Here is a 144,179-nt window from a genome sequence, read left to right on the forward strand (position 1 = left end):
GATAGCTTTAATTTCTTCTTCTGAAAATTGCCTGTTCATATCCTTTGACCATTTATCAATTGGGGAATGACTTGTATGATTATACATTTGGGTCAGTTCTCTATATATTCTAGAAATGAGGCCTTTATCCCCGAGCTTGGCTGTAAAAATTCTTTCCCAATTTACTACATCCCTCCGGATTTTGGTTGCATTGGGTTTGGTTGTGCAAAAACTTCTCAGTTTAATGTAATCAAAGTTATCCATTTTGCATTTCATAATGCTTTCTATCTCTCCTTTAGTAAAGAATTCTTCCCTTCTCCATAGATCTGATAAATACACTATTCCTTGCTTCTCCAGTTTATTCATGGTATCAAACTCAAAGTTTTAAAAACGAATGTTAAAAATTGTTTTTTACATGCAACTGGGAAATAAGATATAAAGGCAATGGGGTATAGAAATCTATCTTGTCCTACAAGAAAATAGAGGGGAAGGGGATGAGAGAAAGGAGGGGCATGATAGAAGGGAGGGGAGATTGGGGGAAGGGGTAATCAGAATGCACACTATCTTGGGGTGAGTGGAAGGGAGAGATAGGGAGAAAATTTGGAACTCAAAATCTTGTGGAAATGAATGTTGAAAACTAAATGTAAATAAATACATTTTTAGAAAAAAGAAAGCTTAAGATTATATTGATGGGGTGCTTGGGTGCATGTGCTTGGGCCCCAATTGTAAAATCACATTTCTCTTTTAAAATCACATTTCTCCCTAGCCTCAAATCACTTTTCCAGGCAGTTTCGCCCCAGCCCAAGGACACAGCCTGGCCCCAGCAGCAACTATTTCCTTTCCTGATATAGCAGCCAGCTGCACCTATAGAACTTATTAGTCTGAACCAGCTGTGCATTGGCTGAAGGGGCTGTGCACTGGGTCATAATGACATTTACTACTCACTGGCCAATCATATTATTGATGAGAGAAGCCTGGGTATTTCTCCATCAGCTCTGACCTTGTTTGACTTAGTGACATTCCATGCCTAAAACCACACCTCCAGGTAGCCCCTCCCCACCTTGGGCTATTTACCAATGAACTCTGGGTAAAATACCTGCACAGTAGTTACCGAAAGTGTATGTTCTTTTAAGAATTAACCACTCCCTACTATTGTGCCATAAGAAATGATGAACAAGAAGACTTCAGAGAGGCCTGTAAGGACTTATATGACCTGATGCTGAGTGAAAGGAGGAGAACCAGGAGAACTCTGTGCACAGCAATGACCACAGTGTGCGAGAGCTTTTTCTGGTAGACTTGGAATTTCGTAATAACGCAAGAACTTCTTAAAAAAAAAAATCCCAATGGTGGTTCTCAAGGCAAAATGCCTTCCACACTCAGAGAAAGAAATATGGAAGTCATTCGCAAAATGTAGCAGATCATGTTTGTGTATGTGTATGTGTTTGTGTATCATGTTTTGATTTGTTATATGATTTCTTTCATTTATTTTAATCTGACTACATAGCATGACTATAGTGAAAATATACTCAATAGGAAAGTATATGTAGAACCTATACAGAATTGTATGCAGTCGTGGGGAGGGAGGGGGGTAGTGGGGGGTAGGTGTGGGGGGGATAAAATCTCAATTGTATGGCAGTGATTGTTAAACATTAAAAAATAAAAAATAAAAAAAAAAGAATTAACCACTCCCTAATCCAACCCTGAATCACCTACTTAGAATATTTGGCACATGCTTCACTATAGAATATCCTATATAAACTTTACCTGTACCCCTCTAAGGTGTCAGGTTCCCTAAGAACTCTTCTTTACCTTGACCTCAACAATGTTTGAGTCTGTGAATTCTTCTACAGACAGCCCATGCTGGTAATTCCAGCCTTGGAGTTCCTGTAAACTCCCTCCCTCCTTCCAGTCCTCATCAATATCTGCCTTAGCTTTGGCTTCTATATCATGTACCATATTGAACTTGCAATCTGCTAAGACCTTGAGATCATTTTCAAACACTCCATTAGCTTCTTTGGTGCCACAATTGATATGGCACTAATATAACTGACATGATCTATGGAGACATGAAGAAAGTTACAGCTTCTAGAAATAAGAAAGGCTAGTCTTGATTTTGTTGTGAATAGACCTCATCTAAAGTATTGTGCTCAGGTGTGAAGCATTTTAGGAAGGAGAAATTCAGGGATGGGGCAATAAACGGAATGATGAAACAATTTCATTTGGCAGTCACTTGAGGAACTGGGGATGTTCTGCCTGGAAGAGAAGGCAAGAATGACATGATGACTCTTAAATACTCAAAAAGTAGTTGTGTAGAATTAGGATTGTTTTGTTTGGCCCCAGGAACAGAAGGCATAAGAGTCAAAGGGACAACTTTAGTTCCTGTGACTTCTCAAGTATCAGATGTCTGTCCCTCAAAGGACAACGGGCTGCCTCAGCAAGGGCTCTGGGGCTCTTCATGGAAGCATTTTTTAAACAACTGAATTATTACTTGTTGTCAGATTAGTTAGAGCATCAGGTCTGGCTGAACCGGATGGTCACTGAGATTCCTTCCAACTCTGACATTTGGTGATTCTGTGATTTTTTTCTTTTTTTCACAAATTTCTTAACCTTTAAAAAAAATCTTCTATAAAACATCATATCCTGTGGGAATTTGATCACTTGCCTAGCACAATGCCTTGCATATAGGAAACACCTGATTTGTTTGTTGAACTCAACTTTTAAGCCCCTGAATGGGTTGAGAAATAATCTCCTTTGAGATTTTCCAGCATTTATCTGCTTTCTATTTTCCTCCAATTAAAACCTGCTTTTCCTTAAGTCTCAGCAATTCAAAATAATCTTTAAAATTTCTTGTTACTCAGCTAAGTCTGACTCTCTGTGACCCCATTTGGGGTTTCTTGGTAGAGATATTGGAGTGGTTTGCCATTTCCCGCTCCAGCTCATTTTACACATGAGGAAACTGAGGAAAATAGACTTTAAGTGATTTGCCCAAGGTCACACAGCTAGTAAGTATCCGAGGCTGGATTTGAATTCTCAGGTCTTCCTGACTTTAGACCAAAGGCTCTATCCACTGCACCACAAAGCTGACTCTTTCAATTCAATTTTGAAAATGACTATGGTATTATTTTGTACTATTTTGCATTGAAAATGAATAGTATTTTAATTAAATTATGGATTAAATAAGCTTCTGAAGATGAGTTTGGGAACCCAAGCACCATTTATTATATTAATTTTATGGAAAAATGCCTTTCAGACTTCCAAAGCAACTGAGTTCCTATGAACTTTTGGAACACAACTATATCGTTATGTATACTATTATTAGCTGAAAGAAGCACAGATTGCTGTACCAGACCTAAAAGGCATAAGTAATAGAGTAGGAATTCAAATCCTGCACCTCTGATCCCAAAGCCAATGTTTCTGACTACGCTGGGCTGCCTCCCTGTGATGATACAATAGCAATTTCTTTATCAACATTTGAGTTATGTACTGAAAAATTTCTCAGCTCTCCATACAAATCGCCAAAGGTAAACAATTTCTTAAAAGATGATTTCATTATTAATAAAGCATCTTTGAACACTCTTCGGCATCTATTTAACAAGGCCATTTTATAGTCACAAAGTTCAAAATCTGCTTTTATAGTCACATTTAAAAAAGCCTTTAGTAACCTGACAAAGTGGAAAATTGTTCAGTCTTGTGTGATGATCCCTGAGAAGGTGGGTTACTCAGTGCTGTCCTTTTGACTCTGGGAGGCAGGCATCAGGGAAGTATCCAGCCTTTTCCCATGGCTGCTTCTCACTGGGCCAAGGAAATTTTGATGTTTGACTGTGAAGAGAGCCCTGACACTGCTGCTTTTTCTCTCATCCAATTCTTGGTCTCGTCCAAAGATGTCAAAAATAATGACTTCCCAAAGGTAGGGGCTTGTTCCTCTTCTGCCCCAATGTTAACAATTTGTTCTGCTGCCCCCCTCATTGGGGTTTTGGACTCAAAAGCTAGACCTGGAAACTTCTCATTGTATTTGAATGTGCTAGGAGCCTGGGGTTTAGTTCTCAAATATTGTATCCCAGTGACTACTTTATCTATTTGTAATATCTGAGGAGGCTTTCTGTTCAAAAGGTTATCCAGGTGAGTCATTCTTACAGTATTGCGGACTGTGCTAAAGTTCTGAAGGTACTTTGAGTGTCTGGCATTGGAAGAATACTGAAATTTGGAAGGTTTTGGAGTCCAATCTTCAGAGCTTTTTTCAGATTCCAGACTGACTCTATGGATCGGATAGTCATCCCCAGCCACTTGGACCGATGGGAAATTTGTTTTCTTTTGTGTCTCTTCATTCATCAAGTTTTCTGCCTCACGAGGCCTCACTTTGGCCTCTATTTTCCACTGATCTAAGAACATTCCCTTTGGACAGAAAGTAGCCGTCAACGGATCACTAATTAAGGTTTTTATGATTTCATTGTTCTTTTTCAAAACAAGATTTGTTTTTCCACTGATTGGCTTTTCTTTATTTTTCAGGTAATACTTGTTTCTGGTCAAAAGGAACATTTGTACATATCCCGTATCATGAAAAATTATGGGATTAGTCCGACTTAATATCTGTGGAGTAAAAAAAAAAAAAGACATTTAGATTTCCTTCTAGATATAAACTGGCCATCTTATCTACAAATATGCAGATTAAATGACTGCCATAAATTCCAAAACTGAAAATTGCTGGGCAGAAGTATCAAATGATATTCAATTACACAAAGAATGTCTCTCTGGTTATGAGATCTTTCTCTGCTAGCTGTTGTACCTCTAATGTGGATTAAGTAAAAGTAGAGATATTTTATAGGCTAACCTAGTGCTTCTCAACCTTTTTGATCTCAGGATACCTTCACACATTTAAAAATTATTAAGGCTACTCAAAAAACCTTTTATTTATGTAGATTACATCTATCAAGATTTATGATATTAGAAATTACAGTGTCTTAGTATTATTACAAAAATATTTTTTGACCTTGCAGACCCCCTGAAATGGTCTTCAGGCTCCTGGAAGCCCCTGGTCCACATTTTGAGAACCGTTGGTCTAATCTTTTGAAATGGAGAATGGAGGATTGGAGAGAAGCAACTTCAATCTCCAAAAAGTCTCCCTGGAAATAACTGTCAGGGAATATTTATTGGGTGAACCACTGGTCCAACTTGGAATGGTTTCCTTACACTTTTAGGTTTTTATTCTCCAAAAACAATAAGCACACAGAAAATGGATTAAGTTGAAAGATTCTAGAAAGTTCTCCTGCACTGGCTGGATGATGCCTTGGTGATGTCATCACCAGGGGGATTCATATTTGGGTACTGGTTGAATCAGATGGTTTCTGAGGCACCATCTTGCTATGGAGACCTGGGATTTTGATTCTATGATTGTTGTTCAGTTGTTCAGTTGTGTCTAACTCTTCATGACTCCATGGATTTCTGTGGGGTTTTCTTGACAAAGATACTAAAATGGTTTGCCATTTACTTCTCCAGTGTGTCCCCATTTTACATTTGAGGCACTGAGGGAAATAGAGATTAAGTGACTTCCTTAGGGTCACACAGCTAGTATCTGAGACCAGATTTGAACTCGAGTCTTCCTGATTCCTAGTAAACATACAAGATTACAAACAGAGCTATAGGGTGATCAGAACTATTTCCCGGGCCACTGATATTGAGGGGGCACCAACAGCACCATCTTGGGATGTGTCTCCTACCTCTGGAAGCTGTATTTCAAGTGAATTCCTTCACATCCAGGTCCATCCTCAGCAATGGCAGTCTTGCCTTAGGGCATACCTTCCTCCCCTCCAGATTAGCTGTACATCTGGTCTCTCCCACCCTTGGTCTCTGCCAGTCATCAGCAGTGTAGACATCTCATCTGTCCAGAGTGTGCTTCCTCTCTCATGGAGGCCACAACCCCAGGGATGTCCACTCTTCACATTGTCCAAATTCAAAAATTCCTGGTTAAGGTTCTGCTTAAAAACCAAATGTCCAAAGCCCATGATGTTGTATTAAGTGAATAAAAATTTAAGAGTAATCTCAGTCCAGTAGATCAAGACAAATTAAAAATAGACTGAGCTGGAGGCAGTGAGACCTAATGGATAGTGCTGGACTAGGTAGTCAGGAAAACTAAAGGTTCAAATCTTACCTTTTCCACCTACTACCTAAGTGATCACAGACAAGTTGCTTACATTGTCTGAGTCTTAGTTTCCTCATCTGTAAAATGAGATGACTGGATGAGATGGCTTTTCAGCCCTCTTTCAGGTTCTAATCTATTATCCTATGAACCCAGTCCACTTAGAGGAGATGGCAAAATCCAGACACATTAAGCCTGTTTGACCATCACCTTTGCTATGACAAGAAGGGCAGGTCTCAGGTGACACCTCCAACTAAATTTTGTGCCAGCTAAAGCATAAAGACATAAAAGCATTGTTTTGAGGGGCTAGTCATGAAAGACAGAGTAGCCTAGTGACGTCATGGGCAGTAGGATGTAATAAAGAATTCTCAGAGGCCTCCATGGTTCTATGTAGGTGACAAGACCACATCACGTGTCAGGTTGGTCAATGTATCCCACCTTTACCCAGAGACAAAGAGGAGCCCTGAGGGTTGCACAGTTGGGCACATACTTGGCTACACTGCATTCGACAAACCTTGAATTGTGTGGCCCAGCCTGGCTCACTGCCAGGTTCATTTTTCTGATGGACAGAAGGGCAAGAGTTCTTGACCTGGGGCCATGAACTTTTATAAAAAATCTTTTGATAACCATTTCAATATTAATGATTTGCTTTGTAATCCTCTATATTTTATTGTACATATTAAAAAACATGTGCATAAATGTGTGTTGGGTACATGTGTGGTTATGTACACATGTATATATGTGTGTACGTGTGTATGTGTGTGTGCATTGTTGGGTGTAGGGGACAAAGAGGGGGAAATACAAACTAAGCCAAGGGGCCATTGCCCTAGGCAGTATAATTGACAAGAGTGCCCCAAAAGCCTGGATATGATCAGGGGGGACAATGAGAGTCAACCAGCCAACATGTATCTATTATATGTCAGGCTCTGTGCTAAGGCCTGGGGATACAAAGGGAAAAATATGAAAGAAACCCTGCTCTCAAGGAGCTTATATGTTAATAGGGGAGGCATTGTGTATATATCCTGTTTATGTATGTGTATATGTGTACATACATGGATACACATGCACATATATGTACAAGTAGATACATACCCTTGTAGTATACACATAAAATTAAATTAAGTGTGTATAATTGTATCTCCTCTCTCTCTTACACTCACACACACACACTTACACACTCACCCATACACACTCACAAACACACTCACACACACTCACAAACACACTCACACATACATGCCCAGTTTTTGTTTTTGTAGTCCCAGACCTTAGCACAAAATTGGCACATATGAACAGGCATCCTCCCTGCATACTTCTAGAAGGCCAGCATCCAGACCATAACCCACCCCAGATCAAACGCACCCATTTTCTGCTGGCCCTGTCATACTGGGAGCTCCTCAGGGCAGGGACTGTCTTTGCCTTTCCTTGTGCCTGGCACCTAGTAGATGCATAATAGATGTTTGTTGACTAACTAGTTTCCTAATATTCTGCAGACTTGCCAACATCTTTTCCATCTAATCCAGAAGCAGGAGCAATGCTGCACCTGCCGTACCCTCTCAGCTCCAGGATGACCGTCCCCTGGACCTCACCAAAATAGCCAGAAAAATGTTTGTTTTTGTTACCGGGGGAGCAGTTGCGTGCTTTGATTCCCTGAGGCTGATGATCTTGGCGTTTGGCTTGTTGAGTTCATCCTCAATGCTCAGAGGGATCAAATGCGTTGTCTCATTCTCTAAATCACGTCCAGGGGGAGGGACGTTCTTGAACCATCTGCTTCTCCCCAGTGAAGTAGCATCCTTTTGGGCAATTGCTTTTTTCCTGTAAATGATCAGAGGTTTAGCCAAAGGTAAACACTGGGGGGATGTTCCGTGTCAGCCCAAATGCACCAATGCACCAGTTAGCATTTATGGAGTCCCACCATCCAACCCAACCCAACAAACACTTTTTAAGTGCCTAGTGTAGTCAGTCATTGCACTGACTGGGTAAGAAGGAAGGAAATAAGCATTTATTAAGCACCTACTATGCCCCTAACTGGGTGCTAAGCACTTTACAGATATTTTCTCCTTTGATCTTCATAGGTAGGTGCCACTATGATACCCATTTCATAGTTGAGGAAACTGAGGCAGACAGAGGTTAAGCAATTTTATCAGAATCACAGCTCTAGTAAGATTCTAGGTCTGGATTTGGCCTTGGGACTCAGCATTCTATCTACTACCTCTCCTAGTTGTCGCTGAATACCTAGCTTCTGGGGAAAACAAGGCAAACATGAGACAGAGCCTGCTACTCTCACGGAGCTTACGTACATTGTACTGAATTCTGCATCCTATAAAGTCATCTATCAACCAACAGATACTTAATGAGTACCTCCTTTGGCTAAAGCCCGCTAAACTAGGTGTAGTGAGGAATGGAAATCTGAGCAAATAGCGGTCCTGGCCCTCAAAAAGCTTCTGGTCTAGTGCATATCCAGCATTATAATATGATACAGGATGCAGGGAGTGTTGTAACATTCAATTCCAGGGGGCCCAGAATTAGGAAGATCATGGAGTCCCCCAAAATAGATATTAGGTCCTAATCAATGGCCAACCAAGGCTGTCCTGAGAACAGGATCCGTTTGGAAATCTCCTTCCTTGTCCAGATCTATGGCCATAGATATCAAAGATCTCCATCTGCAAATGATCTCAGAGGTAAGTGATTTCAATCATCTGTTTTTACAAATAAGGAAACCGGGGTCCAAGGGAATTCAGTGACCTCCCTAGCATCCAAAATAGGATTTGAACTCGGGTCTTTTGACTCCATAGCTAATGGTCTTTCCCCTGTACTATACTGATGAGAGATCTGAAAAAATCCTCTTTACCAACAGGCCATCCTATGACCCAACTTTCCCAAGTATCTTATTTAATCAGGGTGACCTGGGAGTGGGATAGACACCAACAGACAGAACCTGCTCAGACCTAATGACTCAACCAGGATGGCCTGAGACCTGAAACCTGGGCCCACTCTGCCCACTTCTGTCCTAGCTCTAGGTGGAAAGTTTAGTCAGAAATGGAGGCCCAAGTCTTGGAGCAAAGAACATCATTTCTACAGTCTTAGGGGTAGAATGAGCACTTCAAATGAGCATTGAATAAGCAGTTACCATGTTAGTCAACCAACACACACTTATTAAGGGCCTAGTGTATGCCAAGCACTGTTCCAAGTCCTGGGGCTACAAAGAAAAGACAGTCCATGCTCTCATAAAAACAACTATGTCCAAACAAGAAAAACCCTGAGTAGATGGAGTGTATTCTTCTAGCGAAGGTACTCGTAACTGGAAGAACTAGGAAAGGCCTCCCACAGAACATGGGCATGGACTGAGCCTTGAAGAAAGCCAGAGTCACTAAAGGGGGAGCAAGGAGGCAGAGCTTACCCTACAAAGGCTGGACGGTGGTGTCTGAGGAATGACAGGCAGGCCAAGGTGCCTGGATGGTCGAGTGTGTGGGTGGAAGTTTTCCTTAAGAGGCATGGCTTGAGGGCATTGGGCCAGATGACCAGCTCTGTGGTCCTAGGGACTCATGTTCTTGATACTGAGGAGTCATGGGATTTGAGTCCTGTGGCTCAGAGAAACAGCTGCCAGTTATTGTCTTTGAAGGGCTCTGACTCCTCTCTGGGATTATCTTATAAACTCTCAATTTACCCAGCCTTTCCACCACTTCCTTTTTTTCAAATTAATTAATTATTTTGTTTTCAGTTTTTTACAATCACTTCCATATATCTTAGATTTTTTTCCTCCTCCCTCCCCCTCCTTCCTCCCTCTCCTCCACCCCCAAGATGGTGTGCAATCTTGTATAGGTTCTACACATACGTTCTTATTAAATACGTTTTCACCTTAGTCACATTGCATAGAAGAATTAAAATGAATGGGAAAAACTATGAAAAAACAAAACAAAATATAACACAAGAGAAAATAGTCTGCTTCATTCTGTGATTCAATTCCATAGTTCTTTCTCTGGATGTGGAGGACGTTTTGCCTCAAGGGCCCATTGGAAATTTTTTAGGCCCTTGCATTGGTGTGAAGGACTAAATCTACCAGAAAAATTCCTTGCACGCTGTAGTTGTTGCTGTGCACAAAGTTCTCCTGGTTCTGCTCCTTTCACTTAGCATCAGTCCATATAAGTCCTTCCAGGCCTCTCTGAAGTCTTCCTGTTCATTTTTTATAGCACAACAGTATTCCATTACATTCATATACCACAACTTGTTCAGCCATTTCCCAGTTGTTGGGCATTCACTTGATTTCCAGTTCTTGGCCACCACAAAGAAAGCTGCTATAAATATTTTTGTACATGTGAGACCCTTCCCCATTTCTATGTTCTCTTTGGGATACAGTCCTAGAAGCAATATTGCTGGGTCAAAGAGTATGCACTATGGGCATGGTTCCAAATTGCTCTCCAGAATGGTTGGATCAGCTCACAGCTCCATCAACAATGAATTAGTGTTCCAGTTCTCCCACATCTTCTCCAACATTTATCATCTTCCCTTTCCAACACTTCCTAAGGCATGACTGCATATCAGGGGCTATCATGTACACTTCCAATACACCAAGGTTTCTTCTTCTTCTCCTTGCTGATGATCTTGACAGTGAACCTGAGAATCATCTTGATCTTCCCAGGACAGCACTCCTTGAGCACATCCCAAAGAGATGGTTGGGCTTTCCCACCTGAAAGATGGATGGTAGTGGATCTCCATGTCTCCCCCATCTTCTGAGACTCCAAAGCCTAGGTGGAGAGCCAAGTGCCCCTTGTGGCATCATTGTGCTATACCTCCATGACTGTGCCCTGACAACCCACTTTTCCATATACACTCCCCTTATGTGTGACCCCTCTGTACTCACCTTACTACCCACGATGTGTATATTTATGGGTATTTGCCTTATATTATAGGGGGTATGCTTCATTGCCAATTTTCTTTCTGTGCTATTCCATCAAATACCTTTGCCTTAAACTACTTGTGTCCTCTGGCTGACTAGAGGACAATTCAGAGAAAGGATAAATGAGATTCCAATAGATTAAAGGTCTGTAGAAGTAGTCAACCCAGGAGAAATGGGATATTCTTAAAAATTAAATTGTAAAGATTCACACAAAAAAGCATTCCAAGGAGGAGGAAAAAAATCAAAATAATTTGAAGAGACATGGATATATCCCAAATTCACCAACCAACACAGAGTTTAAAAATATATACAGAAGATGGAAGCAAAGTAAGGCAGCAGAAGATGTATACAAAAGTGTGGCACATTACCCTAAGATTGCTGTATCTGGTATAACAGCTCAGAATTTACCAAGGAAAGTAAGGAACTAAGAACAATAAAAGATTTTTAAAATTTTTGCTGTATTCTTTATTTTTCTTGCTTTCTTGTTTTTGTTTTTTGCAACACTGTTTGTATGACTTCCCATGTGTAGTGACCTTCTCAGTAGGTGGGGGAGGCAGTAAAGGGAGGGACAGAATTTGAAATTCAAGATGAAAATGAAAAAATGGAAAAAATGATTTAGCTATATCGAGGAAAAGAGGAGGACCCAAGAAGAAGTAGGACCACTGTGTGGGATGGAAGGAATAATGATGATGGACAAAAAGAAGAAAGCAGGCTGCCCACTTCTCAAGCAGCTTCTCTTTTATCTGCCAAGCAGAATGACTTCACAATGTAAGTGAAGAACAAATATGGATAATAAAAATACGTTGCTATATCACACTACAATACTCTATCCTATATTATGTGAGCAAAAAGGATAATAAGGAATGAATAGCTAAGATAATAATGAAAGTTCTTTGGTGCCCTTGATACAATCACAACACTCAGCCAAGCCAAGCTGCATACTGGCATTCTGAAAGAACTGGCCCCCTGACAGTGATATATTTTAATGGCAAATGGGAGAGGCATTTGACCTAGAGAAAGGTCCATGTCATCCTGAGCTGCAAAAAGAGGAAAGAAAATAGAGTTTAAAAATCAGTGAACTTGATTTTTACTGGAAGTCAAATGGTTTGGCTGAATGTCATGGTGAGTATTACTTTTGAGGGTAAGTGCGAATGCCTTCTAACTCAAAAATCCTGAGACTTTGGAAAGATCTCTCCTCCACACCTTTCAGCCCTTCAGATTCTTGAAGGCTGAACACGTATTGTGTGCCATGATGTTCCCCCAGCTCCTGCAGAGGCTCCTAATATCACATGATTTCAAGGCCCTTGCTTCCCTCAGCTGCCCTCCTTTGGACAGTCTGCAGATGACCAAGGTCCTGCAACCATGGTTCCAGGACTGAATCCCATACTCCAAAGAAGGTCTGACCAGGGCAAAGTGCACTTCCTTGTTCTGGATAGTTTGCTTTTGGTCATGCAACCTGGCTCGCTTAGGGGACCATAGTGTATTGAGTGCTGAGCTTGGAATCAGGAAGACTCATCTTCATGAGTTCAAATCTAGCCTCAGACACTTACTAACTGGGTGACCCTGGGCAAGTCATTTCACCCTGTTTGCCTCAGTTTCCTCATCTGTAAAATGATCTGGAGAAGGAAATGGCAAGCTACTCCAGTGTCTTTGTCAAGAAAACCCCAAATGGAGTCATGAAGAATTAGACGTGATTTAAAAAAATGACAACAACAACAAGAAAGGGTAACATTGCAGCTCACTGGGATCCTTTGGCATTTGAACTGTCAACTCAACTGGTTGAATATTCCTCCCCATTCCAGGCAATCCACACATTTCTTTGGAATGATTTTTGTTATGACAAAATACATAGAGGACTGATAATTTTAATAGAATGATAATAAGTTGTCACAAAAGACAAACACTTTACTGAAACTTTTTTAAAAAGACTGAGAGGATTACAGGCCTTGAGGGCTGCCTGTGAAAAGAGACCCTTCTCACCTTGGTCTGTTCTCCTTCAGTGAAAGGCTGGAGAGCAGGGGTGCTCTGGGAGCTCCACCTCAAGACTTCAGTCTTACAAAAGAAAAGCCATTAGCAATGCGTGGGACAGCATCCTTGCAGTTTCATTTTTGCTAACAGGGCTCATTTGTCCACATAGGTTTTCACTTGAAATCTCTTAGTTGTTTTATTTACCGAGATAAATTATCAGGCATTATATACCCATGTATGTGTATGCACGCATGCATGTCTATATGCATGCACATACATGTATGTAGTATATGCATATATCCCCATAAACTAATTCTATGATCCTATGACCTCTAAAAGTGGGAGTGTGGGACCCAAGATCCCTTCTACCTTGAAATCTTCAATCATGGATCTGAGATAGAAAGTGGGAGAAAGGAAAGAGATCTTTTCAGTCCACTGAGAATCACAGTACAGAAGAAAGAGCACTGAATCATGGTCAGAGGACCTGAATCCAAATCTTGGCTCTGTCGCCTAATACTTGTGTGATGTTGACCAAGTATCTTTTTCTCTCTGTGCCTCAGTGTCCTCATCTCTGAAATGGTGAGTTGGACCAGGTGGTCTCTAAGATCCCTTCCAGTTCTGCAGCCCTGGTCCTCTGTTCCTGTGGTCACATGAGTTTGTCCTTTGTTCTCAAAGAGGACATGACATCAGGGAGGTGATGCCATGACATGCAAATGAATTGGAATTAAGTGAGGCAGTGCTGTGCAAAGTCACCAGCCTCATTTTCTTCTCCAGAGTGATCTACATCCAGTGGCAAAATATAGATCAGGACAATTGGAGATGGCCCTGGACGAAGTGGGAGACCTTGGTCTTTTCAAGCTAAGGTCTTCCCCAAGTCTCAGTTTGATTGAGACAATATCCATTCAGCGATTAAGCCTAGAGAAGAAATAGGGCAGAGAATAACCTCTTTTACCTAGTTAAAAAAATCGATCTGGGAGTGGGAAACTCAGGTTTTCTGGCCAAAATGGAAATAATTGCCACATACATTCACTCTGAGCCAATCAGGGCCCAAATAATGACCCAGGAGGACTTGGCTTAGGACTTCTTATTGACCAGCCAATGAGAATCAGAGTGATGTGAGTTAAAGGCATGGTCTTTAATGGAAAAAAAATGTGGCCCATAAACACCAAGATATATTGCAAGGTTTTGATGAGGGCTGGAAAGGGGGTGTGAGACCCCCTACAAAGACCAGGGTACCAGGGCCATGGAGAAGAATTCATGAACTCAAGCATTGTTGAAGTCAAGGTAAAGATTTATTACACTTTTCATCTGGCAAGAGTTCTTAGGGAACCTGCAACCTTAAAGGGGTACAGGGAAGGTTTATATAGTATATCCGATAATATCACTTGTGCCAAATATGCTAACAAGGTGTTTTGGGGTGGGATTAGGGAGTGGTTAAGAAGTGGTTAGTTCTTAAAGAAACATGCACTTTTGATATCTACTGCGCAGGTATTTTACCCAAAATTCATTGAGAAATAGCCTGAGGGGGCTACCTGGAGGTGTGGTTTTAGGCCTGAAATGTCACAAAGTCAACCAGTGGTCAGGGCTGACCAGGAAAAACCAAGCTTCTCTTGTCAATGTCTTGTTAGACAAGATTAATGTAAGAGTATAGGTATGTCTAAGTCTAGGACACATGTGATTGGCCAGTGAGCAGTAAATGTCCTTATGACCCAGTGTACAGCCCCTTAAGCCAGTACACAGCTGGTTCAAACTAATGAGTTCTAGAGGTGCAACTGGCTACTATAGCAGGGGATATAATGGTTGTTGCTAGGGCAGGCTGTGTCCTTGGGCTGGGGAGAAACTGCCTGGAATAGTATTTTGAGGCTAGGGAGAAATGTGGTTTTTAAAGAGAAATGTGATTTTATAATTGGGGCCCGAGTACATGCAACCAGGCACCCCATCAGTTTCATTGATCAAAATTTGCTTTCCTTTGGGTAGAGCACCAGCAGGTAAGGGCATGATACACTTTGTGGGTAGTGGGAGAGGAGGGAATGAAGGAAGGGAGGGAGAAAAGGAAGGAAGGAAGGAAGGAAGGAAGGAAGGAAGGAAGGAAAGGAAAGGAAAAGAGTAGTGACAGCATCCAAGGCAGGATTTGAACTCTGAGCCCAATGCTCTGTGCTCTGCTGCCTTCTCCCAATAATAAGTGATAAGAGATCAGAGGGGATTGATTCCAAATGACCAGGATACAAGAGCACAGGGTCCCATTTTAGATTGTACTCCAAGGTTCCCATAAATGCAGAAGGCTGTTCGTTACTTTTCTCTTTAGCAGGACAAGAGAACATAAAACACAAAATGTCATTGTTAGAACAGTTACCTTTTTTTCATGCCATCCTTTGGTAAAATGCCAATCGTGTCAGGGATTGTTCCAAATTTCTGACAAGGAGTTCTACTTGTACCTGGAATAAGAAAAAGTCTTTGTGGGAGATTTGTCAGCTGGGTCACTTAGGAAACAGTTGGGGGGAAGTAGGGACAAGGGCCCAAGACATCCTGTGGCTCTGCAGTACAGAGTGAAGGACCCTGGCTCTGGGTTCAAATTCCGCTTCTGAGACTTACTACCTGTGTGACCTGGAGTCACTTAAATGCTTTAGGCCTCCATTTCCTCACATGCATAATGACAAAGTTGGACTAGGTGGCTCAATCTTAGCACATCGTCTGGCACATAGCAGGCACTTCATGAATGTTTGTTGCCTTGACTGAGATCCCTCCCAGTTTTAGGCAGATGGAGTGGTGAGTTTGGAGTCTGGAAGACCAGAATTCAAAGCCTCCCTCGGACACAAGTTGTTTGACTTTGGGCAAGTCACTCAACTACCCTTTGCCTTGGTTTCCTCCTCTGTAAAACAAGGATAATAATGGCAATTACCTCCCAGGGGTGTTGTGAGGAGATCACACATGTAAAGTATGTTGTAAACCTTAAAGTGCTTTATAAAGGCTAGCTATCATCATAATTATTATGATATCTGTGATCTTATGATCTCAGGCAGAAGTGGAAATCAAAAGGATAAATTGTGCGAATTCTAAGAACCAGTAGAGTTAGGTTTCCATATTGCTGTGGGGATTTAATTAGCCACACCCTCTTATGACAATTAGATTATTTGTTTTTAGTCTGGGGAGAATATAATGACCCTCTAGTTCACAAATTCCTCTCCTCTGTAGCTTTTTGGAGTTTAAATCAGATGAAAGGTTAGGAGTACAGTCAAAGTAGATCCTAGTTAGGAAAATGCTAAAGTGTAGGCAGAGGTTTCTCTCTTGGATTTAATTTAAATTTAGCTTTATGTTTAGCTAACTTCTAGCTCCTTTCTATTTGAGGCAAAATTCAAGATGCCTAAAAGATTTAGCAAAGTATATTGCAGGGCATGCGGGTACCAGACAGGCACAGGGAGAGGACACTGGAATGATTGGACCTTCTTTCAGAGAACTTCTCTCAGGCTTAAAAGCTAGGTACAATTAGGAGCTTGAGTTTTATGCTCTGAGACATCTATAGGGGACCGATGACCCTCCTCAATCTCTCACTGCAGTTTTTCTTATTTATCTATTGCTTCTGTCTTGCCCATTCTTTCTGACTCAGTTTATTAAGTCCAGAGCCAGGCTAGGGAGTATGTTTGCTGTGGCTGCTCATCTCCTGAGGTCTCACCTTCTTCCTCTCAATCTGTGTCTTGTAGACTATCCATCCCAGGTATGACTTGATTTTACATTCTGGTTTAAAGATCATTATAAGTCAAGTAAACATACATTTATTAAGCACAAACTATGTGGCAGGTACTATGATAAGTGATGGATATACAAATAAAGGTAAAACGTCTCTGTTCTCCAGAAACTCACAGTATAATGGGGAAGACAACATGTAAACCATTATATACAAACAAGATTTATACAGGATAAATGGGAGAGAATCTGAGAGGGAAGAAACTAGCTTCAAGGGGGACTGGGCAAGGCAATTTGTAGAAGGTAGGTTCTGAGCTGAAACCTGTAGGAAGTCAGGGAAGCCAAGAGATAGAGATGAGAAGGGGAAACATCCTCAACACACCCAGTGAAAAGGCATGAAGTCAGGAGATAAAGTGTATTGTAGACACAACAGCAAGGAGGCCGGTGTCACTGGATGATACAATACATGGAAGGGAGAAAACAGTAAGAATACTGCAAAAATAAGAAAGGGACAGACTGTGATGAGTTTTAAAAGTCAAACACAATATTTTTTATTTAATCTTGGAGTTTATTGAGTAGAGAGGTGACATGCTTGGATCTACATTTTAGTAAAATCACTTTAGTAGCTGAGTGGAGGATGGACTAAGTGGGGAGAGACTGAAGCAAGCAGATTCCCCCAGCAGCTACTGCACTAGTCCAGGCTGGGGTGATGAGGGTCTGCACCAAGGTGGGGGCAGTGTGAGGAGAGGAGGCAGAGGTGAAATCCACAAGAGAGGCTGCAAAGGTGAAACGGACAAGAGAGGCTGCAGAGGTGAAAAGGACAAGAGAGGCTGCACAGGTGAAACGGACAAGAGAGGCTGCACAGGTGAAACGGACAAGAGAGGCTGCACAGGTGAAACGGACAAGAGAGGCTGCACAGGTGAAACGGACAAGAGAGGCTGCACAGGTGAAACAGACAAGAGTTTTTTAACTTAGTTAGATTTTTTAAACTTTTTAAACTTAAAAAAATTTATATAGTATTTTCTCCAATTACATGTAAAGACATTTTTTAATGTTCATTTAAAAAAAATTTTGAGTTCCAAAGTTTCTCCTTCCCTTTCTCACTTCTCTCCTAAGATGGTAAGCAATTTAAGTTATATGTGTAATCATGTAAAATATAATTCCATATTAGTTGTGCTGTGAAAAAAAAAAAACAGAACAAAAGAAAATGCCATGAAAAAATAGAGTGAAAAATACTATGCTTCAATTAGCATTCAGATTCCGTCAGTTCTTTGTCTGGATGCAGATAGCATTTTTCATCATGAGTCCTTTGTAATTGTGTTGGAACATTGCTGCAAATAGCTAAGTCATTCATAGGTGATCATCGTACATTGTTGCTATGTAAAATGTTCTCCTGGTTTTGCTCACTTCACTTTGCATCAGTTCATGTAAGTCTTCTCAAGTTTTTCTGAAATTGTTCTGCTGATCATTTCTTAAAGCACAATAGTATTCCATTACATTTATATACCACAACTTGTTCAGCCCCAATTGATGGGTATCCCTTCAGTTTCCAATTCTTTGCCACCACAAGAAGAGCTGCTATGAATAATTTTGTATAAATAGGTACCTTTCTCTCTCTTTTTAAAATCTCTTTGTGATACAGACCTAGTAATGGTATTGATGGCTCAAAGGAGTTAAGTATGTTCCAAATTGCTCTCCAGAATGGATAAATCAGTTTACAATGCCACCAGCAGTGCATTAGGGAGTGTCCCGTTTTTTCCACATCCCCCCCCAACATTTATCATTTTCCTTTTCTGTCATATTAGTTATCTGAAGAGTGGGAAGTGGTACCTCAGAGTTGTTTTGATTTGCATTTCTCTAATCAGTAGTTATTTAGAGCATTTTTACATGATTATACATAGCTTTGATTTCATCTGAAAACTGCCTATTTTTATCTTTTGACCACTTATCAATTGGTAAATGACTTGTATTTTTATAAATTTGACTCAGTTCTCTATATATTTGAGAAATGACCCTTTTATCAGAGGTACTTGCTGTAAAAATTGTTTCCCACTTTTTTGTTGCATGGTTTTGTTCCTGTAAAGCTTTAAAAATTTAATATAATCAAATTATCCACTTTGCATCCTGTAATGCTCTCTATCTCTTTTTTGGTCCTAGATTCTTCCCTTATCCATAGATCTGACAGGTAAATCATTACTTGCTCTCCCAATTTGCTTATGGTATCACCCTTTATGTCTAAATCATGTACCCATTTTGGCCTTATCTTGGCATATGGTGTAATATATTGGTCTATATTCAGTTTCTTCCACAATGTTTTCTAGTTTCCCCAGCAGTTTTTGTCAGATAGTGAGTTCTTGTTCCAAATGCTGGGGTTTTGGGGTTTATCGAACAATAGATTACTACGGTCATTAACTACTGTGTACTGTGTACCTATTCTATTCCACTCACCCATCACTCTATTTCCTAACCAATACAGAATAGTTTTGATGATTACCACTTCAAGGCATAGTTTGAGATCTGGTTAGGCCACCTTCCTTCACATTTTTTTCATGAATTCTGAAAAGGACCGATTTATAAAAAATATCAATAACAGCTCTTTTTTTTTTTATAGTGGTAAAGAATTGGAAATTGAGGGGATGTTCATCAGTTGGGGAATGGCTAAACGACTTGTGTTATATGATTGTAATTAGATAGTACAGTATTCTGTACTATAAGAACTGAGAAGCTGATGCTTTCAGGAAAACCTGAGAATATGAACCAATGCAAGGTGACATGAGCAGAACCAGGAAAACAATATATTTGGTAAAAAAACAAAACAAAACAAACCCCAATATTGTAAGGATTATCAACTGTGGAAGATTAGCCACTCTGCTCAATACAAGGATGTAAGACAATTTCAAAGAACTCATGATGAAAAAATACTGTCTTCTAGAGAGAAAACTGATGAACTCTGGGTCCAAATTGAAATATTTTTTCATTTTATTTTTCTTTCTTTAAATTTTTTTTGCCGCATGGCTAATATGAAAATTTGTTTTGCAACTTCACATCTACAATGAATATCATATTACTTGCCTTCCCAATAGGTGGGGGGAGTGGCTGGATGGAGAGAACACAAAACTTTAAAAAAAATGAAAAAATATTTTTAATTTATTTAACCTCTCTCAGTCTCAGTTTCCTCATTTACAAAACAGTGTCAAAATCTACCTCCCAGGGTTGTTGTGAGGATCACATGAGATAGTATATATAAAGTGTCATATGTAAAATTCTTGAAGCAGTACATAAATGCTAGCTATTAAGATCATCTTTTAGATTCCATTAAATTAGAGCACCTATGCGCACTCCTATCAGTCAGCCTTCTGTGACACTGTTTCCCCTCAACTCTCTTTATAACTTTCTAGATTCAGAAAGTTATAATCATTTCAGACCAATGGTGATACGACTTATGTACCTGGGAAATCTGCATATTTCCTCTCCTTTTCTCCATAACTGGATTGATAATATGGAGCACAGAATTCTGTAGTGTCCAAAGCAGGTCCTCTGAATGATAATGGAATTGGTTGGGATATTCTGAGCCATGGCATCATGTGTCCTGTCTAAACAAAGGAGATCATGTGAGTTTTTAAGTTCTCCCTTTTTATGAACCACTAGGTATAAAATATTTATAGCAAATCTTTTTGTGGTGGCAAAGAACTGGACATTGAGAGGATGCCCATCACCTGGGCAATGGTTGAATGACTTATGGCATATGATTGTAATAAAATATAATTGTGCTATAAGAGACGATGAGAAGAATGATTTCAGAAAAACCTGGAAAGATTTACATGAACTGACATAAATTGAAGTGAGCGGAATCAGGAGAAAATTGTCCATAGTAACAGCAATATTGTGTGATGATCAACTGCGAATGATAGCTACTTTCAGCAATACAATGATCTAAGACAATTCCAAAGGATTTATGAGGAAAAATGCAGTCCACCTCCAGAGAAAGAACTAGTGGAGTCTGAATGCAGATTGGCGCATACGATTTTTTAAACTTTGTTTTTCATTTTTGTCTAGGATTTGCATTTTTTTCCCCATCTGTGTTTTCTTTTGCAACATGGCTAATATGGAAATATGTTTTCCTGACTGCATACGTATAATCTATTTCAAATTGTCTACCTTCTCAAGGATGGGGACAAGAAGGATGGAAGGAGAGAATTTGGAACTCAAAATTTTTAAAAAATGAACGTTAAAATTTTTACATATATTAGAAAATTAATTTTTAAAAATTAAGTTCTCCCCTTTTCTCCCTTCTCCATCCTGAGCCCTCTTCAAATCTTGGGTTGTCATTTGGCATCTGTAAGTTTCCTAGAGCTATATGGAATTTTCATTGATTGGGTCAAATCCAAAGTCTAGGAATAAAACTTACCTCAGCTTTGTCCTTGCTTTTTGGATAAAGAAAAGGCTTAACAGACTTTAACTGTTCAGGTGCTTCTGAAAGTTGTGATTCCTCTGCAATGGAAAAAATGAGGACTAAATGTTATTTACTTGTTATAAATCCCTTCATCTACATTGCTTCAGACATCTTAAAGCACTATCTTAACTCTAACTATTGTAATTTTCTAAAGCCACTGGCGCTAAATTAAACCTTTCAAGCTGTGATAATGGATTTCCTCAAACTTGTATTGCTTGTATGCTTTTCAGACTTGATCCTTCATAAAACAATAATAACAATAGCTGATATTTGTGTTCTGTTTTAAAGGATTCCAACTATTTCATATCCATGATTCCTATGGATGGCATGGCTGAGGTGGTGAAGGGAGGGCTGCATTTCCCATGATGAAATGGAGGTTCAGAGAGTGCAGATATTTTCCAGGACTCCATTTCCCAATATCGGTGAGTTCTTGTAATGCAGGGTGATTTTTGTAGGCTGTGTGGAACCTGACTAGTGCAAGAAGACTAAACGAGTCTTTGAACATTGAACAGGATGAACAGTTCAATGCTAATGTGTCTGTAGGTCCCCAGAGGGTCTCCAGGGACCTGTGCTTGGTTCTATGCCGTTAACTAGACAATAATAGAATTAGATAGATTTGAAACTGGTTGAATGACTAAATTCAAAGAGTAGCCATAATGGTCCTCTTGGCAGGCACTCTCCATTGGAATGGCCAAGATCCATGCTTGGCCCTGTGCTTTTAAACATTTTTATTAATGACTTGGATAAAGACACATAAATATGGCATGCTTATCAAAGTGGTCCATAATTCAAAATAAGGAGGGCTAACTGACACATGGATGAGAGAGATAGGATTTAAAAAAAGATTCTGACAGGATAGAGTATTGCACTAAGCTTAATAGGATGAAATTTAGTAGAGACAAATATAAAGTCTTCTACTTAGGTTAAAAATTTGACATCCCAAGTATAAGATGAAGGAGTTTTGTATGGTAAGATGGTTGTCTGACAGAGCCTTGAGATTTTAATGGACTACAAGCTCAAGGTAAGTCAGCCTTGTGAGATAGAGTAGAAAACCTTGAGCTGCAAGGCAGGGTTCAGCTTCCTGGAATAAGGAGGCAGCAATCTCACTGTCCTCTGCTTTCATCAGCCCTCCTCTGGAGTATTGTGCTCAGCTCTGGGCACCGCAATTGAAGAAGGGCATGGATAAGATTGAGACCATCCACAGGAAGGCAACTAAGGCAGGGAAGGGCCTTGCATTCATGTCATCTGAAGATCCTATGAAGGAACTGGGTATATTTACCATGGAGAAGAGAAGACCTGAGGGCTGGAGAAGAATGGGATATGATATCTATTCTTTCTGCAATAAAGTCCATCTCTTGACTCCTTGAATTTTCATGTCATGCTCTACTGGGAGACTTATAATCCTTAAATCAACTTTATGCATCCTGTCTTTCAAGTCAATGTTCAGTTTGTATGAAGTTTTATTTTAATGTCATTGATTTTTGCTTCTCTTTATTCAGCTTGTCCTTCACTTCCTGTATTTGTTTACATTCCCAATCACTTGTTCTTTTTTGTTTATTAGGTGACACTTGCCCCTGTGGATTCAAAATTTTTCTAACCTACCAATTATTTCTGCTGTGCCCATCGTAAATTCTAATTTCACAATTTTTATTTCTCTTTTAAAACATTCAGTAACATCCTGCTGTGGTTCCATGCTTTCTCTGTTCATAGACATCTAGACTCTTTTAGTTGATTTGGAGGCCATATTCCCTTCTGTTATTAACTATTTTTTGTTGGTTTATCTGCTTATTCTCAAAGTTTTTATTTGAGTTTTCTTCCTCGTAGTATCTTTAGTAATTTCAATCATTTTCTTTCTTATTATTACCTATAATTTATTTTCTGACTCCTTTTCCTTTCATTTTGGTTTCCTTAGGGACAAACCTCAAAGTTGTCTCAGTCCCCTCCTACACTGGGCAATTCACATTTCATCAACCTCAGTCCTGTCCCAAGAGATTTTTGGTAGGAAGACATTCTATATGCCCTTTACTCCAAACTCAACATGAGTCCTCAATATGGGTCCTGGTGATGACTGTTATTCATCAGTTCCCTCCCCTTCACTACCATACACACAAATACATACACAAAATGGGGGTCAGAGCAGGATGTGATTTTAATCCTCCAGGAATTTTGTCAGATGGTTTCTTTATTCCTTGGCTATCTATTTTATTTTAAATTATTATTTTTAAAATGCATGCTGTTGGCTTGTTAGTAAGATGTAAATTGAGTTTGAGATGATTTTTTTTTTAGCTTGTCAGATGATCCATACTAGGGGCTCAAGTTAATTGAGATAGATCTTCCAAAATACTCTACTTGAGTTGTAAACTGGTCCAAACACTTGGGAGACCAATTTGGATCTATATCCAAAGGGCTATAAAATTGAGCATACTCTTTGACTCAGCAATGCCACTGCTAGGTCTGTATCCCAAAGAAATCAAAGAAAAAAGAAAAGACCTATGCATAAAAATATTTATAGCAGTTTTTCATAGTGGCAAAGAATTGGAAATTCATGGGGTGTCCATCAGTTGAGGAACGACTGAACAAGTTGTAGTATGTGATTGTGATGGAATACCATTGTGCTATAAGAAATGAAAAGCAGGACAATTTTAGAAAAACCTGGAAAGACTTACATAAACTGATGCAAAGATAAATGAGCAGAACCAGGAGATCATTGTACACAGTAACAGCAATATTGTAGGATGATCAGCTGTCAAAGACTTAGCTATTCTGATCAATAGTGATGCGAGACAATTTCAAAGAACTCATGATGAAAAATTCTACCCACCTCCAAGAAAGAACTGACGAACTCTACGTGCAAATTGAAGTATAATTTTTTTCACTTTTTTTTGCCACATAGTTAATATGGAAGTATGTTCTGCACGAGTACACATATAAAATTGGTACCATATTGCTTGCCTTCTCCATGAGTAGTTGAGGAATTAGAGGGAGGGAGAAAATTTGGAACTCAATTTTCCTGGTAATTGATTTAGTATTTTATTTTTCCCGTTACAGGCAAAAATAATTTTTAACATTTGTTCTTAAAACTCTGAGTTCAAAATTCTCTCCTTTCCTCCCTCCCCACATGGAGAAGGCATGCAATTCGATATAGGTTATACATGTGGAGTCATGCCAAACATTTCCTTAATAGTAATGTTGTGAAAGAAAACATAGGCCAAAAAAAACCCTTAAGAAAAATAAAGTAAAAAATGTATGTTGCAATCTGTGTTCAGACACCATCAGTTCTTTCTCTGGGTATGGATAGCATTTTTCATCATAAGTTATTCAGTTGTCTTGGATCATTAAGTTGCTGAAAATAACTGTGTTGTTCACGGTAGATCACCTTACAATATGACTGCTACTTTGTACACAGTGCATGTCACTTTTTATCAGAGCTCATGGAAGTCTTTCCAGGTTTTTCTGAGAGCATCTTGTTCATCATTTCTTTCTCTTTAAATAGGAGATGATTTTATTTACTTTTTAAAATATTTTTTATTCCAATATATAATTTATTTATTTTTCATTTCTTAACATTCACTTCCGCAAGAATTTGAATTCAAAATTTTCTCCCCATCTCTTCTCACCCCCATCCCAGGACAGCATGCACCCCATCCATCCCTTCCTCCAGTCTGTCCTCCCTTCTATTACCCACCCTTCTTCCACCCCCTTCCCCTCTATTTTCCCACAGGGCAAAATAGATTTGTATACTCCATTGCCTGTATAGTTTGATTTCCGGTTGCATGCTAAAACAATTTTTAACATTCATTCTTGAAGCTTCAAGTTCCATATTTTCTCCCTCCCTCCCCACCCACCCTCACTGAGAAAACAAGCAATTCAATGTAGGTCATGCATGTGTAACAATGCAAAGCACTTTCATAATAGTTATGTTGTAAAAGACTAACCACATTTCCCTCTGTCCTATCCTGTGCTTCATTTATTCCATTCTCTCCCTTGGCCTGACCTCACACAATAGTGTTTGCGTCTGATTATCCCTTTCCCCAATTTGCTGTCCCTTCTATTATCTTCCCTCTTCCATCCCCTTCCCCTTTGCCTTTTTGCAGGGTAAAATAGACTTTCATATCCAATTGAGTGTATGTTATTTCTTCCTTAAGCCAAATCCCATGAGAGTAAGGCTCAATTATTTCCTTTCATCTCCCCCCTTTTCTGCTCCATTGTAGGTCTTTCTTCCCTCTTGTATGTGAGATGATTTGCTACATTCTACCTCTCCCTTTCTCTTACTCCTAGTACATTCCATTCAATAGTAAATTTTATTTTTTTTAGGTATTCTCCCTTCTTATTCAGCTCACCCTGTGCCCTCTGTCTATGTATATATACAGACATATATACACACATATACATATACATACCTACACATATATAATATACACATACATACATACCCATACACACCTACATATATATATGTATATATATATATATATATATACATTTTTTTCCACTCTAACTACCTTAATACCAAAATAGGTCTCGTGAGTTACAAATAACATCTTTCCATGTAGAAATGTAAATAGTTCAACTTTAATGAGCTCCTTATGGCTTCTCTTTCCTGTTTACCTTTTCATGTTTCTCTCAACTCTTGTATTTCAAAGTCAAGTTTTCTATTCAGCTCTGGTGTTTTCAATAAGAGTACTTGGAAGTCCTCTATTTCATTGAAATTCCATTTTTTCCCCTGAAGTATTATACTCAAGTTTTGCTGGGTAAGTGATTTTTGGTTTTAATCCTAGCTCCTTTGACCTCTGGAATATCATATTCCAAACCCTTCAGTCTCTTAGTGTAGAAGCTGCTAAATCCTGTATTACCCTGATAGTATTTCCACAATACTTGAATTGTTTCTTCTGGCTGCTTATAATATTTTCTTCTTGACCTGGAAACTCTGGAATTTGACTAGACCCTCTGGGTCTAGAATATCAGGGCAGTTTTCCTTGATAATTTCTTGGAAGTTGATGTCTACGCTCTCTTTTTGATCATGGTTTTCAGGTAGACCAATAATTTTAAAATGATCTCTCCTGGATCTATTTTCCAAGTCAGTGGTTTTTCCAATGAGATATTTCACATTGTCTTCTATTTTTTCATTCTTTCAATTTTGTTTTATAATTTTTTGGTTTCTTATAGAGTCAACTTCCATCTGCTCCATTCTAATTTTTAAAGAACTATTTTCTTCAGTGATCTTTTGAATCTCCTTTTCCATTTGGCTAATCCTGCTTTTTGAAGCATTCTTCTCCTCATTGGCTTTTTGGATCTCTTTTGTCATTTGAGTTAGTCTATTTTTAAAAGTGTCATTTTCTTCAGCAGTTTTTTTTGAATCTCCTTTAGCAAGCTGTTGACTCACTTTTTATGATTTTCTTGCATCGCTCTCATTTCTCTTCCCAGGTTTTCCTCCACCTCTCTTACTTCATTTTCAAAATCCTTTTTGAGCTCTTCCAAGGCCTGAGATCATTGCATTCTTTTGTATGTTTTGGATGTAGAAGCCTTGACTTTATTTGAAAGGATGGAAGAAAATACCTTTTCACCAAGAAAGTAACCTTGTATAGTCCTAGTTATCCCCCTTTCTTTGGCATTTTCCCAGCCAGTGACTTGACTTTTGAATCCTTTGTCAAGTGGAGGGTACACTTTAGGGACCTGTAAGTTCTCAGTTCCTCCAAGGTGTCACAATCAAGGGAGAGGAGTTTTCTCCTTTCCTGGACTGTGTTCTAGTCTGGGAGCAGCCACAAGAACTCTTTTCTGCCCAGGATCTGTGAGTTGGATTCCCTCTTTACAGCCTCCATCAGCTCCACCATGCCGGTGCTCCTTCTCACCCCAGGACAGCCACTCAGGACTGAGACTCAGATTGGCTCATCAATTCCCCCAGCATCTTTAGGGCAAGGGCTCCAAAAGTGGATGCTGCTGCTGCAGTGGCTACCACCACCCTGCAGTCAGGGCTGGGGCCAGACCACAGTCCTTTCTCACCCAGGTGAAAGAGCTTTCTTGTTGACCTTTGAAGCTGTCTTTGGCATTTATGGGTTGAGAAATCTGCAAACCATCACCTGCTGCCCATGACTCCCCACCCTGAAGCCTGCTCCCATGCTGTCTGTACTGTGCCATGGCCAAGGCTGTGCTGCACCACACTCTGCTCTGAGCTGGATGCAATAGACCTTTCCTGTCCACCTTCCAGGCTGTGTTAGGCTGGAAATCTCTTTCAGTCTGTTGTTTTGTGGCTTCTGCTGCTCTAGAATTTGTTTAGAGTCATTTTTTGCAGGTATTTTATGGGCTATGGGGAGGAGAGCTAAAGCAGGTCTGTCTTTCTACTCTGCCATTTTGGTGCCACCTCCCTGTTCCTCATTTCTTACTGCACAACAGTATACCATCATAATGACACACCATAATTTGTTTAGTCATTCCCCAGTTGATGGGCATCCCCTCAATTTCCAATTCTTTGCCCCCAGGAAAGAGCTGCTACAAATAGTTTTATACATATAGGTCCTTTTGCTTTTTGTTTTTTTAATCTCTTTTGGGATATAGACCTAGTAGTGGTAGTGCTAAGTCAAAGGGTATGCATGATTTTATAGCCCTTTGGGCATAATGGAACTCATTTTTTTTAATGAATTTAAAGGGAGCAGATTCTGGGAAGATGGTGGAGTATACTCATCAGAAAACTCTGGGTTCTCCAAATTTCCTCCACAGAAAAAGACAGAACATCACCTCAGAGAAGCAAAAATAAACAGGGGGTAAAGTAATTGTCCTCCTAAGAGAGGTCTACCTATGAAAAATGTAGAGAAAACATCCTTTATAAGTAGAGAAAATCCTTTGGTGTGGTGCAAGCAGCCCCAAGGTCTTAAGTGGCCTACAGGCTGCAAGTTGTATAGGCCTTTCCTAAGACAATTTGAGAAAACTCCAGGAAAGAGGCTCCATGGGTGAAGTACAAACACCTCCAGGCTGACTGATGAATCAACAAATAACAAGTCCTGAGGGCAGCCAGGTGGAGAGGCAGCCTCAGCTTTAGAAACTTCCACCTCAAAGATAGTTCAGGGATCTGATGGCTGGGTAGGAGAAGATTGAAGACTTTCCACTATCCAGGAAAAAGGGACTCCAAGCGCAGCTGTGCTGACCAGACACATCCCAGGTTATGACTGTGGGGAAGAAGGAGGTAGCACTTAGCTGGTGAGTGCAGTTGTGAGGGGAAGGAACCCTGTTGGCTGTGGGAAGGAGAGCAGAGTCCCTGGTTTCAGTTCTGGGGCAGAGAGGATAGCTGTCATTTGCAGGTACTGGAGGGATGACAGGGAAAAAGATCATTTGCAGGATAATGTGGCTTGGAGCCCTAAATGTGGCTTAGGAGTGAAGAGGAGAGCCCAAGGTTGGGCCCTGAAAGAGATCTCAAAAAATACCAGGTAAGAAGGATCTGAGGCTTGGGGCATCCTTCCCCATACTTTGGGGCTACAACTTGATTACACTAATAGCTGCTAAAATAAATAAATAAATAGAGAGATAAATGAATGAACAAATAAAACAATAAATAAAATGAGTAAGCAAAGGAGAAATAGTTGTTATGGGGATAGAGATAATCTGGGATCATATTCAGAAGAAGATAATGGAGTGTAAAAAAAGCCACTCCTGTTTCAATGAGAAATGTCAAATGGTCTGAAGCACAAAATGAGTTCTCAGAAAAATTGAAAAAGGACTTTAAAAGTCAAACAAGAGAGACTGAGGGAAAATTAGGGAAAAAATAAGAGCAATCCAGGAAAATAAAAAACTTAAGGAAGAAAATGATCCCTTGAAAACTAGAATTGGGCAAGGGGAAGTTAATGACATTCTAAGACACTAAGAAAACAGAAAACAAAATCAAAAGAAGAAAAAAAAGAAAAGAAAGTGAAACATTTTATCAGAAAAACAATTGATCTGGAGAACAAATCAAGGAGAAATAATAAAGAGCACTTGGTCTACCTGAAAATTATGATTAAAAAATCTTGAACAATATTATAAGAAATAATCAAGAAAAATTGTCCTGAAATTCTTAGAACAAGAAAATAAAGTAGAAATAGAAAAAGTTCACTGATCACCACCTGAAAGAGATGATCCCAGGAACTATATGAACATAAACATAAAACACTTTTTATACAAATAAACTCATATCTAAATAATTGAAGAAATATTTATTGTTTATGGTAGGTAAAGCCAATATAATTTTTAAATGGCAATTTTATCTAACTAATCTGTTTATTCAATGTCACTATTTTACTTATTTAGAAAAAATAATAATAAAGTTCATCTGGAAGAACAAAAGATCAGGAACTTCAAAGAAACCAGGGAAAAAAAGATGTAAAGGAAGTAGATTCAGTAGATCAGACCTTACAACTATATTAGAAGGTGAGAGTCCTGTTTTAGTGTAAAAAGAATAATTTCAGTTATTTTAAATTAAAATTTTCATGCATGAATAGAACCTAGGTAGCCAAGAACAGAAGGAAGGCAGAAAATTGGAGGGGAAACACATTCATAGACAATCTATCAGATAGGATGCGATTGAGTTGGAATAGTGGATAGGATGAACTAATTGATTGAGGAAAATACGAAAAGACTTGGATTTATGTAGGAAGATGCCATCCACCTTCACAGAAACAGATAGCAAGAGGAAAGAAACAGTACAGTTTTACATACATGTTGATGAGTATGTATGTATATATGTGTGTATATACACATATATGTGTGTATACATATGTGTATATGTATATATGTATGTGTATACACACATATATAAACGTGTGTGTGTGTGTGTGTGTGTGTGTGTGTGTGTGTGTGTGTATATATATATATATATATATATATCCATACTTAATTGTAGCCTTCTTTAGGGTGGTGAGGGGAGGAGAGGAAAAATATAAAGTAAAAGGTGAACAGCAGAGAACAAAATAAAACCAACAAGGAAGAAAAGAAAAGCCATACGTTTCGGAAACAATGTGCTAATATTTATTATATAGATTTTCCTGTAATGGAAATTTATTGTTTTATATTGAATCATCTCTTGGTCTGCTTTATATGGTAGCAGGTTTTTATTTTCCTTTTCTCATTTTGTTTTTGTTTGAAATTTTTAAAAGTGACCAATAATATATAATTTTTTTAAAGGAGAAAAGGAAAATGAATGTCTAAATACTCCACCTGGAAACTAATATTTCTCATGAGTACTGGGTTGTGTCAAATTGGCTCCATCTCATCAGAACTTCACAGCAAGATGGGGTGTCAAAGCCCATTTCTGTTAGATGAATATGATTTTCCATTACTTTCCGCTGTAAAATGGAAGGTATTGAGAAAAAGAAATCTCCCACCACAACCAAGGTAACCAATGTTATACTTAAAGTGAATCAAAGGAAAAAATGGCATTCAGAAAAGTATGAAAAGTGGTATTCAAAATGTTGATAATACTTGAAACTTAGAGAGTATCTATTCAACCAGTTATCAAGATACTGAGAGTGAAGTAAAATCAGGTGACCCTCTCTTTACACAGCAAGTGTGTTCCTGAAAGGTATAGAAATGAAATGCTTGTAAAAGTGGGACCATATTTGAAATGTACTAAGGTAACATGTCTTTTAAAGATGTCTTCTGGTTAATTATTTGGAAAAGTCAAGACTCCCTTGAGTGTGAAGAATCTAGAGGTTTATCTAATGGTTTTCTGAAGGGAAGACACGGTCATTTGGCACTGGATCAGAAATTGCTTGAGAAGGAGCACAGCTCCACCACATCTCCCCATTAATTTTCACTTTTGAGGTGATAATCCCAAAAGTATTAGCACGTTGGTTCATTTTTTCATCATTCTTAAACTGTCTTTACACTTTTAACTGAACATCCAAGTTCAAGATTTTGTGTTGAATTTTTCTTCATTCCCCACTACTAATGGAAGCACAGAAACTTAGAAGGTTCATAGGATGATCAGTCTAGAGACAGAAGGGAAATTGGAGGTCACCAAGTCCAACTATCTCTTTTTACAGAAGAAGAAAATGAGGTACAGAGAGTTGGAGTCATTTATACAGTCATTGGCATCTAACAAAGAATCTGAACCCAGATTTCCTTGACTCCAAATCCAATACCCTATCCTTTACATCACAGGTACTAACCTGGGGCCCATAAACTTAAAAAAAATAGATATTTTGATAACTGTTTATTATTTTCAACAAATTAATTAATCCAATTAATAATTCAATAAATTTACAATTTCAATATTATTAGTTTCCTTTATAAATTTTTATTTTATGCATTTAAAAATGTGATTATAAGAAGGAGTCAATAGGCTTGACCAAGTCTGCCAAAGGAGTACGACACACAAAAATCTTAATTCAAGACAAAAAGCATTCAATTAAATGTTCCTACAGTGTGCCAGAGGCAGTTGGGTGGTGCAGTGGGATGGAGGGCTGAGCTTGGAGTCAGGAAAATCTGAGTCCAAATCCAACTTTGGACATTTACTAGCTGTGTAACCCTGGACAAGTCACTTAACCTTGTTTACCTCAGTTTCCTCATCTGTAAAATGAATTGGAAAAGGAATTTTGCAAACCACTCAAGAATCTTTGCCAAGAAAACCCCAAATAGGGTCCCAAATGGTCAGACATAATTGAAATGACTGAACAACCATGTTCCAGGACTGCAGTAGAATGCAATGCCTTTAGACCTCAGCAAACTACAGACCTGAGGGACAAAGCGAGTCTGCCACCTGTGTTGGGATGGTCCAGCAAAGAATGTATTTTACCTTTTAAAATACAATAACATTTCATTTAAATATGTACAAACCATTCTTAGCTTACTGACCATACATCTATGCCTTTTTCCAGATGTAATGTGCTCAAAGGTCTAATACTTTAATGCTGCTCAAACACTCCCAATACTCAAAGGTGGCTCTTAAATCCGCTTAAACCTTCTCTTCTCCAGGCTAACCATTCCCAGCTCCTCCAATGGACTCTTATGTGGTCCAATCCTGAGGCCCATCACTATCCTGTTGCCTTCTTCTAGACATTCTCCAGGGCTCCCAGAACCATTATTCTTGGTCAGTTCTCTAGGAAAGAGTAGAAGAGACCATCAAGCCCTTCATTCTGGACACTGGTCCTATGAATCCAGCCTAGGTCTCTAGTTCATAATGAACTTTCAATTCATCAGAATGCCCAGATCTTCTGGTGAACTGCTCTTCACGCATATCTGTCAATCAGTCAACAAGCCATGCGCTCTACTAAGCCCTGGAAATAGAACTAAAGGCAAAAATCTTCCTTCCCATTGTACTTGTGGGCTCATCTTGCTCTTGTGAAATTGGGTTGAGTAGTCCAAGTGGAAGACTTTCCATGTTACCTTGTTAAATTTCATCTTAATCCACAGCTCAGGATCTGGTAGAATCCTGGCTGTCGTCCAAAGTGTGACAATTATTTCTCCATGCTTTGTGTTAGCTGCAATCGTGATCAGATTGTGATCTCTACCATATGGAGGAATTGGTGCAGTGAATAGAGCTGAACTTGTGAGTTAGGATGACTGAATGTTTAAATCTCTCCTCAGACATTTTCTAGCTCTTGCACTTAACCTCTGCCTGCCTCAGTTTCCTCAAATATAAAATGGGAATATTACATTTGTAGTACTTATCTTATGGAGCTATTGTAAGGATCAAATGATATGATATAAAAAGTGTTTTTAAAACCTTAATAGTCTATTTAAGTATCAATTAATATTATTATTGTTAATAATAATCTATATCCTTGATAAAAACGTTAAGCTCATTAGAGAGAATCACATTGGGATGTCTTGTTAGCCTACTTCATCTACTGTTCTTCAGTGGGGAGAGACTCCTAAACCTCTCAACAACTTGTCAGAAATATATGAGGCTTATCACTATATGACTTCCAGAATCCAAATAAACTTTATATTTCATAAGGAATTACCTAAAGGCTGATATTTCAGGTTGCCTGGAACAGAATAAGGTCTTATATTTGCCTTTCCAAAAAGACACTTTCTGGGCAAAAGTCCAGAAGTTAGAAGTTTGGGCTTCCATGCATTCAAACCACTGTAAATTAAGAAAAATAAACAATTAATAAATTAGAGATAATTTATTAAAGATACATTTATTAATGGACAGGGTAGGAATTTTGAGGGAGAAAAAAATACATGCTCAGTCAATCACCTCAAAGGATCCCAGAAATTTAACATTGGAAGGGACCTCAGTCTCTATCTAGTCCATCCCTTACCTTATCCAGAATCTAAGCTCCAATTCTGGCAAATGGTCATTCAATCTTGTCATAATTATCTCCCATGATAGGGAGCCCACAGTCTCCTGAGGTAGCCAATTTCACTTTTGGACAGCTCCATTAGGAAGCATTTAGTGTGTTTCAGTGTATGAGGCTTTCAAGGCTAAACCTGCATCTTCCCCCACTGGATGATGGTTCTGCCTTCTGTGACCAAGCAGAAAAAAGCTAAGCACTCTTTTTGGATCCCTACTATGATAAGGTATATGAAGCTATCCATCATAGCTCTGTGTCAACAGCAAATCTTATGGACATGCCTTATTTGTTTTTAACTAAATCAAGTATCAAAAAATGTTTCTTAGTACAGGACCAAGCTCAGATCTCCGGGGCTTTCCCTAGCATGCTGACATTGAGTTACTATTGCCTGATCTTTGAGTTTTGCCATTCAGTCAGTTCTAAGTTCTTCTAATTGTGTTATTGTCTAGTCAACATCCATCTTTTTCACAAGAATGACATATACTTTTATAATAATCACTAACATTTATAAAATGATTTAAGGTTTACAAAGTATATTTTGTGTATTTTGGGTATATTTGTATGTACATTATCTCATTAAATGTTCACAATAATCCTATGAGGTAGGTGCAGTTATTGTCCCTATGTTACACAGGGCGGAACTGAGGTCCAGAAAAGTGAAATGACTTGCTTGAGGCAGGATTTGAATTCAGATCTTCCCAATTCCAAGTCCAGCACTTTATTCACTGGACCATTCAGCTGTCTTTAGCTTGCTAAAAAAATCCAAATCATCTAGCTTAGTATCCCCATCCAAAAAATGGTACCAGGGTCCTCCTGTTCTGGATGAAACTGGGCTGGCTCTGGGGATTTTCCTCTTCTCTTTTTTAGACATTCACCGACCATCTCCTTAATGACGTGTTCTAGAATTTCCGTGGAATCAAAGTCCAGTTTCCAGGCCTCTAGTTTGCAGACTTGTCTTCTCTGTTTTGTAAACAGAGGAAATAATTGCCCTTCCAACACTTGGTATGTCTTCTGTCTTTCCTGATCTCTGAGATGATCGCCCACATTGGGCTCAGCCATTGGAACTTGACTTGGATTCATCCAGGGCAGCTTACTCTCTCTCTCCTTACTGATCTTGAGTACTGATGCTTATTAGTGGTTTTTCTCCATGTCACTCTCCTTTCTAGAGAACCCAGAAATAAGACTTGAGTAGCCCTCTATTCTCTCTAATATGAAGTATCACTGAACCATCCTCTCCCAGCAAGTCTTTCTTTCTCTTCGATTTTTCCTATGCTCCCATTACAGCCTCTTTCTACCCATTGCTTCCCATTTCACCCTCTTGGACCAAGGTTCTTAACTTGGGGGTCTGGGAGCTTAAAAAAATTGATAACTGTATTTCAACATAATTGATTCCCTTTGTGATCTTACCTATTTTATTTTATGCTTTTAAGAACATGACTCTGAGAAGGGTTCACAGGCTTCACAAGGTGACCGCCCAAGGGGGCCCGGAGGCTAAAGAACCCTAGCTTCAGGTCTGGATAGAATGCATCATATCCCTTGTGCAGGTGATGGTCCCTAGCAGGACCTCCTATTCTTCAAGTTGTACACCCCCTTGCTCTGACAGATTTTCCCATATCGCATTTTCTCATTCCCCTGTTCACCATCTCCAGCTTATCTCCCTAGCCTGAACAGCATTGCCCATTCATCCAAAAGGAGGGTGTAATAATCCTGCTATAGTCTGGCCAGGGAGAGACTGGCCTCTCCCACTCTGACTCCATGACCCTCTTCCTTACAGCTCCTAATGTCATTTTGGTCCTCTTTGAGCACAAAGGACAATAACCAATCAACTATATTCCAGGCACTGTGCTAAGCAACAGCTCTGTGAGGTAGATGCTATTATGACCCCCATTTTACAGCTGAGGAAACTGAGGCAGACAGAGGTAAAATGAGTTGCCCAGGATCACAAAGCCAGGAAGTGTCTCATAACTCAGGCCATCCTGACAGCAGGCCTCTGGCTCCATGCATGCACCACCAGCTGCAGAGGTCCATTCCTGGGGGTGGCAAAGTGGCAGGTGCAGAAGGCCTGGCTGCAGATGTTCATTCAGATTGAATGATCCCTCATTGGGGAGGTGACTAAGGGGATTCCTATACAGGCAGAGGCTGGACTGAATGATCTCCAATTCCCTTTGCAGCTGAGCCTGTGAATTAATATTTTCTAGGCCATGATGAGCCTAGCGGCATCCTCAGCTTCCGAGTTCTCTATGTCTTGGTGCCATAGTTCCAGGACTGTCTCAGCTGCTTGAGTCATCCTTGAGGTGGAAGGAGTTTGTCACTGGGGCTCCTGATCTGGAATCTAGTGATTTCTTTCTTATTGGTCTCTAGTGGGAGGAAGGATGATCAAGGACTACCTGTGTACATTGGCTCTGAATGAGGCCCGCTGGGGGCAGGTCTGCAAGGGCAGTTGGCATGAATACAAAACCTTGTAGATTCTCTAGACTTTGGTAGACTTTTAGGTGGGATCATGGCTAGAATGGGCAGATGGGTCTCTATCCCAGAACACGCAGGGCTCATCTGGAGAATGGGCATCATGGCCCACAGACCAGGGTGGGAAGGGGGAGAGGAGGTTGGCTGTGGCAGGTGGCAGGAGGCTGGAATCATGCATGGCTATTTCTAGATACTTGGCACAAACTGATCTCTCCCTACTTCTTTGTGTGTAGCTTGATCCTTAACCCACATCTACACATCTGGACTCTGCTTTTCTCTGCCTAACTCGGCTTAAATCTCTAGTCACTGACCTTGGCCTTTATCCTCACATTCTCCACCTCCTGTGGGGCCAGACCCTCTGGACTCTGGCCTCAGCTCTGTGGCCACACCTGCCTGCTTGGAAATGAACATGACCTGTCAAACGGGGAATAACTCCCTTTCACAAAGGTTTCTTTGAGCTCTCAAAGGTCTGTTGAAAACTGCCTGACAACAAAGGAGAATCAAGAAAATAAAGGTGGAGTCTCTTGGCTGCTTTCTCCTGGTCTGACCCCTTCCACGGAGGGCTGATGCTGGTGGGAAAGAGGGAGAGGCAGGAGGGCACCTGGGAGATGGACCCAGTTCACTTTTAGGTGAAAGGAATGTAGACTTCAAACTTGTAGGTTTCAAAAGGACAGGAGTCCAAACTTTTGGTGACCCAATGCTCCCCAACACTCTGGCATCACAGAGTCCAAGGTTTATGCCAAGTTTATAACGACCCCTCTAGTGACCATGTCACCTGGACTTGTAGGAACCAAGCTAAGAGGCAGCCTATTCTCCCTGGAGACCAAGGTGGTGGAAAGGGAAGGCTGTGGCCCCAGGTGTTGGGAGGAAAATGTTTGTACCTTTGCTGCTGTATATCCTCAAAGTAAATGACCCTTTGGAAAAAGCCAAGTGAGGATGAGGATGAGAATGATGATGGAGACAAAACCCTATTCCCCCATCTTTAAATATTGCTAAGGTGCATCTGCCCCTTCATTTTTAGGCTGCTATAGACTGGTGTCTAATCTAAGAGACCATAAGCTACCACGGAGGAAGGGGATCCCTTCTCCACAATCCTATTATTAATGGAATTCTTGCCTTTTTTTTCTTAAAAGAAGAAGCTTTTTAAAAGAGTGCTGGACCTGGAGTCAGAAAGACCTGAATTTCAATTCTGCCTCAAATATTTGCTAGCTCTGTAGCCCTGGGAAAGTCACTTGACTAATCTCAGCCTTAGTTTTCTCAATCTGTAAAATGGAGATGATAACCAGAGATAACCTTTTTCTTGTTGATCAGGTGTATCTGAAACTTTGCAACTCCGTTGAGTTTATTGGGTTTGTGTGGTTTGGTTTTTTTGGCAAAGATACTGGAGTGGTTTTTTAATTCCTTACCCAATTCATTTTATAGATGAGGAAACTGAGGCAAAAAAGGTTAAATAACTCGCCCAGGCTTACATGCCTAATAAGTGTCTGAGGTTGGACTTGAACTCAGGAAGAGGAACCTTCCTGATTCCAGGGTCAGCAGGCTGCACTATGGCACCACCTAGCTGCCCTTGTAAATCTTAAATTACCATACATACACATATATGTATATGTGTGTGTGTGTGTATATATATTTTTGTAAACACATTTTAGATGAAATTTCTCTATTTTATTAAAGCTGATTTTAATTAACACTGATATTTCTATAAATCTTTTACTTTGGTCTGGACCTGTGAGTTCATCTATGTAAGGAACTTTTGCTGTGGAAATTCTCTTCTCTCCTGTAGAACGACAAGTCATTAGGATCCTGGGTTAAACGGTAGAAGGAGCCTCCGAGATTATTTCATTCATCCCTCTTGTTTTATAAGTGAGGAAATCAAGGTCACAAAATAGTTTGGCAATGTTCTTTTTCTTTCCTTTCTCATTTTTTGGTTGGGGGAAAGTCCTTTACGCAAGATAGGTGGTACATTAAAATGTTAAAAATATGATGCTTGTTTAATGGTACCCAAACTGGTATCACCTGTATATATAATCGCACGCATTTGAAAGTATGGAACAATGTTTTCAGTGGAGGAAAGGGCTTGGATTCAGGAAGACTCAGTTTCAGATCCCACCTTTGACACATCCTAGCTGTGTAACTATGGGCACTTCTCAGAGCCTTGATTATCTTAGAGTCCCATCTACGAAATGGGAATAGAAGGGGCATGGTGGCAGGGTAGATAGAGCGCCTGCTTCAAGGTCAATTAGACCCAAGATCCAAGTGCCACCTCTGATCTATACTAGTTATATGACCATGGGCAAGTCATCTGACTTCTCTGGGACTCAACGGCCTCATCTGTAGGGGTTGGATTTGAGGGTGTGTAACGTCCCTCCCAGCTTTAAGTCTAAGCTCCCTCAGTAAGTCCCTAGAGGTATGTCAGTGATCCAAACCATGGCTCAGGGCTGGACCATCTGATTCCCACCTACCTTGTTAGCTTGGTGTCCATCTTTTGACCATTTGCCGAAAACTGTTCCTTTTGGGAGGACTCTTTGAGTTTGGCAGCAATGCTTTTGGGACAGGGCTTTTCAAAGCCTGTGTGGAAGTCAAAGGTCAGGGGAATATGCAAATTCTTCTTGATGTTGATATTTTGCATCCGACATTTCTGTGATGGAGCAACAAAAACTGGCCTTAGTGGAGTTGTGAACGTGGTCATCTTGTTACCAGAAAGCACAAATGAGGCTTCAATTCCGTTCAACCTAAGCTGCATGTATTAAGTACCTACTGTATGCCAGACACTGGGGCAGGCATTGGGTAAAACAGAAAAAGATAAAATAAGCACTGTCCTTAGGGGGTGTCGATTCCACTGGAAGACTCACAATCCAGCTGGTCTGGAAGAGAGAGGATAGAGGGAAGAGCACTGCATTAGAAGACAAAGACCTTGGGTTCAAATCCCACCATGATGCTCCTTTACCTATGACTTTGGCTAAGGTGTTTTCCTTGTCTGGGCTTCAGTTTTCTCAGATGAAAGGGTTGAACCAAATTATCTCTGAGATCCAAATGTGCAATCCTGTGAGGCAGCTTGGTGGCACAGTGAACAGAGTACTGACTTTGGAGTCACTTCTCACCTCTCAGAGCCTCAACAACTCCCTTGGATTTATCTATGAAATCACAGATGAGTCAAAATCTGCGCTGGTAGAGGGATTCCTCACACTGGGGGTTCCACAGGCTAACAAATTAGAACTGCTTTCTACATTGCATGTGGAGGGATTAATACTTCCATAAAATACTACTCAATTTCATTTGAGGTCTATTGTGGTCTCAGATATGTGTAGTTATATTGGTAAGTACTTTTAACCCAATTATAAATCTAGATAAATAAGTGACCCTCAACCCCCTTGCTTTGTAGATGAGGAAATTGAGGTCCAGGGAGACAAAAATGACTTGGCCAAAGTATTATGCGTCACAGGCAGGATTTGAACCCAGATCTTCTGACTTCAACTTTTACCATAGTACTTGTGTCTGGCTGCCTATGAATCAAAGTAATCCAATTTTACAAATTAAAATTTTTCAGTCCCAGTCATTCAAAAGCCCCATTAATAAAAAAAAAAAAAAAAGAGTGAGGGGCAAGTTCCTCAGATCAGAGTGTTCATTTTTATTCACATTAAATTTATTTTACCCTTGACCTTGTACTAACCAGTGTCCGCATATCCATCACCTTCTCTGAACGTTTGTCCATGGCCGTTAGCTTCTCTAAAAGTCTTTCAGTCATTTTTGTTTAATAATTTTTTAACTGAAAGAAAAACAATTCAGAAAAAATGACAAAAACATTGTTAGCTTGTGAATTTTGTCCCATGACTCCCCATCCCTTCCTTTTCCCCCAATACTTTACCAAAGGCAAGAAAAATTCCTCACTAGAGGATGATAAGATTTTGCCCTGCTCACCCACCCTCATCCTCATAACAAACTGGCTGCCGGGTCTTTCCAATCAAGACCGTCTCTCCTCTGTCCTGATTCTAGTGTTTGTCATCTCTGCCCAGAACTATATAGATAGCCTTCTAATGGGTCCTATGCTTCCAGAATCTTCTCTCTTCCATTCATTCTCTGCACAATAATAACACCTAACATTTATGAAGTTCTTTAAGTGTCTTATTTTATCCTCCCCAAAATCCCAAAATGGAGGTGCCATCATTATCTTCATTTTACAGATGAGGAAACTGAGACTGGAGTAGTGTAAGTCACTTTCCCAGACCTAGATCTGAACTCAGGTCTTCCTGCCTCTAGGTCCAGGGTGCTATCTATTGAGATACTTAGCACTCTCAAAGAACATCAAAATTAATCTTCCTAAAGGACAGGTTTGACTGTGCTCCTCTCTCTCCCCACTCAAAAATCTTCAGTGGTTCCCCTTCTCCTTTAAGATAAAAATCACAATCTTTAGCCTGGTATTTAATGCTGTAGCTTCAAGCACCCCAGCATCATAGGAGGGTCTGTTGCACAGGTTCTTAGATCTGCTGTTATAAAAGGAAAGTGACTTTGAGGGATCAAAAATCTTCTTTAATCACATACACCAACAGAGAAAATCCAAGCAGAGAAATAAAGACCAGCAGACAGGGCTTCCAACTATCTGACCATAAGCAATACATACATCACAGATCAACAGCAGATCCAACTGCCTGACAATTACATACATACATAGTTACCAGAGAGAGAAGCACCAACATCTGGGTTTTCAAAAGGGAGGCTTATTTATTTTAAGTTTTCAACATTCATTTCCACAAAATTTTCAGCTCCAAATTTTCTCCCCATCTCCCCCACCTCAAAACTCCTTGCATTCTGATTGCCCCTTCCACCAATGTGCCCACCCTTTTAACACCCCTCCCTTGCCTTATCCCTATCTTCTCCCTTGTCCTGTAGGGCAAGATAAATTTCTATACTCAGTTACCTGTATTTCATATTTCCCAGTTACATGCAAAAACAATTCTCAACATTTGTTCCTAAAGCTTTGAGTTCCAACTTCTCTCCTTCTTCCCTCCCCACTCATCCCCACTGAGAAGGCAAGCAATTCAACATAGGCTATATATGTGTAGTTTTGCAAATGACTCCCATAATAGCCATGTTATGTAAGACTAATTATATTTCCCTCCATCTGATCCTGCCCCCCATTTCTTCTATTCTCTCTTTTGACCTTGTCCCTCCCCAAGAGTGTTTACTTCTAATTACTCCCTCCTCCTATTTGCCCTATGTTGGGGGTGTAAGCTCAGTTCCATGTGGACAGTCTCGGGCAGGTAAAAGTGAGGACTTCTAAACCTTAGAGTTCTCATGAGGCCCCCCAGGGAACAGCAGGGAATTGAGGTGTGAGACCGAGCTATGAGCTATCTCGTGAATTTCCGCCTCTTCTCGTGAGAAAAGTGATGGGAGAGAGCATCCCCGCCCTTGAGATTGGCCCGGGTCTGAGCATACCTATTGTTATCTAACAGGCACGGTATTCAGGTGCAAACTATGCGGCAGGAGAGCTTAAGTAGGGTCAGGAAAGCCTGAAGGCGCTCTTAGCGCTGAGGGGCCCTTACAGGATAGAAGGCCCCTCTTCCTTCTCTCTTCTTTCTTCCCTCTCCCCTCTCTCCCCACTTCCACTTCTGCTTTCATTCTCTTACTGTAAGATCTTTGCCTCCTTGGGAGATTTCCCCTCTCTCCTAAGGAAGAATTCCCCCTGCACATGTAACCAAGACCCTGAATAAAGCCTAACCCTTGTTCAACTCTGGAAAGTCTCTTCTCTCATACGTTTATCCGGTTTGGCCAGCCGAAGACCTGCGATAGGTAAGGTAAGACTCGGGTAGCCCTCAGGCCTCTAGGCCTGGCAGCCCTACCTTCCATCATCCCCCCACCCTGCTTATCCCCATTTCCCCTACTTTTCTGTAGTGTAATATTGGTTTTCATACCAAATTGAGTGTGCATGTTGTTCTTCCTTGAGCCAAATGTGATGAGTAAGCTTCACTTTTTTCCCTCTCACCTCCCCCCTTTTCCCTCTATTGGAAAAGCTTTTTCTTGCCTCTTCTATGAGAGATAATTTGCCCCATTCCATTTCTCCCTTTTTCTTCCCAATCTATTCCTCTCCCACCCCTTAATTTTATTTTTTTTAGCAATGATTCCTTCCTGTGCTCTGTCTCTGTCTCTGTCTGTGTGTGTGTGTATAATCCCTCCAACTACCCAGATACTGAGAAAAGATTTCAAGATTTACAAATATTATCTTTTAATGTAGAAATGTAAACAGTTCAACTTTAGTAAGTCTCTTGTGATTTCTCTTTCCCATTTACCTTTTCATGCTTCTCTTGATTCTTGTGTTTGAAAGTCAAATTTTCTTTTCAGTTCTGATCTTTTCATCAAGAATGCTTGGAAATCCTCTATTGCACTGAATGATCATTTTTTTCCCCTGAAATATTATACTCAGTTTTGCTGGGTAGGTGATTCTTGGTTTTAGTCCTAGTTCTTTTGACCTCTGGAATATCATATTCCATGCCCTTCAATCCCTTAGTGTAGAAGCTGCTAGATCTTCTGTTATCCTGATTGTATTTCCACAATACTTGGATTCTTTCTTTCTAGCTGCTTGCAATATTTTCTCCTTGACCTGGGAACTCTGGAATTTGGCTACCATGTTCCTAGGAGTTTCTCTTTTTGGATCTCTTTCAGGAGGTGATTGGTGGATTCTTTCAGTATGTATTTTGCCCTCTGGTTCTAGAATCTCAGGGCAGTTTTCCTTGATAATTTCATGAAAGATGATGTCTAGGCTCCTCTTTTTTTTAATTTAACTTTTAACATTCATTTTCACAAAATTTTGGGTTCCAAATTTTCTCCCCTTTTGTCCCCTCCCCCCACCCCAAAGCACCAAGCGTTCTAATTGCCCTGTCTGCCAATCTGCCCTCTCTTCTATCATCCCTCTCTGCCCTTGTCTCCATCCTATACCCCTTTACCTGTATTTCTTATTTCCTAGTGGCAAGAACAGTACTCGACAGTTGTTCCTAAAACTTTGAGTTCCAACTTCTCTTCCTCCCTCCCTAGGCTCTTTTTTTGATCATGACTTTCAGGTAGTCTCATAATTTTTAAACTGTCTCTCGTGGATATACTTTCCAGGTCAGTTGTTTTTCCAATGAGATATTTCACATTATCTTCCATTTTTTCATTCTTTTGGTTTTGTTTCGTAATTTCTTGGTTTCTCATGAAGTCATTAGCTTCCATCTGTTCCATCCTGATTTTTAAAGAACTATTTTCTTCAGAGAGCTTTTGAATCTCTTTTTCCATTTGGCTAATTCTACTTTTTAAAGCATTCTTCTCCTCATTGACTTTTTGGACCTCTTTTGCCAATTGAGTTAGCCTATTTTTAAAGGTACTATTTTCTTCAGCATTTTTGGGGGGTCTCCTTTAGCAAGCTGTTGACTTCCTTTTCATGATTTTCTTGCATTGCTCTTATTTCTCTTTCCAATTTTTCCTCTTTACATGATTTTCAAAGTCCTTTTTGAGCTCTTCCATGGCCTGGGACCATTGAATATTTATTTTGGAGATTTGGGATGCAGAAGCCTCGACTTTTATGTCGTCCCCTGATGGTAAACATTGTTCTTCCTCATCCAAAAGAATGGGAGAGAATACCTGTTCACCAAGAAGGTAACCTTCCACAGTCTTATTTTTTTCCCTTTTTTTGGGCATTTTCCCAACCAGTTACTTGACTTTTGGGTCCTTTGTCAAGAGTAGGTTATACTCTGGGAACTGTAAGTTCTCAGTTCCTCCAAGGTGGTACAATCAAGGTAGAGGAGTTTACTTCCTGGGCTCTTGGCTGAGATTAAGATCAGCTGCTCAATTCCCCCAGGGGCTTTAGGCAGGGGCTGGGCTGACACTCAGGGCTGAGGTTCAGATAAACAGCTCAATTCCACTAGAGGTTTTATCCAACAATGGAAGTCAGATGCTGCCTGCCTGCCATCGTCTGCTGCTGCTGCTACTGCTATTGTTGTCACCACCTGGGCTGCTGCCTGGAGCTGGGGCTAGGGGAGAACCCTGCTGCCTTGTCACTGACCTTTGAAGCTACCTTTCATGTCTGTGGGTTGAGGGATCTGGGAACCTCTGTTACTCCTGGGAATTCCACCCCTGAGGCCTGTTCATGTCCTCCTCTTGGCCACCACACTGCCAAGGCTGGGCTGGGATCCATTCCACATCCCAGTGCAACAGACCTTTCCCATCTGCCTTCCAGGTCATCCTGGGCTGGAAATCTCTTCCACTCTCTTGTTCTGTGGCTTCTGCTGCTCTAGAATTTGTTAAGAGTCTTTCTGTACAGGTATTTTATGGGCTATGGGGGAAGAGCTTGAGTATGTGTGTCTTTCTACTCTGCCATCTTGGCTCCACCCCCAGGACTGGGGGGCAGGGCTTCTTAATGGATACCCAAAGTCTCATTTAGCACATGAAACTTCCTCCAAGCCTCCAAAAGCAAAACCTCACCTCAGAGTATAAATACACTTTTCAGAGCTGGAGGGCACTGCTACCCTCCTGACCCAGTGCCTCATTAATTAACAAAAGGTGTGGGCCTTCCTATAAAACAAGCCTCCCCTAATCAAGTTTCTGTTAATGGGCTCCAGGTGAAGTTTATTAATGGGCAGGGAAGATCTTTAATTAATATTACAAAAGCAGACCACAGTGGGAGCACCTCCCATCTACCTTAGAGGTAATTTCCCACTTCACCTATCTGTCAAATCCAGGTACTTTCTGGGGTGCCATTTTCCTCCTCCATGCCTTGGCATAGGTGATGGAAGGTGGTCTATCCTCCCCTTGTGCCTCCCACTTAGAATATCCAGCTTCCTTCAAGTCCCAGCTTCTGATATTAAAGCCCATACACTCTTGAATTCCCTTATCTCTGGGCACTTTGGTAAACTCGTGGAAGATAGAGAGTTTCTTCTTCATCTTTGCATCCCCAGCTCCTCCCATAGTGCCTCCCCCAAAGCACATAATTGGCCCTCCCCATACTCTTCTCTGTCCCTGTTTCACTCCTTTTCCCATCTCTACTTTATCTCCAAGTTGTCTCCCCCATTCCAATTTGAGCTCTTTGAGGACGGCACCATTTTTTTGACTTTCTTTGTATCCCCAGTATGGATAGCTAGAGGGGCACAGTGGATGGAATGCTGGGTATGAAGTGAGGAATACTCATCTTCCTGAGTTCAAATCTGGCTTCAAACACTTACTAGCTGTGTGATCCCAAGCAAGTTACTTAGCTCTGTTTGCCTCAATTTCCTCATCTGTAAAATAAGCTTGAGAAAGAAATAGCAAACCATTCCCATATCTTTGCCAAGAAAACCCCAAATAGGGTCGTGGAGAGTCAGACAGGACTGAAAAATGAACAACAAAAATACCCCACATGCCTGCCACATAGTAGGTGCTTAACAAATATCTGCTGTTGATGTTGATATGGTCACCAACTCTCTTCTATGTCTAAGTTCCTGACAAATTTTCTCATTTCCATGAAAATATATTTCCTCCACTTAAGTATATGTACAAATTTAGACTTTAGAAAAGCAACCAGAATTGATTCAATCAAACGGGGCCATCTGTTGTGGCTTCCACATGGTGCCAACTGGCCACCTCCTCTCCTAGTTTTCTTCCTTGGGCTTTCTATTTTGAGTCTCTGTGCTAGCACCATGCACTGAATTTCTGTTCTGAGGTCAAAGGGCATAGTCTGAAATTAATAACAATAGTTAGCATTTATACAGTGCTTTCAGGTTTGCAAAATACTTTCCATTCAGCTCTTCTTTGGTCCTCACAACAACCTGGGAGGGAGATGCTATTATCATTCCCATTTCACAGGTGAGAAAATGGAGGCTAACAGAGGTGAAGTGACTTGTTTCAAGGTTACACAGTCAGTATGGGTCAAAGGAGGGACTTGAACCCAGGTCCTTGGGATTCCAAGACTTATATCCACTAGGTCAGGCTGCCTCCTGTATCAGGTATTATTATCCCCATTTAACATAAAAGGATATTGAGGCTCAGACAGGCTTATGTGAAAGTCTGATTAATTGCTGCTAACAAGACTGAGGCTTCTGTCTCTATGAGCTAGCTTTGTTCTGTTAGCCAGTAATCAAGAGCCTAATGCCCATTCACCTTTGGCCATAGGGATAACTCCAGTTGGAGAAGAGACAGGTCAGTTCATAGGGTCATTGATACTCATGGTAACATCCATTTCCTTTCTCTGCTACCTTGGGATTAGCTCTGTTCCTTTCAGAGATGCTGGGTAGCCCATGGTAACTCTGATTGGTCATCTTGAAGGGGTGTGTGTGTGTGTGTGTGTGTGTGTGTGTGTGTGTGTGTGTGTGTGTGTGTAAGAAGGAAACGAACTATAAGACTTTGAAGTGGCCCAAGGGCATCTTAACATGTTAGAAAGTTGGAAGGTGGAAGAGGAGGAGAGAGAAGACTGGAAAGAAGAAAGAGCAGTGTACATCTGTAACTAAGTAAGAGCATATGACATTCTGTCTCTTTCGAGGGCACATGTTTCTAAGGTAGAAGCAGCTTCTTGTGCTACAAAAATGATGATGGAAGGGTTTGGTTTCAGAAAAACCTGGGAAGACTGGTACCAACATATGCAAAGTGAAATAAACAAAAGCAGGAGAACAATTTACATAATAATGGCAACCTTGTAAAGATAATCAGCTGTAAAAGACTTAGTAACTGATCAACACAATGATTCACCACAGTTCCCAAGGATTCATGATGGGACCTTGACCCATCTCTAGATGGAGAACTGATGGGCTCGGAATACATGTTGAAGCATGTTTTCTTCTGTTTCTTATTTTATCCTTTTCATTTCTTTTTGGAAAATGACTAATGTAGAAATTTGTTTTGTATGCTTATATATATTTGTAATGGGTTTTATTTTTTCCTTCCTTCTCAGTAGGTGGGGATGGGGGAAGGGTGATGGGATTTGTAACTAAAAATCTTGAATTAGAAAACCAAAACAACAACAACAATGAGATAAATGTGACTCCAAAGGAGAGGTCAAGGAAGTCAGGTCAGATGAACGAAGGAAACGAGGTGAGGGCTGATGAGGCAGCCGTCTGGGGGCAGCCATAAATAGACCTGATATGGATAATAGAGAAATCTGATGTCTTGCCAGGGTTTCTAGCCAGGATGGGATGGAGAGCTTCCTGAAGCATGTCAAATGAGCATCACTGTGGACTTCTGGGGGTTTGTGTGGAGGACCTAGAGAACACTTCTTAGGACTCTGAGGTTCTGGCCAGAAGCTAAAGTCCTAAGGGGAAGAACTGGTATTTTCCCAAAGGCTGCTTATAGAAGGTTCCAGCTTCAGAAGACAAAGGGAGTTGAAAATTGAACAGATGCTTAAGAACACGGTGTGTAGTTTGTCTTGACAAAATTACGTCTTTTCTCATAATCTAAGCTGTTAGGGCTCCCCCTCCCCAGCCAAATATTACTATGTGTTTACTTTGCAAGTGTTTTGTACTTACATGAGTTTCTACTCTAGCTGTGTCCACAGACAGATGAAGTGACTCCGGCAGGAGAGCCTGTGGATGTGCTGCCCAATGTGACACCCAGAACACCATTCTTTCTTTCTGGGCTGATTCACTCACCCAACCTGCACTAATGCTTACTACATGCCTTGTATGTTTTTCCCAATGTGATCACTGGATTTTCCTAGCTATGGCCATGACCATAAGGCTTTAATTCAAGCACTTTTTCAGGATCCTAAGATTAGCCCTGAAATGTGTATATGTATGTGTGTCTGTGTGTGTATATACAAATATGAGTGTATATGAGTGTGTCTATGTGTGTCTTTGTGTGTATGTATGTGTGTACAATCCTACTACTTGCCCCTCTTATCCCTAAGCCACCATTGCTGCCCTTCCCATTTTCACAAGATCAGTCACTACACTATTGACTTTTAAACACCGAACGTGAAAAGAGCAAGAATAATTATAACATTTATTTGCTACAAAGTTAAAGAAAGAATAATCAAAATATCACAACCCCCTTCCCCCACAAAGTCTCATTCTCCCCCCAGTGCACACAGGATCCATGGGGAAGAATGTGCACATATTTACAGAAACCTATCGGGAGATACATGAATAGGGCATATCACTTTGGACTTTCAGTCTTTGATATTTTTGGATCCTCCAGGAACAATTGGTACCACATGAACCTACCTCTCCTTTAGCTACTCCCCTCCCACTCTCCCATTGGGCAAAGCATCTCTTTTACTCAAGGTGATGGAGTACAAGCTGTTTTACCTCACAACTACTCTTAACAGGATGACAAGGAAATGTTATGCTTTTTTTTAGCAAAAGAAATATCAACACTGCATCTGTTTAATGATAAACAGTTCCCTTAAGCCAGGAAACTTTGAAGCTGCTCAGGTTGGGTCTCTAAGTAATGCAGACCAACCCAGCCAGCTCTTGTCTCAACAGGATTCAGCTTTCTCCAGCTTCTAGCAAAGCCAAACCTCTCCTCCAATAAGCAACACACAGCAAAACAGAAGCAAAAGCTGTATTTCCCTTCTGATTCTCTCTTTCAAAGTGTAGAGAAAAAAGGATAACCAGATATCTTGAGAGATTTCTCCTCACTCAGTCCGTAGCAAGCGTTAGAGAGTAATAATCCCAGAGAGTGTTTTCAGCTCTTCTCCACTAGGCACAGCAGCAAAGAGCCCTCTCAAGGGATCCAGCCTTCCTCTAGTTAATCAACTTCTTCCAATCCTCAGTCTCCCAGCAGAGTAGCTGTGAAGCCTGCCGGTTGGAAGTCGTTTCCCAGCTGGAAGCCTTCTTTGTCTTCTGTTGCTGTTTTGTTTTTGTGACTCATCTCACACTCAGCTTGTTCTTCTATTTCTAATTTGGGTTATCTCTCCCTTTGGCTCCTTCTCTCCCCTCCTATTTCTTCTTCTCACTGCTTTATCTCCTAATGTCTCCAGTCACAGCTTTCTTGTACTCAATCTTTACCTTTTGAAGTACAACTCGAGACAGTCACCCTTCTATCATGTATGAACCCTACAGTCTTTTTGGAGCCTCCCATATTCAACAAACAGTCATTTGATTTCGAAGCTTCTTGATAATAAACTTGGGATACCGAAAAGCCCTTACACACATTGAGCATTGACCACCATGCCATGTAGCCATCATTTTTCAGTCACTGATGGCTCTGTCTTCAAACAAGTCCTCTCTGTAGAGTCATCAGAAGGGCATTTCTCTCATGGGTCCTAGAGAGAGTCTATGTCTCTCCTCAACAGTTTATTTAAGAGTTTGTGTTTCTTTGCAAATTGATTTTTACCAGCTCTCTTAAAGGAGCAGAAAAAGAGCATTTGTGTAAAGAAAGATCACAAACCTGTCATGTGGGAATGCTAGCTAGGGTAGTTATGGGAGACTTCAGTTATTAGCTGGAACTCCCTGTCTCTGTCAAAAGCACAGGAGCTAATACATTTTTTACTTTTCTTAATGATAATTTCTCTTAAAAGAAGAGGAAAGAATAGGGAAAACTGTTATTCTGGACTTTTTCCAACCACAAAGAATTGCTGAAAGAGAAATGATGGGAACTTTGAGAGGAAATGATCATTCTAAGAGTTCTTGGTGGAGAAAAGGAAAAGAGGGAATTTTTAAACAAATACCATACATTGGGAGAGCAGGCTACAGAATTTAGAGAAAGGAGAGAAATCATATAGTTTCCCTATTATCACAGAGGTAACATCATCCTCTCAGACAGCGTAGGAGTCATCCTGGATTCCTCATTCTAGTCTCTCTCTCTCTCTCTCTCTCTCTCTCTCTCTCTCTCTCTCTCTCTCTCTCTCTCTCTCTTTCACACACACACACACACACACACACACACACACACACACACACACCCATATCCAATATGGTGCCAAGGGCTGTCAATTCTATCTTTGCAGCATCTCTCAAATATACCCCCTTCCTTTTTCTGACACTACCTTGACCTTGACACAAACACTCCTCACCTAACACCTGGATTATTGCAAGAGCTGCAGGTAGATCTTCCTGCCTCAGTCTCTCCCCACTCTATGCATCCTCCATTCAGCCACTATAGTGATTTTCCTAAAACACAGGTCTTACCACACCTCTGACCAACTAGTGTTTCCTATTGCCTCCAGGATCAAGTACAAAAATGCTGTTTGTCATTCAAAGCCTTTTATAACCTACCCCTTCCCCCCACCTTTCCAGTCTTCTTGCACCTTATACATGGTCATATTATCTGTGACTGTGGAATGCTGGTGTTCTTGCTGTTCCTTGCATGAGACACTCCATCTTTAAACTCCATGCATTTTCACTGACTGACCCCCATACCTGAAATGTGCTCCCTCCTTCTCATACTTCTGGATTCCTTCAAGTAACAACTAAAATCCCACCTTCTGAAAGAAGCCTTTTCTGATTCCCTGTTGATGTCACTGCTTTCCCTCGGCAGTTATTTCCAATTTATTCTATCGAGAGCTTGTTTTTACATAATTGTTTACATGTGTCTCCCCAAGAGGCACGAGGAGTTCTAAAGAATGAGATTTTGAAGACCTAAACACAAACAACTTAGAAAAGGAGCTGTGCAAAAGTCCAGTAGGGATATATGAGAAACTTGTCAACCTTCTTTGATAACACACACACACACACACACACACACACTCCAACAATGAGAAGATGGAAGGAAGAACAGATTAACAGAAAATAAATATAAAAGGGAAATGGGATTCTGTACAAATGTTATGAATGACCTAAGGTTGTGATCAACAAAAATTCCATTTTCCGCTATGTTTGAGGCAAGAGGAAGACCAAGGAAGGGCCAGATCCATGGGGGTGACAAGGATGAACAGGAGCAAGATGGCAAGGGTGCCCTGTTTTCCCTTTAAGCCAAGAAGGATAGAATGAAAGCGTCAAATAGGAAGCTAACACTCCAAAGGTGTGGAGAGGTGGTGAGACAGCACTTCATGCCCTCAATAAGTTCATTCACCAGGCTGGGATCAATCACATTCCAGGAGACTAAAGGAAATGTAGCTATGATGGCTCTCACTGATCTATGGTGGTGGGGGACGATTGTGAAAGGGGGAGGCATCACAGGTGGTAGACTAAAAATGCAGTGAAAATGAACAACCACAGACAGACAGTCTAAACATTGTAATATCATCCCTGAAATATTTAAAGAGAGATCATGGGGTGTAGTAAATGGTAAATAATCCATTTTGTAAACAGATAGACTTGGTTCAAGACCTGCCTCTGAAGGATATTATCTGTGTGACCCTGGGCAGGTCATGGAACCCCTCGGAGCCCCAGATAACCCTCTAAGGGAACAAGTTACAAATAAATATCTACCAAGGAAAGGAAAGGAAAAGAAAGAGAAAAGAATGATAAAAGAGAAAAGAAGAGAAGAAAAAAAGGAAAGCTTTTGAGATTTAAGTTAAAAGTCCTAGGAGCACTTACGGCAAAATATGGAAGAAAAAAAAGGCACACAACGTAAGTAAGTTTGTAGAGGCTGTGATCTGTATCAGCAGAGAAAATACCAATTCACATGGATAGAAGAATCAAAAAATGCATTTAGACAGAGGTGGTTATAAAGTGAACCCTCACAGGGGCCTTTCCATTTTTCTACCAGTAGGACACTTTCACCTGTGATAAGTCCCTGTAATAGAATGAATTGAAAGCTTGGTGTTATATTACCAGGAACACTTTGAACCACTATCTGATCCAAGGATTGTTCCAGTTTTAACCATCTGCCAGGGTTTATTAACCTTTTCCATGTTAGAGATCCTCTGGTCTCACATTTTTGGAATTCTTTTCTCTGGGCTTTCACACCTAATAAAAGGGTGTTGCTATATCATAGTTCACCAGAAGAGGGACCCCTAACTAACACAAACTTTCCTCTACTTCTAAAAGCTGGGTATCACCAAAGTTTTCTGCTTTTGAAAAATGAGTCAACGATCTATTGCACATTCTGTCAACTCAAAATACAATCTGTTTGTTGAAAATGGAGGCTATCTTTATCAGGAAGGGCATACATCCTTGTTAAATATGTTTATGCATTTTGTTGTTATTGCGTAGTTTTCAGTCATGCCCAACTCTTCCACGATCTCATTTGGGTGTTTGTTCTTTTGGCAAAGACACTGGAGTGGTTTGGTATTTCTTTCTCCATCTCATTTTACAGATGAGGAAATTGAGGCAAACAGGGTGACGTGACCTGCCACACAGCTAGTCAATGTCTGAGGTCAGATTTGAACTCAGGAAGATAATTTTAAGCTTTGTCCTAAAAATCTAGAAATTTATTTGATTTCTCCCCCCTACCATACTGTATTTCTCTCCTCTCTTTTCTCCACTCACTCAGCCTCTACTCTATCTTCGTGTCCCTATCACCTCTCTATTAAATTTCTGTAATACTAAAACTCTGCAAATGGTTTTCCTGTTTCTAGTCTATTCTCTCTCCAATCCGTCTTCTCCTGAGCAAATTGATGATCCTAAAACATAAATCTCATCATGTCACCTTCCCACCTTGGTTGGGTTTCTATGGTTTCAAGGATAAAATGCACATTCCTTATCAAGACATTAAAGCCATACCTAACCCTCCCCCCCGCCTTACCTTTCCTATTATGTGCCTTCCCACAGGTTTATTGATTGATTCTAGGCAAATTGATTTGCTACCAGTTCTTCATACATTCCCAAATCCACATGCATTTTCTCTCTGTTTCCCCCTCACCTCTGCTTCATAGATTCTTTAACTTCCTTCAAGACAATTCAGGAATCCCTCCCAACGCAAGAACTTTCCTGATCCCTACAGTTATTAATACTCTCTCCCTCTTGAAATTACTTTGCATTATCTTACACATACTTTGAATTAACTTGATTGCTGTCCCCTCAATTAATTCTAAGTCCCAAAAGGGCAGGGATTTGTTTTTTGTCTCTGAATCTCCAGCACTTTGCACAAGCGGCTCTCATTGGGCAGATGGTTCACTAACAAGCCAAATAATGGCCAAAGTCTCTCTAGCAAAAGTATCTAGTGAGAAAGTCAAGGCAAGTGAAGTCGTGTACACAAAAGAGTTTCATCACATGGAAATTTTTGTGACACTGTATTCCTTATTGTCCTTGAAAACATATTTTCTTTCTTTCTAAATTCTCAGTACATCAGAATTGCCCAAACTTTTTCTTCCTATGTCCCTATTTTGGCAACAAATTAAATGAGATAGACCCATGACAAGATACAACATCCATTTCTTTTAAAGGTAGACTAGATAACATAGGTATGAATGGATATTTTCTCAATATGTATCTCTCAATAGTATTTTTCTAAAAGCAAAAGCCAGCATTACATACAATTGAGATAAAACAGAAGTCTTTCCAATGAGATCAGGGAAAAGTGAGAATGTCCATTAAGACAACTATTACTTGGCATAATGCTGGATGGTAGGTAAAGCAGAAAAGAAAGAAAGAAAAAGAAAGTGAGGTAATAAGCATTGGAAAAGAGGGAAACATCGCTTTTGCAGATGATATTATAATGTACTTAGAAAACATGAGAAAACTAAAAGTGAATTGAAACAATAACTTCAACAAGATTTTGGCTGTTATAATCAAAATAAAGGTAAACTGAGACACAAAGTTCTAAGCACTATCAATTATTGACAAAGAGCAAATTTGCCAGTAAAAAGGGTCTCAACCCTCTCAGAAAAGCTAAGACCCTGAATCAGGGGAACAGCTACCTTTTATGTACAAAAGGAGGAACATCCAGAAGAGAAGGTAGTGTCATAGATGGGGAAAACATTATATGATTGGTTATAAAGCTTATAGCATCATAAGCATGAAGAATAATATGATTGGCCAAAAATTGGGAATGGGGGGCTAGTGACAACCTTTCCTTCAATCCTGTGGCTAAGAAATGTTCATTGTTTGAGTCCACCTGCAAGTGCAGTTTAGAGATAGTGTTCTAGACTACCAAATGACAAACCAGACTCCTTGGCATCCACCTGCATCCTTCAAGGATAACAAATTTTTTCAAAACAAGAATAGAACCGTGACTAGCTGCAGAACTGAACTTCTAAACTCAGAGACAATGACAGATTTACAGGAAAATGGAATTTCCAAACTTAATTCTGAGACATACGAAACATGACTTGAACAGTTACAAAAAAGTTGGCAGTGATACAGAATGAAATCGATAACAAAATAGAATCAATTTTATTTTCCTAATTCTCACAGCATATAAGAAAAATCTATCTAAACTATTAGCATTTCTTCCTATTATCAATAAAACCCAGAAGGAAAATATAGAAAGAGAATGATCATCTAAAATAACTACAGGAGGGAATTTATATGCAACATACACACAGGAAGTATGTGAATACAACATATAAAACACTCTTTACACAAATAAAGACAGACCTAAATAATTGGAGAAATATAAATTGTTCTGGGAAGGCTGAGCATACATGATGGATGCATGATTGGATACTTGAGTTAGACATAAAGGGTGACATCATAAAGGAATTATGGAAGATTTTACAATCAAACAAAAGGTAGAGAAGATGACAGAAGGTAAAATGGATAACCTTGACTACATAATATTAAAAAGTTTTGCACAAAGCTAATGCAGGTAAATTAGAAGAGAAACGGGTGCCTGGAAAAATCCTAGCAGTTTCTTTCACTGAAAAAGGTTTTATTTCTAACATGTATAAGAAACTGACTCAAGTTTATATGAACAAGAGTCATTCCCTAATTGATAAATGGTCAAAGGCTATATGAGCTGACAATTTTTAGAGAAAAAAATCCAAGCTGTCAATAACCATGTGAACAAAAGTGTTCCAAAATCCCTTATAAATAGAGAAATTTAAATTAAAACTACTCTGAGGTTCTACTTCACACCTACCGGATTGGCAAAGTTGATAAAAAAAAAAAAGATGAAAATGACAAGTGTTAGAAGAGCTGTGGGAAAACGGGCCCATTAATGCACTGTTAGTGGAGCTGTGAAATGGTTTCTGGAAAGAAATTTGGGATGGTGTCCCTAAAAGTGAGTAAACTGTGCATACTGTTTAGCTAAGTGGTATCATTACTAGGTCTATACAACAATAAAGTATTTTTCCCCAAAGAAAGAGGAAAGGGTCTCTTGTGTACAAAAATATCTGTAGCAGCTCTTTTTATGGTGATAAAAAAACCTAGAAACTAAGTGTCACCCATCAATTGGAGAATGGATGAACAAATTATGGTATAAGGATGTAATGGAACAGTATCATATCACAAGAAATTGTGAAAAGGATGGTTTTGGAGAGTTATGACTACTATTGCTCCATAAGAAATTATGAAGGGAATAGTTTCAGAGAAACTTGGGAATACTTGTAGGAACTGATTCAGAGTGAAATGAGCTGAACGAAGAGGGCAACTTATATGGTAATATATTATTTATTAGTATTTATTTATAATAAATAATATTTATAATAGATTTATTTATAATTTATAGTATTGTAACTATAAAGACAAAGAACTTTGAAAGACTTAAGCACTCTGATCATCACAATGGCCAACCACAATTCCACACGATCCATGACAAAACATGATACCCATCTTTTGTCAGAGAGGTGATAGGAGTCAGGGTGCAGACTAAGAAATATATTTTGTAGACATGCCCATATGGGAATAAGTATTGCTTGACTAATGTATATTTCTTACAAGATTTTTGTTTTTTCTTTCCTTTTTAATGTGGAAGGGCAGGCTATATGTGTGTGAGAGAGAAAAAGCAGATTTCTTTATTGAAAAAATGTAATTTAAGAAAAATAAAATATAATTAGATAGCCCAACACAAATCCAACACCTGAATTTCCTTTCCTATTCATATATGTATATCTATATGCATAGATATACATATATATGTATAACCGAAATAGTAATTAAAATAATATTAACAATAGTAATATATTTACATAATCCTTTAAGGTTTGCAAAATATTTTATCACAACCTCCATCTGAGCTAGGTTGTGTATCATTATTCCCATTTTACATTTGAGGACACTGAGAAAACTCAGAAAAGTTAAAGGATGTAGCCTATGATCACTTACCTAGTAAATTTCTGAAATAGGATCTAAACTCAGGTATCCTGAATCCAATTCTGTTACTCTAGGGTTTTAAAAAATTTTATTTATTGAATTTTCTTATTAAGCACAATATATTAATATTTTGCTTCAATATCGATCTAGGATGAAGGTTTTTAATGGAGGATATGTTAACGTATTTCGAAAATGATTTTGTAACTGAATTTAACAAAATTTTTTTCAGTCTTACATATAATATATATGTGTGTGTATATATACACATGTATATATATGTGTGCATCTAGGTGGTTCCTTGCATAGACCTCAAGTCCTGGAATCAGGAAAATCTGAGTTCAAATCTGATCTCACACTCTTACTAGCTATGTAACCCTGGGTAAGTCACTTAACTTTGTTTGCCTCAGCTTCTTCATCTATAAAATGAACTAGAAAAGAAAATGGCAAAGCACTCCAGTATCTCTGCCAAGAAAAAGTCAAATGGGGTCATGAAGAGTCAGACACAACTGAAAATTGACTGAACAACAACAAAATATATTATATTTTCTGTCTTTAAAAGTATTATTGCTGAGGTGTCTACATACATTATTTTCCAAGGGATCCAGGGAGCAGGCACACACATGCACCAATACACATACACACATATGCATGCTCCCCCCATGTATGTACGTGCACACATACACACACAAACCCCATAGAAACCTTAATCTAGGGTATTTAACTTGTCATCTCTCTCTCCCTCCTTAAAAAAGAATGATCATAGACATATGTCACAGGCAAGTTTTTTGAAAAGGTAAAAGAAAAAAGATCTAATTAAACAATGTTCAGTGTAGTGTGATAGAAAAAGTATTAGATTTGGAATCTGAAATTCTGGATTTGAAATCTGGCTTTGTCACTTACTACCTGTGTGACCTCAGGCAAACTACTGAAACTCTCTGGGTTCAGGTTTCCTAATGTATAAAATGATGAGGTCTCATTCTGTCTCTCTAAGGTCCCTTCCAGCTTTTAATCTATGATCTGATATGCCAAAATATTCATAGCAGCACCCTCTGTGATACAAACAATTAGATTGGGGAAGGGTGAAAAAATTGTGTCATATGAATGTAATGGGATATGATTTTGTGGCATTCTCCTCTTGGAATACTTTCTTAATTCCCATTCGGATAGATAGAGTGGGTCCTCAGAAGGCAACTTCTTCTTCTCACGGTTCTACATGAAACTCTGAGGGTCACTGGTGTTTTTAGTAGTCTTTCCTGAGCCCCCATCAGTGTACTCCCATTGACTATCAGCCTGAATTTATTAGTATTTTTTCTGGTCACTGGAATGATTTTATAGATATACATATATATAATTTATTTATTTTTCAGTTTTTAACATTCACTTCTACAAGAATTTGAATTCAAATTTTCTCCCCATCTCTCCCCACCTCTACCCCAGGATACCATACATCCTTTCCCCCAGTCTGTCCTCCCTTTTATCACCCCACCTCTTCTATCTCCCTCTCCTCTATTTTCCTATAGGGCAAAATAGATTTCTATATCCTATTGCCTGTACATCTTATTTTCCAATGTCATGCAAAAACAATTTTTACCATTCATTTTTAAAGCTTTGAGTTCTGTATTGTCTCCTTTCCTCCCTCCCCACCCACCTTCATTGAGAAAGCAATTTGAAATAGGTCATACATGTGTAGCCATGTGAAACACTTCCATACCAGTTATGTTGTGAAAGACTAACCACATTTCCTTTTGTCCTGTCCTGCCCTCCATTTATTCCATTCTCACCCTTGACCTGTACCTCCACAATGTTTGCTTCCAATTACCCTTTCCCCAATTTACTGTCTCTTCTATTATCTTCTCTCGTCTATCCCCTTCCGCCCTACATTCCTGTAGGGTAAAATAGATTTCCATACCCAACTGAGTGTGTTAGTCCCTTCTTAAGACAAATTCCATGAGAGTAAGGCTCATTTACTCCTTCTCATCTCCCCCCTCTTCCCCTACATTGTAAAAGCTCTTTCTTGCCTCTTTTACGTGAGATAATTTGTTATATTCTACCTCTCCCTTTCTCTTACTTCTAGTACATTCCACTCAACAGTAAATTTTTTTTAGGTATTCTCCTTTCATATTCAGCTCACCCTGTGCCCTCCCATATGTGTGTGTGTGTGTATATATATATATATATATATATATGTATATATATATATATATATACACACACACACATACACATATACATATACATACACATGTGTAATGTACACATACATACCCATACACACCTACACATATATGTATGTATTTATATGTACACACACATATATGTATATATTCTCTCTAACTACCCTAATACTGAAAAAAGTCTCATGAGTTACAAATATCATCTTTCATGTAAGAATGTAAACAGTTCAACTTAAATGAGTTCCTTATGGCTTCTCTTTCCTATTTACCTTTTTGTGTCTCTCTTGATTCTTGTATTTGAAAGTCAAATTTTCTATTCAGCTCTGGTCTTTTCAACAAGAATACTTGGAAGTCCTCTGTTTCGTTGAAATTCCACTTTTATCCTTTAAGTATTATACTCAGTTTTGCTGGTGATTCTTGGTTTTAATCCTACCTCCTTTGACCTCTGAAATATCAAATTTCATGCCCTTCAATCCATTAGTGTAGAAGCTGCTAAATTTTGTGTTATCCTGATTTTATTTCCACAATACTTGAATTGCTTTTTTCTAACTGCTTATAATATTTTCTCCTTGACCTGGGAACTCTGGAATTTGGTTACAATATTCCTAGGAGTTTTCCTTTTGGGATCTCTTTCAAGAGGTGATCAGTGAATTTTTTTCCTTTTCTATTTTACCCTCTGGTTCTAGAATGTCAGGGCAGTTTTCCTTGATAATTTCTTGGAAGATGATGTCTATGCTCTTTTTTTTATCATGGTTTTCAGGTAGATCAATAATTTTTAAATTATCTCTCCTGGCTCTGTTTTGCAGATCAGTGGTTTTGCCAATGAGATATTTCACATTATCTTCTATTATTTCATTCTTTTGGTTTTGTTTTATAAACTTTTGATTTCTCATAAAGTATTTAGCTTCCATCTGCTCCATTTTAATTTTTAAAGAACTATTTTCTTCACTGAGTTTTTGGGCCTCCCTTTCCATTTGGCCAATCCTACTTTTTAAGGCATTCTTTTTCTCATTGGCTTTTTGGACCTCTTTTACAGTTTTGGTTAGTATATTTTTAAAGGTATTATTTTTTCAGCATTTTTTGGGTCTTCTTTAGCAAGCTATTGACTTGGTTTTTTATGCTTTTCTTGCATTGCTCTATATCTCTTCTCAATTTTTCCTCCACCTCTCTTAATTGATTTTCAAAATCCTTTTTGAGCTCTTCCATGACCTGAGACCATTTTGGTGGCTTTGGCTGTAGAAGCCTTGATCTTGCTGTCTTCCTCCAGTTGTAGGTTTGGTCTTCTCTGGTTAAATGCTATGATCTTCCTCATTTGAAAGGATGGAAGAAAATACCTTTTCACCAAAAAAATAACCTTCTACAGTCTTATTTTTTCCCCTTTTTGGGCATTTCCCCAGCCCATTGCTTGACTTTTGAGCCCCTTGTCAAGTGGAGTGTATTCTACCCCAGGCTTCAGAAGTTTTGTGCAGCTGCTCTCTGAGATATCTGTAGGGACCTGTAAGTTCTCAGCTCTTCCATAGTCAAGGGAGAGGTTTTTACTCCTCTCATGGCCTGCACTCTGGTCTGTGAGCAACCACAAGCACTCTTGACTTCCCTGGAACTGTGAGTTGTATTCTCTCTTCACAGCCTCCATCAGCTCTGCCAGCTCCTCCTCATCCCAGGATTGCTGTTCAGGACTGCAACTCAGATCAGCCTCTCAATTCCCCCACTGTCTATAAGCTGAGAGTTCCAGAAGTGGCTGAAGCTGGGCTGGGGCTGGGTCAGGACAATGTTCCCCTCTGGTCTAGGTGAAAGAGCTATCTCGTTGACCTTCAGAGCTGTCTTTGGCATTTGTGGGTTGAGAAATCTAGAAAACATAGCAGCTGCCCATGATTCTGTACCCTGAAGCCTTCTCCAGTCCCATCTGTGTTGGCACAGCTGCTCCAAACCTAGTGCAATAGACCTCTCCTGTCTGTCTTGGACTGGAAATCTGTTTCACTCTGTCCTTTGGTGGCTTTTGTTGCTCTAGAGTTTGTTTAGAGTCATTTTTTACAGGTATTTTAAGGATTTTGTGGGGAGAGCTCAAAGAGTTCCATGCTTCTACTCCGCCATCTTGGCTCTGTCCCCCTGACTTTATTGGTATTCTGAAAAAGTATTTACTCTTCAGGTATAGCAAGGATAGTTGTTACAGACAAAAAAAAGCTGAGGAATAAACTCCCCTTTGGAATGCCCAAGATTTCTGAGAAGAAAGGGTTCAAACTTAGAGGACATGTGGTCAAACAGTAAACTCTAAGTCCTTTCATCCTTTTTTGGAATGTGCATGAAGTCTTTCTTAGGTGTTGCTTTCTGAAGGGCTCTGAGGGTTGGAACCTTTGTAGGCTCTATCTTTTTTCAATGTATTTAGTTTATTCTCAGTGTATCTCTCAGCTCCCAGTGGAGATGCTGCCATCTGCCACTGCCACTCAAGGGACAGTGCTACTGGTTCTGATGGATACAGCTACTGACACCAATGGAAGTCAATGCCAGATAGTCTGAAGTTCACAAAGTTATCAACTGGTCAATGTAGGAGAGGGGGTGGGAAGAAGTTAGGAGGGAAACTTGATCCTCCCTTTCTAAAGTAAATTTGTTTTGGAGAGACTAATTGCCTGTTCAAATATTCAAACTTCCAGAGTGGCTTGCTGTTTTATCCAAAACCCCACAAATCATGATGGATTCTCTTTAAACAAACACAAGGTGTTTTCTATGTGGTGTCATATACATTCGTTGAAAGGCTCAAAGCCCCCACGGTCCTTTCAGTTCCGTTAAGGACTTCTTCATATCCTATTTACTTTTGATCAATTGATTTGTTCAAGATATATGACCATTCTTTGACGATGAGCTAGAGTGGTAATGCAGCAGTACCCTTAAAACTGTACCAAAAGGAAGAATATAAGGGAAGAAAAGAGGAGAGTGGGAAGATTTTTATGTTCTGATTCTGAGAAAAATAAACAGAACCATGTATCTAGGATGCCAGATTAGGAAAGGGATACAAAGAATTATAAGGTTCCCACTCCCAAGAAACTTGTCTCTAAACTTGATTCAGAGTTCAGCTGGCCTGTAAGAGGTAACATTTATAAATCCAGCTCTCCTGCTCAAAAGAATATTGTTATCCTGTCATGTCTGACTCCTAATGAACTCATTTGGGTTTTCTTGACAAAGACACTAGAGTAGTTTGCTATTTCCTTCTCCAGCTCATTTTATAGAGCAGAAAACTGAGGCAAACAGGGTTAAGTGAACTTGTAAATGTCTGAGGCCAGATTTGAACTCAGGAAGAAGAATCTTCCTGACTACAGGTCCAACACTCTATGCAGCATGGTGCCACCTAGGCATCTCACAGACAATGATACGCACAACTATAATTGTATAAATAGAAAACATCGGCAAAAAGAAGTTGAAACCTAAGTAATGAAAAAGTTATTGATATTGGGGGAGGGGGAACATAACAAAATATACCTTCTCCCTTAATTAGATTTTAGGAGGGGAATTTACCAGGAGAAGTGCGGGGCCAGCTAGAACAAAATAGTATATGCATTGTCAAACTAGGTTTTATATCAGATGTTGGGAGGATTTTTCTTTACTTTGGTACAAGGGAGAGATCATTCTGGAAAGGATGAGTGGGAAATTACTGTGATGTAAAGCCTGAAGGAGTTGATAAAATGTAAAAAGATATCTTCAACTCCTTTTCCTTCTGAGTTATAATACAGAGCTAAAATTTGCTTTGGAAGAGAATGTTGAGCCTTCAAAGACTATCTTTATGCCCTATCACTGTCCTTTCATCTTTGGCACTAAAGGGCCAAACATTTCCCTTTTATTATTATCAAAGCTGATCAAAATCATCAGATAGTGAGGTCATGTATCTAGGATGCCAGATTAGGAGAGGGATACAAAGAACTGTAAGGTTCCCACCCTCAAGAAACTTGTCTCTAAACTTGGTTCAGAGTTCAGCTGGCCTGTAAGAGGTAATATTTATAAATCCAGCTCTCCTGCTCAAAGGAATTTAACTGACTTTGGAGAATGCAGGAGAAACCATGGGAGTCTGGGCATGACATCTTTATTCCACCACGTATCCTTTAAGGATGTCTGGTTGGCTGTCCCAAAGTCTGGACCACTGTCTCACATCTGCACTCAGACACTAAGCACTGCTTAGTTCCATGAGAGAAGAAGGGAGATTGTTGCTAGCGCCTATGGTGAAAGCTCCCAACCAATCATATTGCCCTCTATCCCATGATGTCATCTACCCCTTCTTCTATGCTCCCCCAAACCCTATTTAAGGGGCATTGCCCTCTTGCTTTAGGTCTTTGGCATCAATGGAGGCAAGTCATGGACCCATTTATTGACAGCATACCCCTGCTAATAAATGTTATCTTGCAAGGAGATGTGCCTCAGTTTACCCTTTTGTTAGAATATCAATCAAAACAGATGGTGGCAGTGATGGGATGGAGATGATGAATGCTTTCCTACCCAGATCCTTATCAGAGCCTCCCCCTATTCCACCTGGCCCAAGTGGAACAAATTGTCCACAAAGGGAGAATTTCTGTTAGGGAGTAGATAGATTCTCCCTTATTCACAACAGTTTCAGATCTTCTCCAGGCAAAAAGGGGGAGTGTTGTATGCTTTGTGTCTGTTCTTAGTTTTTCTATTTGTGTCCACCGCAGATTTTGAATGTGGACTTTATTGTCTATAGAGAGTGAAGTCACTGGCAAAATTTGACTTCTGTGTGTGTGATGGGGAGGGGAAGGGGGATAGCACAACCTTCAGTGACCAAATTGAATAAGGAAATATGTAAAGACCATCAGTAGCATTTAATTGAATTAAACCAGTCAAAGATAACTTTGGGCACAGGAGATAAATGACCAGGAGAAGCAACGATTTGAAAGGCTGACGAGTACATTGGGGTCACTCTCTCAGGGTGGTATGTCTGTCTGTTGGTGTCTGTGTGTCTCCTACTATGTCTGTACATGGTATGTCTACGCTGTTTTATTAAGATTGCTGTTAGAAAATGTTGTACATGAAATTTAGAAATAAAAACCTCTCTGTAAATTGATTTTTAAAAATTCTTGAAGCCTTCCCAATAAATCTCTTTCTTGTAGTCTGAGGACACTTCGTGGAGATCAGGGGGAGAGATAGAGAAAAAATCTTCCCTCTCAAACTACAGAAATTTATGGAATTTGTGTGTTCTGTTTTTTATCTGTCTTGTGTCCGAGTTTGTGTTAGAACATTGGAATCTATCAAATTCGGAAATTATTGGCAATATTTAAAACCCAGGTACATTTCTGGGACCAGTCCCTTCAAGGAGGGTCTCTCCAAAAAGGATTGGGAGATTACATTTGAAGGTAATTGGGCTTAGCCTTCAAGGAAGACGTTCATTTTTTTTGAAGATGGAGGGAAGATGCCCCAGTTGGCTGTCCTAGAAATAGGAGGGCTGAGGAAGTCCTATCTTCCTACCAATGTGGACACTGAGTTGCTCCTTAATATGGAGCTCTCCATAATTTTTTTTTGGAGAGTTGAGAAAATTATGTTTTCTAGCCCGAGAGATTTGGCAGTTATTTGTTCCAAGGATTGAGGGACCCAGCAACATATCACTACCTGATTGGTTGGTTGGTTGTTATCCAGTCTCAAAGAGGACCAAAATGACATCCCTGTGCTAGAGTCAAGCTTCAGTGCATGCAGCTGTGGTTCCTCAGACGAATTCAAGCTCGGAATACTCTACCACAGATCAGGCACAAATAGTCCATGTGAACATTTGGGGTGAATACTCTAAATGCGTGCATCCTGCCTTTTAAAAAATTGTTTCAATTCTGCTTTGCTCATAGAGGACAGCACTTTCTCGGATGTGTGCACCCCATGCTGATTGGTCCCATGCCAATATCTCCCATATTACACAATCCCAAAGTTCTTAAGCCAGACCTTAAGAGTATCCTTGTATCGCTTCTTCTGACCACCATGTGAACACTTGCCCCATGTGAGTTCTCTATAAAACAGTTTTTTTGACAAGTGTATATTTTGCATTCAAACAACATGGCCAACCCATAGGAGATGTGCTCTCTGAAGCAGAGTGGTACCATAGTCAGTAAGGTCCTAAAGGGGTGTGATATCAAAGATCAAATTTGATTTTTTTAAAAATAAGTGATTGTGTATATGAGTCTTTTAGCTTGGGAAGTGTAATAGTGTGGTCTCAGGTAACATCTAATAAATCACCATGCTTGTGGTATAAAGCTACATGCTTGCAAATTCTACCTTTTTTAGGTGAAAATTGCCAGTGGGGCTTAAAACCTTCTCCGAACAGGAGGGGTGACTTATCAGAAAAGCAGGGTAAAATATTTGAGAAGCTGGCAGTTGACTTTATGATTACTGTCTCATATACCTTTGAATGCTTTTATGTACTTGTCTGTGTATTTGTTCTAAGATTATGTGTTCAAGCTTGTTTGTTTGTTTTTAATATAATGGGAGCTAGAATTAGTTATATTTGCTTTTGAAGGGATCTTTTCCTTAAGAATCAACCTCTCTCTCTCTCTCTCTCTCTCTCTCTCTCTCTCTCTCTCTCTCTCTCTCTCTCTCCTCTCCCTCTCCCTCTTCCTCTCCCTCTCCCTCTCTCTCTCTGTCTGTCTCTTTTTCTCCTATATTTCAGCCACAGTCTAAGGGACAGAGAAGATAAATCTAGATAAGCCAGAGTCTTTGTTTTATACTAATTAGAAACTAAATTTATGATTGAAATGTAAACTCACTACTATGCATCTCCAGATTTTGTTTTAAATGTTTTTATAAATGTCAAAATATTATAGTGAGTTTTGGATTTCATACTTTTTAGGATTTGTTTTAAGAGAAATAAGAGCACTCCTCCCCCAACGACAGATTTATTGTTTTACAGCCAAGAAAGGAAGGTCATATTTTTCTGATTGGAGATAAGCTTGTTAGTAGTAACAGTGAAGTCAAAAAATAAAATGAAATGAACTGCATCTTCATGTGAATTGTGCATGTCAGTGTTATTGGGATAAACCAAGTGTTTTGTAAGCTGTTAAAGACTTTTCTAATTGCCAAATGCATCTTAAAGGATTTTTTGGTGCTTCCATCTAGTGGTGAAAAACAGAATTGCCAATAATTCAAGTTTGTTACAGGCATATTAAGAGTCAATATCACACCTTAATAAGTCATTAGTTTTGTTTAACAACTATGTATGCTCAACTTTTAAAGGAGAAGCTCAGTGAAGTAAAGATTAAAGAGATTGAGATACTATTGTAATCAGAAGAAAGAGAAAATCTGGAAGTAATAAGAAAACGTGGGTTTTCTAATGACGGGAAGATGTATACCAAAGAAAACAAGGTTTGAGTATTTTGAAAAAGGTTGAAGGGAAGTTTTGGCTTTGTTTAAGTGGGAATTCTGTGAGGAACTTTATGCATTTATTTTTTGGGGAGCTATGGTAATAAACAACTACACTTTGATTTGAAAGCAAATAGAGAAGAGTTACAGAAGGCTGGGAGTATACTGATAGGCAATTGGTTCTTTCTGAGATAATAGGACCAGTTTTGAACAAATTTACAATGTGCTTTTAAATGTGATAATTGGGGTAGATCAAAATCTAATATCAGACTGCTACTTTTAAAGTCTTTGGTAGTGGATTGGCTGGAAATAGTGGATTCTGAATATCAAATACTGGAAAAAAATGGCCCCTGTGAAAAATAATGCTAAGTAATTGAAATTATAAATTGAGATTCTATATGGTACCATTTAGAAAATAGATGCGTGTAAAATTGAATTTATTCTGGTCTCTTTTTAGTGAAATGTGTCTCTCCTAATAAGATGCTTATGATAAGTCAGAATTTATTCTACTATCTGGCATTAAGACAAATTGGGAAAATGCATGAATCTGGAAATCTGTCAGTTGTGTGATATCAAGTAAGATATCTGTAATAGTAATTTAAATGGAAAGATCTTTCTCATTAATTAATAGGCCCCTATGATCTACTTGGATCACCCTTGGAAGTCTGGGTCACATGTGGTGGGAGGAGCTTGCTGAAGAGAAGGAACAGGAAGGGTGGAGCAGAACCTGTAGGAAATGAGTGAATGGTGTCAGGTCAGAGGAGAATGAACACAGGCCAACTGACACATTGTGACAGTTGATAGTGAGAAGGCCCTGGCTGAGGGAGAGGAGGTCTGAGACTGACACATTGTGACAGCTGATAGTCAGAAGGCCCTGACTGAGAGAGAGAAGGTTTGCGGATGGCTTTGCCCCCTGCTGTGACCAAGTTTATTAACTTCTTGGTCACCATGATGAATTTGGCTTTCTGGTTCTGGGATATGGCTTTATGGTATTTAAATAAATCTTTTTCTTCTGCCTTCTATATGGAGAGTCTTTTGTATTTTGTGACTGAGAACTACACTGGCATATTCATAGTCACCACCAGTGCTGTGAATATTGCCTTGATGATATAATATCTCAATTTACCAGTTTGTAATGTGATAAAGTACCTAACATAAATGTAATAATTAATTTTAATAGAACCATTGCTAAAATGGTAAACTCTGGATTCTTTGGGGTTATAGATTAAATTGTATAAAAATGATGTAATTATTTGAAATTATTCATTTGGAAATGCAATAGATGATAATGTATTTACTGTGATTTTTATATAGCAGAAATCTCTTTAGGATTTGAAATGCAGACTCCTGAGATCTTATGAAATAAGGTATTTTTTTTTAACAACAATGGTTTATCCTATTTATCCTAGCATATTTTGAGTTAACACTGAGTTTAAACAGGTAAAGTCTTTTTGTCTTATGTGATTTCATTTGCCTTATGTAATGTGCTAATTTTTGCAAAGTGGGTCTTTGATGAATTATGTTTTGTGCTAATGTCCTTTGTCCTAAATAGCCATAGGGCTATGGACTAAAGAGATGATTTCGTGGATAAAGAAACCCTTTCTACCAATGTACATCTATGCCTTCCCTAAAACTTGAGTCCTAAGAGTCATCCGGGACCCTGAAAGTTTCAAGTGACTTGCGAGTATCACAAAGCCAATGTGTGTCAGAGGCGTGGCCTGGACTCAGGTCTTTCTTACTCCAAGGTCAGCTCCCTGTCCACTACACCATTGTTGTTGTCTCTCTATATACATAAATACTCACATTTCAGCTCTATCTATTATCCAGGAAAGTACCTTGCTGGAAAGTACCAATCACACTGAATAATTATAATTTCAGGTATTTAATTTTATAGTCCTTGATGTAGTAAAGGTTGAATCAATTCTAAAATGACCAAAGTAAAACACTATTGTCTCTCTATACTCACAAATACTCACATTTCAGCTCTGTCATCCAGGAAAGTACCTTGGTGGAAAGTACCAATCACACTGAATAATTATAATTTCAGGTCTTCAATTTTATAGTTCTTGATGTAATAAAAGTTCAAGCAGTACTAAAATGACCGAAGCAAAAGCTAGTGTTCCAGTGCTCATTCTGTGGCTTCATTGGAATACTCTAACACCTTTGAGGTTAAAAAAAAGGCAAAATGCTTCTATACCCACAATTCACTTCTATGAAGTCACCATTTATAGAATAGATTCTTACCATGAGAAGCCGACACAGAATGAATCAAGTTCTTTGACATTCTCCCAATGAATTAAACTGAGGCAAAATTCAGATGAAAAATAAAATTTGTCGCAATTAAGTAAGATTTCAGGTCAAAACATATTCAAAGTAATTTTAAGTGGAAGTGACCAATCAACTTGGGAGCTAGGAATTCTAAGATGAAGGCAGGAGGAGGGGAGGGCATTCTAAGCATAGAGGACTGCTTGTGCAAAGTCATGAAGGTGAGAGATGACATGATGATTTCAAACCTGGTGGACAGCTTGAGGGGAAGTATTATGAAATAAGATAGGATGGGGAATGGGAACTGGACTTGTGATCTCACTGGCTCAGGGAAAGTTTGGATAAGGAAACTCCTTCTGCTAATGCAGGTTAATATATGCTTTGTAACTTATCATCTTTGAGAATTGCCTAGAGCACTGAAAGTCAAGCGTAGTAAGTCATTAAGTGTTAGAGGCTGAAGAGCTGGATCTCAGACCTTCCTCACTCCAAAGCCTGCTCTTTCTCCACTACACCAGGTGTCCTACTCATGGCCTGAGAACCCAAACTGTCCCAAACTCCCCAGTTCAGCCCAACTAGATGAAAACATAATTAGGAAATGATAAAAAATACAATAAAACACAGATACTGTGTGTGGTTTTCTAAATGAATTTGTGCTCTGCAGGGATAGTATAGGAACTACTCCAGTCTTCTTTTTTCCTCCTTGGTGATCATCCTCCATTCCCAAGTTCACATCTCCATCCCTGAAATTCCCAGTAGACTTCATTTCCAGCTGCACCCAGAGCTCCTGCCAACATTTCAAATGCAATACATTCCAAACTAAATTTACCCTTCCCCGTAAACCTGTCCATTCTCTAACTTACCTATTTTCAATTGATGCTTCCCCTCATCCTTCCTCCTAATTGCCCTGGGTCAAAACATGGGGGTCATGTTCAACCCCTTCCCCCAAACTCCTACCTCCAGCCAAGCTTGATCATCCAAATCCCACTGTCACTCTTGAATCCAGCCCATTCTTGTGGCTAAGCCTACAACAAGCTCTTCTCATTTCTCCCCTGTATAATTCTGAGGGTGCCTTGCACATAGTAGGAACTTAATACTCTGGTCGAATTAAGTTGATCAGCCTCTTAAGTAGTGTCTAGGCCTCCAGACTTTCCTCTAATTTTTCCTTTACACAGTTAATATAGTAATCCTTTTAAAGCACAGGTCTGACTTTGCTGGACTAGGAAAGAACTGAATTCCAATCTGACCTCAAATACTTACTATTTATGTGATCCTGGGCAAGTCATTTAATTGCTGTCTCCCTCAGTTTCTTCAAACGTAAAATAGGATAGTAAGAGTACCTACCTCTCAGGGTTGTTGTGAGTTTCAAATAAGATAGTATTTGTGTGTGTGTCTGTGTGTGTGTGTGTGTGTGTGTGTGTGTGTGTCCATTAGCTATTATCAGTATGTGCAAGAGGAATTAGACTTTTTCTGCTTGGTCAAAGAGAGAAGGACTAGGGACATTGGATGGAGGAAAGTGCTAAGTGTAGTTATCAGGAAAAACTTCCAAAGTCAAGTCAACAGGCATCTTTTTAAGAATCTACCATGTGCCCCAGGCACTGTGCTAGTAATAGCTGGTAGTGCTAAGCAAGGCAAAATGAATTCCTGCTTTTAGGAGCTCACAGTATAAAGTCTAAGGAACAGGGCTGTCCAAAAGTGGTATGGGACGCTCAAGAGGCAGTGAGCTCCTTTCACTGGGGGCTTCAAGCAAAGACTAGGGGATCACTTATTGGGAAAGTTGGGAAGGAGATTCCTTTTCGAGACAGGTTAGACTAGACAGCCATTAAGGTTCCTTCCAACTCAAGCTTGGAAACATCCAGTGACTCGCCATTGTTGTTAGTGCTCAGGTACCATCTTCCTTTGTATTTTTATCCTCCGGCTTAAGGCAGTGCCTGGCATACAGTAGAAAGCACTTAGGACATGCTTGTTGATTGACTGATTAATAGCATAGAATGCAAGCATCAGAACATCTGACTCCTTTACAATCTTAGTTCACTGCTTCTCGTCACAAATTCTATATAGGAGATAATCTGGTAGTCTCCAATCTCATCCTGCCATTTCCTATGTTCTGTCTCCTCTCCAGGAGCTCACTCTGACCGTGCCCTCCACTATCTCACACCCCCCCACACCCCCACACCAAGCCTTAAACAGTTTGTATTGTTCACCTTAGAAGTTTAGAGCTAGGATTTGAACTCAGATTCTGTGACCTTAAATCTGATCTTCTTTCCACTCTGGTGACTGTTTTGTGTTAGCTCATTAAAAAAAAAAAAAAAAAATGAGTCTCAATGGGAGGAGATCGTTACGAGCAAAAGTTTTATTCAAATGAAAGTCTTGGGAGCCCCCTCCCCCAAATCTTTGCCTAGTCTTCCTTCAAGGGAAGGGCAGCCTCCGCCCCCTTCCCCCAAGCCTCCCCCAGAATCGGTCTTTCTACTTGGCCCGACGTCGTTCCTGAACCAATCTCACCCAGTCTTCCTGTTCCACTCGCCCGCAGAAAGAAAAGGGCAAGGGCTGAGAGGGGGGAGAGACTGTTGCTAGGGCGCATTGTGCGCTGGCAGATTTCGTCCTTCATTCGCTAGAGGTTGGAGGGATGGGAAGGGAAAGGTATCGCTGCAGAGCCTTAGAGTTCAAAGGGACCTCAAAGACCTAGAGTTTGAACTAGAATCTCCAGGACCATAATAAACCTGCCATTGTGCCTTTGCATGAAGCCCTCCAAGGACAGGGGTTCTCCACCTTCCCGAAATGGTCGTTCTATTTTTGGACAGCTCCAATGGTTCCCGTTTACCTGGTGGCTTGCTCTAAATCTGCCTCTTGGCACCTCACACTCATAGCTTCTTGTCCTTACCGTGTAAGCCCAAGAAATAAGGGAAAGATGGGAGAAGGAAGAGGATGAGAGGGGAAGACAAGAAAGGAGGGAGAAGGGAAGGAGAAGGGAGTGAGGGGACGGAGAGGATGAGGAGGGAGAAGAGAAGAAAAAGGGAGGAGGAGAGAATAAAAGGCGAGGGAATGAAGCAAGGGAGATGAGCAAGAAGACAGAAAAGCGGAGGAGAAAAGGAAAGGGAGAGGAGATGGAGGAGAAAAAGAGGGGAAGAGAAGGGAAAAAAGTAGGGAAGGGGATATTGTGGAGGAAATGAGTGAGACCTCTCTAGGATGGTAAGCGAATGTAAACTCTCCCATTCTCATTTTATTTTCTTACTGACATGATCCTGGGCAGACAAGGGCTGCAGTTGAAGCAGTGTGGAAATCTACTTTCAGAAAGGATTGTATACTACCTTGTCCAGTAAACACCTCCAGCCCCCCCCCCAAGTAGAACCTCTAAACGAGCTGGTAGTAGTAACTCCCCAGTGTTTCTCTTCTGCTAGTAACCTGCTAGTGGGGTTGGGGACAACAGCCAGGGCCTGGCAGAGGCAGCAGGCAGCTGGACTCCCTCAAAGTGCTTTTACTCACATCCTCCAACTCAGTCCCCTCCAGTGTCCAGCTCTGGGACGTTCCTCCCCGGGGTTCAGGGGAAAGTGACATGTTACATGGCCTATGTTCTTCCCTACAGACCTCCAGTCCCTTCAATTTCCTCCCCACCCCACCCCACTCCAGCCCCTCCAGGAACGTTAAATGCAGACCACACCATTGTCCCATGCCAGAGTCTGGTGCATGGTCTGGTTGGAGCAGCCCAGCCCAGCTTAGTTTAGCACCAAGAACTTAACAATAAGACCAACCACAGCCAACCCCACAGAAACGGACCCTGAGCCCCTCACCACCATGAGTTGTGGTGAAGGGAAGGGAGTGTTTATCCCTGTCTTAGTCCTGCAGGCCTCAGCCCAATAAGGGGTCTCCCTCCCCCCACCCATCATTTTAGACCAAGGGTTCTTAGCCTGGAGGCCATGGACCTCTTCCACGGTGAGAGTTAAGGGGGTCTGTGAACTTGGATGGAAAAGAAATTATAGATTTCTTTGCCCTGATCTCTAAGCAAAATTTAGCATTTTCTTCAATTATTTAAACTGATGATTCTGAGAAGGCTTCTCTCACTGTCTCAGACTCTCTCCCACACAGCTCCTTCACTCACATTTGGCTTCTGAAACCTCCAAAGAGGCCAGTGACACACAAAAAAACATTAGGAGTCCCTGCCTTAGACACCATCCAAAGCCCCAACACTAACCTAAAGAAAGTCAGCTAATTAGAGAAGGCTGAAGTCAGGGAAACGGGGGAAAGGGAGCATGCAAGAATTTTTAAAAGAAATGAAAAAGCATCTGTGCCTGAGTGCTTTTTGGATGGTGGCTCTTTTCCTCTCCTATCTACCTGACACTTGTAGACAAGTCTGCAGAAGCAATCAAGGAGTGGTGATTAAGTGTCAACTAGGTGACAGGCATTGTGTTGGCCTCTGGGGATTCAGCCCCCTCCCCTCCAAATGAAAGGATCCTTACTGCCAAAGGAATTTTGGGGGCCATACCCCTACCTGCTGGTGAGAGAGGCTCCAGAAGAGAATGAGGCTGCCCATTCCCCTTCATAGTTGGGAATGTTAGGAAGCTTTTCCAGGTTGTCTCTTCAATGTACACCCTTTGTTCTTGGTCCTGGCCTCCTAGGATAAGCAGAATCAAAGTAATTTTCCTTCTATGAGGGTCCTCCAAATAACTGAAAACAGGGATCATGTGCCTTCTAAATCTTCTTGTTTCTAGCCTAAAGACCCCTACATCCTTCAACCAATGCTCATGTGGTACACTTCTGCTTGTTTGAGGATCATCGCATCCAGATTTACTGTCCACTCCAATGTTGGTGGCAATTACCTACTTAATCTCCAGGCTGTGCTCTTTCCTTACTCAATGAATTCAACATCCGACTCTCAGTCTTCCTACCCTAACTCCAGATGTCATACACGATTTCAGCATACATATAGGTAGGTGTCCTACCCGCTCCCTCACTTCCCTTCTTGCCCCCAAGGGATCAGAGAGAAACGATTTCTTCCTGCTCCTTCAACCTCTCTCCTTGCCTGGCCCATCTGCAGGACTGAGATAGAAACACTATTCCAATGGTTACCAACCCCCTATGGATACCCTCCCATCAGCTCTCTCACAACTTGGGAGGATCTCATCTTTTGTCTGAATGCCTACAGATGCTAATAAGCCTCCCGAAATCATTCAGAATATTAATAAACTCCCTCTCAGTCCCCATCCCAGGGATCCCAAAACCCTGGCTATCTTCATACAAATCCTACTCTCCATTCCTCACTGCTCCCTAATTCACATCCCTGTCATACACACAGCCCACCCCTTGTCTAAGGCTCCCCACCTCTTCTTCTGTGTCTTGAGAATATATACGCTATAAGCAATAAACTTGATTTTACTTTAAATCTTTTCTATTCACACTCCTTTCACTTCCCAGTTCTCACATCTGGCACTCTCCTGATGAGATGCCTCCCTGGACACACTTCCCAGCTCAGTGTGCATTTTCTTATTCTCTCTATTCAGTGACTACAGTGGAGGACTTGGAGCACTCATTGACACTTCCAGCCTCTCCCTCTGTCTCCATTCCTCAATATTCTTTTCTCCTTTGCTAGTCTAAATCCTGGTAGTTCTAGCGACCATTAGGACACTTCCCTTCTTTATTCAATGAATTCAGTACCTAGCTCACAGTCTGCCCCAGGGAACTTCAAAATAGATATTGGTACTTCCTTAAACATCCTCACCTCCTAGTTTTTTAGCTTACTCATTCCCCATGACAAGTTACTCCTCCATCTCACCTCAGCTACATGTATAGACAAAGACCTAAGGCTAAGTTCCCACTGGAATAATATGACATAAAACTTGTATTTGGATAGGCTGAGAAAACTTAACCATGCTCCTATAAATTATGAAGATAGCTGAGAAGAGATTTGTTTGAAAGGAGGGAGCAAGCGTTATATCATAGCACACTCCTGAGGAGCAAAGGTGTGCCTGCAGCAGAGAAGAGAGATAATGAGCAGGACCATCTGCACCATAGATATCTTGGAGCAGAAGACCTAGTCTGAGGGAAGTCCTATGAAAAACCTGGCTCTTTGCTCAACTTTCCCTCACGATGCTTACTTATCCACAGACACTACATGATAATCTACTATTTCATTATCCAAACAGTTTTCACTAAACTGAATTTTTGCCTCAACCTCAAAGGGTCCAAGAGTTAACAAGAAACACACATGCACACACACATACATACATATGTGTGTATGTATGTATATTTGCATATATGTATGGATATAATGTAAAGTTGGTCACAGAGCGCCCAACTTCTGTCTACATGTTAGGAATTTTCTTACCTGGGGGCTTGCAGCTATGGTAATTGAATTAATAACTTTTAGTCTAAAATAAATTTCCTAATGATGAAAAGGAGGGAACCACACAGACCTCACGAGCTCTTATATTGTCTCTAGACTGAAGTTAGTTAATTATGGCAAACTATTAAGAAAAATGCCTTATTTGTCACAACCAATGAGAGGTGCTAATTAAGGTAATTCTGAGATTCCACCTTACATCCCTTCTATTGGCAAAGATGACCAAAAAGGAAAATGATAAATGTTGGAGGGTTTTTTTTGCAAGGGAAGAAGCACATTGATGCACTGTTGGTAGACCTGTGAATGGTTACGATCATTCCGGAAACAATTTGGAATTATACACAAAAAAATTATTAAATAGTGTGTGCCGGTTATCTTAGTCATACCATTGCTATGCCTATATTCCAAAGAGATCAAAGAAAGAGGAAGAAGTCCTTTATGTACAAAGTCATTTATAGCAACTCTTTGTGATAGCAAAAGAAAAAATGGAGACTAATATTTCTAATAATTGAGGAATGACTGAATAAATTGTGCTATATGAATGGAACAGAGAACTTTTGCATTGTAAGAAATTAGTAAGCAGATGAGTTACATTAGCTGATTCAGAATGGAGTGAGCAGAACCAGAAAGACAATTTCCACTGCAACAGCAATATTATAAAAATGAAAATTTGGGGGACTTTATAAACTGAAGAAGAAAATGAGCAGAACTAGGAAAAAATTATGTAATGACTATGTAAAAACATACAACTTGTAAATCTGTAAGATCTGTGATTACAAGGGACTCTCATGATTCCAGAGGACCAATGATGAAACATCCTATCCATTACAGAGAGTTGACAGATTTAGGGTGTGGAATGGACATTCTTGTATGCAGCCATTGGAGAAATTGATTTCTGCTTAACTATGTAAATTTGCTACAAGAAATTGACTCCCACATCCTTTGTTCCATTCAGGTGAAGATGGGAAAAATTTAAAAATAATAACAATAAAGGTGAAATGCCACAGATGCAGAATGTTGTGTGCACTTTTCACATGAGGTCATTGGATTATTAGTTTTATTTTGTTAGAAGAGACTTCTCATGAAGTGGAGTAATCAGTAAGTGCAATGTAACAACAATACATCAATAAAACTAAAATTATATTTAAAAAAACAGGGTGTTACACTGGGAAACACATTTTTAAAAAATTCACTTTACTTTTTAGTGCAGGTAGTTATGTGGACCTCAGTTGAATGATTCTGGATTTCACTGAGGATGTTTTGTAGTGTTCCAAGTCTTGATGCAATGCCAATTTATAAATATAAAAATACATTTATAGTTATAAATATTTAATTTATAAATATAGAAATATATTTATAATCATAAATATATAATTTATAACACCTGAGAATAGTAATATTTGGAGACTTTATCATTAAACAGAAAATTCTTCATTTAGAAATCTTATGCCTAGGAAATCTCCTATGATACTAGTAAACATCTTAGGTGAATATGTTTGTTCTTTATTGCTAAGAATAATCTTATTTTTACTTGCATTGACAAGTATAGATATTTAAATAAATGACCAAGAACAAAAGCAACTGAAACAAAAACACAGATACAAGTAGAAAAAGAAAAATTCCAAGGACTTGCACATGACCGTATTTGCTCATTGTTAACCCTGACCCAAAAGCTGTGAGTGTTGATTTTGACACAGTGGTAACTACATCATCTCTATCCTCCTCATCCTTTTATTCTTTCTTGACCATGTTTACAAATTGGTTGCCATTATTATTGTCTTTGCAAACTCTTTCTTCAATCGAGAAAAACTTTTAGTATAGTTCTGACAACAGATGGGGATTGCTTTCCAAGGTCATATATTTATAAGTTCATTTTTTGTTGTTATTCAGCCATGTTCAGTTCTTCATAATCCCATTTTGAGTTTTCTTGGCAAAGGTACTGGAGTGATTTGACATTTCCTTTCCTGCTCATTTTACAGATGAGGATATTGAAGCCAATAGGGTTAAGTGACTTACCTAGTTTCACACAGCTAGTAAGTATCAGAGGCTGGATTTGAGCTCAGGTCTTCCTGAATCCAGGTACAGTGCTCTTTCTGCTGTACCATCTAGCTGACTTTTGGGGTATTCAGAAGGATTAGCACCTCTGGTGTGAGGGCTTCCAAGCCCTTTTCAGGCCTGCTCATCCATCTCATTCATCCAAATCTCACCTGTGACTTCCAAAAAGCTATACCATGTACATAATACAAGGTGGCAAAATTATCACAGCAGATGAGTTAAACCAGGCTTAGTACCCTAAACCCATAGACCTCAAACCTATTGGTGAGTTGGGAGCATATCTACCCCAAGCATGTGGACAGCTTAGATCTTGATCAGACATTGATGATGCCAAGGATATCCATTGCATCCCAGGCCATTGTCAGTCATCCTGACTTTTGTCCCATCTCTGGACTTTGATGACTCTGGAAGAGGGAGTGAAGCTAAAGTCTTTGAGCTACTCTGCCTCCCTTAAAGTCAGGACATCACCCCATGATGTCACTGGTTCTCTTTGAAATGAAGGAGGGATAACATTTACAAACATAAATCTCGAGCTGAAAGGGACCTCATTAGCCTATCTAAGTAAAGAGAGGCTTCTTTTGGGTAGACTGGTCACTTTGTGATTTATGTAAAGCCATGAAATAAAGACAAACACAAATGTCCCTCAGTCCTGAGGCCCCCTTCTGATTCTTCAGAGATGGTGACAAAATAGTGGAAAAGGGGGCAGAAGGTTCTAAAAACCATACAATTTTTAGACAGCTTTTGTTTAGATTCTCTAAATATGAGAACTCATCTAGTGATTGGCAAAATAGACTCACTACTGGAGGAATTAACATATATCCATTTTTACATTCTCAATATAAATGAAACCAGAAGGTAGAAAGAAAATGTAATTAAATGAGAGGACAGCTCACAGGTTCTCCTTAGAAGGAAAGATAGAAGAATTGACAGAGTTGGTTTTATCATATATCTATAGGTAGCAAGAAACATCATTTCATGAGATAAATTTGGTATTTTCAAATTGCAAAACTCAAGATGAATATTTTTTTAAAAAATCAATGATGAAAATAATTGAAACTTAGCTTCCAACAACTGTTTCAGAGGATGCAGGGGTAGTGAAATTCTGTTTAAAAAAAATGAACAAACTCAGACCCTTGAAACTGAAATATCCTTTGATGCTCAGTAACTTCAATGTGACAGTGGGAATAGGTAAGGACAGTGTAGAAATTTTGGAAAACAAAGATCAGAGGAGAAAGGCAAAAACCATGAAGAGTGCACAAACTTCTCATGCTTACACATTAAGTAAATTCTGGGAGAAAAGAACTGGAAGACTGTGGCCATGGCCATAGAGCTGAAATTACTTATATTCTCATGAACAGAAAATAACTTGTTACTGGGTGGCAGTTATTCTTGCAATACAGAAGGTAGCCACAGAGCTGTGCCTGAAAGTAAACAAAGGATTCCAAGAAACTGTGGTGAGGAAATTTGGAGTTGTATCGGTACAAATGAATTTAGTTCATCGGGTAGACCACTAAGGAACAGTTTCAACTTATAAAAAATCCTGTTACTTTAATTGAAAATGATTTTAAGGCTATCATTTGGTGATGATTTTGATTTGGGAAGAAGCACAAAGATAGAGAAGTTTTCTGGGTTTGTTTTGTACATTTATATTTTGAAATCAAGGCGCGTAGACTGATGTGGTGATTCAAGAAAAGGAAATCTCATCTTTGAGCCTCTAGTAATGGAGAAAATAGATACAAAAATTAGGGTTTGAATCAGATTATGGTATCCTTGATACCTCTCTTTGTATCCCTAGAGTTTAGCACAGAGTCCATCATTCACATGGTAGGTGCTTAATCAGAGTTTACTGAATGACAAAAATAGGTACTGATAAGTTCGTATCAGAACTAAAAACAGATTTTTGAGTAATCTTTAAATTAGATTAAGCTGTATTTTTTGTTCACTCATATTCTCTATAAATTTCTTTCTATAGTTTATCAATGCATATTTGCAAATTTTGGGCAGCTATAAGGAGTTCTGAGCCTCGAGTCAGGAAGACCTGAGTTCAAATCTGGCCTCAGACACTTACTAGTTGTGTGACCCTGGGCAAGTCATTTAACCTTGTTTGCTTTAGTAAAAAGAACTGGAGAAGAAAATGGCAAAGCACTCTAGTATCTTTGCCAAGAAAACCCCAAATGGTATTACTAAGAGTCGGGCACAACATTCACATATGTTAGCATCTGTGAAAGGATGCAATAGAAAATAAAGCATAGGAACAGCACCGGATTTTGAGCAAGAAAAGCATTTATCAAGCACTTATGATTTTCTAAGCCCTGTGGTGGGTGGTAGATATACAAAGAAAAGGAAAACCCACATTTCCTGCCCGCCAGGAGTTCCCATTCTAATGGAGGAGACAATACACAAATATCCTCCGATGTAAATAGAAGGTAATCTCCAAAGATCTGAGTTCTGACTCTACTGTTTACTATCTGTGGACCTTCTGGTAAATAGTTTGACCTGTCTAGGTCTCAGTTTTCTCATCTGTAAAATGAAGAGGGGTATCCTAGATGATCTCAATGATACCTGCCAGCTCTAAATGTATGACATTAGAACATTATAAGAATCTGGATCTGTTTCTACTTAAAACCACACTGCCATTGCTGAATCTTCTTCCAACACCCTTGCTTGCCACACTGGGGCCCAGTGAACCATCATTTTTAAGGTCAATATAATGTGGATAAGACCCCCTGAGAACTCTAGGAAGTGTTTCCTTGTTTATTTAGTTTCCATCATTCCCTTCCATCTGATTCTCTAGGTATTAGTTGACTTACATCAGTAGCAATCCTACAACTACTAAATAATTTTCATGTTTTCCCTGAAAACTCCTAAATCCTAGATTCAGTGGAAGAAAAGGGGTATTTCAGAATACCCCAAATTTATGATTCCTACAACACTCTCAAACAGCCCTTTACAAAGATCTTTCTCCACAACATTGCAGTGGGGTATATCACAAAAATATCAGCACCTCCATTTTACAGATGAAACAGATGAGGCAGGAGGAGGTAAGGGTCCTCAGACTTAGCCAAAGACTCTGTTCCTTATATTGGAATTGTTAATCTGGAGTCCCTAGGCCCCAGGGTCTGTGAACAGATTTAAGGGGGCTGTGAACCTGGATAGGGAAAAAAAATTGCATCTTGATTTTTACTAACTTCTAGCTGAAATTTGTAATTTCCTTCTCTTATTTTAAAACATGCTTCACCAGATTGCCAAAGGGATTCATGGAACAGAAAGGGTTAAAGTCCTTTCACCATACCATAGCAACGTAAAAACAGCATTTCACCTGAAAGGGTAAAACAAAGCGCTGCAAACAATGATGTCCAGATGGAGTTCGGGAGTTTCTTTTTGCTTCAGCAAAGGAGAGAAGATAGAGAATTGGCAAGCTGCTTGAGGTTATGAAAGACTTCTTTATAAACCTTTTATTTAATCTTTTAATCCCCTGGGAAGAAATGGGACATAATGAAGCCTAATTATAGACTAATCATAAAATAATAGAATGTTTGAGCTGGAGCCTAAACGATGTAAGATAAATCTAGAAAGTTCCCTCCTGGTCTACTTAAGGATTCTTTGGGGTTGAAATTAACTGTGCTTTCAAATTAGCACTAGAGAAAGGGTGGCTTACTCCTTCAGGATTTAAAACGTCAGTGGGGAAGGCATATGCTGCAATTACTTTGAACCAGCTCTCAAGAGTCAGTTGTTAAATTGTGAGAGGGAGTGTTTTCAACTCAGAAATCCACAAACACTGCAAATGAGGGCTTGATTCATTGTTTTCTCAGTTGTGTAGACGATCATTATTATAATAATAACTAGCGTTTATATAGCACCTACTACATCCTGAGTACTATACTAAGCACTTTATAAATATTATTTCCTTTGATCCTCACAAGAACCTGGGAGGCAGGTGCTATTATTATCTTATTTTACAGATGAAGAAATGGAGGCAGGACTTGCCCAGGGTCACCCAACCAGTAAGTGTCTAAGGCTGGATTTGAACTGGGCATTCTTGACTCAAAGTCCCAGGATCACAGCACCCAGCTGTCCCCACATTCTAACAGAGAGAGATAACATATATTGGAGAGTTTGGCTGCAGGACCAATTGATTTCCATCCCTAAGGTGGCCCAGCATATAGCAAAAACAAATGTTTCTCCATCTTACCACATAGAATAGTTAGTTACTACTCCTTGCCCATCCAAGCAATTTGAGTGACAGTATTCTAGAGCAGCCTCATCTTTGACCATTGGGAAGGGGAGAACCTGGTGTGATCTGAGCATAAAGAAGGCTGGGGAATTGAAGAAGGGCTTTAGGGGCTTTAGTGGTGGAAACAGAAAGAATTGAGTTCAAATCCTTCTTATTAGTTTTATGAGCTATGTAAATCACTACATCTCTAGCTGCCTCATTTTCCCCATCTGTAAAATAAGAATAATAACATCTAACTCCCAGGTTTGTTGTTTGAATAAAATGATATAACATTTGTACTATGCTTTGCAAACCCAAAAACACTATGTAAATTCTATGTATCTTTATCATTAGTATTGGTGGGTCTAATTTGCTTGACCCACTGATGTCTCATCTGGAGTGCAGAGAGAGTGAGCTGGGGTTCCCCTGAAACTATCATTTTTAATGGAGCAATACCACTCCATTACATTCTTTTGATTTTCTTTTAATTTAATAGTTTTCCCCAAGAGAACCCAGACTTCCTTTCAGTAGTGGAGCATTGATTTCCTGCTTATCCATCTCTCTGTCAGACAACAGATCTCATTCATTGGCCATGTTTTGTCTCCAGACAGAGAAACTGTGGGCAGTAGCTGAAATGAAGCGTAGGCAGTTTTAAGGGATTTGTAGGGCAAGAAAGTTGATCAAGACCAAGTCCAATGGTGCTGACAAGGGAGAGCCTAGAAGTGAAGAAATTTTGGATTCCACCCATGATTTCGTTTCATTTTTACACTCCCAAACTGGGGAAAATACTTGAGTCAGAATGCTCCTTCCTGTAATCCCTGCCTATCAATCAATCTCCTTCTCCTGCCCTGGTGTCTTCATGTGGTTTGTTCAACACCCCACAAATAACACCTAAGCTTCCTGCCCACCATGACTGGTGAGAAAAACTCAAGATGGTATGGAGGTGTCGGGTTGGCAGGGAGCTAAGAAGACAAACGTGTCTTGGACTTCCATCTCCTGCAGCAGGGAAAGGGCATTGGAACTTAGGGAAAACATTCTGAAATCTGGCAGCTCCAAGTTTACTTGATTTAAACAAATTTGATTCTGGTGACAGAGAAACAACAGCAACAATGGTGAAAATGGTACAAAAAGCCCCTCAACGGTCCTCAGTTTCCTGCTCTGTAAGATTAGGGAGTTGACTAGATGTCTTTGAGGTTCCTTCTGCTTCCAGACCCACAAAGTCCACTTAGTGCTGACCTCATTGAATTTCTAGCAAGTTCTTTTTAGAAGGAAAATAATTCTTGTATGTTCATCCCCAACTAACTGGAAGGAACAGGAAGTGGTGGAGATGACTCACTAAGTAACTGTCTTCCTTCTGTCAGGTCTGACTGAAGCCCCTCAATGAATAGGAAGGAGATCAAGGCTGAGAACTGAGTGTCTATGGATTGGTGCCTTCCTTTGGAGGAGGCAAAAGAGATATATGCTTACTTGCCCCTCTTCATCACTGCTCCCATGTTATTATTTAGATGGGTTAAGGAAATTAATTCAGTATTTTGTAGAAAGATAATAGTTCTCATACACACACACACACACACACACACACACACACACACACACATACAACCTCCAGATAAACTGACATGGTTGGAGAGAGGTGCATTCCAGATAAACAAGCTTTCCAGATGACTGGTTTACCCACGTCATACACTCATTCTCTTTTGTGTTAAATTGTTTACATGGAAATCTTTAAAGTGCGTCTTACACACTTTCCTGCCTTCATAAATAGACACCAGTCAGATATGTCTGTCGAGGTTTGTCTTCATCTCTGTGCCTGTTTCCTTGGAAACCCATTCCTACTCTTTCGCTGGGGATTCTTTTCTGTCGGTGTTTTCCGATGTATCCTCCAAAACTAATCTCCTGTCTTTCTCTAGGTTGTGGTTTCCAGTGTGGCATATTTGTCGGGTCCATTTTGTCTTTGAATCTTCATTGACTAGTCTAGCACCTGACTCAGAATAGGTACAGGAAATGGCACATGAGGCCATATGGTCCAATCTCTTCATTTCACAGATGAGGAAACTGAGGATCAGAGAAGAAAAATGTCTGGTTCAAGAACATACATGTAATAAATGTCAGTGACAGGATTTAAACCTAGGTCTTTAACTCCAAATTTGTCATTCTTTGAGCTGTACTGTCTTCAATAACGAGTAATTATTAAGCACTTATTATGTGCCTGGCATTATATAAGGTGCTGGGGAATGGAAAGGAAAGGAAATGAAGATAGGAAAACAAGCCTTTATCAAGGATCTCCTGAATGCTGAGCTCCAAGATGAACACTTTACAAACATTTTCTCATTTAAGCCTCACAACCGTGGGGAGGGAGGGAGGAAGGTCATCACCCTCACTTTCTTCTCTGTTAGGACACCTCTCTTTGGCTCTTTCTGTCTCTGTCTCTCTGTCTCTCCTCTCTCTCTCTCTGACTCTGTATCTCCTGGTTCTCCTCCTCCCTCTCTGACTGCTCCTTCTCTCTCTCCTTCCTTTCTCAGTCTCTCTCTCTCTCTCTCTCTCTCTCTCTCTCTCTCTCTCTCTCTCTCTCTCTCTCTCTCTCTCTCTCTCGGCTCTCCTCTTCCCTCTCTGACTGCTCCTTGGCTCTCTCCTTTGCTGGGTCCTCCTCCAGATCGAGCCTTCTAACCAGTGATGTCCCTCAGGGTCCTGTCCTGGGCCCTCTTCTCCCTCTATACAACTTCCCTTGGTGATCTCATCAGCTCCCCTGGATTTAATGACCATCTCTGGGCGGAAGATTCTCAGATCTACCTTTCCTTCCCCGACCTCTCTGCTGACCTCCAGACTCGCATCTCCATCTGCCTTTCAGACATCTCAAACTGGATGTGCAGTAGCATCTTGGACTCAATATGTCCAAAAGGGAACTTGTCCTCTTTCCTCTTCACTTTTCCCCCTTCCAGACTGCCTTATCACTGTCAAAAGCCACACCCTCCTACCAGTTGCCCAGACTCATGAACTAGAAGTTGTCCTGGACTCTTCATTCTCACCCCTATATCCAACATGGTGCCAAGGACTGTGATTTCATCTCTGCAGTATCTCTCCAATTTGTCCCCTTCCCTCCTAAGTTCCTGCCCCCATCCTGGTGCAGACCCACCCCTTGCCTCACAGCTGCACTAGGACAGTAGCTGCTGGTGGATCTGCCTGCCTCTTCTCTCCTCATTCAACCACCAAAGTGATCTTCCTAAAGTTGAAACCTGTTCCTCCAGACTCCAAACAACCAATTCCTGAATTTTCAGTGTGAGCATTTGCACCATGGAAATTGGCAAACATTCCATATTAGGCTTTGATTTCTTTGTTTTGTCGATTATCTAGGCCAGTGATATCAAATGCACTGCCCAGACAGTCTGGGGCCCCCAATCTTCCCAAATGTGGCCAGAACCAGATCAAAATGTAACTGGGCAATATTTAACAAAATAAATTAAAGTGCAACAAAACACAGATAACACATTTGAAAACCAAGGGAATATAGACCTGCAGGGATTCTTACATACAGATTAATTACCACTTTCCTATTTGAGTTGGACATCCTAGTCTAGAGCTAAGAAAACATCATAATGAAGATTAGACCTTAAGACTTGTCATTCTATTTCTTAGTGAGGCAGGTGCAGCGGCTCTTATTATCTCCATTTTATAGATGCAGAAACTGATTATCAGAAAGCTCTAGTATCTTGCCGGGGTCACACAAATCATGCCAAAGTTGAGATTTAAATGCAAACCTTCCTGCCTCCACGTCCAGCTTTCCATAATAAGTTCTCATAATTTGCCTATGGTTCACATTGATTTAAACTGTTCTGTTTCAGATCTTGATCTGTTTCGGAGAGAGGGAAAAATAAAACTCAAGCCCATTGTCTCCTTCTTATAGGGGTCCAATGGCTCAGAACCACAAGAAAGGTCCTGATGAAACAAAACGTCTTTAAGAGATCTGGGCTTTCCCAGAACACGACAGCCTGAGTCAGTCATCTCACGTCGGACAGTGAAACAGTTCCTCTTGAAGCAGCTCAGATGTAGGTCAGGCCTCTGCTGCCTTTCCATTTGCTTCAGGGCCTTGTTCTGAGTGGAGCATCGGGAGGAGGTAAGGCAGAAGCTGGCCCTTGGGGAGAAAAGGGAGGCTGGGGTCCCAGTCAGTACCTTTCTCTCTCTGGGGTCTCAATCTTTTACTTTGGGCTTATGAAAGTGCTTATGAAAATACCTTGGCAGCACAGGAAAACAATTTCCTCCCCTCCTCTTCCTCTCTCTTGTTCTCTCCTCTCTTTTCACCCCTTTTCTCTCCTCTTCTCCTCTCCTCCCTTTCCTTCTCCTCTGTTCTCTTCTCTCCTCTCTTCTCCCCTCTGTTTCTTTAACTCTCTCTCCTCCTCTCCTCTCCTCTCCTCTATTTTCCTTGCATTTCTCCTTGCCTTTCCTTTCTACTCATTGACTTTCTCTCATTTCCTTCTCTTTTCTTCTTCCTCCCATATCTTCTATTAGTTTCTAAGCAATTTGTGCAGAAAAGAAAGGATAGGTTTAACAAGATATGGGAAGCCCATTAGACAAAAAGTCAGAAGTCCAAGGGTTCACTTTCCACTTTGGACACCTCCTGCCTGTGTGACCTTAGACAAGTCACTGACCTTCCCTGGATGCCGCTTCCTCACCCATCCAATGAAGACCCTTTCCACCTATAGAGCAATGACCTACAGAGTGCTAATAATAGCAGGAATTATAATAATAGAGAGATACTTCAATAGATCTCTGACTCATTTCGTAACTAAGGTTTGGCAGCTTCACGAGCCTAGAGACTTCACTTTCTCTGCCCAAGTCAGATCAAAGTCAAGGGGTTTTTGCCTTTTCACGTCGGGTGACATCATCGTACCTGGTTACAAAATCAGGACAGACATGACCAAAGCAGCAGTGCAGTGGTTAAAAATGGCTAAAGAAGTCACGTTGAATCCTCTGTCTAAGATGATAGGTAGGAAAGTGAACATCACTTTATTTTGTCCTCCAAGGAGCCGATTCTTTTTTTATCCATATGAAGGAGCACTTCATATGGAAGGAGGCAGGAAGTAGAATGGATAAGAAGTCAGCCTCTGAGAGCTGGGGTGATTCTGCCTTGGACCCTGACAAATGGCTCAGCCCCAATGCCTTAGGACTTTCATTGGAGGATGGGGTTTCCCCAGTGGGAGTTTCCTAAATAAATTAAGTATTTTTTTAAATGCCAAGATTTACATAGCACTTTAAGATTTGTGAAACACTTTGCAAATGTTTCCTTATGTGAACCTCACAGCAACGCTGCCAGGTAGGTGATGTTATTATCCTCCTTCCACAAAAGTGGAAACTGAGGCTGAGACAGGTTCAGTGACTTGCCAGGCTCACCCTGCTATAAGTATCTGAAGGAGGATTTAAAGTCTGATCTTCCTGACTCAAAGTCCAGGTGATACCACCTATCTGTTAATTAAAACATAGGACTGTCTTAAAAATATTGGGAAGTATTTCATTAGAAGTAGTAGTGGTTTACTAGTAAGAGCCAGAGGCTAGGGCTCAAGATCTGGGTTTGAATGCTCCACACGCAGCCAGGTGGTACAGTGGCGAGCAAAATGGGAAGAATGATACTTGTATCTCCCACCTCAGAAGGTTATTGCAATAATCCACTGAATCATGAGTGTGTGAGTGGATTTATCAAACTCAAACTGCTGCACAAGTCATCCACTAGTAATAATGGTAATTCTGTCCCAGTTCCCTAAAGATGTCCTCGCTTTGGGGTTTCAGAAAGTCTAGTCTCCAGTACAGCCTTCCAACCTTGCACCACCCTAGTGATTCTGTACCATTTGCTGTGGAGGGAATACCTTCTCAGGTAGAGGCTGGACAAGATGGCCCCCTCCAGCTCTGAGATTCTGGGCTTCTGGAATACTCCCTAATGCTGGTCACTCTGCTTGGGCTCACATCTTTCCACACTCTACTCTTTCTGACCAGCTGATCAGTGGGAATTTAGTGACCACTTCTACGTCCCAAGTGGGATGCTGAGCTCCAGTGACACAGAGACAAAAACAAGACAGTCAGTGTCCACTTTCAGGGAACTTAACATTCCATCTTGGGGAGGCGAGGAAACTACATGCAAAATATATACTAGGTCACTTAAGTGGTACAATGGAGATAGCGCTTTTTTTTCGAAGTTAGCAATGCCTGATTACAAATCCTGCCTCAGACATCCACTGAGTGATTTTGGGTGTCAATTCATAGCCTTCAGTTTCCTCATCTGTCAAATGGGACTAATAATAGCATCTATGCCAAGGGTGTTGTGACGATCAAAGGAAACAATGTATCCAAGTCACTTTGCAAACTGGAATGCTCTATGTAAAAGTGATTTCGGAGAGAAGGGTGAGCTCTAGTACAAAATGTGGATGGAGAAAGGCCTCTTGGAGGTAGTTATGCATGTACATTTTGTTGTGTCAATACAATGTATACTCCTTTGTTTTTGCCTTTGTATCTCCAGCATGGAGGACAGTGCCTGGTAAAGATCAAGCACGTAATGTTTGCTTACTTATTTAATGACTGAGCTGAAGAAAGAGGTGGTAGTGAGAAGGGAGGGCATTCCAGGTATGGAGGACAGCCTGGGCAAAGACATGGAGGGAGGAAATGGAATGTTGTATACAAAGAACAAGCTGGCCAGGTTAGTTAGAATAGCAAAAGGCTAGGGGGTGGCCATTCTTTTCCGTGGTTTGTGGTACATCTGTCTGGGTGAGGAAACTCGTCACTTTCTTCTCTGCTATTTAAAATCTTAGGGAGTTTCCCAGTACTCTGAATGGGTTAAGTGACTTGCCCAGGGCAAAACTCCCTGTTTGGATGCAGGTCAGTACTTTCTCCACAACTTACTCTCTCTGGGAGTTGAGGAGACCTGGGGATGTAAAAATAATTGCCTGTTGCTGCCCTCGACATTCTGCTTGGGAGATGGGGTTGGAACACAGCACTTTTGCTGACACTGCCCAAGAAGTAAAAAATGATTTTGTGAGGATCACTGACAACTTCTGGGCCACGAGGAAAGAGCTCTTAAAAGAAGCAGTCCCTGGGCTGAGACTTGGAGCTAAGGAGGACTTCTAAGCAGGAACTGGCCTCCTCATTTCCTACCCCACCAACCTCCTGGATTTCACCATCTCCAGAAACTCATCATACTGCAAGATGACATCATTTCTTAGGCTCATACCCCTCAGCCCTCTCTGCTTCAAAGTCTCAGAGAGTACAGGTGGACCTCTGGAAGATCCTCCCAGACCTTCTGTTGGAGGAGGGCAAGCAGGAAATTCTCCCCCTCATTTCCCACCCAGCTGATCTCCTGGATTTCATGATTTCAAGAAACTGGTTCTGTAAGATTAATTCAGCTCTATGATTCACACCTAGTCAGATCATTTTCCACCCAGGCTGCAGGACTCCATCATACTCCTGTACAGGGTGTCTTCTCTCCCCATTATCCACCCCTTCTCAGTATCTTTTTATAAGTTATCTTCTCTGTTAGACTGGGAGCTCCCTGAGGATAGGGACTGTCTGAAGACTTTCTTTGTATCTCCAGTACTTTGCACAGTGTCTGGAACACAGCAGGCATTAATTAATTAAGTAATTATTGCTCTAACTCAGAGCAATTGATTAAACGACTATGCCTTGGGAAAATATAAAAGTTTCCTTTTCTTTTTCAGGGGAGAATTCATGGCGTCTTACCACTTTCCGACATGAGAAAAGCTTTCAGCCAATGGGAAGTAGTGATAGCACTTTGTATACTCGTCGATTGGAGTTCTGGAGGTATTTGCTTCAGCTGTCTGTCTTTATTATGGGATGAAAAGAGCACAGTGGAATCCAAAGTTAAACTTAGTCATCTGACCCAGCCTGGTGCCAAAGCCAGAAATCCCTGCTGCAATAACCTTAAAGGATTTCTCACCTTTGCCTGAACACTTTCCGACACTGTGGTCCAGTGGCAAGAGCACTTGGGTTCAAATCCTGTTTTTGATGCTTGTTAACTGTGTAACCTGAAGCAAATCACTTCATTTCACTGGGCCTCAGTTTCTTCATCTGTAAAATGGGAGGGATAGTCCCTGGGGTCCCTTCCAGCTTCTTCTTTCATTCTCCAGCTCATTTTACAGATGAGAAAACTGAGACACACAGAGTTGAGTGACTTGTCCAAGGTCACACAGCTAGTAAGTGTCTGAGGTCAGATTTGAACTCAAGTCTTCCTAACTCCAGGTCCAACACTCTATCTACCATGGCACCACCTGTCTACCCATTCTATTTTCTACACATAAATAGATATTACCTGCAAAGTAATGTCTCCTGAAATATTGTCCTAAAGTATGACAGACACATAGCAAAGAATTATTATCAAGCAATTGTGAAGGATTTAATGTATCTGGTACCATGTCCAAAGTAGAAACCAAACACTCAACTGTACTCCAGAGCTCCTAAGGTGACATTCTCTGCTTTATTAGTACTGATTCTTTTGTCTCTTCTTCTCAGGATTGACAACTATCATTTGCTCAGGCCGGGTCTGGGTGGAGCCAGCGCCAGTCTTTGAGATGGGATTGAACGTCTCCATCATTTGCCATTCCACTCTACAAAACTGCCAGCCAAGGAAGTTTCATCTCTATAAAAATAGTAACGGAATCCAGGACAAGCTGCGAATGGCAAAAATCAACCAGACGACAGCTCGGCTACAGCTCAGCAACTTCCGCGAGCCACGAGCCCACCTTATCTGTAGGGTGGAATGTCCCAGGCAAGAGGGAGAAAAGTTGATATGTGGAGAAGACATTGCTACTGGCTGTAAGTACCCGAAGCTGACTAGTGTGCAGAAGCATTGGGAGAACCAGAAGAGAGTCAGAAATAAACAGGCTGATGATGATGATGATGAGAATGAGGATAATGGGGAGGAGGATGACGATAATAATGATAATGATGATGCGGATGAGGATGAGGATGATGATGAGGATGAGGATAATGGGGAGGAGGATGACGATAATAATGACAATGATGATGCGGATGAGGATGAGGATGATGATGAGGATAATGGGGAGGAGGATGACGATAATAATGATAATGATGATGCGGATGAGGATGAGGATGATGATGAGGATGAGGATAATGGGGAGGAGGATGACGATAATAATGATAATGATGATGCGGATGAGGATGAGGATGATGATGAGGATGAGGATAATGGGGAGGAGGATGACGATAATAATGACAATGATGATGCGGATGAGGATGAGGATGATGATGAGGATAATGGGGAGGAGGATGACGATAATAATGATAATGATGATGCGGATGAGGATGATGATGAGGATGAGGATAATGGGGAGGAGGATGACGATAATAATGATAATGATGATGCGGATGAGGATGAGGATGATGATGAGGATGAGGATAATGTGGAGGAGGATGACGATAATAATGACAATGACGATGCGGATGAGGATGAGGATGAGGATGAGGATAATGGGGAGGAGGATGACGATAATAATGATAATGATGATGCGGATGAGGATGAGGATGAGGATGATGATGAGGATGAGGATAATGGGGAGGAGGATGACGATAATAATGATAATGATGATGCGGATGAGGATGAGGATGATGATGAGGATGAGGATAATGGGGAGGAGGATGACGATAATAATGACAATGACGATGCGGATGAGGATGAGGATGAGGATGAGGATAATGGGGAGGAGGATGACGATAATAATGATAATGATGATGCGGATGAGGATGAGGATGATGATGAGGATGAGGATGAGGATGAGGATGAGGATGGCGATAGCATTTACATAGTGCTTGAAGGTTTGCGAAGCACTTTATTTAGACTATTTCATTGAAGCTCCCCCAACACCACTAGGAGGAAACTGATATAATTGGTTCTATTTGATAGAAAAGGAGCATGAGTCTGAGTGACACTGAATCACTTATCCAGGATCACATAGCTAGTGTCTGACGTAGAATTTGAATTGGATCTTCCAGGCTCCAAGTCCAGTGCTCCCTCCACTGCATCCCTTAATTGCCTCTCCCTATCAGTCTTTCTTCCTGCAAATTCTAGGTAGGACAATGAAAAACTCATTGGAATCAACTCAACAGCTTCTCTGGATTTTAAAAATTCTACTCTTGTGGATCTGGGATATGGGGGAGGGGGTTGCCCCTCCTCCCACTGGTGGTAATCTCAACCCACCATGAGTTCTTATTCAATGGGATTCCCATCTATTCGCTTCGTAGAAATCCTGCAAAGGGGATTTTTGTATTTCCATTAGCTCAATAATAATATTTGCTGACTTTTATACCAAGGGGAAATTTTATATGAGGCATGTCCCAGGCAGCTAAGTGGCCCAGTGTATAGAGTACCAGCTGCAGAATTAGTGAATCTGAGTTCAAATTCATCTTCAGATACTTACTAGTTATCTATGTGACCCTGGGCAAGTCACTTAACCTCTATCTGCCTCAGTTTTCTCAATATAAAATGAGTATAATAATAGCACCCACCTCACAGGGTTGTTGTGAGGATAAAATGATATAATGTTTGTAAAGCACTTGGTAGATGCTTAATAAATGCTTGTTTCCTTCCTATAGTGGAAAAGGTGCCCAACCTGGAATCAAAGGACTCCACTTGTAGCACTTAAAGCTGTGTGACCAGGACCAAATAATTAAACTTTTCAAACCTCAGTTTCCTCACTTGTCAAATAGGGTAGATAGCACCTTGTTCATAGGGACACAGCAAAGATCAAATGATATAATATATTAAGAGCATTTTGGGAACCTTAAAGTCCTATATGTATGTTAACTCAATTCTTCCAGTGTCTGTCCGATTTTCTGTTTTGCAAGGTTTATAAGAGATCAGGGGATCTAAGCTCAAATCCCGACTCGGTCGCTTATTACTGCCCGTGTGACCATAACCATTTAAATCATTTCTCATCTCTCTGACTCAGCTTTCCTTTGGTCAGAATGAAGATACTGCATTCTGTGATTTCAGAGGTCCCTTCTCCCCTCTACATTTATGAGCTCATGTCCTCATCTGGGTCCCTTCGGGCTCTACTTTTTGACTTTAAGGACTGTAACCATATATGGGTCAATACAAAATATGGCAATCTAAAGAATATAACCTCTCCACGAGCAGGAATTTTTTTTTTGCCTTCTCTCTGTATCTCTAGCTCTCGTTTGTATAGTAGGTGCTTCATACATGCTTGTTCAAATAGATTGGGTGGGATGGTGCATGAAACTGTTCAACAAAGGCAGGTGGCACCATTGTCATTCCCCTCCCTACTCCCCAGGCAAGTTTCAACATACACACATACACACACACACACACACACACACATGTACACACACACACCATTGTCATGCCTGGTTTGCCAGAGCAGATCAGTACTCATTACCACTAACCAGCCATGGTACCCCAGGAGAACAACAATTGACCACCAGCTACCTCTCCTGTTGAGAAAGTGCCAACTCTGGCTTCACTACCTTATCTTTGTGACACTGAGGAAATCACTAACCATCTCTGGGTATTGATTTCCTGCCTTGTAGGATGAGAAAATTGGACTTGATGAGAGCTGAGGTCCCTTTCAACTAGAGGATTCAGAATTATCTGCTCTAAGATGCACATTTTACAAACAAGGAAACTGAGACCCTACTCTGCCTTTACCCCACATGGCTCTAGACATTCTTCTAGACACCAAAAAATTGCATGTAGTTTGTCAAGTGTGGGAAGGGGAGAAACGCACTGAAAATACCTTGTGCTTTTGACCAGTTTTCTCATTTAATTAGCAATATCAAGAGGAGCAAAACAGGTTTTCACATATGATTGAAACAAATCTGCCAAGTCTGATATTCTAGAATTGCTCTGAATTCTAGAAATGGAAACCACAGAGAGGTATCACAGAGCAGGTGGACTAACGAGGTCTGTGCAAATTCATTTAGCTTCTCCACATCCTCAGGAAGCATAAAAAATGAAAAAAAAAATAGTACCCACTATTTTTCCCTTAGAGAGAAGACTGGGCCCAGTTTCCTTAGAAAAGCTAACTTCTCTTCTAAGATAACTTCTATTGAGGCATAAAACAAACTTAGTGTCGTTTTTAAAATTAGGACAGAGTTGGATATGAGGCAAAAGAAGAGTTTGTGTTCCACATTCCATAGCGCTAGACTTGGGTTCAAGTCCTTCCTTAGTCACTACTTATGCCTCAGTTCCCTCTTCTGTAGAATTAGGGGTTTGGGTAAAATCATCAAGGGAACTTAGTAGGATTCTCTCTCTTCCTATTCTTGCATAGAGTTTGTGTATTATTGGAATTAATTTTTCTTTGAATGCTAGAATTGTCTTCTAAATCTATCTTGTTTTAAGTTGTTCAGTATTATCTTTTTCTGAGATTGAACCATTTATATTTTTTATTTCTGTCTATCTAGACATTTTGTATTTTTGTAAATATCTGTTTTATTTAAGTTGTCATTTTATTGGTGTAGAATTAAGTAAAATAGTTTACAATAATTCCCTTTATTTCATCTTCATTTCTTGAGAATTTTTTTCATCTTTGTTCCTGGTAATTTGCTTTTCCTCTTTCTTTTTTAAATCAAAATAGTCAAATGTTTAATCTATTTTATGATTTTTTTTCAAAAATCACTTTCTAATTTAATTTCAAGTCAATGTTCTTTCACTGTCGTTAATCTAATATTTGATTTTAATAATAACAACAATACTAGCTATCATTTATATAGTACTTACTATGTGCCAGATACTATGCCAAGCACTTTTTACAAATATTATCTCATTTGATCCTCACAACAACTCTAGGAGGTAGATATTATCCCCATTTTACAGCTATGGAAACTGGGGTAGACGCTGGTTAAATGCCTTGCCCAGAGTCACATAACTAATTAGTGCCTTGGGTCCAGATTTGAACTCAAGTGTTCTTGACTCCAGTTCCAGAGCTGCATCCATTAAGCCATCTTGCTGCCCCAGAATTTCTATTTTTACATTTAAATGGGGTTAGTTACTTTGTTGGTTTTCTAGTTTGTTTTCCTCATCTGATGAATTCATCAATTTGATCTTTCTGTTGCTGAGGAAAGTATTTAGATATATAGAATTTCCTTAAGGACTGCTTTGTCTGCACCTTTAAATTTTGGGCATGTTGTCTTATCTGACTTTGGGCATTGTCTAATCACTGCCCTCTTGGATTGAGCTTTGTGGGTTTCTGATCATGGTTGAGTCTGAGCTACACAACTGTAGGCAAGCCCCTGGTCAGAGCTCCAGTAGACAGCTGGTGACCTGGGCTTCTGTGAGCTACCTGTAAAGTTCCATCATTTTCCACACTGAGAATTCTCCACTCTAATGAAATGATGGGTTTGGACTGAGTAAACAAACAAACAAGGAAATAAAGGATGCTTTAAAGATAATTTTTTAAGTGTATTCCTGGAAATCCTAAGCCTTTGACTATACTGTCTTGGTTATATTACCAGATATTCATTGCCACGTCAACCTCTACATCACCATTTTGAAAAAATTATTCACAATTCTTATTTCTCTTTAAACCAATCAGGACCACCTTGTTGTAGTTTCATATTGTCTTGGGAATCCACTCATCAGGTGTTGGTTCATTTTTTTGTCTTGAAATATTTATTCATGAGTGTCTGGACTCATTTAGATGACCTGGAAGCACTATTCCCTTCCTTTATTAGTATCTTTCCTGTTGGCTTATCTGCTTATGCACAAGATCTTTAATCTAGTTTTCTTCCTCCTGAAATCATGAGTAATTTCAGTTGCTTTTCCTTATTATGTCTTTACTGTTCACTTTCTGATGCACTTTCCCAGGGCACCTAAACCTCAAAACTGTCTCAACCTCCTCCCACACCAACCAATTTATATTTCATATCCTCAGTCTCTAATTTTATTGACTTCAGGAAGAAACAAAACTAGGAAGAGAAGAGACTGGGATTTTTCTTTATAGATGATGATTTGAAGATTATGTTTTCACATTTTCTGTTTTTAGTCACATGAAACATTAGTCTCTGAATTCCTTGGAATCAAGAATGGACATATTATTGTACATTGGTTCAGTCACATGAGAGGACGATGTGGAGTAATGGAAAGAATGTTGAATTTGGAGTCAAAGGTCCTGGGTTCAAATCCTGGCTCTGCCACTTAATACTTGTGAGACCTTGGGCAAGTCACCTAATGTCCCTGAGCTTCAGTTTACTTATCTGTAAAATAGTTTCAGTGGCCTCTGAAGTCCTTTCCAGACCTATGAGTCTATGATTCAATTTTACAATAGAGGAAGCTGAGCCTTGTACTGGTTTTGTGACTTGCCCTGGGGTTCCATACCTGCCAAAAGAAGTTTATGAACCAGGTTCTCCTGACTCTGAGTTCAGATCTTTAACCAATGTGCCTTGCTATCTCTCCATAGTGAGAGACGGAGGGGAAGGAGCTTCGGTATAGTCCTCACCCACCAGGCCAGAGTTAGCAGCTTTACATTCGCTTAAACCTCTCTATACTTTTCTTCATTTTGTCCACAGTATTGCCACTCAGCAGATTTATATTCTAGGGGGTTGAGCAACTCAGAAATTCATTATTTTCTCCTTTTTGCTGTTTCACAAACACATTTCCCCATGATATGTAGCCCTGACCTTACAGTAAATTCTATTTCCTAACAGTTGTTTGTCCAAGCATTATAGTCTTCTGTAATTACAATTTGCTTTGTTCTTATTTCGCCTTCATTGCCAAATATACCTTTCTCTCTCCTCCCCTCATTGAGCAGCCCCTCTAACAAGGAATTAAAAAAGAATTTTTAAAAAGAGAGGAGAAATAAGAAATTCAGCAAAATTAACCAACATATCAGCTAAGTCTGACAATATAGGTAATGATCCATATCCATCATCCTCTAGTTCTCTAATGAAAGGAAAGAGGTACATTTTCTCATCCCTTCCCTGGGCCAGACTTAAGTCATTATTATGACAATCATTCCCTTTCTTTTTCTGTTCTGTCCATTTGTATATAGTCATCATGCATAGGGTGTCCCTGGTTCTGTTCATTTCCCTCTGTAGTGTTTCCTATAAGTCTTCCGGAGGCTTTTCTGTACTCATACTCATTTTTTTCTTATGGTATATTATATCTTGTTGAACCGAGACTTGTAGGATATGGCACGTGGCAGTGGAGACCTTATTCAAACGATGTCTCTGATACACATGGCTTGTGGAGCCCTTGGCGAGTCAACTAATTAATTTCTCAGTGCTCTAGGCAGCTCTCTGAGACTCCAAACTGAAGAGAAGGTGTAGACCTACATCGGAGCTAGAGTTTCTTTACCTGGGAGTTTCTTATACCAATGAAACCAATCACAGATACAGGCTCCATCCGCATCTTCTATACACTACCCCCCTTCCCTACACACACAAATACACACACACACACACACATACACACACACTCCATTCTCACATGATGTTTTTGTGCTTCTGGTTGTCTGTATGCCTCCCAATGGTCCATCAGGAAACCTTTATCAAAGACCTCTTCATGTACCACTTAACTTGTCATCATGTACAACTAATGTCACAGCTTCACCACTTCATCAACGCATCAAGTTGCTCCATACAGTTCTTTTGGGTGTCTGCCCAGACCCTCTTGTCTCACACAGATGTTGTAACATTGTCCTAAAACCGTGACTCTTTTGCCTCTGTTATTTTGAGAAGAGAAGAAGCTTTAGCAGGATTGGAAGTAGAGTGGCAGAGTTTTCCACTACAGTGGCAGTTCTCAAATCTTGGAAAGGAAGGAGAGAGAGACAGACAGAGAGAGAGAGAGAGAGAGAGAGAGAGACAGAGACAGAGACAGACAGACAGAGACAGAGACAGACAGACAGAGACAGAGAGAGACCGAGAGAGACAGAGACAGAGACAGAGAGACAGAGAGAGAGACAGAGAGAGAGAGACAGAGACAGAAACACAGAGACAGAGAGAGACAGAGACACAGAGTCACAGAAACAGAAACACAGAGACAGAGAGAGGAGAGAGAAAGAGGAGAGAGCCAGAGAGATAGACAGAGAGACAGAGAGAGAGACAGAGACAGAGAGAGAGGAAAGAAAGAGGAGAGAGACAAAGAGATAAAGACAAAGAGACAGAAAAAGACAGAGAGAGAAAGGGGGGAGGGGAGGAGAGGATCAGCACTGGCGACAATAGGCAAATGGAGAATCCCAAAGCAGGCCTGAACTGTAGTGGAGGAGCAGAGGTCCCAGAGGCCCACGTGTCCCTGCAGCATCTGTCAGAAGGCACCGTGTACCTCCACTTTCACTTCTCCTCCCTCCCTTCCCTGGGTTTATTACCAGGAGCAGTGATGCTCTTTCCTTGGTTCTTTGCCCTAATTTTCCCTGTACCCTGGCCAGAGGCCAGCTAGAGATGAACATAGATTTATATTAAGGCAAAGAGCCAAACTTCTGGCAGCGAAAACAAGACTCTATACCTGAAGAGCCCCACTTTCCCATTAAAACGAAAGTTTTATTTGTCTCACCTGTCCTCTGGCACTAGGTCAGCTGCCTGTTAGTCAAACCCCCATATTTGACAGATGAGGAAACTGAGGCTCAGGGAAATGACTGGCCCTCAGTTCACACAGCTGGTCAGTGCAGAGCTGGGCTCAGCACCTCTATGTCCTGATCCACCTTTCCACCACACCACCTTACCCTTATGAATAAAGTAGTTCATGATATGGGCTATGGAACCACAAATATCACTTAACTTTGACCAGACTATGAAAAATGTCATATTTTCTTCCATTCCATGAGTCACCTTACGAAGATATTAGGTTCTTGATTCTGCACCTGAATTGTCCAAGAGATGTATCTTATTGCAGATCCTCCAACTGTTCCTGCTAATTTAATGTGCCTCATTTATGAATATTCTGGCAACATGACATGTACTTGGGACACAGGGACACCTACCTACCTGGACACCAAATACACCGTGCATGTGAAGAGGTGAGTCCTAGCCCCAAGTTGCTTCCTAAGTTACCCCCTCATTCATTCAGTGGACACTTAAGAAGCTCCTACCATGAATCATGTAATGAATGCCCTTGTAGTATTGTGTTCAGTTTTGGACACGATGCCTTAGAGAGCAAATGAACAAGCTTTTGAATGTGCAGAGGAAGGCAGTCAGGATAGGGAAGGGTCTGGTGCTCATGACCTGCTGGGTGAGTCCTGCTGGGCTACCTCAGAGCATGCTCCCTGTTGAAACTGTGAAAGGGATGAAATTGTCTTCGTTATTTCAATCAGTCAAGTAACCAGCATCTGTTAAGCACCCATGGTATGCCAGGCACTGGATAGGTCCTGGAATTGGGAAGATGCTTACATTCTAACAGAGGAGACAACATATACATATGAAGATACATAGAGAAAGGAATTAGACCTACAATTTTATTAGTATAATGCATATTATTTATATATTAGTGAAGAAAGTCCCTCCACCAATGCAGATCAGCACCTTCTCTGCAGCTCTTAGCCTTAACAGGTTGCCCAGGGCAGTGAGAAGTCGATTGACTGGCTCAAGGTCACGCAGCCAAGTATGTGTCCGAGTTAGGACTTGAGGCTGACTCTTCCTGGTTCTGAGACTGGCTCTGTCTCCAACTGGCCGATATCTACAAAATGAACTCAGGGTCATTTTTGGAATTCTTCCCCTTGTCTCTTCTCAGGAGCTCTCTCCCTGACTTCACATGGATCCCATCAGTTCAGAGAGCTGGCCCTGCCCACCAGTGATACCACTGTTGTTCTCTTTCCATCAAAATACACTCCATTTCTCATGGTTTGATCATGTGACAATGAGTGGTCACAGGTCCATTAGCTATAACAGCCAGGACTTGAAGGCACTTTCTACAGCATCTTCCTTGATCCCCATGTCGACCTTGTGAGGCCTGTGCTGTTTTTGCTTCCCACTAGGAAATAAGGAAACAAGTGCCAACTATATAGATACATATAATAGAAAACAAGTACCTACTATGTGCTAAATGCTTTACAAATATTATCCCATTTGATCCTCACAATGACCCTAGGAGGTACTATTATGATCCCTATTTTACAGCTGCAGAAACTGAGGCAGGCATGGGTTAAGAGACTTGCTCAACATTACATAGTTAGTAAATATCTGAAACTGGATTTGAACTCAGTTCTTCCTGATTCCAGTCCCAGACTTTATCAGCAGCACCACCTATGTGATCCTACTAGTTCAATATCTTCCCCATTTTTCCAGTATCTTGGGAACCAGTTGTTCAATGCCCTCAAGACTATGCCTCCTATAGCCTAGATTTCTGACTTTCTTCCTCCTGTCTTTATCTTGCTCAGCATCATTTCCTCTTCTCCCTATAGCTTATCTTGGACCAAATATAGTCATTCCATCATCACTGATGGGAAAAATGGCTCATTATAGAAATGCTGTCATATCTGTTTCATTATTCATCTGTTTAATTTTCTCCTTCCAGTTTCATTTAGGATAATCTGACTTAATTGGGCCTCATGCCCTGTTTTCTGCAGCCTTATTTGCCCTGTGTGTCAAACAGAGAGAGAGAGAGAGAGAGAGAGAGAGAGAGAGAGAGAGAGAGAGAGAGAGAAAGCCTTTCACAGTTAATTCTGGGGAAGGGGAGAGTGAGGACAAGTTGTCTAGTCACTTGCTGCTCATGTACATGGTACATTATTAGGGGTGGCTGAGGTGCTAATGAAGGGGAAGATCAACTTTTTTAAGAAGCAGAATTCTTTAATCGGTGGTTATGGTTAACACAACTATATTCAGAGACTGTTTCAGTTCTGTCTTGTGGTCTCAGTCTATGTGGTCAAAGAAGTACAAGCCACAAACCAATTCAGGACACATCTTTGCTCTAGTTTGTGTAATGGGGAAAACATTTAGAGGTGCCCTACTTTGCTTGCCATGTGGTCTACCATGTTTCTGTTCTCATATGAGAGACCTCACTGAACAGCAGACAAAGAGTACAAGTCTATTAGATTAGAAAATCAAGCGTTAGGCTTTGAAATGAATACAATTAAAATTAAATTCAATGTGTTACAATAGAACTATGAAAACAATAATACTCTGTTATTAAAGTCAACCAATTGATGTGCATTCATTAATGCATTTCTTTTGGGTTGCTGTATTTTCCAGTGTACGGCACACAGTAAGTTCTTGGTCAATCAAAAAGTATTTATTAACTAATACCCAATGGACTAACCTGAATTAGGAAAGGTTAGATTTCTGGATGTTGTTGGGGGGGGGGGTGAAAGAGGAACAGAACGAGGAAGATGAAGAGTGGCGCTATGTCAGGAGGCTCTTTCTCAGCTAGCCAGATTAAGAAAGCTTAGATTTGGGGAAGAAGTTGTGTGTGTGTGTGTGGGGGGGGGGGGGTTGCTATTACCAGAATAAGGATTATAGAGTCTTAGACCTCCAAGAGCAGAAGGGAAAATTCCAAGAAGGGCATAGTCAACTTTGTTAAATGAAACAGAGAGGTTCAGGAAGATAAGATTGCACCTAAGGTCCCTCCCTGGCTTTGACTGAGAGAAGGTTGTTGGCAATCTTTGAATGGCTTTAGTGGAACTGGAAGAAAATCAGCTCTCAAGGGCTTCAGGAAATACTGGGTGGTGAGAAATGGGTGGTGATGATGGTGATGTCTCATTCAAAAGTTGAGCTGTGAAATGTTGGGGAGAAATAACTGGAAGGGTAGCAGGGTCAAGTAAAGGGTAAACCTTTGGGGAAACCCAATGAGACCTCTTCTTATAATATAATATAAATGACTGATCTTATTACAAATAAGGACACGTGGCTTTTTTCAGGGCAGAATTTTAAAAAGAAGATTCAAGTTGTCCTCCTAATCCCAAGAACCTCAAGTGTCAACAAATGTCACATCTCCTAATACTTTTAAACGTAATCATTTTTAGAAAGATGCAAAATTGGCAAGCCTATCTTGCCTAATTCATTTAGTTGGATCTAGTTCTTTTGTCAGGTATTCATATCTCTAGCCTCTAGTAATAGGCTTGGCCGACTTACATAGCTTAGTTTTAAAATAATACTTAAGGAAGACAGGAACAGCTACTGTTTGCGTAGACATACATATAATTAGCAGTAATCAGACTAGGTTTGAGATGACCGAGAATGTTTCCAGTTTTCTCGAATAGTGTAGTAGGTTTCTAAAAATAATTGAATCACTCTCGGCATGAAATTAATTTTAATTTAAAAATATGCCATGCAATGTTTCCAAGAGAAAAAAAGGAGTCCATAGAATTACAAACACTGAAAATTGCCGGTACCAAATACGGTTTGGGAAGAGGATGGGGAAATGGAAATGAGAAACACAGGGACAGACAGGTGGGAGACAAAGTCTCAGTAAGATAGCTGCAGGATGACCAAAGAACTGAGAGATTACAAGATCATTGATTTAGATATGGAAGGGACGTTGGAGGGCAGATAGTCCAACTTACTTATTTAAAATTGAGGAAATTGAAACCCAGATGGGTTAAACAATTTGACTAAGGTCACATCGGTGGTCAGTGGCAGAGGCCACATTTGAACCCAGGATCTCTGACTCTAGACCTAGACTTCTTTCGCTTGTACCAATCACATGGAAGTTCATTTTCCCAGGAAGAATGTGCATCTGCCACACATGTTGAGACCTTGGAGTCAATCTTCACTAGCCTCACAATGGTTATAGATGTAGATGTCCCCAATAAGTAGTAGGAGTCAGAAACAATCAAAAGTTACAATTTAAATCCTGCTTATTGGGCTTATTGTCTTGTTTCAGTTTGCAGACAGGAGAAGAACAGTTCTACATTACTTCAAGGTATATCAACATTTCAACCAATGCACTACGCAGTGGCAAAATGTACTCCATTTGGGTCCAAGCAGCAAATGCTCTAGGCAAGGAAGAGTCAGACCACCTGCAACTTAACCTTGATGACATAGGTAAAGAATTCAAATTTTGATCATGACATTGGTAAAAACCCAATTCAAGAAATATTTATTAAACACCTAGTGTGTGCTGACACTGGAGATAGAAAGATAAAGATAATGCAGTCCCTGACTTGACAGAGCTTCTAAACCACCCCGTGCAAATATAACCTGAGAGAGACCAGCTGAGATGAAGGCCGATATTAAATAAAATGTGTGTCTGGAAGAAGGCTCACAAAAAAGTCAATGAAGGTCCTTATCTATATCAATACAGGTACAGCACTGAAGCATATGCCTAAATTAAAGTTAATTCACCCCAGCCTATAGAAAAACCTTTTAGGGTTTGCTTTCATTTCTCTGTTAAAGGTAGAGGGACTTGGGGAGGAAAATACAGTTAGAATGTCATTATTGAACTGGCATATGGAAATAGAATTGTTCTGCAATTCTCCTCTCTGGTCACTATATTTCCCCACCCTCCCTTCTAAATGCCTTAATAGTGGTTGTTTGAGTCCCTTTATACTGGCATATGATCATAGAGCTGAAAGAGACCTTAGAAGTCATTCAGTCTAACTTCTTCATCATACAGATGAGGAAACTGAGACCCAAGGAAGTGAATTGACTTACCCATGGTCATGCAGACAATAAATGAGAGAAAGAAAGAGAGATATTCAAACACAGTTCTTCTACTCTTCACATTTGTGTTCTTTTCATTGAACCACTTGGTCTAGTTCAGTTGTTTTCTTCCCCATCTTTCTTTTCTTCAGAACTTTTCCACTCCCTCCATAAGTACATATGAGATTAGGAAACAAGAATCCAATACGTTGGATCTGCTGTCCTGATGGTGAAAAGAATTTGTTTTAAAAAATTGCAGATCTTTTCCATTCTTTATCTATTTCTTTTTCTCCCTCCAATTTCATCCTTAAATGTCACTAGCATAACAGCTTGATTGGGTCTCTTTATAAATTTCCTTCCACTGTCTAAGAAGTGATGTCGCTCAATCTTCCACCATCTTTCTACATAAGACTTTACAAATGCATTCACATTTTAAACTGGTATTGCCCTTGACTGCTATGACTCTATTTGGCCAATCAATCAAGTTTCCTAACCGAGGTGTTTTTAGGTTCTGTTAGCATCCTTAATATAGCAATGGATTTATATTAGGTAAACTTTGTTATAAAATTGTGATCCATTTCCGTCTTCCATTTTCTATATTTGTGTGTGTCAGTTATTTGTTTAAATCACCTTCAGTTTTTAAAAACTGCATATAGTATCTTTTTCTCATATGTATCCTTTTTATGCACTTCAATTTTCTAACAAGTTGGTGATCTGTCTATATACATTTAGCTGATCCAGGAATATCTCCCATCAGTTTTTTTTCTGACTATTAAAACATAATCAATTTCATTTTTGTGATGTTATTTGGCTCTCCCCATGTTCAGTGTTCATTTAGAGGTTCTTGCAGAATTTTTCCAAGTCTTTCTCTATCTCTCCATCCTCCAAAAGAGATGTTGGCATATAAACTGGGATTACTTTCATGGTGGCCTTTTGGCAAACACTTATCATGAGTATTATGGGGTATAGGGTGTGTTCAGGGAGGACCAGTACCTTTGATGTGATGGCTACCGAGACCTTTGGGGGCTCTTTCCACCTTTGGTGTCCACCTGTTCCACCCAACTCTCACCTGTGGTTCCAAGAAACTGCAGTATTCCCGGTGGTCACACCCTTGTAAACCATTTTGGAAGATGGGTCAAACCAGGTTGAGGGTAACCAAGGTGTCTTAAACCCGTCAGTGAGTTAGGAAGGTGTCTACCCCAAGCATGTGGAGACTTCTGTCGGCGGAATTGGAGGATGGGAACAATTTGTTCCAATGACCATGAAGGCAGATGAAGCAGGTGATGTGGAGCACTTAGAGCTTGGTTAGACACCAAAGATACTAAGGTCACCCACTGCATCTTGAGCTATCACCAGCCATCTTGACTCTGTGCTGCCACTGGACTATGATGACTCTGGAGGAGAGGGTGAGACTGACAACTTCGTGCAACTCTGCCCCATTTAAATCCAATTTATGCACGAATCAAAAGACCTCACTCATACCATTTTACTATTATGCCTCAAAGTCCTGTGGTGACAGGCAAGTGATGAAGCAGCAGGTGCAGATACACTGGGAGCTGTAGTCACAACCCTGCACACAGATGGCCCAAACCATAGGGTTGTTTCTCACTGGAAGCAGCAGCGGGACTCAGCAGCCCCCTGGGTGTCTGAGCAGCCTTTTAAGGATTGCACTGTCACCTCCTGGTGTGAGGAAGGGGGCTAGAAAAGGTGCCCTAAATGTTATCTGCTTACCCAACCCTGATCTGAGTACCAGCAGCAGGCGGGGAATCCCACTATGTGGTCAAAACACAAAAAAATGTACAAAATGTACAAAAACATCTGCAAAGATGATTCCACTCATCATCGGCACATGGAACATGTGCACACTTACAAACACAAAATCTAGTAGACCTGGAAGACAGACTGCTCTTATTGCAACAGAACTCAACAGGCATGGCATCGAAATAGCAACCCTGAGTGAAATAAGGCTGGCAAATGAAGGCCAGCTTACTGAGGTTGGAGCTGGATATACCTTTTTCTGGAGTGGGCATAGTGAAGGGGAGCGCCGTGAAGCTGGGGTGGGTTTTGCAATCAAAACTAATCTAATCAAGCTGGTGTGCCTGCCAAAAGTAGTGAATGGCAGGCTCATGACAATGCAATTGCCACTTGTAGGAAAATGCATGGCACCATCATCAGTGCCTATGCTCCCATCATGATGAACCCTGATGAGGTCAAAGAAAAATTTTATGAAGACCTAGAGACCCTTATCATCAATGTGCCAAAAGATTCTGGATGACTTTAATACTAGAGTAGGCTCAGACTACCAGACTTGGCAGGCAGTCCTAGGGAAGAACAAAGTGGGAAACAGCAACAGCAATGGTCATTTGCTGTTGAAGACTTGTGCATCACATGACCTTCTCATCACCAACACTGTTTTCCATTTGCCTAAACACAATAAAACTTCATGGATGCAGCCTCACAGCAAACACTGGCATCTCATAGACTATGTGATTGTAAGAAGAGACAGACAAGATGTGAGAGTGACAAAAGCAATGTGTGGTGCAGAGTGCTAGACTGATCGTAGACTTATCCTTTCCAAGCTAAATATTTGCATTCATCAAAAGTGTCGACCCCAAGGCAAAATGACTACCAGAAGCATTAATGTAAACAAATCAGAACTCTTCTCTGAGGGTGAACAGTTTGTTGCTAACTTGGAAGGAGAGTTGAGTCAACACACAGCAACAGTGGAGGAGAAAAGGAGTTGGGCAGCTTTCAGAGATTTGGTGTACAGCACTGCATTTGTTCCTCTGTGTCAGAACACTTGCAAACACCAAGACTGATTTGAAGAAAAGATGGGGAAATTCAGAAGCTGCTCAATGAAAAATGAGAACTTCACAGGACTTACCAGAAGAACAGTTCATCTACCTCTAGGAAGGCAGCATTTAATTCCATCAAAAGCAAAGTACAAGCCAAGCTTAGAGAAATGCAGGATTCCTGGCTCAGTAAGAAGGCAGATGAATTTCAGTTTTATGTTGATAGTAACAATCCAAAGCACTTTTATGATTCCCTGGAAACTATTTATGGACCAAAAACCTATGGTGCATCACAACTTCTCAATGCTGATGGAGTCACATTGATTAGTGATAAGGACATGATCCTAGAGAGATGGGTTGAACACTTCCACAGTGTTCATCAATCAATGCTGATGCCATTGACCATTTACCCCAGGTTGAAGTCAATCCCTCCTTAGCTGAACTTCCAACTGAAGAAGATGTTTTGAGGGCCATTAGGCTCCTTTTATGTGGCGAAGCACCTGGTGCTGATTCTGTTCCAGCTGAGATTTACAAGGTAGGGGGACCACTGCTCATACAAAAGCTGACTGAAATTTTCCAGATTGTATGGCAAGAGGAGATTATCCCCCAGGAGTTCCAGGATGCCTCCATTATCCATCTCTATAAAGGTAAAGGGAACAGATTGTCCTGTGACAACCAAAGAGGGGTCTCTTAGCAATTGCTAGCAAAATTCTTGCTACAGTCCTCCTTCATAGGCTGGTCCTTCACCTGGAAGATGCTCATATGCCTGAGAACCAGTGTGGTTTCAGAAAGGGCTGAGGAACAGTTGATAAAGAGTTTGCTGCCTAACAACTCCAAGAGAAATGTCAGGAGCAGAACAGAGATCTGTATGTAACGTTTATAGATCTGACCAAGGCCTTTGACACTGTTAATCATGAGGGCTTATGGAAAATTATGTCAAACTTTGATTGCCCAGAGAAGTTCATCAGCACTGTACATCAATTTCATGATGGCATGTTTGCCCGGGTTCTGGATAGTGGACAATGCTCTCATGCCTTCCCAGTCACCAATGGAGTGAAACAGGGCTGTGCACTTGCTCCCATACTTTTTAGTATGATGTTTTCAGCCATGTTGACAAATGCTTTCAATGAGGATGAACATGGCATCAAGGTCAACTACTGTACTGATGGTAAGATGGTAAGTACCATACTGATGGTATGCAGATAACTGTGTACTCAATGCAGCCTCTAAAGCTGAGATGCAGCAGCATGTGGCCTGTGCTAATTTTGGCCCAATAATTAACACAAAGAACACAGGTGCTCCATCAGCCACCACCACACCATCTATACATGAAACTATTGGTTACAACAAATGGAGAATCTTTGAATGCTGTGGATAAGTAAACTTACCTTGGTAGTGTACTTTTCAGGAATGTACACATTGACAATGAGGTTGATGCATGTGTTACCAGAGCTAGCTCAGTGTTTGCGAGGCTCCAAAGAAAGGTCTGAGAGAGAAAAGGTATTAGACTGACTACCAAACTGAAGGTCTACAGAGCTGTTGTGTTGACCTCACTGTTGTATGCCTGTGAAACATGGACAGTCTACCAGTGCCATGCCAGGAAACTGAATTGCTTCCATTTTAACTGTCTTGGGAAGATTATGAGGATCACCTGGCAGGATAAGATCCCAAACACTGAAGTCCTTGCTTGAGCTGAACTGCCAAGCATTCAAAGTATGCTTCAGAGAGCGCAATTTCAATGGGCTGTCCATGTTGTTCAAATGCAAAATGTACACTTGTCAGAAAGCCTATTTTATGGAAAATTCACATCGGGCAGGAGATCACATGGTGGTCAGAAGAAGCGATATAAGGACACTCTCAAGGTCTCTCTCAAGAACTTTGAGTGTGACTGCAACATGGGAGACACTGGCACAGGACCTTTCAGTATGGCATGCCCACTTCAAAAAAGGTGCTGTGCTCTTTGATCAAAGCAGAATTGACACAGCACAAAGGAAAAGTAGGAAGCACAAAGAAAACGTAGGATGCATAAATTGGGAGTATCCACCCCAAATATTCACCTGGACTATCTGTGCCCAATCTGTGGTAGAGCATTCCAAGCTTGTATTGGTCTGATCAGCTACATTAGGACACACTGAAACCTCACTTTATCATTACGATGTCATTTTGGTCCTCTTTGAGAATGAAGGACAGCAACCAGCCAATCATGAGTACTAACATGTGGGATGATCAAATATCTCAGGAAATTGCATTGCTTATTTCTATTGGACACATCATAAAATCCACCTCAACAACTCCTTTATTAGCCTCCACAAAGAGATGCTAGAAACCATACATCCAATTATCTGTGATAGTTCCTTCTGTGCTCTGGCTTCATTTAGAACAAGAGTTTCAAATTTAGTTTCATCGTATTAAAGCCAGAGCTAAAATACTATGGAATTCTAGAACTATAAAAACTATATATGATGTGGGTAGAATGTAGATATATGTATATAAAGTACTTTGCAAACCTTAAAATATGATATCAATATTAGTTATCATCATTATTATTGTCAGGAGTTGAAGATGGGCCAAGTGCTTACATGCATTATCACATGAGATCCTCACACCAGTCCTGGGAGGCAGGGACATCAGGCGTTATTATTCAAGCCTTCATCCACTGACACTCCCTCTATCACTTTCTACTTCTGAAATCCTAATTGAATCAGTTACATTACTAATTCTGGCAAAGGTGCATCCACCTATTCCCCTCTGGCTCCAATTATCCTCCCTAGGACTTCCCAAACCCAAAAAGCCCTTCCCGGCCCACCTCTTCTGGTATGTGTTTGGCAAAGAATGTGTATTTGCCTTTCTTGGTATCCTCGGTACTTAGCACATAGTAAATACCTAGTAAATGTTTTGTTTGTTTTTCCCCATTCATTCATATGTACCCCCTTTCTGGCTGAGCCTAACCTATGCCTACTATTGTTTTATTTTCCAGTGATTCCTGCCCTCCCAGTCATTACAAGAGCTGAGGATTTAAATACATCCGTTCCCACAACTATTGTCCACTGGAAAATCCAAACATCAATGGATGGAATTTTCTGTGAGATGAGATACAAGGCAACCACAATGCCATCTTGGAATGTGAGCCAAATTTTGATTTTCCTTTAGTGTGTAGTCAAGTTAAAGAAAGCAGACTGGCTGAAAGTAGTCCTGGCAGTAGTTCAATCTCAGGTTCAACCCCAGACCCATAGACTCCTGAGGGGTGCATCCTGGTATCGATTTCAGGGGGTTGTGAACGGGGATGAAGAAAACGACACATTTGTTTCAGTATGATTGGTTTCCTTCATAATCTTATGCATTTATAAGTCTTATTCCAAGAAGAGGTCCATAGGTTTCATCCAGCTGCCATAGGGATCCAGAGGAGAAGACCCCTTGGTGAAAGAGGTGAATTCTGTTACATGAATTTCTATGAGACGAGCACCAAAAGAATTCACCAAAATTCTCTTGCCATAAGGATCAGTGATGAAACTTTCAATTCAGAGCCAACATGGTACAAAATCAATACCTCCTCAGGAGTGATGAGCCCTTTGTCCAGTCGTAGATATATAGACAGAGAGCTGAAGGGGACCGTGAAGGTCATTTAGTCCTACCCCCCTCAATTTATTGATGAGATCATAAGATGGCAGGCTTATAACTTTAGAGCTGAAAAAGACCGGTTTGGTCCAACTCTCTCCCTTATCAGATGAGGAGAGAGTGGTTTTTAAGTGACTTGTCTAATGGTCATGTGGTTAGTGACAAAATCAGGATTTGAATTCAGGTCCTCTGAGTAAAGTTCCTGTGCTCCCTCCATTGTGCCACATGGTCCCTAAGTCTCCCTGTGTAAGAAGGGGTCCAAGATAGTGGATCCTACATCCTACAATGATAATGACAATAATAATAAACTATTGTTATTAACTTTACTTGGGTCATGCTCTCCCTCCCCCCCTCGCCCCGCCGCCATTCCACTCTACCATTTGGGACCCTGGTGAATGTTACGGACTTCTTCCCAGGATTATGCTTTTAAATGTATCATATAAAATATATGGGATTATAAAGGAAACCAAATCTATTGAAATGCAAATATCAAAAAAAAAAAAGTTCATGGTTCCCCCCCCCCCCAGGTTAAGGCTCCCCACCTCCTTTAAAGATTACAAAGTATATTACTTCTATGATGTACATTTGAGTCTCATAACAACATCATAAAAGCAGTAATAAAGATTTTATTATCACAAATTTATAGATGAGGAAAAGAAGGTCCAGAGTTTTCATGACAAGGTCATCCCACAGCAAGAAAGAGTAAAGGACGGGAAATGTGTATGGGTTTTCCTGACTCCAAGTCCCAGCCCCCAGCCCCTCTGGTGCCCAGTGAAGAGGCTGAAGCACATATATGATATATTTAAATATGTCTGGCTTCTGGAAAAACTGAAATGAAGTTCTGGAAAGGTCTCTCTGCTTCTGGTACTCTCTCTAATCAAACCACCAATCTCAGAATGTAAAGTTCAATTAGGTTCATGTCTGCCTCTTCTAGTTCTCAATGGGGCTTTATCAGTAGGTGCATACGAGGGGCAAACCTGAGGTTCTGTGCCCTGATCCAACCTCTGGCAGGGCCTGTATGGCCTAGAAGAAATCACTTTCAATTCTTGGGCTTTTTACCACCCTCTAAATTCAGAGGCTTGAGGCAAAGCCCTCACCACAATACCTTAGTTAAACCTCTGACTTTAAAGAAATGCAGATTTTTTTTTTTAACTTTCAGTCACTATAGACTATATTCCTCCAAAATGACTGTGGAACCTTTCAAATGTTCTAGTAAACAAAGAATTACACATATCCAAATGTGTGTAATAAATGTAGTTACCATCAAAGAAATAGCATGAAGTGACTAGGGTTCTCGGTTTGGAATCTGGAGGTGCTGAATTCGCGTCCCACCACAGACATATCAGCTGTGGGAGCCAAGGTAATCTAAGGCTCTGGGTTGTAGAGAAGATGCTAATCTGCATGTGAATGGATGAAATTACAGGTCTGACTAAAATAAAGAGAACAGAAACCGCACTGAACAAAAGCGGGATTTCCTCTTTCTTTAGGGGTACAGGGGTACTTTGGCTCCTCAGATCATCTCTCTGGAAATGCAGCATTACCATATGCATTATAACTAAACAGTGCATGGAAGATTGGACTAAAGCTAGACTGAACTTATGATGTGCCCTAGCTAGGGGGCGTCATAGTGCACAGAGTGCTGGGACGGAATCAGGAAGACTCATCTTCCTGAGTTCAAATCTGATCTCAGACATTTCCTAGCTGTGTGACCCTAGGCAAGTCCCTTAACCCTGTTTGCCTCAGTTTCTTCACCTGTAAAATGGGTTGGAGAAGGAAATGGCAAACCACTCCAATATCTTTGCCAGGAAAACCCCAAATGGGGTCCTGGAGAGTCAGATCAGACAACACCAACAGATCCATGATAGCTAGCTTGTGGGATCCCCCTCCCAAGGAGCTCACAGTCTCCATCCCAGTCATTTTTTTCTCTACTGCTAATAGATTTGCAGTCAGACAACACAGGTTCCAATCCTCCTCCTACCTCCTACTAGCTGTATGACCTTGGGCAAGTCATGGGAGTTTCCTGGACCTGGACTGGATGACCTCTAAGGTCCCTTCTGGATCTAAATCTTAGAATCCTATGATGTGAGGGCACACAGTGGTCATTGTAGAAGTTGGGAACCATCCTTTCTCAAAACAATTACTGGCATCTCATCTGTTATTGAGCATGGACCTGCTGGTCTGTAGAGGGTAACATTTGGAGAAATTCCAGCTATTTGAATGCTCTAGACCTAATTCTCTAGATTCTATAGATTGGATCTAGATCCTTGTGAGTAGAATATGAAGGCATTCTTTGCTCCGTCTCCACCTCGTGGTGCCGAGAACCTTTCTATGGTCTGACTTTCCATGAGAAGTGGAGAAAGCTGTTCATCCTAGAGATCTCCAAGGGAGAGACCATCCATCTCTGAGCTTTTATAGATGAAAACACCAAGACTTCGAGAAAAGATGTGACTGACCTCAGATCACAATGATGATGTTAGCACTAGAACTGAGGATTCCCAGGTCCTGTTCTACACACACACACACACACACACACACACACACACACACACACACTCACTCACACTTTTCTAACAAGGTTCTAAGCATCAGATACTGAAGTACTGAAGTTTGGTCCTTCCCTATTGGTTGAAATCAATATTATCCTCTGCTAACAAAGTTGTTTTTTTTTTTAAACTCCATTCTTAAAATGACCTTATGAGAGGTCAATTATTCATTGATTCAACAAATATTTATTAAGTTCTTGGTATAGTAGACAGAAAGCTGGCCTCAGCAAAATGTGGGTTCAAGTACTCTCTCTGGCAAAGTGATTTTGTGGTAGCTAGATAGAGTATTGAACCTAGAGTCAGGAAGCCTAGAGTTCAAATCCCACCTTAGACACTTACTAGCTCTGTGACCCTGGGAAAGTCACTTAATCTCTGCTTACCTCAGTTTCCTCATCTGTAAAATGACCACAATACCTCCCAACTTGTTTTGAGGATCAAATGAGATAATGTTAAGTAAACTGTGAAGTGTAAAGCTCAAAATAATGCCAGTTATTGATACTATTTCATTCTCACTGTTCCACCCACTCACCCAGTTCTCTGAGATTATTAATTGCAAAGAGTTGTAGATGAAGGGGAGCTTTCACACTGGAATTTCCCTTCTTTGATGAACAGAATCATACTTCTGGAACCCCTTAAAGGAGATTGACTGGCTTTATAACTAAGTTATCTTGTCCCCAATATTCTTGGCTAGGGATAAGACCCATAAGATTTCATGGCATTTTGGAGCACGGAAGCCACCCCTTAGTTGGACGTCATGAACGTCCCTGGAGAATTAGATTTGGAGGTCACCAAAGGACAGTAGAGAGTGGTGTAGACAGGCTGCAATGAGGAGCTGAGTGAGAGAGGAGGTGAAGAGTCTCATCAGAGGGCGACGCATCCAAATGGGACTCACACTCCCTCCTCCTCCCTCTCCCCCTCGTCCTAACTTCCCCTATCTACGGATGGGATAGCAGCCCTTTTAATCCACGGCTCCATAACTTCCGAGTCATCCTCAGCTTTTCACCTCCAAAGCATCCTTCCCGCATCCCCTTCTTTGCTGCTCCCATCTCCAGCGCCTCTCACAGAGCAGGGTGAGAGCCTCCCTGCCTTTTCTTTTCTACAGTCCCTCCTCCCCGCAGCTGCCAAACTGCCTCAGAAGTATGATCTCTCCTCTCCTCTCGAACCTCGCGGGCACCCTGTTGCCTCTAAGATCAAACTCAAACCCCTCTCTCTGGCGTTGAAAGCCTTGCCCTTTCTGGCTTTCTTCCCTGCGCCTGTTGAGGACACTACCATCCACTCCGTCAGCCGGGCCAAGCCCTGGTGTCATCCTGGACTCCACACTCTTACTGCCCTCCGCCCCCAAATAGCCAGTCTACCCAATTCAAATCTTCTTCACTCTATTCTCTCTACGTTTCTTAAATATGCCCCCACCCTGGTAGTGACCCTCATCACCTTCTGCCTGAATTATTGCAATGGTTGCTGGGGAGCTGGGGGGGGAGGGGGTCCTGTCTGCCCCGCCCCACCCCGCCCCCACTCCGTTTCATCCTCCACTCAGCTGTCAATTTGAGCGTCCCAAAGCACAAGTCTGATCATGGCACCCCTTTCCATTCAATTTGCTGCAGGGGCTCCCTCTCACCTTCAAGATCACCTCTGACTTTTAGAGCCCTTTATAACTGCCGCCTCCTACCTTCCCATTCTCCCTTCTTCCTTTCTCTTCCACCTTCTCAACCATGCAGGGACCTTGTCCTTCTTGCAGTTCCTTAAGGAAGACCCTCCATCTCCCTGCTCTGGACATTCCCCCCCCCCACCCTCGGTCTCCCCCCAGGCCTAGAACACTCACCCTCTCCTCCGCTTTTGGGCTTCCCTGTCCTCCTTCAAGGTTCCCCTCAAATCCTACCTTCTACAACAAGTCTTGCCCTAGTGTCACCTACTATCAGAGCCTTTCCTCTGAAATTATCCTTCATTTTACAGATTATGTGCCCAGTTATACACACGTTGAATATGAGCTCTTTGAGGGAAGGGAACATGTTTTCACCTCTCTTTGTATCTGCAGCACTTGGCACAACACCTGGCACATAGTAGGTCCTTAATAAATGCCCCTTCTTACTTCAGCCCATCTTTCCTAGATGATGTGTGGCTTCCCCACACACAGACTGGGCACCAGTCAAACTGACCTGATTACTCTTTCTCATGCCTGGCTCCCCATCTCTACCTCTATTTTTGTACAGATTCTTCCCCCTACTTGGAATTCTCTCTCCCTTATCTCCCTCTTGGAATTTCCCAACTCCCTGCAAGACTGGGCTCAACTCTGCCTCTTATAGGTAGAGCTCTTCTTTCCCTCTGAAATGTCTCTGGACTCATTTTCTATGTATTTATTTATCTGTTTTCTATATATTTATCCATGTACCTGTTGTTTCCCTCCACAAGAAAGTAACCTTCCTGAGGGTAGGAAATATTCCAATTTTTTGGTACCCTTAATACCCAAGCACACAGTAGGCACATAATAAATGCTTACAGAATTGAATTGAATCTCCTTATTTTTACAGATTAGCAACCTGAAGCCCACTGAGGTAAAGTATATTGCCTAAAGACACACACACTTCCAGTAAAAGATGGGATTTGAAGCTCCGTATTCTGACTCCAAACTCAATGACCACTGCCCTTCATGACCTCTGCCTCCAGCCTAGGTTTCAATTGGACATTTTCTTTCCAGTGGTCCAAGATTTGAGAGGATCCAGTTTAGTACTTTTATTGACCTTAGACTTTCTTATTTCCTTCTGAGTTTCTGGCCAGAGCTTTATAAAGCTGGATCTGGTGTTTAGGGGTGGCCAGATTAAATGGGCCGAGTGGGCTAGTTGGCAAATAGTCACAAATCAACTGAGCACTTACTATGTGACACGTACTATTCTAGAGGTTGGGAACCCCAAATACACAAACAAAACAATCTCTGACACCTAAATACTTGTTAATTGATTCTACAGGAGGGAAACATGACAGACAAGTTAAATACAAAGTAATTTCAGTGATGGGGGAATGGAGAGAGCCATGGAGCCATAAAACTAGACACTTGCCTTTAGAGGGGTGGGAAGGATAAGAGTCAAGTCATCAAGTCAATAAGAATTTATAAAGCACCTACTATGTGCCTAGTCCTACACTAAGTGCTAGAGACACAAAGAAAGGTAAAAACCAGTCCCCACCCTCAAGGAGAGAGACAACATGCATACACCTGTGTATCAATGAGATTTCTATATCAGTGAGATGGTGGGAGATCATCTCAGAGGGGAGACTAAGTCTGGAAGCTTCCCAGACTTACTGGGTGTGGGATCATGGAAGAATCTTAGTCTGTTTCCTTCTCTGTAAAATGGGATGGAAATAACCATAGTACCTATCTCTCAGGTGATTGTGAGGGGCAAATGAGAAGAAATGTATTAAGGATTTTGTAAGGCTTAAAGTTATAAAAATGTTAGCTATTATATTTAATTTTTTAACATCCATTTTTAAAATTTTGAGTTCCAAATTCTCTCCCTCCCTCCCTGCCCCCAGCCAAAGGCAGGCAATGTTATAGCAATTATACATGTGGAAACATACAAAACATATTTCCATTTGCTATGTTTTCTAAAAATAATATAACTGATTCAAAAACCAATTATCCCTCACTGTGGGGGAGGGTGAGAGCTTAAGAGTCCCTCCCCCCATGCACACCCTTACCCCACTAAAGCATGGCTGAACTTCTCTTAAACTTGTACCCAAACTTGTTGATCTCATGTTGGATTTCTTGATAAATCACTAGCACTGATCTGATTCCATCTTCTGTGTGAACCTGACATTTCTTTTTTCCCTGTTGAGCCAGTCAGCTTGGTCACTTTCCCTACATCCCATTCAAATGTGCTGCCCGGAGAAGCACCTTAGGAGATTTCAGTTGCCTTCTCTGGCATCTTCAGGTGCATTTTTCCAATTCCCCCTTTGATCTTTAGTACTGACCTTTTTTTTCCTTCACCCCGAGTTCAATCTATTTACCTTTCATAAGGAAAGGGACTGGACTTGCGATTTCAACTGCATCAGGAACTTCCTGGATGAAGAAACTTCCTTGCAGCTTAATACTTTCATGCAAACTTATATTTATAGCATTTCTTGGTCCTTGAAAAGTCAGATGACATGGCCAAGGTCACACTGACTATATGGGTGAGAGGTAGGACTCCTGACTCTGAGGCCAGATCTCTATCCTAGACACCACACTCCCTCTCAGGCTTTTCATTGCATCTGGTCATTATGCAGTGAGAAAAAAAAAAGAATTCAGCCTAAAAATGAACAATTGACAGTTCCCCAACAGGTCTTTCACCTGTAACTCATTCATAACAGGTGGAAGGAGCCATTTTCAAAGGCAGTCAGAGTTGGTGGCACAGGGAGCACCTGGGAGCAGACATCTGGTCTGTAATGCTCAAAGCAGGGGGCAGATGAAAATTTCTGGAGAGTCAGCAAGAGCAGAGAGACTTGGTTTCAAATTCTGAGGGACACTTTCCATTTCCCACCTTTGCAACAGCCTATTTTTCCAACTAGATGGCACCACATAGTACACAGAGTGCTGGCCCGAGAGGTAGAAAGATTCATCTTCCTGATTTAAGTAACTGTTGTACCTGGGCAAGTCCCTGAACCCTGTTTAACCTAGTTCCTCATCTGTAAAATGAGCCAGAGAAGGAAATGGTAGACCACTCCGGTATCTCTGCCAAGAAAACCCCAAATGGGGTCATAAAGTGCAGACACAACTGAAACATGACAGATCCACGATATCTCTCCAGACTTTTTTTTTTTTCACATCACTCTCCTCTACAGATTCTAGAGCTAGTATTCTTAACATTTTTGCATGTCCTGCTCCCTCTTGGGAATCTGTTGGAGCCTATAGATCCCCTCTCAGAATCATGTTCTTAAATACAGAAAATAAAATACCTAGGATTACAAAGAAAACCAATTGTATTGAAATGCAGTTCTCAAAATAGATTTTTAAAAATGTTCACAGAGTCCAGGTTAAGAACCCCTGCTCTAAATTCTGGGCAAACTGGCCCACTTACAGGTCCTCACATTCAGAATCTGACCTCCTCCCTATCCCTGAATTTAGCGATGCATCTCCTGACTGTGTGCCTTTGCAGAGGCTCTTCCCAATAGCTGAAATGTCCTCCTTCCTCCAGCAGCATTCAAGGACTGATGTGGATACTGTCCTCTACAGGAACCCTCTGGAGCCCCCGAGATGAAAGTGCCCTCTCTACTCAAATGAGTACTTACTTCTCTGTATAACTGTTTTTGCCTCTGCCTTCCCTCTCCCAATTCTTAGGTAGGTTGTAAGGGCCTTGAAAATAGGGACTATTTTTCATTTTGATTTTATATCCTAGTAATATGAGGCCCAGTGTCTTGCATAGAGAAAGGGCTTTGCAAATTTTTTAAAAAATTAAACTGAACTGATCTGTGTCTCCCTGGACAAGTCACTTAACTTTTACCTGCCTTGGTTTCCTTATCTGTAAAATGAGAGTAATAATAGCACCTCTCTCACAGGGTTTTTGGGGGGATCAAATGAGATAATAATTGTAAAATGCTTTGGGGATGTTAAAATGCTATGTAAGAGCAGGTAGATGGCCTAGTCCATAGAATGCTGGACTTGGGGACAGGAGGACATGAGTTCAAATCCCAGCTCAGATGTTTACTAGCTAAGTGGCTCTAGGCAAGGCATTTAACCTTAGAAATTCATCTGTAAAATGGGAATACTAATAGCACCTACATTACCGGGTTGTAAGGATTAAATGAGATAATACTTGCAAAGCGCTTTGCCACCCTTAAAGAGCTATAGAAATGCTTATATTGTAGGTTTCATTATTAGCATCGAACTTGGAGGAAGACCTGAGTTCAAATCCTGCCACTTGTCTGTGTGTCTTCGGGCAATTCCACTAACCTTAAATCCTCAGTTTCCTTATCTGTAAAGTGGACATGATAATGGTACCTCTCTCCTAGGGTTGTAGTGAGGACCCAATGAGATACCACATGAAGAGCTCTTTACAAACCTTAAATCTCTCTCTATGTGCTAGCAATTATTATCATTATTTATCATTATTATATATTATACTATATAATACATATGGATAATTACATGTAATAATATATTGCATATTATTATCATTGATATTTATCATTATATATAATATGCATTAATAATTACATGTAGTATTGATTATCATCATTATTATTGCAAAGCTCAGAGTATAAAAAGTCTAGTGTTTTCAGCACTTGAAGGCTTGGAGCAACATTACGTATAGTAAGTGCACTTTGTACTTTACTACTCCTACAGGTTTTTATTAACTTATTTCCTCCCCTCATCGTCTCTTGGACTGTTCTTTTTCTATGGCTTCCTCCAGGACTCAGTTCAAGTCTCCCTTTCTGCAGGAGACCTTCTTTCCCTCTGAGGTTACTTTGTAACCATTCTATGTATCTTTATGTAGCTATTTCTGGTCAGTTGGCTCCTTCATTAGAATGGAAGCTCTTTGAGGACAGGGACGGCTTCATTTTTTTTCTCTGCCCTCAGTACTATTCCTAGCACACAGACAGCACTTAATAAATGCTTGTTAATTAACGCTTGAGAGGACTTTAGGACTAGCTGGCTAGGTCCACTCATATCTAAACAAGAATTCCTTCTCTCCCATACCCAGCAAGGGGTCAACAGTGTGTGCTTAAAGACCCGGCAGCTCATTCGACCTTTGGACCACTATTTGTTGGGAAGCTTTTCCTACCCCTGAATCTGTCTCTGTTTCTCAATCTCAGATCAAAGAACTGGAAACCACCTTGAGGTCAGTTCAGCTCACAGAATATAATCTGGAGCCGGGCACCAAGTACGCCTTTCAAGCCCGATGTCGACAGACCGGGAGGAAGTATGAATCAAAATGGAGTGCGCCCTTTTCCCACACAACGCCAGAAGCAGGTGAGCTCTTCAGGAGGTTTAGTTCAGCTCCTTCTCCATCACTTTTACGTCTGTCCTTGTTTTTAATAGGACCAGTCACCTGGTGAGTTTTCCGCCCCTCACCTTCTGGTTGGTAATCATTGCCAAAGATACTTCCTTCCCAACATTCCACGGGAGACAGAGCCGTGAGCCTGGACGAGTTCATTCGGGCTTGGAATCTTATCTAACGTATTAAGTCACCATTTGACCCTAGACAAGTCACTTGCCTCAGTTTCCTCATCTGCAATATGGAGATGTTTACAGAGTTGTGGTGAGGACCAAATTAGATTACCTAGATTTTATAAACTGACTACATATTATCACACAGATCTGGAGGTAGAAATACCCTTAAAGGCCATCAGTCTAGCATCTTCATTTTTCAGATGAGGAAACTGAGACCAGGGAAATTAAGTAGCTTGCCGAAGAGTCCACAGGTGATACACGTTCCCTGACTCCACTGTACTATGGTGCCATTTTCTATCTATTATTAATATATTCTCCCAGTATAAGCAAGAAAAATCCTGCTCTCTCACATGACAGTAGTTATACTATTAATAAAATAGTAGGATCATAGTTTTAGAGCTAGAAGGGGCTTAGGAAAGGTCAACTAATTTAACTCCCTCATTTTATAGTAAAGAAAAGGTGGAGGGAGGCGAAGTGATGTTCCCCAAGTCACACAGACTTGTGAAAGAAATGGAATTTGAACCCATATCCCTTGACTTCAAGACCAGCACTCCTGTTAAGCAAGACAATACATGATGGCCCAAAACTTCTATGAACTCAGTAATGCTTTAAGTGAATTTGTGTTCTACCCATCACAACAGCATTGCCATAGATGTGAAAAAGCCCAACAACCCAATGTACAAGACTTATTATCTACTCTAATCCACAACAGATATGTCCAGTTTTTTATTACATTGAGTCATTCTGCCCAGTTTTTTGAGCAAAAAAAGATCAAGATGACACTAATTAGCTCACTTATGCATGCCTGAATCCCTTGGAAAAATTCAGAGCAGGGGGACTGTCTTAGTAAACAGTATCACTGGATGGATATAACTACATAGTATTATGACAATTGTCTCTCTGGGTCTCAGTTTCCTCTTTTGTGAAATGAGAGAGATGAACAGAATGATCTCCAAGCTCTAAGATTCTCTAATTCAGACCTAAGAAATCTCAGGCTTTTGAAGGAAGCCAGGGAGGAGTTGAAATGTCTTTAGCGCCCTCTGCTGCCCACTCTTAGAAAGGCAGTCTTGAAGACCAAATGGCTGGCTTGTTTTTTGTAGCCTTAATTCACCATCGCATTCTCCTTTCGAATCCTTTTGCGTATAACCACCAGTCATGCTCTGGTTCAGTCACACCTGCCTGCTAGCCGTGCACCATCCATGACATAGCATTTCCTACTGTGTCTCTTTCCCCACTCCCCTTCATGGAGTATTTTCCTTCCCCACCTCTATTTCCCAGAGGTCTTTGATTCCATCAAAGTACAGCCCAAGTGACGCCTTCTACTTGAGACCTTTCCTGTTCCCCCTCAGTTATTAATATTGTCTTTCCTTGGAAATTTTTTAAAGTTTTGTATTTTCTCACCTCTGTTTATGTTGTATCTCTCAGTGGAATATAAGCGCTTTGCTTACATCTTTGTGTCTGCTCCAAACAGAACAGTGATTTGCACACATTAGATGCTTAATGAATATTTACTGAATTCAGTTGTCCTTTACTCATAGACTCGGTGTTTCTTAGCCCATTCTAGTCCGGAAATGCTATCTTGTACTGGCTATTATTTTAAAATAATTCTAATTTAAAAATTTAACTTAAAATTAAAAAATATTCTGCATGCACCTCCAATATATGCATGTTTACCTACAAATTATAAGAGTACTATTTTCCTTACACCGTTCCTTATGCATATTATAAAACATACACAAAAATATACATTTAAAAGGGGATGTAAAGATAAAAACAATATTTTAAATTTCTTATTGATTAACGGCACAAAAATGGCTCAATTTAATTGAATAGACATCACTTTTTAAAAATCTCATGTACCTCCTGAGGGATAGGCTGGATGTGGGAAGATTCAAATAAATAATAAAATAACATAATATAAAATTACATTATATATAGCACATTAAGAAATAAACAATGATTATTTCATTACTTTGATCATGGTGTGCAGAGTGCCTGGCACATAGGCACAAACGTGTTGGCTTGGTTTGACTTGATCAGTCTTGCTGACCAAGTAGAAAAATCTGTCTCTCTCTCTCTTTTAAAAGATTTTTAGATACTTCTAATGTTGCAAATGATCCAATATGATATTAAAGGCATAGGTCATAAGTCAGTGACTATCACAGCCTTTGGAGTTTTCTCTGTGTGAATAGTCTCATAATACGCTGCAGAAACAGCAAGCAACATATCTGATTGCAGCTCAGCTACATGTTTTCAGTATAAATCAACCCATGCCTCTTTCTTTACATGGTTCTGATTCACTGGACCTTAATTTCCTTTCTGATGTTCAGTTTCTTTACCTCTATTTCTATATGATCCCAGCATGGTAAGTTGAGAGCTAGGAGGCACCTTTGAGGTCAGCTAGCCCAACCCTAGCATTTTACAGACAAGAAAATTAAGAGGCTTCCTTGAGGTCAGTCCCCCTCAGAACATGGAGCAGAGCCAGCCTGGTGTTCAAATCCAGCACAGCTGACCACAAACCCAGCATCCTCCCCATATGGCAGGCTAACTCCTAAGTGTGAGGGGCAGTGAGCACAGCAATTTGGCTGGATCTTGGAGGGCAGGGAGGGAAATAAGGTGACAAATAGAGGAAGCAGGGCCAAAGAAGAAGGCCTGAGAGAACAGGTACCTCTGGGGACCAGCATTAGTGGGTACCACTCCCTCTACTGTCCCCAGTTCCACAGGTAAGCTAGTGACTCAGCCATATGACTCAGTATACATGTCCTCCCACCCAAGCTCCAAAGCTGCTTGGGGCTCAAGTTTTTCACCATTTTAGACAAAGAGCTAATACAGTTTACTAAAGGTTAACTCCTAAAGAAACTCTGGCATGAAAATGGGAAAGTCTGTACTGGCATAATTGAATTGACTGATCTCTCACTTAGGAACATTTTTTTATCTTTTATTGTTGATATGTTTTTTTAAATGACATTCAATTTCAAAATTTCTCCCCACTAACCCAGAAAGCCTTCCTTTTCAGTAAGGATTTCAAATGCAAATACCCCCCCCCACACACACACACACACATCACAAACCCCACCCCCACCACCTCACACACAGAGTTTAGTAAATCTAATTAACACACTTGACAATGCAGGTAACACTCTGCAAACCTAGACCCCCACCTCTCCAATTAAGGGAGAGAAACACATTTTGTCACCTGGGCTCTGAGGTCAAGCTTAGTTTTTATACCTGAGCAGGGTTCAATTTCATCTTTCACTGAGGAATTTTTAGACACATTCATATCTGCCACTTGGTCATGTGAGGCTGTCTTCACAAGAGCTTTCTTTTTAAATCCCTTTATGTCCCTCAAGAACACTCTTAACAGGATTCCTTCCCACTCAGGTAATTTGTCCTTTTTCAAAGGTTCTTACCTTCTTTTGGGTCATGCACCCAGATCTTTGGCAGTCCAGTGGGGCTCATGGACCCCTTGTCAGAATAATGTCTTTAAATATATAAATAAAATACCGGACCACAAAGGAAGCCATTTATACTGAAATCATTATCAAAAATACATATTTTAAGAAGTTTATTCCTGGTATGCTATATATTTTCCCCTCAATTATCAAATGCTACTTTTAAAAACTTACCATTTTATTCATACTACTATGTGAATGACTAAGAATCCAAACCTCAAGAAACCTTTATGAAGCCTCACCTACATGTGAGTCATGGTGCTGTGCGTGCAAAGAAAAATTCAAAGTTGTTCTTGATTCAAAGAACTGGCATTTGTCCCACTGAGGAATGACATGACACACTCATGGTAGAGAGGAAAGGACATAGAATCGAGAGCATGCTCCTGGGTCATCTTGGGTAAATCACCCCCTACTCTCTGGGCTTCTGTCTTTTATCTGAAAATGTGTGAGGAGCTGGAGGAGAGTGGAAGTCCTATCTGGTTCTAAACTTGCAAAGAAATACAAGGTGACTTGTGGAAGAAGAAAGCAAACTTAGTAGGGAGGGGAGGCCTAATGGAGAGGCTGGGCTTTGAAAGAAGATAAGAATTCTGGAAGGCAGTGATAAGGAAGGAGTCCATTCCAGGAAGGGGAATATGTCCAGAGATGAATCATGGAACATGGGAAACTGCAAGCCCAGCTTGGCTAGAACATTGAGTTCCAGGGCAGTAAGAGTGGATGTTTCCAGAGCCCTTTCACATAGACTGTTACACTGGACTCCCAAAACCAGCCTGTTGGGTTGGAAGGAAAAGTGTTACAAGTCACATTTTATAGATGAGGAAATTGAGGCTCCCAAAGGTGAGGTGACTCACCCATGACTATGTGAGAATCACAGATGGGATACAAGCTTAGAATTTTTATTTGCTCTGTCCACTAAATAACACTGCCTCAGCAAGGAAGAAGAGTGATATGAAAGGTCAGAAAGGTGGGTTGGAGTTACATGGTGGGCAGCTTTAAATGCCAGACTGAGAAGTTTGTGCTTCACTCTGGAAGCAATGGGGAGCTACAGAATGTTTTTGAATAGGAGAGCGTTGGCACCAGAACTCAATGCATTAAGGCATAATGTATCCCTTTAAGACAACTGAATCTGTGGATAGATTTCAGGGAGTCTGTAAACTTGAATGAGAAAAAAAAAATCGTGTTTGTTTTCATTAACCTACAAATGAAATTTAGCATACCTTTCAGTTATGAATGTAGATAACAAAATAATTCTGAGTCGCCAGACTAGCAAAGGGCTCCATGACACAGGAAAGGCTCAGAACTCCTGCTCTAAAGGGTATTTACATTTTAATAGGGGACTAAGACTGAAACAAAAGAAATGAATCTCTAATTGTATATTTTGGGGCACTGCTGAACTCATGGAATATTTGGGGGGGCAGAATCCTCTTTACAGCCATTCCTAAAAATAATACCAAATATGAAATCTTAGGAATATTCATAATCAAGTCACCTGCCCCTCCATTTTATTTTTTTCTTTTCTCAAATGTTGCTATTGATCTTTTCAGTTCTGACATTATTTCCCCTTTGACACTATATACCATTTCTCTCCCCCACCATGCAGCCCTTACTTATAAACAAATATGTACAACCGCACAAGAACAATCCACACGTTGACCGTAGCTGGACATGTATGCCACATTCTGTCACTGTAGTGCACCCTCTGTCCACCAAGGAGCCGTAAACCATCATCACGGCATCCCCAGCAGTACAGACCTTTCACTGCATTGGGCAGGGTTCGAGAGCCTTTCTGTGTGGTTTTCCTTTACCTTATTTTGGTCTTTATGTAAATTGTTCTTCCAGTTTTGCTCTATAATTCCATTCATCCAAGCAATTCTCAAATATCTTTGCATCCTTCATATCAGTTATTTCTAATAATTCAATAACATTTTAGTACATTCATATTCCAAAATTCGATCATCCCCAATTAGTAGGAGCTCACTTTCCTTCCATTTCTATGCTAGTAATAAATATGCTACTCTAAGTATTTTTGCACAGATGGAGAAAAGAACAGACATTTATTAAATACCTACTATGGCAAATGTGACTCTGGGCAAGTCATTTAACCCTCAGTTAACTCTCAGCCTCAGTTCCTTATCCATAAAATGAGCTGGAAAAGAAAATGGCAGACCACTCCAATATCTTCACCAAAAAAACCCAAAATGGGGTCACAAAGTCAGACATGACCGAACCAACTAGTGACAACAATGTTCCTGGTGCTGTGCTAAGTACTTGACAAATATTGTCCCATTTGATCCTCACAACACCTCTGAGAAATAGGTTTTACTATTATCCCCATTACAAATGGGGAAACTAGGGCAGATACTAAGTAATTTGCTGGAGTCACAAAGCTATGAAGTGTCTGAAGCTGGATTTGAACTCAGGTCTTCCTGATTGAGGGTCCAATATTCTATCCACTGGGCCATCTTATTTCTGTATATATGGGACCTCTTCTGACTTTTGGTTCCTTGCAATATATACCTTAATGTAGAATTCTTGGGTCAAAGAATGTCTACAATTTTTAGCTCTTTTTAGTATAATTCTACATTGTTTCCCAGTATGGGTAGACCAGTTAATAGTTTGTCTTTCTGTGGCCCCTCCAGCATTGATGGTTCCTATATTTTTTCATCTTGGCAATTTGATGGGTGAGGTGTGAAATCTCAGAATTGTCTGCATTTGAATTTCTCTCATTATTAATGGTTTGGTTGTTTACCACTTGAAGGTTTTCATTTGAAAGCTAACTACTGACCAGAGTTCCTGAGTCTTTCAAAAATTGTTTGTGATGGTATAAATCTTTCTCCTGGTTTGGTTCATTTCATTCTTTATCCATTTACAGAAGTCCTCAAAATTGTTTGTTTTTACCATATTGATGCTATATATTATTCCACTGCTTTTGTGTAACAGCAAGGACCCTGGCATACACAAGAAGGGCTGCTGTACCAGTTCTTAGATCTGCTTTTCTAAAAGAAATCCAACACATACATCATTCACTTAGTTTAGGGGAAAAAGTACCCTGAACTTCAGAAAAAAATACAGAGGAAATAAAGACCAACAGACAGGGCTTCTAACTGTCTGACCATAAGCAATACATACATCACAGATCAACAGACAGATCCAACTGACTGACCATCACATACTTGTATATATAGAGAGAAGCACCAACATCTGGGTTTTCACAGCTGGGGGGCTCCTTAGCAGCTTCCCAGAGTCTCATCTGGTCAAACACTTCCAATAAGTAAGTCCCAAAACAAAACCTCATCTCAGAGTATATATATACTTTCAGAGCCAAAAGGCATCACAACCCATGAGAACCAGTGCCTCATTAGAAATTAACAAAAGGTATGTCCCCTAATCAAACTTCCCTTGAAGGGGTATAGAGGCAGATTTTGTTGTAAGTCTGTACTGGATTGTTGGGGCTGCTAGTGTATTCTCACTACTGGTAACATTGGAGGTAGAGGAGGGAGGTAGAGGAGCTCAGGGTCAGGGAACCTCAATCCATGGATTTTTTTTTTTACCTCCTTTTAGAATCTGGGTGTTCTAGACCATTGAGACGGCTGATGGTGTTTTATCTTTGTGTATATTTTCTATTTTGGAGAGATTTGAGGGGAGGTAGATCCCTCTACTCTATTCTACTTTTTAATGATGTAGGGTTTTATATTTAAAATGTATATCTATCTGGAGATTATTGTGGCACAAGGTATGAGATGTTGGCCTAATTTCTTCCAAACTGCTTGAAAATTTGCACAGAAATTTTTGTCATATAGTGAGTCTTCACTCTAGTAGCTGGTGTCCTTGGATCTATCAAACATCCCAGCTTCAATATTCAGTTCCTTTGGGACTTACTTACCTAGTTTATTCCATTCAGCAATTTATTTTTTTAAACCAGTACCAGATATTTTAATGATAATTCATTTGCAGTATAATTAGGTGTCTGGTGATGCTGTTTCCTTCATTTGTACTTTATTTTATTATTTCCATTGGGATTATTGACCTTCTGTTCCTTCAGTATTAGACCTGGAGTTAGGAAGATTTATATGCTAATCCTGCCTCAGGTACTTAGCTGAGCAAGTGACCCTGGGCAAGTCATTTATCCTCTGTCTACCTCATTTTCTTCATCTGTACCATGAGGATAATAACAGCCTCTATCTCCCAGGATTATTGTAAGGATAAAAGTAAATATATATGGGGAAATGTAATAGCAAGCATACCATTAGAGGCAGCTTGATATAATACTAGACCATGAACTGATTTCTGGAGTTGGAGGGACTGGGTTCAAATCCTGTCTCTGATACAAACTGTCATTAACCTCCCTGGCCCTCAGCTTTTTCCTGCAAAAAATAAAGGGGTGGGGCTAGAAGACCTCTAAGGTTCCTATGAGTTCTAAATCCATTATCCTGATATAGTTTGTTATCATAAAAAGGCAAATGCGAACGTGAGCGTTAAAGGTATTGGAATTGGGCAGTAGCTGGTACCAGTGGAGAAACCTTGTCTCCTCCGCGAGGCTGTAGATTTCATTACGCTAATGGAGGAAGCACTTAGCGATTATCAGCCCTTTAATGAGAAGGCAGAGGCTAGGAGGGAAGAGGCTGGCAAAAATTACAATAACTAATTAAGTTGCTTGTTTCCCAGGTGAAGGTTTTGCTGCGACTTGCAGTAGCAAAATTTCCCACAGGGACAGTGTTTTAATGATGGCTCAGTCTGCAAGGATTTTTTCCTGGTTATTTTTTTCCCTTTCTCCCAATCTGTCTCAAGATCAGGACAGGTAAGAGCAAGAGATTAGACTGCATTTTCTGGTCTCACGAAACCTCACGATCTCACTAAGCCTTCTGTGCCCTGCCCAGGTGTAGTTGAGACTCGTTACTTTAGAGTCAAAAAGTCCCAGGTTCATATGCTGCCTCTTGTACTTATCTACTGTGCCACCAGAGCAAGTCATTTCACCTTTAGGAGCCTCAGTTTAATTTTCTGGAAAAGGGGGGGAAATCACACCTAGAGCTGTTCAGTTGTTTTTCAGTCGCACCCGACTCTCTGTGACCCTATTTGGGGTTTTCTTGGCAAAGCTACTGGAGCGGTTTGCCATTTCCTGCTCCAGCTCATACCCAGACCCACCTCCCGTGTTTGTTGGCTGTAATGAAGTAACGTCTGCTAATGGCTTGGCCAAGTTTAAAGTGTTGTTTGAATGTTAGTTATTTCTTAAATGTTTATTTCACAAACGGCTTCAGTTTCCAATTCCAGGCAGAGACCTCTGTTTTCTACCGGTCTTTCTATTACCTGGATTACAAATGATCTCGAAGTCAGTCTTAGAGTTGTCCAGAACTCAGTTAAGTGAAGGCCCTTGCCCAGGTCACACAGTTAATTATCGAGCATCTATTGTAAGCCATTCCAGTTTAGTGTACTTCTCCTCTAAATACTATCAGGGAGATTCTAATTCATTTATAACCACTCTAGAGCGACATGAGGCACTTTTATGAAAAATATTTAAACTCTAACCCAGCTTAGCAGTAGCATGAAAGGGCTTGCTGTGATTTTTACCTCGTCACTGTCTTGTCAAATACACTGTGTCCAATTTCACTGCGGGCATAAAAATACCTTTGCTAGAAATAAAAAGTACTAAAAAATTCATGAACAATTCAATAAATCAATTATAGAATGAATAGCAAGCATCCAAGTTCTTACTATGTGCCAGGAAGGTGTTTTGGGTGCTGAGGATATGAAGACAAAATGAAACAGTCTTGCCTCCAGAAGCCTGTCTTCTACTGGGGAGACCATAGCAGGGACACAGACTTCTAGCTATTGCTCGTCTTCTCAAAGAGGACAGCGACGTCACAAGGAGGTGACTTACCTTGCGGGTGAATTGGATTTAAGGAAGGCAGAGCAGCCTCACTCTCCTCCCAGAGTCACTGGAGTCCACATGTACATGTATGCAGCACACAAGTGAGTATTGGGGGACGGGGAAGCTCCAGCCCTGGGGAGATCCTGGAAGACCTCAGAGAGAAGGTGGTGCTTGATTTGTCTTTTTTAAGTAAACATTTACGTAGGACTTTTAACGTTTGCAAAGCCCTTTACATATATAAAAATAATATGAAAAGATACTAATATATTGTTAAGATATCATAACTAAATTATTCATATATGATAAATAAATTAACACATGAGAAATACATGATATAATAATAGATATATAATATAATAATAAATATCAATATACAATAAATATAAGACATATTATAATAATAGCACCTACTATGTGCACAGGCATTATGCTAAGCACGTTGCAGTTATTATTTCATTTTTTCCTCATAACAGTTCTGAGGGTCCTATGCATTCTAAATTATTAATATTATTGTTATATCTCATTTGATCCTTACAACAATCCTATAAGGTAAGTACTAATATTATTCCCATTTTACAGATGAAGAAACTGAGACAGGCAGTGATTAAGTGACTTACTCAGGGTCACACAGCTAGTAAGTTGTCTGAGGCGGGATTTAAACTTGGATCTTCTTGACTTTAGGTTTAGCACTCTATCCACTAGATCACCTAGCTGCCTTTGTTTGAACTAAGTCTTGAAGGAGATTCATTCTTGTAAGAGGCAGAGGTAAGGGAAGAGTACATTCAAGGCAACGAAGCCAGCTAGAACATGAAGATGGGAAATGGAACACCATGTATGAAAAGCAAGGAAAATGAATTGTTATTATTATATATTAAGAATTATCAAATAATATATTATTATAAGGGGTGCGGTGCATAGAGCCCTGGACCTGGAGTCAGGAAGATTTATCTTCTCAAGTTCAAATCTGGCCTCAGATACTTGCTAGCTGTATGACCCTGGGCAAGTCACTTAACCCTGTCTGCCTGTTTCCTCATCTGTATGTAAAATGAGAAGAAAAGGGCAAACCACTCTAGCATCTCTACCACGAAAATCCCAAATGGGATCATGAAGAGTCGGACGTGACTGAAAAATAACAACTATTATATTATAAATATTTTATTATTATTTAGTTCAGAGAATAGCTAAATGTTAAAGAAAAGTATGTTAAATAAAGTTGGAAAAGTAGAGGGGAGCCAGATTTCAGAGGGCCTTAAGTGCCAATGTTAAAGGTACCTAGGAGTGTGGTGTAGCTGAAGCAGTTATTGAATATAGCACTGCCCCTTAGCAGCTGTGTGACCATGTGTAAGTCGCCTAACTGCTTCCTGCCTCAGTTTCCTCATAAGTAAAGTGAAGGGGTTAGACTCTAGTCCAGGTGGACTCTCAGGCTCCATCCTTTGCTTTATCCACGAAATAAAGATGTGTCATCTCTTCAAGATTATCTCAAAACTATAATTTAGGCTTTTCTAGGGATACTTCGTTTGTGTTTTTAACACCTGGCCCCGCTTCTGAGTCTGTGTGATATGCTGCCTCTTCTTATCAGCACAGGCTTTGCAAGACTTGTAAAGCTGCTTCAGAACTTTTTAGAAACAAGCTAGCAGGAAGACTGAAAAGCAGCTCAGGGTCCCAGCCTCATATCCCTAACAGACAAATATATTCTTTGCACTGGAACACGCTCTCTTCAGCGTTTCTATCCTCCCCACAAATAACAAGCTGAATGATAATGTAATCCTTGGACACGTTTTTTCAAAGCTCTCCCTGGCCATGAGTTTCCCCAAAGAAGTAACTTTCAGGAGCCTGGTGCAGTAAAAGCATGCCTGAAACCTTGGGAGAGAAAGGCATCCCCCTTTTACAGATGAGGAGAGTGATCCTCTTCCTACAGGTCCTTGTTACTTTGTTACCTCTTATCTCAACTAATGCAGCAGCTTCCTAGCTGGTCCCTTCCCTCCAGTCTAGACTGCTCCCAGTCCTTCTCCACCGCATCTGGATATCCCTAAAGCAAGAATTGGTTTGTATCCCTTCTCTATTCAAGGAGTTTCAGTGGCTTTCCATGTCCTTGCAGATGAACTACTCAGTTTTGTGTTTGAAGCCCCCATGGTCTGGTTCCAAACCATCTTTCCATAACGACTGCACATTTCATGGATTTCCTTATTTACACATGTGCTATTGTCCCTCCCTACAATGTGAGCTCCCTGAGGTCCTAGACTACTTTGCTTTTGTCTTTTTATACCCAACATCTTCCACATATAAATCTAAATGTTAGTCATTATCATTATTATACGTTCACATAGATGATTTTTCTCTTAACAACATCTTGTATTATGGATGCAGCCCATATTGGGGTCAGCCAGTATTTGAACTAAGGAAATGGAGCTGAGCTCAGCCTCTTTTCCTTCCCTCAAAACATGTTCCTCCTTCAATCCCTCAATCCATGAGCTTTTGTTAAGTGCCTGCTGTGTGCCAGGCACTGGGTTAGATTCTGGGGCAACCCATACAAAGAAAGGGACATTTTCTGTTGTCGAGACTTGCACTTTACATATATGAACATGAGCAACATGAATGTAAATAGAATAAATATGGGAATTTAAGATACAGGGGTTAGAGAGGGAGGGAGGACACTGGCGTTTAGAGGGGCAGGAGGGGCTTCTTGCACAAGGAGGTGCAGTTCTCCTTCAGATCACTATTTGGGGTGTGGGATCCTACACCTCTGTGGTGGCTTTGATGCCTCCCCATGGCAGTCAGAGGCCAGGCTTTTTTGATTTGACCGTGGTCATAGATTTACAACTAGAGTTGACCTCAGGGGTTATCCAGCCCCGCTTAGGCCCTCGAGGGGCCTGATCCCCTTGGCACTTCCTGCTTTGGGTCCTTGTCCTGCCCCATAGCCCTCCTTACTGGGTCTTCGGCAGTCTTCTCTGTTGTCTCTGAAGTGAAGTTTGCCTTTGGCTCCTCATGAATAATGTGCTTTTCCCCTTGTGCATTTCTCTAATGCAATCATTTTGTGTGATGCCATCTATCATATCCCCCATTCATGCAGATAACCAGCCAACTAATCAATCAAAAAAGCATTTATTACACACCTACTATGTGCCAGGTACTGGGCTGAGCACTGGAGATACAAACAAAGGAAAAATAAAACCCCTCATGACTCCTCTCTTCAAGGAGCTCACGATCTAATGGGGAAGGGGAGACAAGACATCGATGTACACACACACACACACACACACACACACACACACGCGCGCGCGCGCGCGCGCGCTATAAAGGGAAGGCAGCCCTAGAGAGAAAGGGACCAGAGAGCCCTTAGAGGGACCAGACTCCAGTGTGTAGCCCAATTGCTCTAGCCAAAGAATTTTTCATAGGAGCAACATTACAGAGTACTCCTTGATGCTAAGCTAGGCTGGTCATTAGGAAGCAGATAATTTGCTGCAGGACTCACACTCTAAGCCTTTCCAGCATTTGCCTTTCTCAGTATCCCCAGCTCCTGGCACCTAGTAAATGATTAACAAATGCTTATTGGCTAATTGACTGACTAGTAGAACCTACCAGAACTTCTGCTTAATTTTTATAGCTTGAGAACCAGGAGTCACCTGGATGCCACAGTGAGACGTCAGAGACAGACTCTGGAAGGAATGCCCAACATTGGAGAGCTCACAAATTGTCCTGCAGCATCCAACTATTCCAATTTTATGAGCGCCGTGTTCAGATGCCTAGCAGAATGTTTTACATACAGTTGGTGACTAATGGTGTTTGGGGAATTTAGTTAAATATGGAAAAGCAAAGGAACATTGACCTAATGTTCTATGTTGTGGTTTGCATGAATTGACTTCCCACCATTGTAATTATAAGACAGGGGTCATCTAGCCCAGCTTTATTATTTTAAAGATAACAAGCCTGAGGCCCGGGAGGTTAAGGAACCTTCCCCCCTGCCCAGTAACATAGGGAGGTCACAGATCCACGGGAACAGTGGACGATTTTAGTACTATTAATTCTATGTATTTCACTAGTGTCCTTGTGGGCAGGAGCTTTGAAGGTGCTGTAGAAAGAGGTGTTATTAAGAGCCACTTTGTCAGGCCCATGAGAGAAATCTAGCATGGCAGAGAGGATGCTTTCTATGGGCAGGAGGCTTTCCTTTTAATTAATTCTGGACAGTTGGAGCCCGTTTTGGTGAGTGTGAAGAAGCCCTTAGGAAGACCAAATTAGAAAGGCTCTGAGGGCAAAAGTGTCTGTGACTGAGGCAGGTTTCTACTTAAGAAAGGGGAAAACTTGCTAAGAATCAGCGCTGTCCAGAGTAGAGGGTGCTGCCTCTTGAGGTCCCTCTCACTGCAGGGCTACAGGAAAAGGCATAGTCTGTCAAGGGCTTCTTGGCAAGGGACAGAGTAGCTGTGTGGCTTCTGATGCCCCTCCCAGATCTAAGAAACTTCCTGAGCATCAACTCATTGTGGTCAAAACTGAAGTTTCACTCCCTTGTAATTTACTGAGAGAAAAATCATTTCCCCTTGCAGGAAAAAGTGAGTGAAACATACAACTTTCATGTTAAGTGATTTATATACACAATATTTGTTTGTGTGCAAAGCAGGATCTGTGGGAAACACCACAATAAGACGGTTCCTCTCCCAGAGAAGCCAAGTTATTGGGCGGGAGGAGGGGATGTGTGGCGGTGAAGAGTCAAGGGTGATACCCTTGGCTAAGTTGGGGGAGGGTTCTGCTCCCAACAGGAACAGAAAAGTTGGGCAAACATTGGGTTTTGCACCATCTGCCTGGGATGCCCTCCCTCCTCATCATGGCCCTATTGAACACCGCAGCTTCCTTCAAAACACCATTCAGAAGTCACTCCCTATAGAAAGCCTTCCCTGATTACCCCTTCTCTCTCCCTCCTGAAATTGCTTTGAATCATTTTGAATTTTCTTTGTATTTACTTATTTGAGCATATGATGTTTTCCTCTAGTAGAATACAAGGGGAAAACTTCTATGTTTTTATTTGGGGGATATAACTGTAGAGATCCTAATTCTCATCATAATTCACATTTAAATTCTTAAAAATATCTCACAGTTTTCTCTCTTTTTTACAAAGTGTGATGTTAAAAAAAAACACCAACCTCACTCAGACTGGATGTTAAACCCATGATACTATTGAAGACTCAGTCAGTCAGTGAGCAATTATTATGCTCTTACTATATGTCATGCACTATGCTAAGCCCTAGGGAGACAATAAAGGCAAAATACAGTCCCTGCCCTCAAGGAGATCATAGTCTAATGGGAGAGACAGGAAGCAACCAAACATGAACCAGCTACAAAGGAGAAATATAGGACATAATCACGTGGAGGAAAACACAAGAATCACCTCTGCTTTGTGCTTCCATGGTCTCACTTACTTGTGAACGTGTCGTATCTCTCCCTCCCCAGCCCTGTGGAATGTCAGGTCCTTGAGGGTAAGAACGTCTTGGATTTTGAGTCTGTGACTGCTGCTCAGCACATTGCCTGGTCCAAATAAGATTGTGACGCCCTTTGGTGAGTGAGCTTAACATCCCTGAGTCCCAGTTCCCTCCTCTCTGAAACAAAGGGTTTAGACTAGCTGAGCTCTTGGAGCCCTTCAGCTCTAAATCAATCCTCCCCCCTTCCCAAATCCTGGATGGGTAATGTCTCTTGGTGGGGTCATGCAACTGCCACGAGGTGGCAGCAAACCACAGCAGATCCACAGAACACCAGCTTCATCTCTCCATTCACAGCTTTGCCTGGGATTGGCCCGAGGGATCCTTTTGTGAAATTGTCCCTTCCTAGTTCAGCATCTCTTTAAAATTAATGCAGCAAACCTGGCCAATTTGGAAAAGTTAGGACAAGTGGGCTGGGAGGGAGCTTTGGCTTCATTCAAATCCAATAAGGATACAGAGTTCTATCCAGTGCCCATTAATAAAAATCATTTTGACCTCGATGCCGGAGGTGAAGCAGGCAGACCACTAACACATGCCTGTTTAATGTCCATGAACTACCTTCTTCAGTCAAGCCCTGCCAGGTAAATAATGCAAGTACTTTTACTCCCATTTTCCAGATGAGGAAACAGAGGCACAAAAAATTAAGTGACTTCCCCAGGGTTACAGAGCTAAGTGTCTCAGGCTCTCTCTTTCCTGACAGTAATAATTCCCTCTAATGACCTGAATCCTCCAAACTGGAGCCTTTCCACCCTCACCTGGTTCATCCCTTGCTTGAGTTCACTTGCTGGAATAATTGCTCTTTTTAGATGTTCCCAAAGTCTGCATGCTGCGTTAAACTTTAACATCTATTAAAACTAATAGCAATCAAAACTATTACTGCTTTAACATACTTTTGGGATATGCTTTATAGACCTAGAAGTGTGTCTGACATTTTCAACCAATTGCAAGTCATTTCCTGTGCGGTATCTTCTTCATCCAATATTCAAAGGACTCGAATCTTCTCTGGTTAATCAAGGAGTTGTTTCACATCTAGATTACACTGTTGATTGACTGACTGATTGCAAGTTGAGGTATCTAAGTTTTCTGTGATTAACTGGGCTTAGGGAAGGATCCCACTCTTACATATTGACATCTTCCCTGTTAGACTGTAAGCTTCCTGAATCTAGAGGCTGTTTTTGCCTTTCTCTGCCTCTCCAATGTTTAGCACATAATAGGCACTTAACACATTCTTGTAGATTTATTGATATAAAACTAATGTGGCTGATATTTAAATAGAATTTTTTAATTTACAAATCATTTTGCAGCACGTAGTTGGGGGGAAGCAGGTGCCACAAACATTATTATCCCATTATGAATATCTCATTTTACAGATAAGGAAGCTGGGACTGAAAATGATGAAGTGACTAAATGCTTTTTCCAACCTATGTCCATCATGAAAACTTGAGTTCAGATACTACAACAGATACTTCTTATGTGTGATCCTGAACAAATCCTTTCATTTCTCTGCCTCAGTTTCCTCATTAGTAAAATAACTAGGCTGTCTTAAGGTTTAAATGAGATGATTCATTTAAAGCACTTTGTGAACTTTAACTAATATTAATACAAACATATAATTAATAATAGCTAGCATTTATATAGCACTTTAAGGCCGGCAAAGTACTTAACAAATACTCTCTGACCTTCCTAACAACAGTAAGAGATCCTCATTTTACAGATGGGCAAACTGAGCAGTCAGAGGTCAAGAGTAGTTTTAAGCTTTAACAGTTTCAGTAGCTATCAAAGCTCAAAACTGCACCTGAGTTTTAAGGTTGAATTTGAACTCAAGTCTTCCTAATGCCAGGTCCAGAAATCAGTCATGATAGTTTTTATATTTTCATTTATAAGATGGATATAACAGTGCCTATCTTTTGGGGGTAGCTGTGAGGAGGCAGGGAGTTAGATCATCTGTGGTGCCATCTTCTTGGAGCCTTCACTGTTAGCTATCATTATATGACAATTCTTTTTCAATGACGCCTATGAATATTCCATGACTTAATAATGCACACAATTCCAAAAAAATGAACCAGGTCGGGAAAGAATGGAAAGCAATGTCATATTTCAAGTGATAATTTTGAAACAAAGAAATACATTTCCTTCTTGTGTAGGAAAATCCAGATAACAAGGAAATTGTTTTCTTGCAACAGGAAAGAACGTTTTACTCCAGCTTTGTTGATTCTTTTAGCAAAATGCCCTCTTCATTATGTTCAGGAAGCCATTTAGCAGAGACCCACACTCAATTAAGCTATTCCCAAAGAAATTCTACTGGGATTGCACTGTTTTTCAGAAATCTGTAAGGCCAGCTTTGAAAAGAACCCGACTTGGGGGGACAACATGGTGTATACCTTGTGGGACCTCTGCATCAATAACATACACAGCTTGGGTGCATGATTCTCTATGTCCCTACATGTACATTTTTAAAAGGAATAACTTGGCCACCGAACAATTCAGAATATCAATGAATGACCAAGTAATCAGGGTTTGAGGATCACAGATTCAGAGCTAGAAGGAACCTCAGAGACTTTCTAGCACAAAGTCTCTCATTTTACAGAGGAACCAGTGGAAACATGGGACATTGCCAAAGTCCTGTCTGAGGAGGGGAGAGCACCTTTGATCTTATCCTGGGCAGCTTTGAAAGGAGAATTGTGAGTAAAAAGAGTTCTAGGATGCCCTGATCAGACAGAGGAAATCTGCTGCTAAAAGTCGCCCCCACCCAATCCCTCTTCCTTTTCTTCCTTCCTTTCCCTATAGCCCCTGCTTTCTAGAATCTTTTAGTAGCGGTCCATATTGGCTTGCACAGAGGGTTCAGAGTAAAGACTGATTCTAAGGGTCTCTGGTGCAGGATTCCTGCTCTGCCCTGCCCTACCTCCCAAAATACAGCTAGACAGAACTGGGCATCGTTTGCAGAGCCAAAACAGAGAGAACAGCCTCCTGACTGTAATGGAAGGGTGAGGCTGAGGCAGCTTTGGAGATTCAAGGAAACTGAGTGTTATAACTACATCGATAGGGAGGAGCCAGAGGAAGACATCTTCTGAGCCAAGTCTCTTGGCCCCGGGGGAAATAAAGCTCTACTGGGGCTTTCAGTCCATTCACTTTGCAAGATCAATAAAGACACCTTCTAGTTTTCTTGACATTAAGCAGTTTTTCTAGATCATGCCGTCCATTCTTCTCGTTCTGCTTTACCAGATCAGAATCATCTATTTAAAGGCTGTTGTCTTTAAACTCCCGTTCCAAGCCAGTAAAAGTTGCTGGCTTTCTTCCATCATCAACAGGCAAGTAGAGAAACTGGTTTTCAGGCAAATCTCTAACCTGAGGCATACATAATATCACCATGCTCACGTTGTTTTCTTTTTCTCTAAGTTCCCCAGGTCTCTTTGAAATCCTTCCAAGATGAACCTCATCATATTGTACCTCCAAGTGCTTCCATCTTTAAAGACCATTTGACTTCCGGTAAGAATCATACAATAGCTCACATTTCCAGTTCTCTGAAGGTTATAAGGTTCATCTCACACCAAGCCAGTGAGGTGAGTAGTCCAAGTGCAATTATCATTCCCATTTTTAAGATGAGGAAACTGAGGTCCAGAGAAGTTAAGTAACTGGTTCAGAGTCAAGAGCTGTTAAGTATTGGTGGTGAAAATTGAATACAGAAATATTTAGGTGCCAAGAGAAGAGTGTGGGTTTTGGAGTCAGAGCACTTGGAGTCAACAATACAAACAAATGCAGAACCAGTTCCTGTCCTTAAGGAGTTTATATTCTCATGGTCTCATTTTCCTTCTTTCAAAATTTCAACCACTTAATTCATGAATTCATCCAAGTTGCTCCATTAACCTTGGACTCTCTCTTGGACCCTCTCCTCTTCTCCCTCCGTATAATTTCACTTGGTGGTCTCATCAGTTTCCACAGATTCCATTATTATTTCTATGGTAACGATTCTCAAACCCTAACCTCTCTGCTGACTTCCAGTTTCACATCTTCAACTGCTTATTGGACCTCTCAGACTGGATTTCCTTTAGACATCTTAAACTCACAATGCTTAAAATTTAATTCCTTTTCCTCCTTTAACACACTTCCCTTCCAAGTTTTTCCATTATTGTTGAGAAAACCACCCTCTTAGTCCCTCAGGCTCAAAACCTAGGTGTCATCCTGGGTTCTCTCCCCTCCCATAACTAATCTGTTGCATTATTTCCTGAATATGCCCTCTTCTCTCCTCTGACACTGCCCCAACCCTGGTGTAGACCCTCATCACCTCACATCTGAATTATTTCAACAGTCTCTGGTGAGTCTACTTACCTCAGTCTCTCCCCACTTCAATCCATCCACCAAAGTCATTTTCTTAAGGTGCAGGTCCTGTTATCTTACTCCCCATCTCAATAACCTGCACTGGCTCCCTATTGTCTCCAGGATCAAATAAAAAACCCCTACGTTTGGCATTCAAAGCCCTTCATGACCTTGTCTCCTTCCACCCTTCCAGTCTTCTCACACCCTTCTCCCTGCTACATTCTCTTCAAACCAGGGACACTGCCTTCCTTGCCGGTCCATAAACAAGACTCCCCATCTCTTGACTTTTTCTCTGTCTGTGCTACCTGCCTAGAATGCTCTCTCTCCTCATCTTTACCTCCTGGCTTCCTCAGCTTCCTTCAAATCCTCGATAAAATCCCACCTTCTACAAGAAGCCTTTCTCAACCTTCCCTAATCCTGATGCTTTCCTTCTCTTAATTGTCCCCTAGTTATTCTGCAGGTAACTTGTTTGTGTATAGATGTTTGCTTGAGTCCCTACCATTAGATTGTGAGCTTTTTGAGGATGGAGACTTTCTTTACTTCTTTTTGTATCCATCAGTCAATCACTAAACATTTACTAAAAAGTCTAAAGATAGTCCTTGCCCTCAAGTTTACAATTGGAACAACAACCACAATAACTAGGTTTTACAGGGCATCTAAAAGATTGCAAAGGTGCTTTATATTTGTTATCTCACTTACAATTACCCCAGGAGGTAGGTGCTATTATTATTCCAATTTTACAGGTAGATGAGAAACCTGAGACTGAGGGAGGGTGATTGGCTTAACCACAGTCATACAACTAAGTGTCTGAGGCAGGATTTGAACTCTGACTCTAGGTCCACCATTCTATATAGCCACAGTGTCACTCAGCTGCCAGAGATTTTGTAGGGATTGAATCAGATACGGAGATGAGAGTTAGGAGTTGAGGATGACACTTTGGTTGTGAGCCAGGATGGTTGGAAGGAGGGCAGTTCCCTCCCTGGGTCATTCCCTTGCTGGCTGATGTCCAAATGGATGAAGAATCCATTACTCATTAGATCCCACCATCATTCAATCAGTCTGACTCCACTCAACTTTTACCAAGAATACAGCTCATTCTTTTTTTCCACAACAATAACATGAAAGACTTTATTAAATTCTTTGTGGAATCAAGGTAAATTAAGTTCACAGATAATCTATAACTCCAATAACCTTGTCAGAAAACTCTAACTTGGTCCCTTTGGACAGCTCAGCTTTTTCTTCCTCAATGGAATTTTTTTTTTGGATCTTCAGACTTTCTTTCTGGACAAGCTCCCACCCCGGACTGACTTCCCATAGAACTTGAAGCCATAGAATGGTGGCTAAACTTTCTCTGAATTCTTTAGAATCAGCTTTCCAAAATACATGAGATATGTGCCTGACTTCCCTCTACCTTTCCATCACAAATTCTGGCCACTTTCACTCAAATTTCTCATTATTTTCATACCAGCAACCAGTCCCTTCCTGGAAATTATGGGTAGTATTCACCTTGATGAAATCATGAACCTTTTGAGGTATGGAAGATATGGGCCATCTTTTTATGGTTCATGATCCCCTCTCCCCAGTAGATTATAAATACCCTCAAGGCAGAGCCTGGGACTCCTCCCTTTAAATCTCCCTTCAGTGTCTCATACAGGACTGAGCATACATACATCAGGGATATGCTTAACAGATGAACCAACATAGTGCTAGAATCGTCACTTCTGGGGTATCCAGGAGATCTGGCTTATCGCTGTCCCCCTTTGTTGGCCACTAACTAGGACTTGCAAGATCATTTCTTGGCTGACCTAAGACTTTCCTGAACTATCAACATTCATTCAATGCTCAATCTACCTCCCTGACCATCCCTGGTTAGCTGCCACATGGGCCAAACTATGGGGCTACTTGTATTTTAATCTTTTGAAACTAAGGTAAAAGTCAAAAACATAGGTACATGATCCCCACCCCCCACCTCCATTCTGGACTTAGCATACAGCTGTGTCCACATTGGCCACAGTATCACCATTGGCCTAGAAAAAGAGTCTTTGCATATGTAAGAGAAGCATTGGAGATGGGCAATGAATTGGTCCATGAGTTGAACAGGAAAGGGTGGGATGGAGAGCCTTCAGGAAATTCCAAAGCTTCTTTACTCACCCCAAGTTTTCTTCCAAGATGACAGCCCATCCTTTTAAAACCAAAATCCTAGCAGTGTTGCTGTATATAAATAAAACCTAAACTGCAAAAGTTTCTGAAGAATTAAAATGAGTATCCCATGAGAGTGAGGGAGAGATACAGGGTGCACTATATAACCAAAGAGGAACGTGGAAGAGGAACAGAAGTAAAATATTTCACTGAGGAAATTTATGATAAGAAAAGGTGCATCAAGTTCAAAGAGTTAGAGGTAGGCTGCCAGAGCACTTCTCTGGGATCCTTGTGATATTGGGTTAAGAGAAATCGAGGAAGACCTCCAATTTTCTCCATAGCAAAAAAATGCATGAGCTCAAAAAGAAAGATGATGAACTTGAGGGATGATAGATAAATAGTTTGTGTGTTCCATTAGGGTCTTTCTGATGTCAAGAGAAACTGAAGGAAGCCTCCATCATGTGGGATAGACTCTCTGTGGTAGACTTGTGAACTTACAGGGACAGGCATGGATGGGTTAAAGTCTGTAACATCTACATTAATGAGATCCTGCATACACTAGATTAATTGAATATTTAAGTGTCCTCTTCGAACATAGTTTATATTCTGTCAATCAATAATAAGCATTTATTAAATACTTAATATATAGAGAGCACTGAGCTCAGCTACTGGGAACACACATACAAACAGAAAGAAAGACAATCTCTGCCCACAAGGGACATTCTAATGGGAAAAGATATAAAAAGAAACTTACACCTGGGAAAGGGGTAGAAATGGAGGTATTCTGTAGCCTGGAGAGGAATGAGATCTGGCTGGCTTGGGCACCCTACTTAACTGGAGGTTTCAGAAGGATCCATCGAATCAGAAGAAGAGGTCACAAGGGCAGAGAGTAATTCCAATGTGTGAATTTAGGGGATGGAGACAGCATCCAGGTACATGGAAGAGAAGGCCTGCAGGGCAACCTGAAGAAGAATGAACTCCATTTTAAAAATTCAATAGAGGTTAATCGAATGACTTAATGATTTTTTATCATTAAAATAAGTTTAATGCGTTGTACAATCACAAAAGACCCCCAAGACAACCAACATTAGGTTCCCATTAGAGAATATCTAATGAAAAGCTTTGTAAGATCTATAAAAGTATAAAATCTCAAGGTCAGAAGGGTTCTTGGTACCCATTGAGTCAAACATGTACTTAAACAGGGTCCCTCTACAACATCTCTGCCAAGGGGTCATCCCACCTTTGCCTGAAGACCTGAAATTTGAAGATGCCCTTTGTGCCATTATCCAAATAATTAACAAAATTACAAAGCAGAGCCAAGCACAGATCCCTGGGTCATTCCATCAAGGACCACCTGCCAAGCTAGCATATAAACTCTTGGAGAGGAGGAATACTTCCATTCTTTGTTTTTGGATTACCAGGACCTAGTGGGTAGCTTGGTACAAAGGACATACTTAGTAAAAGCTTATTGATCGACTGGAGTTGACATTGGAATATTAATGACTCATATTTGGGTCTGGGCATGAAGCTGCCCAGATATTGTTATCTCAGCCACCTTTACCAACTTTATCTACTAGGTTATCATGACAGACATCCCCAACTACTAGTATGAGGCTAGTCTAGCACAGCTGTTTCTAAGTTAACCTCTACTGGGTCATACAGAGATAACTAGTCATGGTACTATGGCAGAGAATAGGATTTAGGAAGCTGGGTTCTCAGGTCATGTGTTTCCAGAGGACCTGAGTTCAAATCCCACTTATCCTGTTGATTACTATCTATGTGATTTCACTCTTCTGGGCCTCAGCTTCTTTCCTTGAAAAAGGAGGGTGGCTGGGATAGACCGGGTGACTTCTAAGTTGCCTTCTGGCTCTAAATCCTGTGATGTCTCCTATCCACCCCAAGACAAGCCAACAAGCATTACATGCAGACCACATGTAAGTCACTGTGTTGAGTGTGGAAGCGTACGGACAGAACATGGAAAACAGGCTTTGGCCCCAAGAAACTTACAGTTCCATTTAGGGGTGAAGGGTTAAAACTTGTCAAGGAATGAAGTGAATCAGCATGGTCAACATGTCAGAACACATGCTACCTGCATGTTGTAGGTGTGGAGGTGCTCAATAATGTTGGGTGAATAATGAAAAGATGGAAGGATGGATGGACAAATTGATGGACAGGCAGATGGATGAGTGCATAGGTAGAAAGATGGATAGTGGATGTATGGACATCCATAAATGCCCTGCTTTTATAATCCAGTGGAAAGGCAATGTAGACATGCCAATAGTGACTTTGGGGGCTCATTCTTCTCGTTCTGTTAAAATATACATCATGCTCTTTTTAACAGATTAGGAGGGATCTTTTTACCTGAAAACTGAGGCAAATTGAACATGAATATCATTTACCTCTCACAGAAGGTTAAAAATAATAAGAACAAAAACTCAGACTGAAGCCACAACACCACAGAAGCCAGTTTTGCTACCTGTGAAGGGTGGTTGAGAATTCTCTTGTAGGTCGGACGAAGCAAATAAGGTGCTTAACTAAGAAGATCCTAACAAAAGATGCACACACAGCACAGAAAGGTACTGAATTTGACCACATTTTCAGAACCACACTTCTAAAAACCCTTGGACACCAGCCCTCCATGCACACAAGTTTTCCGGTGTGAAAAGGTGTTTGCAAAGAAGAGCCATACGTATCAAAAGAGACCATGCATGAAGGAAAAAGGAAACTCAAAAGCAATTCAAGGATTCATTCTTACAACTGGCTTAATAATGACATTGCTGAAACTGAGGGAAGAAACCATATTTCAAAAGAAAAATCCCCTACTCTTCTATTCCCAATGTATTTACTCAGAATGGCAGATAAAAGTCAATAAATATTCATGGAAGGATGGGTGGATGAGTGGATTGATTTGCTTCCAACTTTCTATTTCAGCCCTCCCCTCCAAGGTCATTGTTTTCTCAAACCAGAAGAGTTTTCTTGCAATGGAACCTTCTTTTATGTATTTCTGTCCAAACACTAAACCAGTTCATGTACTTTAAGAATCAGCCTTCCATTCAGGCGATAGAAGGCAACAGCACTAACATGGTCTCCTCTATACCGTGGCCATTATCATTTGAGCTCACTCTTAGCATCCCTCCACTGACCACTCCCATCCATTTACAGAGGTTTCCCACATCTACTGGCTCTTAATGGCTCCTTGCTCTGGAATTCACTATTCCAGTCTCCAGTGTGCTTGTGGCTATAAATATGGCAGCCCATAAAGCAGAATCTCCTTTCTTCTCACCTCCTGCCCCCTTGCAGAGATGCCCACAGTCTGTACAGTGCACACTGAAGAAGAAAGCAGATTCTGTCATTATTTAGCCACACCAGAAGCTAACTATTTGTCTTTTCCCACCTTTTTTCAGGCAACAGAAATCCCTCCACTGGACTTTTGTCTGCAGTACTCCTTTGTATCATCGTGTTGTCTGCTCTTTTCTTGACTGTGATATTTAAACAATCACTCAGAGTCAGGTAAGTGTGTCCAGGACTCATCCTGTCAATCCTCCCACCACACCCTTCCCTCCAACTTCAGGTCACCAAAACACCCAAGGACCAAAAGATATTTAGTTGGTTCATCAATTCTATGAAAAAAATTCTAATCAATCACCTAGATATTTTGGCTATATACAATTGCTTTGACGTTTTTTACCCCCCTGCTTGGATGGATTATGTTCTTGAGTTGACTCAGATCTATCAATCAAAAAAATAATAGGTGCCTATGCCGTGCCAAGAAATTGCTAAGCAAAAAGGATTCGGTCCTTGCCCTCTGGAAACTTATATTCTATCAAAAGAAACAACAGGTGCAAGTACAAACAGAATCAGTACAATGTGAGTAAGACATCACTTAGACCGTCATCAGAGCATCAAGGTTTTCTCAAATGCACAGGGCTGGGATCAGTCTGAGGCGCTGCATTCCCCAACTTCAATGAGTAGCTGACTCTTGTTTCTTTCCTCTTTAAACAAACGACTACTCATCTGTTTTTCCATAAAGAAGGTACAACTTTATTAAATGTCCCTTTCTTGTTTGCAAAACAAAAATGTATTTAAAAACATTAAACCAACAACAATGAAGATAATGTGGCCAGATCTTAGTAGGAACACTTGGGATGGTCAGAATTGAAGATGACCCCAACATTCTTTGGAGTGCTTGTACTTGAATGAATTTTACATTGCTATCCTGTTCAAAGCACCATCGTCATTTCTAAAAGGAAATGCTGAGTTTGGGGGAGAGGGGAGGATCAGAGAAGAAAAAACAAGGGAAGAAGGGAGGAAGGAGTCTTCTAGGATGGTGGGGACAAAGCAACAATGTCATTGCTACTTAGAGAGGAAGTGAATCAGTTTATTGGGAAAGTTATTGCCTACAGAGACAGTCTCTTGAGTGCATATGTAAGTATTCTGCCATTTATTATGTATGTCCTTGAGGAAGTTACTTGCCAAACTTGATTCTAAAGCTAGGGCCTTAGTTTCTTTTTCTGTAAAACAGAGATAATCCTATTTATACCAGTTCCCTCTTGAAGTCATTGTGAAGAAAGTCGATAGAGAGGGTTGGACTTTGTTCCCTATGAGGATTGACCAGAGGAATTGGCTCAGAGAAAAGAAGCCTGGAGAGTAGAGAGGGGGAGAAGGGAGAGGTGATGAGTGTCTTCACAAATTGGTAGATGAGTCATTTAGAGGAAGGATTAAACTGTTCTGCTTCCCCAGAGGTCAAGACCAGCAGCTATAAGGGAAGTGTAGATAGGATAGTTTTGGCTTGATGTCAAAAAAAACCCTTCCCAACAGCTGTCCTCCATGGAAATGGGCTGCCTTCACTGGTGGGGGGACCTCCCTCCCTGGAGGTCTTTAAGCAGAGTCCCCTTGCTGGATGTCAAGTGAGAGGGGAATCTCCTGTCCTTAGACTAGAGGCCTCTGAGATCTCTTCTGTAATAACATTTCAAGCATTAAATGACCCAGATAAAATCATATTCACAAAGCTGCTAATAGACAGACTCAGAACCTACTCCATCACTTCAGGTTACCTTTAATTAAGCCAGCCATGAGCCCTGGGAGACTTTGTCCTTAAC

At 40.7% G+C, this 144,179-nt stretch overlaps 2 protein-coding genes across 3 annotated transcripts in view; one reads left to right on the forward strand and one right to left on the reverse strand.

The window, feature by feature from the left end:
- Positions 1-3,508: 3,508 nt before the first annotated feature.
- Positions 3,509-67,526, reverse strand: C2H1orf141 (chromosome 2 C1orf141 homolog). Of its 2 annotated transcripts, none has more exons than XM_072649768.1 (9): positions 67,338-67,526; positions 39,511-39,606; positions 38,303-38,478; positions 33,042-33,163; positions 21,067-21,149; positions 20,107-20,251; positions 15,331-15,412; positions 7,735-7,927; positions 3,509-4,566 (listed from the first exon to the last, which is right to left on the reverse strand). In XM_072649768.1, exons 2-9 carry the CDS (start codon positions 39,583-39,585, stop codon positions 3,769-3,771), a joined length of 1,674 nt encoding a protein of 557 aa, XP_072505869.1. In that variant the 5' UTR covers positions 39,586-39,606; positions 67,338-67,526; the 3' UTR covers positions 3,509-3,768. The 2 variants fall into 2 exon arrangements, with proteins under 2 accessions (XP_072505869.1, XP_072505870.1); XM_072649769.1 differs by lacking the exon at positions 67,338-67,526 and adding an exon at positions 67,165-67,175.
- Positions 67,527-79,259: 11,733 nt separating this feature from the next.
- IL23R (interleukin 23 receptor) overlaps positions 79,260-144,179 on the forward strand; it is a 73,798-nt gene continuing 8,878 nt past the window's right edge. Inside the window, exons 1-10 of the mRNA XM_072649770.1 lie at positions 79,260-79,440; positions 84,127-84,336; positions 87,920-88,022; positions 88,731-89,033; positions 97,081-97,204; positions 101,002-101,162; positions 107,529-107,674; positions 117,490-117,646; positions 136,024-136,113; positions 142,485-142,590. Coding sequence (XP_072505871.1) covers positions 87,953-88,022; positions 88,731-89,033; positions 97,081-97,204; positions 101,002-101,162; positions 107,529-107,674; positions 117,490-117,646; positions 136,024-136,113; positions 142,485-142,590 — 1,157 coding nt within the window. The 5' untranslated portion in view covers positions 79,260-79,440; positions 84,127-84,336; positions 87,920-87,952. The remainder of the gene's footprint in view (positions 79,441-84,126; positions 84,337-87,919; positions 88,023-88,730; positions 89,034-97,080; positions 97,205-101,001; positions 101,163-107,528; positions 107,675-117,489; positions 117,647-136,023; positions 136,114-142,484; positions 142,591-144,179) is intronic.

The sequence above is a fragment of the Notamacropus eugenii genome, chromosome 2 (genome assembly GCF_028372415.1).
Source record: "Notamacropus eugenii isolate mMacEug1 chromosome 2, mMacEug1.pri_v2, whole genome shotgun sequence".
Lineage (NCBI taxonomy): Eukaryota > Metazoa > Chordata > Mammalia > Diprotodontia > Macropodidae > Notamacropus > Notamacropus eugenii.

Bases quoted from the DNA above. Each gene is read 5' to 3' on its own strand.
- C2H1orf141 (XM_072649768.1), bottom strand. From the start codon at position 39,585: ATGACTGAAAGACTTTTAGAGAAGCTAACGGCCATGGACAAACGTTCA. The intron at 33,164-38,302 runs GTAGGTGGGAAT...CTTAATTTACAG, and splicing joins ATGGACACCAAGCTAACAAG to TGGTTTGAATGCATGGAAGC. The intron at 20,252-21,066 runs GTAAGTTTTATT...TCCTTTGTTTAG, and splicing joins AAAGCAAGGACAAAGCTGAG to ACAGGACACATGATGCCATG.